This window comes from Arvicola amphibius, chromosome 12 (assembly GCF_903992535.2).
Source record: "Arvicola amphibius chromosome 12, mArvAmp1.2, whole genome shotgun sequence".
NCBI lineage: Eukaryota > Metazoa > Chordata > Mammalia > Rodentia > Cricetidae > Arvicola > Arvicola amphibius.
In genome coordinates, this window is record NC_052058.2 from 61,788,748 (window position 1) to 61,932,926 (window position 144,179).

Below are 144,179 nucleotides of genomic sequence, written 5' to 3' on the forward strand. Positions count from 1 at the left end.
GGATCAACTGCTAACATGATAAACAATAAACTTTCTAAGTATTTGATGGAAAACTCTCCACAGAGTTCTATTGAATAAGTAGTCAAAACCCTTGCTTAACTGCATCAATGAATGTGAGGCATGAAGGGAAAACAGGACTTGAAAAAGGCATAAATAGTAATGGGTTCCTCTCCCTCATCAGGGACAACTGCCTGTTTCCAGAGCCTATGAGCTAGCAGGGAAGAGGTAGAGTAGCCCATCGGATAGGGAGGGAATGCAAACAAGGGTAAAGTATAAAACCACCGGAGACACTACTGTCCTTGTAAGTAGAATAACAATTTCTTGGGCAAGACTTAGCAAGATCAAAATTTGAGGAAGTTGGAAAGTTAAGTCAAGATGCTGGAGAGATAGTTCAGTGTTTTAAAAGGGATCGTTGATCCTCCAGAAGACCTAAGTTTAGTTCCCAGCACCCATACGGCAGACCAAAATCAACTGTAACTCCATCTCCAGGGAATCCAACATTCTCTTCTGGCCTCCATAGACACTAGGCACACAGATAATGCACATACACACACGTAGACAAAATATTCATAAACATAAAAAGTTAATGTATCATTAAGAAATTTGAGCCAAGGCAAACATGGGGGGAGCACATTCAGAAGCAAGGAGTTTGGTATATGTGAGCATCCCAGGAAGGTGAGTTCAAGATGAGAACAATGGAGAGAGCCTACAGGACTACGACCAGCTCTGAGGTACCTGCTTTGATACTGGTCCTGTTGGATTAGAACAGCATGTGTAGCTAGCTATAGTATGAGTCACAAAGCCACTCACTGTCCTTTAGACTACAAAGGCTTAAGTAGAGTCTTGGTCTTAACAGGACCTGTGTTCAGATCAGAAAATCTCTTGTGTGTTTGAGGAGGGTGAAGCTGTTTCTCCTGCAACCTGCTTTCAAATGTGGAAGTGAAGTCGTTTGATTTAGCATGAGGGGAATGGATGGTAGGTTAGCAGGAAGTGGGCACTGGAAAGGATGCTTTGTTCGCTTTAGTCAGCATCTGGTTCAACAAAAACTAAAAATTCTGAACTGTGAATTCTTGGGTCCTGGGATGAGCCAAGGTGTCCCCTGGCCTTGCGTTTCAAAGTGAGCACTATGGCCCTTTGAGGGGCAGTTTGGCTTGATCCTCCATCCACTCTTTGCATCCTGCCCCTGGGCAAACATTTGACAACACAGCATCCCTATACATGCATCTCCAAATATCCGCACACTGAGAGAGTAAGACCACCTTTGGTTATCCCAGCTCCTCTCATGGCCCACAGGGTGGTAACTGATCTCCAAGATGCTGTTTTAAGTGCAAGGACAGAGATTATGGCTTGGAACCTCCACCAAACCCAAGATTTCAGATCTGCCCAGTCCCTAAGCAATGAGTTCTCAGGACAAGACCATCTTTTTGTACTTTTAACAGTTTCACACTCTGACACGGGTGGATAAATTGATATTTTGTATTAAGATCCTTGAAGGCGTTGAGTGATTTTGTATCCTCATCCTTTTATTGAGGGCCTGATTTGGGGACAGCAGAAACTTGAGAAAGGCCTGGGGCTGGTTCTGAAAATGTGTCTACTTGACATTCATATTGTGAGCCTTTATTCTCACTCTCCATTAGGAAATAGAAGGTGAAAGAAAAACAGAACAAAACAAACAATCTCTGCATTAATCACTTAATATCTGCAATAATTAAACTGCTGAAAATATAGAAATGAATGACATCTCACTCCTACCCTAGAGGGAGAATGCCACATGGCAGGAAGAAGACACAGTCTTGCGATTATAGGGATATTTCCACATGGCTTCTGCACCAAGGATTTCACAGAGATAGAAACAGAATTTCATGAAAATCCAAGCATGGAGTCTAAGAAGGCTGCTAGGCAGTGCTGGGCTCCGAAATAGGTAAGACCTATTCAGACTGGGCAACTAGATAGGCTGAGACTCAACAAGCTCCTGAAAATACCCCTGGGAAGGAGTTAGACCAGTCGTTCTCAACCTGTGGGTCACAACCCCAAAAGGGTCACATATCAGACACCCTGCATGTTAGATATTTACATTATGATTCATAACAGCAGCAAAATTACAGTTTTGAAGTAGCAAAGAAATAATTTTACAGTAGTGGTCAGCACAACATGAGGATCTGTGTTAAGGGGTCCCGGCATTAGGAAGGTTGAACCACTGAGCTAGACTAACCACTACCAGGGACCTTACATTTTCCTTGGGATCTGTTTCTTCAGAGTGAGGTCGAAGGGCAAATAAACCCTCGTGTGTTTGCATCCATGGAGTTCTAAAGGAACTCCACAGAGTCTCCTGGGAATCTTCCAGAACCAAGAAAGAATCCTAGGAGGTAAACTGATTACTTAAGAAGTAGGGGAGTCTTCACAAAACCAATGGAGGCCCTGTTTCTCACACTCACATTCCTAATATTTATCTTTGTGTTACTACCTCTCATTCCCAGAGATACTGGCCTTCTAAATAAAGTCATTGACCACACAGTACGAATTCATCTTATCAATTACCATCCAGGATGTCAAGATAGGAGAGAGAATTAAGGTCTGATGTGGACAGCAAGATACTAAGAGGCCACCGAAGCAGAGAGGACACACACTAAGTCTCGCTCACACTTTGCTATTAAAAAAGGCACAGGCTGACAAACCTGACCTTAGTGTCGGGTGGAGAGGGAGCCGACACTGTGTTGGGTTTCTGTGTTTTGCTCTCGCCGTCTGACCACTGACTGCCATGGCGATTCCCTCATCAGCTAGCCCTTCCTTTGCTGATGATTATGGCAAGGCTGCCCTGATAACAGAGGCCTTACCTAACCTCGCACTCAGCGGTCAGACTGGAGCAGCGGCAGAATCTCATGTGGGCTGCCCTTTCCCGGAAGCAAAGGCTGTTCTCTACGGGCACCGCTAAGCACGTTCCCCACCCCAAATCAATCACCAATGGAGTCATTTGGCACTAAGATTTAATTCCAGGGACCTCATGATGGTGCTGGTTTCCCGTGGAAGCCAGATGTACCTGAACCTGGAGATTGTTGGGGGAGATTGTTGGGAGATTGTTCAGTTTCCTTCACTGATCAGGATCCTGCTAAGCAAGGTTCTCAGCTGACTGCAGGGAGCTGACTGCCAGCCGAGGAAAGAGCCCAGCTCTGGGCTCCATCAGGGTTAGAGTCCTGTCCCAGCAACCATGATCACCCTGACCTAGAGCTGAGCTTCATCAGGGTGGCAGCTCTGTTCTTATAGGCCTATAGCTCGTGCTTAAATGTCTTTGGAAGCAAACAAATACTCCACAGACCGGAGAGAAAGAAGAGGGCACAGGGGGCACCTGCTGCTATCATTTCATAGTCCATCGTCCCTACACCAGAGTTAGTCTACGAGGGGTCACAGAAGATGCAACTTCCTTTGCACCTGGCTCTGGCCACCACTCTCAGCCCACTTCCTGCCCATTCTCCATGATGCTCCCACAAGGCTTCTCTAAAGCTTAAATCTCTCAATGTTTAAGGTATGCACAAGGCCTGTTACATATAGCCCCATCGTTCCCCTGCCCTCTCCTCTCCCTGCCCACTGTCCCCTGACTCCGCTCTGCACCTCAGTCACACTCAACGCGTGCATATACCCAATCTCATGTGTGCTCTCTTTAGTCCTCTGCATCTGTTGCTCCATCTGACCAGAAATACCTGCTGAGTGGGTGTTGACCCTCCTCGCGGAAGACTCTGACAGTCCAGAGGTGGGTTATCTGCCATTTCTTCTTCTGCCTTCCCTCCTTACCCCATAAACTCTTACAAATCACTCTCTCCAAGGTGCAATACCATTGCTCCATATAAGCTAGCATATCCGAGCTCCAGGTTCTGTCTGTGCTTGACACATAAATCCCGAACTAGAGCGCGAACCCTCAGGGCTCCCATGAGGCACCCATCCCTACAGCTTGGAGAACTCAATTCATGGCGTCAAGGGAAAACGTCCACATTAAACACTGCTGTGTGCTGCTAGAAACTGTGTGCCGAGGAAAAACAAATAAGTGATTAAGTAATGGCAGGCAAGTATTTCACTAAGAATCCTATCCAAATAAAATAACAGGAAAAGTGCCTTTCAGTACTGATTAACTGCAGCTGAGAATTAAAGATCATTTGTAACAAATCATTACAGTCAACTGATTAAAAATGAATGCGCTTGTATAGAGAACCATTACTTTGAGAGAGGGAGGGAGGGAGGGAGGGAGGGAGGGAAGGAAGGGGAGGGAGGGAGAGAGAGACAGAGAGAGAGAGAGAGAAAGAGAGAGAGAGTTGTAGCACATTTAACATGAGCCTACTAGCCTGTATGTATCACAAAATGCCCATTTACTGACACCTAATGTGGAGACAAAACATGAATCAAGTTTCAATTAGGTTAGAGCTCAAACCCCATGCCTGGCTCAGTGAGACTAAGTATCTATTTGCCAAAGAGGATAGGGATAGCAACTGCTGACATTTGACCTTTACTGTCTGACAGGAATGGTAAGTTCAAGTTTAAATTTATCCAAATAAGACTATTGGAGTTGATGGAAACCTAAAGATGGTTTTAAAAATACCCAGAACACCAGCAGTCCCTCCTGGCAGGAAAATAGGGATAGTATAACTAAGACCAGCGTGGTGCTCAGCCCGACAGGCAGGGCACTATATTTAGGATGAATCCCAGGAACGAAGAGCATAGTTGTTCATTTGTGCCAATTGTTATGTTAAAGAAATAGAAAAGGAAGAGAGAGAGCAAACAAAAGGAGTAAGAGAATTTCTTCAGTTCCAACTTAATCCCTCTTTTCCCTAGTCAGTCTCTCCAGAAGACATTTGTGCCTCACCTTGCTGACAGTATTCCTGTGAACCGAGAGTGGATATCGAGGTGGCCACACATGGGTGGATACAATGAACCTGGTCAGACTCCTGAGGACAGTCCCCCACCCCCACATCTTGCCCTTACCTGCCCCTGTCTGAGAAAACTTTCTAGTCTGAGCAACTGGCAGTAGTTGGGTCCTTTTCCTTCATGTTTTAGTAAATGGATGGACAAAGTAGCGAGGATTTAACCTCCTCTGTCAGAGTCCTCCCAGAGGATGAGGGCATCCTGCACCCCATCCCTTCTGCACCTCTCCCTCCCAGCCATGGAGTGAACACAATCACTTTCCATTTCCTGATTAGATAAAAACAACAATGAGCAGTTTCTTCATAATCACAAATGCTTCTGATAAGACAGCTTATTTGCATTAAAACACTTCAATACGGCAGTGATCCAAGCCTTTCACTTATCAAATAATCATGAATCAAATCATCATATACATTACCCAGGGTCTTGTACTCAGAAGGAGCCCATGCTTAGGATATTGTTTTGCTGTTTTGAACTTTTGTTAATATATACTTAGGTTCCCTACATTTCATTTTGAGCCCTGCAACTACTGGTTAACTACTGGTCCCGATAAAGACAGAGAGGAAAAGAAACAGTGAGAAAAATTGAAATAGAGACTGAGAAAATGGCAGATGTAAGGAACTCCAGGGAAGAGTCAGAAAAAGGCATGAACTGGCCAGTGGGGGGTCATTTAGCAAAGCCAGCAGGCAGAGAAGGAAGCCTCTGAGGAGCCTTTTAAGTCGGAGAGACAGATTCTAGGAAAGGGAGGCTTGCTGAGGAATCCTGAGAGGCCAGATCTGTTAGATTCAACCCATCAGAGCTGCATAGTGCTTTGGACATGAAAGCAAGAAGATTTTCTTCTAGGATAAGAAGACCATGTCTCCCAGAGCCAGCCAGTAGCCGGGGAAAAAAAGTGCCAACTCTGAACTTTGGCCATTGTGCTGATGTGATGGACTGCATTAAGTCATTTGTTTGTTTATCTCTTCCCTCAACAAACATTGTTTGAATATCTAATACGTACATTCTGTGTTAAATTCTAGGCAATTTCAAAGAGTCTAATGAATCAGTCTTTGCTCTGGGGAACTCATAATCTGTATGAGAGAAAGGCACATTAGTAATAACACAATGTGATTGGTGTCATATACTGTGGAATAGGGACAAAATTGGGGAAGTTTTATAAAAGATGCCTCCACTGCATCTTGAACGAACAATAGGAATTCACAAAGTACAGAAAATGACAAGAGACTAGATAAGCAAATACATAGGAATGAGAAAATCATGGCTTATTTTGCTACAGTGAACAGTCCATGCAGATGACCAACAGAAAAGAATGGTACAGAGACACGTGGGTTCTGGGATCTGGATGGGAAGAACCTTGGGTTGACTGCAGGCAAATAGGAAACCTTTTCTAGTTTCCTTGAGAAAGAAGGGGCAAGATTAAATGGAGTACTAATCTTTTGCTCCAACTAAGATGGAGCCTAGCGACAAATGACTAAAACACGCTGGCCAGTTAGAGAACAACTAATTGCTAAAATTCAAGCAAGGGTTAGTGTTATACTTTGGACCAAAAATGCCCTCTAAAGGCATGTGTGTTAAGGCCAAGTTCCCAGTTTATTGCCACTGGGAGGCACTTAAGAAACCTTAAGCAGGGAGACCTGGCTGGAAATCTTTAGGTTTCTGGGAACATTCATAGCAAGGATATTTTGGGGTCCTACTTTTTCTTGCTCTTTTACTTTCTATGAGCTGAGTGATTTTGTTCCCCTGTGTCCGCTGACACCACAATGCTATGCAAGTCTATAACATGGAATCAACTGGTCATAGACTACAACCTTCCAGACTGTAAGCCAAAAGAACCCTTTTATCATTATAACTTGATTGTCTTAGATATATTTTATAGCGATGATAGGAAGTCGACTGTTCAGTAGTAAAAGATTGTTGGGGTGGGGGGGGGGAGACTGGAAGTCTGCATTAAAGGCATACTGAACTAAAGTTGACCACATTGGAAGGAATAAGGTAGGGAACCAACAATTCTTATGTTTCTGACATAGGCATTTGGGCTAATAATCTTTTCTTCAACTATGAAGGAGCATAAATGAATAGGAAGACCAGAATCCGAATTGAAATTTAAGCATATGAATTTCAGTTGAACTGATGAATATGTGCAGTAGTGTTAGGTTCTAGAGAGTTGAAGTCATAGTAATATAGGATCTTATAAACATTTAAGTCATATGTAGGATTGCCTAAAGAACACGTTTAAAAAGGCAGAAAGCTCAGAAGAGCACAGAGTTTAGGAAGTATTAACAGATGGAACTTGATGACTCAATGATCAATGATTGTCATAGAAGCTAAAAGTCAAGATTGAAGAGGTTGAAGAAAACCCATGAGGTGGTATTTGTCCCTGCCATTTCCTGCCTTTTCTAGACGAGCATTGCAAGTCTCTGATCACTGCAAGTGGGAGGGATGCACTTCTTTGGTCACTTTGAAGTCAGGCTTAGGCCACAAGACTGGTGTAGCCTATGCAATGTCGACCATAGTCAAGAAGAAATTTCAGGGGCTGCTGTATAGTCTCTTTCCTTCTGTTTTTTCCATCTATGGTCACGAAATGGAGAAAAAAGGGAGGAGCAGAGCTATATCTAGCCTTGAGCTGATGTGGAATTTGAGCTTAAAGGAAAACCTTGATTGTCATAAGCCACTGAGATTTGGGGATTATTGCTTAACATAACAAAAACTGAATGCTACAACCAGAAAAAAATAGCGTCTCAGCAATGAAAGAAACATTTCCAGAAAAAGCAAGTGGTCAACAGGGTCACAAGGGACAGAGAAGCAATTAGCCTTAGCAATGGGGCCACCTGTGATCTCAGGGAAAACAATTTTAGTGGTGTGTGGGAAGCTAAAGCCAGATTACCAAGGATTGAGGCATGAATGAGAGGTGAGGAGGTGGAGATTGTTTATATAATGATGCTGATGGTGGAGAGAAGAAAACTGAGAGAAACAGATCAAGATATAGATAGGACAGAAGGACCGCTTTATTCAGAGCAGGAAGCATTTGAAACTGTAAACTGATGAAGATTAGGAGAAGATGGAAAGATCAAAGTTATAAGTATTACAGTCTTTTACCTAAAAATCCTTACATATGATTCCATCATAATATCAAAATAAGAGCCAGTCTGGTAGCCTGTCTGCTCCCCACTGTGCACTTATTTAACTTTCAAAGCAGCTCTGAAGTATTGCCATTAGGATTTCCATTATATAGATGATTAAACTGAGGCCAGGGGTATCTGATTAACGCATTCATGCTCACACAGCTAATGACTAACAGAACCCTGGTTCTATAGAGCCAGGATTCAAAGTCATCCAACCTCAGTCAGCAGGCCTTTAATATATCATAACCTCCACCACGCACACACACACACACACACACACACACACACACACACACAAGGATTCTGAGCCTACTCATGTTCTAAGCCTGCCTGGGAAGATGTTGGAGCAGCACTGGCTTGTATATATCATGAATGAAGTCTATAACAGGGAAATACTCAGGAATGTACATGGAGAAAGTTATGCTCCTCTGAACAGTGGGATTGGAACTGGGCATGGAACCTTCCATTTGAAGTATCAGGTTGGTTTGCTGACAGTCCTCAGTTCCATTGAGGAGTAAGAAACAATGAAAGGAGGAGAAATGCAGAATAAAAAAAAAAAACAAAAAAACCAAAAAATAATAACAACAACAACAACAAAAAACCTCATAAAGACCAAGGAGCCAAAGCATGGAGAAGAGGAGGCCGTGCTAACTTCTGTGGTCTGCTCATTACTCATGTGTGCTAAATGCTGCTCAGGAGTTCAGAGCTCAGAGCAAGAGTGAGACTCTGTTCTTTCCCAAAGGAATTCCTCTATACTGAGAGAAAATCTTTGACAATGGGGTGACATGGTATGGTCTGCATGACAGACCAAGGGGAATTGGAACACAGTAAGTCAGAACGTGCTGTTCATTGATGAAGAACTGCTAACAATTGCTACCTAAAAGATTTTTATTATTTCCCCTACCTCTTTACATCAGGACATGACTCATGGGATATGGAACGTCCTTCTAACAAAGACTAAAGGTAGAGAGGCCATGGGGGCCAGAGTTACTTTAAAGAATTTATAGTTGGAGAAATCTAATACTAGCCACACAGACAAATGCCCAAATGTGACATGCCTTTTAGGAGAGATTTTCAAAGCGTGTGTGGCCTTTTATCACTGTTGAGTCTGTGGGACACGTTGTGAGTTGTTAGATCACCTTGTGTCGCCTGAGCATTCAGAGAATGCTCTGAACTGGAGAGGAGCTCTCTGGCCTCTTTAGAAGTCTAAAGACTTCCCTCTACTGTGGGTACACATGCGGAGGTTCCAGGAAACAAGTCAGTCTCCATAGACGGTGTTGACTCAAGTGTAGCGAGGGTCGTACACTCCAACAAGTAGGCAGAGATCAGCTCCAGCCACAGTTTATTTTATTTCCAAATTATTTTCCTTTGCAGCCCTGAACTTGAGTAAACAGTTGGCAGCACTGTGCAGAGTGCCTGCTGCTCTCTTTCCCTTCTTTTGTACTTTATGCTTTTACCCAGGAACACCGGGCACAGCTCTCTCAAGAAGCTCTAACACTAAAACCCCTTGCTCCAGGGCCCTGTGCACCCAACTGATATTTTTCCCACTTGAGTACTGTGCAAGCATCCCTGTCTACTATATGGGCCACACTTGTCCTCCTTGGAGTCTATAGGTCTGTTAGTCCTCCTTCAGAATCTGGAGTCTACATGATCTTTAATTTTTCCTTAATTAATCTCTAGTTCACTTCAGATTCCTACGTGCCTGGAGGAGGAAAAGTGCAGCTGGGAGTCAGTAGTGAAGAAAGATCTTCAGAGGAAATGAGAGTAGGTGATACTTTCAGGATGAGCAGATGCTCTGTGACATTTACATAAAGAAATGAGACGTGATCTGAGCAGAAAGATAATGTGCACAAAGACCCCAGAGTGTGATTGTACAGAGGGACTCCACGAGGAACCAGGTGTGGGGGGGGTTAAGACTTTGATGGGAGATGAAGGAGGGAACTCCCATCCGGGCAGGATTGCAGCCAGGCGCTGATTCGTGGTCATTATGGGTTAAGAGGGCCACACAACAGTTCTAACAGAAGGAAGCGTTTACTTAGAGACCCTCACATTTCCACAGGGAAGAATCCCATCCCCCTAACTGTGTGTTTTTCAAAGAAGAACGAATAAATAAAGCAGATCTTCTGATAAATCCAGAGACCTTCCCTAGGAATGAAAGCCAAATACGCAATAAAGCAAGGTGTATCCTGCTGCTGCTCTATCTGGGAGCAGCGAGGGGAGGTGTCGCTCTGAATCACTTCAGAGAGCGCACGTGCTATTGGTTTACTGACGCCCATCTGGCTATAATGAGAAAGACACCAGCATGAGAAAGATACTGAAATTTCCCATGCCAATCTTCCCTCTGTGCCTGCACCCCCTTTCTCAGTTTTCTCCCTTTTAGGACCAAATTGTGTGCGACTTTTCCTCCCCTTAGGAGCACTGCCTCTGCCCTTTCTCTGGCTACCTGTCAGTGACTCACCCATCATTTTTACTCTCAGCTAAAAGTGATTTTTTAAACACTAGGATGGACAAGGAGGCCCTCTGTAAGAGAGCACTCAGCAGTGAAGGTTAGGAGACATGAAGCTAATGAACTAAAGAATATTGGTTACATCTCACTTGATTACACTCAGAAAAACGCAAAACCATCTTTTAGTCGCAACTGGCCATTTATCTGCTGGAATGCTTGCAGCAATACCCCCACTGGCATTTATCTCTCGCCTTCAGGTTCCAGTCAAGGTTTCTAGAAATTAGTGATTCATCACCAAACACAACAGCTACCACTGGGACCTGCCAAGTCAGGATAAATCACCATGTCCCAGTGCCAAGGTGTTGTCTCTCATTGGTAATATCTTCATGCAACTGGCTGGTATGATAGTATATGACACCTATGCTTAACAAGAGGAGCAAATGTAACTGATCGGTATGCCAGGACCATGGAGGGCACACAGAGTCATGCTGTTCAAGGCTGGCTTCTAGGCTCCTTGAAAGCCCACGACTTTGGAAGGAAAAATGTGAGAGCCTGCTTAGGGGCTGCCTTTGTCTCATAGGAACATAAGGCTTACTCATGTGAGTGAAAGAATAAAAAAAAAAAAAACCTCATTCTTAAAAAAAACTTTTAGCAAATCAAGTTTGTCATAATGTCTAGAGTACTGATTTTAACAACTGAAATGTAGCAACACTAACAATACAATACTAACAATAATGCAGTAGCATTAGTCAGGAGAGATATGCAATTAAACACAGTGGGTCAAATAGCCAGTTATCTCTGCTCCCTTCTGAAGACTGCTTCTCTGTAACAGCGCAATTCTAAGATCCCCTGAGATGTCCCCTTTTCTGATATGCATGCTATGTGTACCCTTTGAGACTGTGGACCTGTGACTTGTCCCTGTGAGGAGGTTATGTCACACGACGTGGTTGTAGTTAATACAGGAATGTGGCCTGCATGGCCCTGTTGCACTCACAAGAGTCCTTCGATAGCAGAGAGCTTTCTGTGGCTGGTTGTAGAGAGTGAAGTCAGGCATCTCTGAAGCATGAGAGCGACTTGATGTGAGAGGGTCTTTGTGGGTGAGTTTAAGTGGTCAGTATGAAGAGATTTGTCAATAGCTAGAATGGCATGGGAGGACCTTGGTTTTATAATTGCCACATAAAGAATTCTGCAGCAACTTGAAATAGCTTAGAAGGATATCTTTCCCAGTCAAGTCTTCAGATGGGGAAGTGGCTGGTCAATTGCACAATTCCAACCTGCTGATTCTTGTGCTAAGGACACAGTTAAAACATACTAGACTCCTGGCTCAAAAATGGGATAACAGATTTGTGTTGTTTCAAGTTGCTAGGCTTCTGTGACTTACTGTGCCACAATAGAAAACTAATACTCGCTCCATAAGGAGGAAAGGCTTAAATGTATGAGTAGATGATTACAAAGAGAGCGGTTGCAACAGTATTTCTCAAGAAGGTAAACAGGTCACATAGGTTTCCTGTCTTAAAAGAGTAGCCACTTGCAGAAGGGGAAGTTCAAAAGCAGCGATCTGATCTGATTCGAGAGGGGGGATGGGGGGGTTGGGGGGGGTGAGAGGGTGGGGGACTCTGGAGCCAGACACCCGTGCCTCTAGAGTGCAAATGGCACCACCCACAGGAAGACCAGAGGTTGATTCCCTGGACATTCGGCACCAGATGGACTCCAGACTTGAGGACACCCTTTCAGCTGGCATCAGCTATGAGGAGAACAATAGAAACAGGAGGACTGAGAAAACTTCCACAGCTGAACGGTGGTACTCTTCCTCCAGCACAGGACTTTGTCACGGGAAGGAAGCTTTTCCAGATTGTTCTCTGGAAAAATGGAGCCGGCACCACTCTCTCCATCCCTCCCCACTGTTCGTGCATACTGCACACACACACAGAATCAATCGGCTCTTTTATATTACTCATGGTTGAAGTGTGAACAGAAAGCAATTAGCAGACTTTTGGGGTCTTTTGTAGAGAAAAGATAAAAATAAACAAGAAAACAAGAGTCAGAACAGAAGATTCAGGGAATAAGGGGGAAACCCAAGTGAAAATAACATTTAGTAGGATTTTATTTACAAAGAGAATAGTCGAAAGACAAGAAAACACTCTTGAGTACTAAAAATTAAGGTGTCAGGAAAAAACCTTTAAGATTTGCAGACTCTTAAATCTACATCAGGGTAAAGACCCTCTTCCAGAAAGAGACACACAAAAAATGGAAAACAGGAAAGAAAAGATGAGAAGATTGGGTGGTCCAGCCATGGAGACCCAACTTCTAACTAATGGGAGAGGGAAACAGATAAAGGGGTGAAAAGAACTACAAAGAAAATAGAGGAATGAACATATTAAAGAAATGTATAGCAGAGTGTGGTTGTCCATGCATGATTTTAAACCAAGTAATAGGGAGGGAGATGCAGACAGGGCTCTGTGAGTTCTGGACAGCTAGGGCTATATAGTGAGTCCCTAAGAGCAAGCAAGCAAGCAAGCAAGAAAACATACATATAAGATACTATTTTTATACTGATACTGAAAAAGATAATGTCACATTTCAAATGAGTTTACTTAGTGCTGAGCACAAAAAAAGGAAACTGAGGATCAGATCAAGGCACAGTGTCATGAAATTTCAGAAGATCATGGATAAAGAAATCTAGAAATCTCTTTTAAAAGGCAGGTGAAACCCAAGATGTAAGAAATCAGCCTGAGGCCATAGCTTAGAGATAGAACATTTGCCTCTTACACATAAGGTCTTAGATCAGTCCTCAGTATCACCAAAACAATAACAATAACAACAACAAAAACAACAACCCCCAAATCAGGATGGGCTTAGATATTTCAACAGAACACTAGATTCTGAAAGACAATGGTGCATTTTCTCAAAATTTTGGAGCTAACAATGTTCAAGGTGAACTTTTATATCTAGCCAAACTACCAGTCAAGTACAAGGAGTCACTACAATTTTGAATATCTAAAACCTTACTTTCTAGCCACTCACCTAGAATGTAACACTTCCCAGGAATCTAGTGGAGAATGTATGCCACAAGACAAAGGAGTAGGCCAAAAGGGAAAGGATGGCATTGAAAGTAGGAAATCTAGGAAACAGAGGGTCATCCAGAGAAGGAACTGAAGTCCTGAGATGAAGGTGAAGGAGCTCCAGAAAGATGGACGTGCTGCAGATATAGCCATCACCCTTGACAGGGCCGGAAGGCGGGCTTTCAGAGGAACGTCTCTCAGTAGAAATTAAAAAATGATGCATTGCTTCAGGTTCGGCAGCTTTCATGTTTTATGGGTACGTCAAAAAGTTTGTTGTTATTGTAATTAAGCACCAAGAAAATAAGCAGAGGAGAAATTGAACTCTAGGGACAGCCAAGAGTTGTATAAATGAAGGAACATGATCACTGTACTATACACAGCTTTGTTATGGATAATAGTTATGAAGGCAAAACAGTAACAATAAGAAATATAAGTTTGTGATAACTTGATAAATTGCATTGAAGAAGGTATGCATGTGTGCATTGTGGGGACACAGGTGGGAGAACAATGGTTGTAAGAGATAAAACCTTAGCTCCCACAGCTAGAAATCAACATATTACAATATTACAAATCATGTAATATTATTTTAAAATAGAAACAGTTTCAAAGACAGCAGTATAAATACATTATAAATCTTTATTTAGGTAAATGTGAGAATAAATGGCAAATAGTGCTTGCTTATGAAGCTCAGCTTTTAGGATTGGGGAGGAATGAACCAGGGAACTGCTGTTTTTTTTTTGCAAGGAGCCCTGTAACTCTGCGACTTTCTAAATTCTGAATGAGCTATTGGGAAACCACAGAAAACATGGCACCTTGTGGTAAGAATGCTTCTCTTTTATCCCATGCTTGCGGGGAGAGGTGGAAAAGCATTGTAAGCCAAGCTCTCAAACATGTGCAAAGGCCCATGGATCTTAGGACTAAGCTGTAGAACTGTGGAAGGTATGGTTTATCTGTGGAGTGACGAGACATCTTCTGTCAGTCAACACTGACCAGTTTTCAAAGTCTGTGCACACATGTACCTTATTTGATCTTCAGAGTGCCTATGTGCGAGAATCAGGACAGGAAATAGTATACGAACAAGGAAACTGGAATCAGACGACTTGTAAGGACTTCTTTGTCACACAGCTTAGACTCCTGGTTGCTATTTTATGTACCAACTGAAGGCATGAATCTAAGGCAAGGGAAACTACTAGAAACTATCTCCTCTGCTGTACTATCCAGTTGCGATACTGAGGCATTAATTTATCTTCTTCATCTTTCCACCATATAATCCTTTCCTTTTTCTTTCTCATACCCATATTACTCCTATTCAAGCTTTTTTGGGTCTCATCTCTGCCTCTTGAGGCTCTCATTTTGATAACTCCAGACTTAATTCTTGACTTGAGGAATTGGAATACTTGAAATGCTGAAACTGATCAGATGAGTCATTATTGTGGCACTGTCCACTAGCTTCAGATGGCTGCCATCATGGTCTGCTTATGGAGTCTGGATTGAACCTGGGAGACCTGAGGTCCCCATACCATCGCATACTATCTACTCAGCTCCCACTTCATCTCGGATTTATTTTCCACAGACTCAGAGACTTAACCACCCAGAATTGAGTCAAAAGATGGGTTCCTCATGCCCTTTTACTCCTTTGCTTTATTTTAAACAACAAAAGAAAGGTGAACCAAACAAGATGGACAAAGGGACAGGAAGTGAGGGGAAACCCTGCATCTCCAGGCATTTGAGTTCATGTCCGTTGTGAATACAGCTGAGGGACACTGGGGTTAGAAGGGGGACGTCTGAGTCACCAGCACTTTTTCCATCCTCCAGTTTCTTGGAGAACTCTTGATCCCATTTCCTGTTTGAGGGAGACAGGATTAGAGCATCCAGTGTTATAGCTGCAGGCATAGTTCCAACATCTGAGAACATTTCCCTCCCAGATATTTAATTTCCCCTTACAGCATCTTACCACTGGGGCCCTAAACACACTTCACAACTCTATCTAGCACATCATCTTAGCCTCTTTTGCAAGTCTTTTAATAACCATTGGAAAATAATGCTGCCTTTGATTCTGAGGCAAATCTCTAACACTTCTTCCCTTGTTTCTAATTAGCAATATTTCTGCGGTAATTAAGATGAGAACAACTCTTCGGTTCTGCAGCATTTTTTTATTTGGATAGAAGGAAAAATATAATAGCAGGAGGTGGATCTGAGAACAACTCTGCTGTCTGACTCAGTTATATTTAAATTAATCTCAGCATATCTTTAAAACAACACCCATTCATTCATGCATTCCAATATAAATAGCACATTCATGCTTGTTTACACATGCCCTACATATACACACACATGTGCATGTGCACATACACACACACACACACAGGTATTATTGTGTGAGCACATGCTCATGTGCACAGACACAGAATACTTACCCACTTCTTAGTTTCAAACCCCAAATAGGGTTTGAAATGCACTAATGGAAATACTACCTTTCTGTGGGCTGAACAAATGAATCATTTGCAACCCCAGGCAGCCCATAGATGAACAGTCTTGGTGAGTTGAGTGCTAATGAAACATTGCCAGAGAGCAGCAGCCTTCCGTCTTTGGATGCTGAAAGTGGGCAAATTTCCTTGTTGCTCAGATACCTAGGGACTTGGCATTTTCAAGATCCTTCACAGGTTTGCTATATACGTGTACTCGGCCGATGTTAGCTTTTGCTCTTGCTTAGCATGGAGGAGATTCGGGAAGCTACATTGCCAGACAAAATGGAACACTGAAGGCTGAGTCAAGGGTCAATGGCACTACAGTTTCCATTTGAGAGATGATGCTCTTGAACTCTATGAGTGTTCATGAGTCACAAATACGTGCTTATCTGAACCCCTAAGGGAACGACAAAGGTCTACTCTATGCCAAACAAAATAGATAACCTCTTTGCAGTTTGGTTGCTTTGAAACCAGTTATATTATGAGGCTGGATCTCATTAGGAACTTTTGCTTGTAATTTCAGGAGTGTCTTTCCAGAAGACTGACATGTTTAATAGGGGTTTATTTAACTGGAAATTATTATTTCAGGCAACTTGGTGGTTATTTTCCCTCTAACTAGTTACTTTGTGGTTCCTACAGCAGAGTTGCTTACCAAGAGCTAGGCTTGCTTCCTTAGTGGGTAAGACTGGAGTGTGCCCATAGGGAGTACTGGCTCCAGCATCTAGCCAGGCCCATTTCTGGGCTGATAGGCTGAGCAGAATGCCTTCCTTTGTATCCATTATATGGTCCTTGTGAAGAGCCAAAGGATCTTACAGATTTTCTTATTCAGCTCTCACAACTGAGAGATGAAGCTAAGCCTGTGTGTGTCTCAAATTACAGGTGACGCAGGATAGTTACCCTAGCTACACAGGAGGCTCAAGTGGGAGGCTCATCAGTTCAAAAGCCTTCTTGGGCTACAGAGCGAGTTCAAGGGTGGCCTGGATAACTTATGAAACCATGTATCAAAAAACAAAACAAAACAAACAACCCCCCCAAAAAAAAGAGAAATGGGGGGAGTGTGCGGATGTAGCTCAGAGACAGAAGGAGTATTTAATCTGCTGTAGGTCCTGGTTCCATTCCTATCTAACCAACTAGATAACTAACTAAATAAGTTAAATTCCAGGTAAAGAATGTAAGTCAGCTGGTAATGACTAGTGAGAGAAAAATCCAGTACACCTTTCTTCTCTACATACTGATTTGATTGTCTTTAATTAAGCAAATATTAAGGAATTTCTATGATGGATTAACTATAAGGATAGGTCAGAAAATTCAAGAGAGTCACAGAGGAGAGGAACCAGAATAAATGGCAAATGAAACCACATATGAAAAGAATCTTACACAGTGCCTGGCTTTGGTCACATTTTATCTATCGATGCACAGAATAGAATGTAAATGGAGTGGCGGGGCTGTGTTCCGCCACCCGGCTAGCTTTACACCCAAAATAACAACACACAAATTGTATTCTTTTAAACACTGCTTGGCCCATTAGCTCTAGCCTCTTACTGGCTAATTCTCATATCTTGCTTTAACCCATATTTAGTAATCTGTATAGCACCATGAGTTGGTGGCTTACTGGGAAAGATTCAGCATGTCTGACCTGGTGGCTGGCTTCATGGCGTCTGTCTTACTGAGGAGAGGCATGGCGTCTGCCTGAGCCATCTGCCTCACTTCCTTCTTCCCAGCATTCTGTTCTGTCTAATCTACCTATCTAAATCCTGCCCTATCAAAAAGCCAAGGCAGTTTCTTTATTAACCAATGAGAGTCCTCCATCAATAGAACAGCTTCAGATATGAATCAGTCAAGTTCATGTGGTTGCGTGAAAGAACACTGGTGGACAGTTTCTGTTACTCCTTTTGAAGCACATTTGTCGATTTCTATGATAAAACCCTCTAGGCCAAGCCCATGTCTGTAAGAACTCACTTGGCAGTTGCAGAAAGCTTTGGCACTCTGCTATCTCTTTATTCAAGTTCACTGACTGGTCACAAGGCTCATCCAGCCACTGCATGCCATACATAACTGAAGTGTAGGGAAAGCTTTCTCTTTGAGTTTAACTGGGGAGAGGGACACTTACAAGAAACCAGCATCATCTGGGGCAGGGCCATTGAAACACACTTTCAGCTGGTCATCTGGAGAAAATACTGCCAAGATCACTGGGTTTTAAGTCCAAGCTATCCTTTCCAGTTCCTGAACTTCCACTGCTGATAGACTTACTATTCCTTTTCTTTATTCCTAATTAAAGTCAGATATATAAAGCCATGAGTAATCTCAAGTATTTGCTGATTTCTGCCTTCAATAGCAAGATTCAAATAGACGCTTCCTTCTGTCTTTCAGCTGTATGATGCTCAGGCCACTGCAGCCATCACCCCAGCTGCTTTCTAATTGTTCATGTCTAGGCCCTAGTTAAAACAAAATATGTGGACTCAGACACTCTGCCCCAATCCTACTCTTTAAAGACAGAATGATGATGTTGAGAGATCTGAAATAATATGCACTTAATTGAGAAGGAGTCAGGGATGAAGCTACAGTTTCTGGGCTCCTTAATAACTACATCTCCAAATAATTTTAAGAAAATATATTTTTGCTGGCAATGCAAACCAAAACAGAACCATTCTGCATGTAAGATTACCAGCCACTGAGGATACCATCTTATATCTTTAACCTTATTTCCACAATCTTGGGCTTCTGGGGTTGATTTTTTTCCTCCTTACAAGAGGGTCAACAATCTAAAATGCCAAGATGAACATATCAGTCTAGTAGGAAGGCAGCCCTGGCCCTATACAGTACAAATATAAATAATTCCCACTGAGAATGAAGCATATTCTGAGGAGGAAAATGACTGGTCTACTACCTGGTAGAGAGCAAGTTTGATCTTAGCATATATTCTTTCTTTTTATCTAAATGTACTTTATTTTTTAAACACACTGGAACGAAAGTTCCTTCTCTATGTTCTGTGAAAACAAGACCATGTTTGGTAAGAGTTTTAGGCTTGGCCTGTTATCATATCAAGCAAACAAAACCCATTATCCATAGAGGCTGCTCAGACAGGCTGGATGCCCCTGTGATACTCACCTTCTCTGAACCCTGATTTTCTGGTAATTTAGTCTGTCAGCCTTCCTAATGCATCACCTCTTGTTCCTTCCTGGTCCACCTTGTACTCTTTGTATGGAAAGAGTGTATCTTGCTTTGTCATCTCTACCTTCGTACACAGAGAAGCAACTGTGCTCTTAATTCTTCAGCACAGTCTCCTTTCCATGGAAGACAGACTGAAAAAAAATCACCCAACAATAGGACTCTGCTATCTTTCAAACACATGCCACTCATCAATGTGTGAAAATGACAATAGAGAATACTGACCTAAGTCACCCTTTGATACAGCGTTCCCTGCTCCAGAACCTTCCTAATGCTGTGTCCCTTTGACACAGTTCCTTACATTGCAGTAACCCCCAACCACAAAATTATTTTCGTTGCTACTTTAATAACTGTAATTTTGCTACTGTCATGAATCATATAATGTAAATATCTGATATTCAGATCATCTTGTGAAAGGGTCACTTGACCCCCAAACTGGTTGTAGCCCAGAGGTTGAAAACCACTGGTATATACATTGAGATATGTGTGCTCAATACATACTTTTTTTTCTCTTCCTAAAATCTATTATTCTTCTTTGAAATTGTTTCTTACAATGATACTATTAGCTTTGTATTATTAGTATCTATTTCACAAATATGAGGAAAAGAAAGCTCAGAGGAATTAAGCAACTTCCTCCAAAGGAATACACATCAGACAGACTTTACCTCAACTCTGTCTAACTCAAATTCACACTCTCAGCTACTCTGATATACTGCACCAATCTTGTTAGGCCCCCCCCCCCCCCACTTACATCAAACCAAACTCCTTTTCTTCATATTCATTCGTCAATCCCCTGGGAGTTTTGCAGGATAGAAATTGAATTCCTCTTCCACGGGATAAGTTTTAAAATGTTTAAAGATGGTTATTATGTATCCTCTGTTCTTACAACTTTTTAAAAGCACCTTCTTAAAAACCCACTATGGAAATGCATGGATAGGCAAAGCACAGGAATTTTAGGGTAATGAACCTATTCTGCACACTATAATGGTGAATGTATGTCGTTGTACAGTTGTCTAAATGGGTAAAGTGTCTGCCATCCATATGTATAGCTATAGGTTTGTCAACATGTAATAATTGCTCCATTCTGGTTGTGGCAGAGGTTATTTGAGGTTATTCTGCTAATGGGAAGGTCATTTGTGCATGGAGCTGAGGCGTGTATGGGAAATCTCTATGTATTCCACTTAGCTTTTCTGTATATCTAAACTTTTGTCAATAAACAAAATGTATTTATAAAACATTATCTTTGCATAAGCAAACAGAAGTCTTCTATGGTAGGTTGGCTGAAACTGATTAATATTTAGGTGACTTTTATTTTTTTATTTATTTATTTTTCGAGGCAGAGTTTCTCTGTGGCTTTGGAACCTGTCCTGGAACTAGCTCTTGTAGACCAGGCTGGCCTCGAACTCACAGAGATCCATCTGCCTCTGCCTCTGCCTCCCGAGTGCTGGGATTAAAGGCGTGTGCCACCACCGCCCGGCCAGGAGACTTTTATTTTGTGATAGAACCATGTTGGAATTGGGTAAAGATGGTGGCTATAACACATCGTGAACTACTAAATCCTACCAAATGACTCACTTTAAAATGGCCAATTCTGGGTGATATGAATGTCACTTCAGCATATCGCCCCAAGTGTTGCCAAGTATTTTAGTTACTTTAAACATAAAATACTGGTTACAGAATGACATAATTCATATACCCAACATCCCAGCTTTAAAATTAAGTATGAGTAAATAATGGAAGTGAGGTCTTGAGTGTCATTCTTATATTGCCTTATCTTTTCCACTGAGAAGCAGCTTCTGGCCTGGACTTGATATTTCCCACTCCCATCAATTTATTATTATTGTGCTTAATACATATGAACCATTGAACAATAAATAGCATTCTGGTATGTGGATTTCTTGATGTACATAAATGTTCTCATACTGAAAATATTCCTGTTTAACCTCCTTTTTCTACACTAATAATTATGAGAATCATGAATATATCCCATTTTCTTCAGCCATTCTCTTGCGGATGGACATTTGGGTTATCTCTTCTTATAGACATGACAATGAATGTTGCGAGGAGCATTCTTTATGTGTCTTATTGTGTATGGCTGTGAGAACTTTCTAGGTTATACACCTCTGAGTATCTCTAGTTTTGCCAGCTATTGTTCAGGTACACTCTTAATGAAGCTTTAGGATGCCCTGCCAGTGTGTTTGAATACCCTGGAGAAACTTGTACTTAACAAGAATGGTTCTCCAGAAAAAAAAACAAAAACCAACAAGTTTCACGCTTTTCTGGAAAGAATCCTTCTTCCAGTACTTTAGTGGCCATATACACTATAATTTTCTACTGGTAGTCTAATCAAACAGTAACCCACAAGCATTTTTATATGAATTGATGATTCTTTTACATGTAAGTGCAAAGTCTTAATACTGAAGATGCCTTGAGTCCTGGCCCTGCTATCCACTTGTAAGCCTGCTGAGCATGCTTTCAAACATGAAGATTCATAAATCTTCCCCTAAATCATTAATATGGATGGAAAAGCAAAGCATGAGCACCTCCAACATAGTGCAGGATGTTCTCACAACATTGACATGACCAACCGTCTGGCCATTGCTGCCAGTAGCCATAATACTGTCTAATAGTGTTCTGCAGCCTCCAATTTTCCACTCCATCCACAAAAATATCAAGTCTGACTTTGTGAAGGAGGTTGCCTTATCTACAGTGCTTGACTGATTTATGTCTAAAATCTGGTACAAATGGGATTTCACTGTATGCCACGTTTTCACTGAACCCTTGCTAGCCTCTAGTGATCACTTAGTCCCTGCAAAACTCCATAGTCTGTTGCAAGAATAATTCATTTCACACTTTGTATAATGATCAGTATCAAATTCACTAGGCTGTACAAACTATAATCTCCTCTTTCCACACCAAAAAATATGCACAAACAGGTTTTTATTTCCTCCAGTCTTCTGGTTTCTTTCTCTTAGTTATTTCTAGTTTGTAATTATTTAAAAAAAAAAAACAAGCATATGTGTTTCTTTAAAAACCCGGCACAAAAAAATTGTTGGGTTTGGAATTTTTCACCATTTCAGTTAACCGTTTCCATTTTGTTTACCTGGATTGAATATCAAAATTAATTCAACTGCACTGATTCTACTGTCTTCTGCTGGAAGATCCTGATTGTTTGTAAATAAATGAGATATATGAGTGACCCTGCTCTATCATCTCAGCTGTAGTCTTGTGCTGAAAAATGCACCTGCTCCCCTAACTTCTCCTAATTCTGAACAAAGTTACTAAAAGCTTTTGTGTCATCTCTGACTTGTCCCCAAAGCCTCTGCTCATCAGGGCTTCTCTCCTGGCACTATCTTATAGGCTGAAGATAATTTTTTTTCTATCTGCCCTTGGCTTGAATGCGTTCCCTTCTATCTTCTATGCTTGACTTTGAAATATGTGAGGTCATTGTCATGTTTTTGGCATTATTTCAGGGTGCCATCTCCTTCTCTCACCTCCTCAAAATAATGGGGTGTGTCTTCTTTTGTCTATCATCCATGTCAGCCCCATCTTCTTTCTCTCTTACCCTCTCTCACACATAGTAGCAGAAGCTATCATAATCAGAAGAAAACCTGATTGACTCGTGGATATAAGGGGATTTCTAGCCTCCTTAAACTCTTGGCTCCCTGATTGGTGGGTGGGATCTTGTAGTATTCAAAGTGCTCACTGAATCCCATTCTCTTTAGCTTAAGCTTGAATCAGAACCTGTTGTTCAGAGAAGAAATCTGTAGAAGTCATTGAAATGCTGCATTTAGACCTAAAAGTCAATAAAACCTGGGCTGCAAACTGTGGAGGGTTTATCTATGGAAGGAAACCAACTGGAACAATCCATTATTCATGTCTTCCCACATTAAAAATAAGACTTCTCCACAATGGCTCACTATGCATAATGCTGTAGCACTGAATCCCTTGTTTGGAGATTTCTAAGCTCTTGGTCCCTCGGTGTGTTTTCTATGTTTCGGTGGCTATAATTCATTGGCAAAGATATTAGAATCGAGTAGGGAAGCTTGGGACCCCTCCCAGCACATCGTAGCTCTTCCATATTTCGAGGACACATTCCCATCCCTAAAAACTGAAAATAATTATGACTTCTTAACGTCATGGCCAAGGAGACTAACAACCTAATAATTATAAATTTCCTTGACAAAGGAGAACAAAGGGCCACTTTCTATTTTGATGTATCTAATGGGTAATATCCAATAGGGCCTCACAATGTGCTAGCTGCTCATCTCTTACAAACTACATAGGTATATTTATTTTTTCATGTTCAAATAATTTTTATGGTCCATTTTCTTCCCAAACTAATCAAGTCTGGTTGAGATTGTAGAAATCCAGTGTCTCCCACATTCTCTACCCAAGTCTTCCACCTGTACTATTATTAAGAAATGCCCAATTCAGCTACATTTACACTCCCCAGTTCTTCTTACAGCCAGTGATCCTAAGTGCTTAACAGATTTGTCCTGGACTTGGAGTCTGACTCTGTGGAGTGAAACTTGGATAATTTAAGTGCCTCTTCTAACAGAAGGCAACTGGAATTCAATAGAGATAAATGTAAAATATTGAACGAGGGAGCTGAACCATCAGGGGGCAGGATTCAAAATAGAAAGGTGATGGCTGAATGACTAAGCAAAGGAGAACACACAACACACCCAAGGAATTTGTGCAGAAATACAAATTCTGGGTAGACCCTTCAGAAAACAGGAACTAGGATGCTGCAATGCCATGGCCAAAGAGAACCATTGGAATTCAGCGTAAACAGGTTGCTAGAAACCCTGTCAGACTGAGACAGAGGGATTTGGATGGCTATGAAGAACTGCCAGCTTTTAGCAGTTGACATGAGGAGTCAATTTTGCTTTTTCTCTGCCAGGCCCCTAACACCAGAAGTAGAACATCCAATGATAACCCGAGGCATTGGCTATGTCTACTAGGAACAAAACAAAAGTAAAACACAGCCGGCACTCAGGCTGGTTAATTCAATCAAATGACTGGCCTCGTTCCATGAAGAGATCGATTCAATCAGCTGCTTGACCAAATGGTCAGGCCCAATCAGAAAGCATGATCGATTCCATTGCCCCATATAGACCCAGCCAAGCAAGCCAGTACAGTAGGGAAGCCAAAGAATCTCCTGGATGTCTGAAGCATCCACAGCAGCAGCAACGGCCTCAGTTACATCCCACAGGGTTTTCCATTTCCCTGCCCTTAAAGTGTACTTTCACAGAATTAACTAAAGGACAGGGCTCTGCATTCTCTATGACTAAACACACACACACACACACACACACACACACACACACACGAGAGAGAGAGAGAGAGAGAGAGAGAGAGAGAGAGAGAGAGAGAGGAAGAAAGAGAGACAGAGACAGAGACACAGAAACAGACAGAGAGAGAGACAGACACAGAGAGAGACAGAGAGAGAAACAGAGACACAGAGACAGAGAGAGACAGAGAGACAGAGAAAGGGTAAAAAGGCAAGAAGATGATTTTACACTATGATTAAACAAGTGGTGGTCCCCTAAAGAACACACTGCAAAACCATTTTTTCTACTTATTGTTCCTTAGTAACCTACCAAGGGGTATTAAAATACACACGAGTTATAGGGCTTCAGAAGCTCTCTCAAAGCCCCTAGTCCACAATGAAGAGATGGTATTATTCATCAATTAAAAGAAGACAGACCCACAAAGCTCTCTACCATGTTGACGGACATACTAAGGTCTTTTGGCCCACACTCCAGTTTCATTGCTGTGTTTTGGCTCGGAACAACACGGAGACTTCAGCTGGGAAATGTGTTGCTATTTGAATGCATAAGGAAGGAGAGCTGTGGGTGTTTGGTAGTGTCTGTGAGAGTCCTCTATTGTCTCTTATTTTCCAACCAACAAGGAGCAAGGCCTTTCTCACTCTTTGGAAGGATAGTAAAGGTCTCGTTCTGCATCCCTGTGTTTTAGCAAAGCCTTTTCTGTGCAGCTTGATTCCCAAGTTCATAAAACCCTGGGAGAGAAGTGGTTTTCTTTGCTTTCTGCTTTCACTTCAGAGCGGGTTATGTGCTGCATCCTCCCTCTTTCGACAAGACTCACAACAAGCATTTCTTATCAGGCTTCCAGGTGTCAGATTCAACTGAGATTGGCAAAAGTACACCATTGACAGTGCTCTCAATTAGACTTATAAATATCAACAAGGCAAACAGGAGAAACCTAACTTCCTTTTGCAGCACCCAGTCCCTTATGCAAAGTAAAAGGGACCAGTTTCTTCCCTGGTCCTTGTCCTCCTTCCTGCACCTGCCCTGGCTACCTGGCCACCACTTCCTTTCCTGTGTGGGAAGATGGCTCAGGATGTAAGCAGAAGAGTTGAGAGCCCCATGGGCAGCAGAAGTTCCATGTTAGCCTGTAGCTGGAACGCTTTTGGGGAGCTTGTGGTGTTCTCGATAGGAGAGAAACTTCTCATCAAGAGCTGCAGAAAACTCATGAGTAGTGGTTCTTTATTAATCCACTTAATCAGTAAATTACATGATTAATAAATCAAATGGTATCCTGAGGGCCAGGATATGTAGAAGGAATTTTGTCTTGGTATCATAGCTGGTGCCCACTTTATGTATTCTTGACAACAGTTCTAGAATTTCCACGTAGGAATGCTTAGGACTGTAAGCCGTGAGAGGGCCTTAGGAATATGCTTTGGTCAAATGTTAATGGGGGTGGTTTTGAGGCACAGAAGACTGAATGGAAATTGGGTCATACCTGAATGCTCTCAGCCGCTGAATACCCGATCGCTCCTGAATCTTTACTGTTTTGAATGAGGACCCAGAAGGCTGGGTGACTTTGGTAAGTCACCTTTTCATCTCTTCTCCTTCCACCCCCTTCTCATCCATTCCCTGGTTAGTTTCCCCCCCCCCCTTATGTCTGTTTTTTCCCCTCTGAGCTGTCCACCTGCATTCTTGCCCTCTCTCCCCTTTAACACTATGTGTCCAGATTTAGCTTCCGTTGATCTCAATCTGATAGAGATTTGCTGCAAGTCAGGAGAACCCAGTGGACTGCTGTAAAACCAGAACTACGGCACGATACCCAAGGCGAAAAGCTGAGGGCACTTTTCAGTTTGAGAGAAATGCCAGTTCTTTTGTTTGTTTGTTTTGGGTTTTGTTTCTTTGTTTTATTGACACAGGGTTTCTTTATATAGCTTTGGAGTCTGTCCTGGAACTCATTCTGTAGACTCGGCTGGCTTCAAACTCAGAGATCTGCCTGCCTCTGCCTCCTGAGTGCTGGGATTAAAGGTATGCATCACCACCACCTAGTGGAATTCTGGATCTTAAAAGAATCATGAGTATTTTGGTTTTTCCCCTCTTTTTACAAATGGGAACAAATAAAATGGCCCCACCAAGCTGTTGTTTTGTTTCTGAGGGTACCATCTATAATAGAGCAATCCAGAAGATACTTGTTCTCTCTATAGCTTTTGTTTCTTCAGTCCGCTCCCAAGACCCCCATCTCATCCCCACCAGAGGTAATATTGCTGAGTGGATATGGTAAGACCACAAATGATGTCAGGAAAACCAGTAAAGAATGAAGACAACAGGCTAACCTGTAAGAATATACAGTATTTATTTATGAAAGTGCTCTTGGAAGCAAGAGCTGAGTGATAATGACACCACCGTGAACAACGCACCATCCCAGAGTCTGCTTCTTACTGGTATCCAACTCTGGGAAGTTCCTTCTAGGGAACCACTAAGAGAGAGACAGAGAGGGAGGGAGGGAATGAGGGAAGGACGGAGAGAGAGGACACTGGGAATAAAGAACTCTCCTAAACATAAATTCTCATATATTGTTGTCATGATATTTTTGAAGTGTATTGTGAGAACATTTATCAAAACCCTTAAAACACACATCTATTTTGACCTAGTGTTTCTCTCTAGGACTCTCAGGAAATGTATAAGGATGCCCACTAAAGTACTGCTAGCGATGCTGAAAATGACTCTCATCCAAGTGTTCAGTCCTAAGAGTCTGGTTACATAAATTTTGGTATAAGAGTCAATGCAATACTATGAAGCTACTACAAAGTGAGCTGTTTGTTGACCTGCTCGCAATATATTATTCATAAGGTATTGTGGGGTGGGGATGGAAAGCAGGAGGGATGTGAATATAAATTAGGCTCACACCTGGCCTGCAGAAACGTGTCTTTCCATAGATGACAGACAACAGATAGAATCTTGAAAAGGCTTTTAAAGGAGAGAAGACAATTAGACCATGATCAGTTGTTTTGTTTTGTTTCCACACACACACACACACACACACACACACACACACACACACAAAATCCTTGTTGTTTTATACAAGTTCCAAATTACTCAGCCTCAAGCAGAGCAGGAAGAAAATAAAGAGGACTACATTAGGTTAGAAACATATCCCTGAATAATCAAGAGTTCATTACGGACTCTTAGTACATCAAAATCCAATTAATTCATTAGCTGTGCACTTGCATTTTTATTCTTTCCCCCGGCTGCCAGCCTTTACCCTATGATGTGGTTTAATAGTAACTCCAGTATGGGGCGAGCAGGGGCAATAACAAGGAGATAACAATCCAAATGAATTGATTTTGCTACTTGTTAACAACAATAGTCTGGGATGGTGGTGAGTGTGTATGTGTGCAAGTGTGTGCATACATGTGTGTGCATGTGATAGAGCACTGCAGTCACAGAAGAGCACATCTAACACACAAACAGCCTACAGTGACAGCCCCTGCATAGATATCAAGTGACTCAACTTACTCCTAACCTTAGAGCCATAAATCTCCAAACCATCTGACCCCTTCCCCAGATTTCCCGGGATTTCTGGTAACTTAGAATTCAGGCAGAAAAAGGTTGTTATAATTTAGGTGTGGTCTGAGTACATCCCACATAAGTCTGCAGGCTCATGTGTGGGCCCTAGAGTAGCAGTGTTAGGTCTTTTATGTGGCAGGACCTTGGGGGTGTAGATATAGTGAGGGCCTCAGGATAGATGTGTTTAGGTATTGAGGACTAGACTGTTTAAGTGCGGACATCCAGTCTGCTCCTAGTTCCTGTCATTTGCTGTGCCCTTATGTGATCCCTTCTTCGTGCGCCTTTTTCTTTTCTGCTTCTCTGTCATGCTGTGACACAGTTAATGGAGTCCTTCGAAGAGGCCAAACTGATGGAGAAAGTCCAATCTTTGACTCCCAGGTTCCAGAATAGTATACACCTCTGATAAGTAGTAAGCCTCAGACATTTTATCATAACAACAGAAAATGAACTATTATGGATTAGCATCTTCTGACTCTCTACTCCTGAGGTTTCTTCAGAAACCTGAAGTGATGATAAAACTCCCCACGAGTATCCTGCATCAGACAGCAGGTGAATGAGGTGTTCTGGTATACCTAGCCCCCCCCCACCCCCCGTGCGCACCAGCCAACAGCACAGTCGTCACGCTGTTGTGGTCGGCGCCTTTCCTCCATTGCCTTCTAATCTCCTGGATATCATATGTTTACATGTGTTTGTTCTCAAGGAGAAATCAGCTCTGATAACCTTGGTCCCTAAACTGCTATTTTTCAAAGTATTCTTCAGGGGCTAGAAACAGCATGCCTCAAATCATGTTTTCAGCAACTGCCCTGCTGAAACACAGCACATCAGTTTGCCATCAGTCCCAGTGGTCTTATATTCTTCCCTACAAAAACCATTGCTTAAGTTTTTATTTTCCATCCTGTTTCTCATAGCTAAACTCACGTTGCTTTATGATCTCTGAAGAGCTTTAAGATGCTTGCAGGCATTAGCCTCTCATTACTCTTCATGGTCAAGCAATAGCATGAACAATTTAAGATCTCGGAGCTCTCCGAATCATGTGTATGTAATTATGTTTAATTATGTTTGGAACAATATTTAAGTGCAAATTCCCTAAGGAAAAAAAGAGAGAGACTTGGATGTGTGGACTACAAATCATGCTGGGTAATCTTTGCTTGTCAATTTGATGAGATTAATAAATACCTAGGCTAGTAAGGAAGCGCACCTGAGGGGAGGCCAGAGAGGGTTTTCCCAGAGTGGACCAACTGAGTGTGGGCAGGTGCTCGCCTATGGTCCCAGACTGAAGAAAGGGAGGAAAAAGGAAAGAGCCAATCACAATCTAGCTTTCCTCCTTCTCTGACTCCTGATCCACCGAGATGGGGACAAGCAGCTTCATGTTCCACCTGCCATCGTGCCCTCCCCACCAGGATGGATTGTATTTCCTCAGACTTTGAGCCAAAGCGTCTTCTTCTCCCTCAAGCTGCTTTTTTTCAGATGTTGCTGATGGCAGGGAGCAAGGCTGGGCTGTGGTACAGAAAATGGAAGGGTACCTCACATCACACGTTTCCACTGAGCTGTCTACCAGCATGTGAACGGAGTTCATAACATTGTAGATGGCTAGAGGGTTTAGAATGAGGCCTCACCCTGAACAAAAACAGTCCTCCAGAACTCTTCCCACACTGACTTACAGAGGAGCCTAGAGCCACTTTCCTGAAGAGCCAAGGCATTTGGCTGATTAGAAAAAGCCTCAGAGCCGCAGCAAGGAGCCAACACATGGATGTGGTTGACACATCCATGAATTGATTTGGTCTCTCAAAGACAACTCTAGAGGAAGCTTGGATCGATTAAGATCTCTTATGTTAGGGGATAGAGACATGGTTCAGCGGTTAAGACCACCAGCTGCTCTTCTAGAGGCCCTGGATTAATTTGCAGCACCCGCATGGCAAGTCACAACCAGCGCCAGGGGATCCATTGCCCTCTTCTGCCCTTCTGGGATACCAGACACACATGTGGTGCATAGACATATGCAGGCAAAACACCTACATACATAAAATAACTTATGCCTAAGGAGTGAAAAGTGTGGCCCAGTGAAGATGAAGAAAGAGAGAGAGAGAGAGAGAGAGAGAGAGAGAGAGAGAGAAGCAGGGCTCTCAGACTTGAGCCACTGTGTGATATGGAGAAGCCTCCGCCATCCCTGGAGTTCATCAACCTCTATTGTAAAATTATCACAAAACTGGAGGTTTCTAAGACCCTTCCCAGATGATCATTCTAGAATCCTCTGCTACTTCTTATAAATGAAGAAGTGTGTAGAGTCTCAGTGGATTTCTTCTAGTCTCACAATTCCTATAATATATATACATATATATGTATGTGTGTGTATATATATATATATATGCAAAAAACAAACAAAAAAACCAAAGTCGTGGGAACGAGAAACTGAAGAAAATAATGATTATGGTATAATTTGAGCATTCTTGATTTCAATTATTCCCTTTGCCCATATAATTCACAAACAGGGGGTGATAAAAATTAGCACACATATTTACAATAATGAAAGCTTGCCAAAAACAGCTCTGAGGTTTCTTGCGTGACTTTATTGAAGGTAATACAGCACCTGCAGCTGACACGCCTTCTCATGGCCATGCTCCTGGGGTCTTAGAGAAAGTGACCCCTCAAGTGTAGCTGTGGACAGGCACCCTCCCAAGGACTGTTTGGCAACCCCCTTCTCGTGTACCATTTAGTAAATATTTATTTAGCTGTCTGAAATATGATGATGAATCACTCCAGTTTTCTTTTTAAACAAACAAGCCTGACCTCTGGGCTTTCTTTTCCTTGCTAATAGCTAGATCTTACCTGCTTCATGTAATTGTTTAAACAGCTTTGGGTCCACGGAACAGGCTCGGTGGGCATGCTCAGCAATCAATAGCCTCTCTTAATAGCTTGTTCATCCCACAGAGGCAATCCACCGCATCACTAGCTGGGCTCAGGTTTGAAATGGCCCCTGTCTCTCTCTCCCTCCATCCATCAGTCTCAGTGGTATCCTTTAGTTCTGCCTGTTTGTACCATTGAAAGCGCTCTTGCTTCCCACTGCCCCTCAGCGTTCGCTGCACTACCTAAGCATCCGGAGCCAGTGTTCTATGTATCCACGTCTCTACCTTCCATTCAGGCCCGGATCAATTGCTGGGAGCCTGGCAAGTCACTGTGGGTCCTTTGACAAACCGCACTGTGCTTCACAATGCGGAGAGCAACGCTGGGCACTGGAGTTCATGGAAACTCTTCTTTGGGACATGAAACGCACGAAGGAAGCAAAGGGGTTTCTTGTAGATGCCATGGAAGCGGGGGCAATTTCACTTTTCTTGTTCAGGCCTCACAGAGAAGAAGGGGTGTGCCTTTGTTTTAATGCTGAGATTCAGCAAAAATTTCCTGTAATATCTTCCTCAATCCTGCTCTGCCTATTCCAGTAGCTTGCTTGTTCTGTTTTATATTTTCTTTCTTTCGTCTTTTTTTTTTTTTTTTTTTTTTTAGGAGATTTTCTCCCAGGTTTTTTTTTCTACTTCCCGACCAGGGGCTGCTAAGAAAGACTACTTTGCTGGTCAGGAAGGAAAAGCAACACAGTAGTACCATACAGGATGGGAGAAAACAGAGCTAACTAATTAACTCTCTTTTCAGTAGAAGCAAACGCACACCCACCAGCCAGCCCCACCTCTCACCCGCTGTGGACATTGCATTTTTTACCTTTTACTTAATTAAGGAGGCAAAGTGTGTTGAACACATGAGATGAAAGTTTCTGTAGACACGCCGGCAAGAGTTCCTTCTCACTAAGCCTCCTGTTTGCCTGCATTCCAGCCCACTCCCAGATGGCTGCCAGCACAGGCGCTGTTCACAACGGCCCCGATTCTGTCCATGAAGGGGCTGAAGACTCAATCCTCAAATATTCATCATGGCCCACTTCTGTGCCTAACTGATCCCAGACAAGCTATTTGACCTGATCTTTGCTTTCAAGCGTCCCACGGGGCAATTACACAGACAAGACAGAGACAAATGCTAACACAGAAAACTAGTAGGAAGCTATATATTACCCTGTGGTGAAATGTGTGGCTTTTGCAGTTTTGTTTTGACCAGTACTCACAGTATCGTAGGCAACAGACAAAATGCTTGCTAGTGATGCCAACATGGCATCACGATTAGTGGCAAACCACGGCAGAACTCCATTTCTTCATTCATTCAACAAGCACTCAACCAGCATCTGTTCTAATGACATTTTGCACTTACAAGAACTTTACAGTTTGCAAAAACACTTTCTCAAACACTGACTGCTTGATTCTTATTGAGCAGGCAGGTCTGCAGTAGATGAGTAAGAGGCTCCAAAGAGACTAGGTGCTTTTCCTCTTGGGGTTTACTAACAATGCCCAGGCCCCAAGGCTGCAGTTTCTGCGAGTCACTCAAAGGCCCACAGCACTTAGCAGAAACAATGTGTAAACCTGGAGTCACTGTGTTTAGCCTGTGGCGTGCATTGTGATTCTGGCCTTTCACGTCTTCCACCCCACTCCACCTCCATCTTTCATAGTTATGGATACAAAGGATGTCCTTCTAGGGAAGTCTGCTCATGGGCTTTCCTGCCCGCCTAAACTCTGCTTCTTTCCATTGTGATCCTTTGTGTGTGGAAGAACAAACTGAGTCCTGATTGTTGTGAATGCCCCTGGAGGGCCAGGATGAACTTTACAAACTTACCCAATTCCAGACTGAGTGTTGTGGCCGCCTGCACTGCTTTTCTATTCTTCTCACTCCTTAAATCCCATTAACATGATGGCTGGAGGTGATAGAGGTGAGGAGAGAGGCAGGGAGTTTCCTTCCTGGCTCTGGGAAGGAATAGCTTCACCAAGAGGAAGAGGAGAGTAGATGTGTGTTGTAAGGTAGAGAGTGGATACAATGTATAGATGGATTTTATGACTTTATCTCACAGCCTACCACACTCAAAAGAATTAGGATACTGATTCTGATTCTAAAAATATCTGACCCCATGGGCTCTTGTATTTGAATACTTGCTCTCTAGCTGGTGGTACTGTTTAGCGAGGTTGCAAAATCTCAGGAAGGGGAAGACCAGCTAGAGGAAGTGGTACACAGGGGAAGAGTCCTTGAGGTTTATAGCTCAACTCCACTCCGGTTATCCCTCTGGTTCCTGTTCTGCCAAGATATGAGGAGGTGAGCGCTCTAGCTGCCTACTCATGCACGCTGGTGTCATCTGCTAATACGCTTTCCCTACCACGATGCCATGTATTCCCTCAAAACATGAGCCAAAATAAATCCCTCTCCCTTTAATTTATTCTCATCAGGCATTCTGTCTGATAAAAGTAACCAATTCAGAAAAGTGGTGCCAAGCAGGGGTAGGCGATTATTGTTATGATAAACCCGGTCACATGGTTCATAGGCCTTCGGAACTGGTTTCTTACTAGAGGAGACTTGGAGAGGTAGTAGCTGAGCTGGGTGGGCCATCCTGGTAAGGGTTCAGAGGACAAGGATGCTGGTAGAAGTGTGGACAGTGAAGGCAGGCTCCTAAGCTTTCAGATGAGAACGGGTCTCCAATGGGAATCAGACCAGCAGTCTTTCAGGTCATACTTTGGCATAAACAAAACAAGACTAGCTGTACATGTCCTAAATGTGCGACTAATGCTGAATTTAAAAAATAATGAACTAATTTGTTTAATAAGGGATGTTTCAAGACAGCATAGCATCCAGATGTAGCATGGTTATTGCTCCCTGTTCTTCAATTTATTATGAAAGAAAGTAGAGAGATATAGAAATGTGAAGGAAAGGGGTATGAATGAAAGTATATTTGTGGACCGGGTAAATGTCAACAAAGCAGGATTACCCATTAAAGGGACTAAATTCACAATTAAATGGAAATGTCAAGCTTAGCACTGAGGAAAAATTAGTAGAAGTGTTCCAAAGTCAAAGCCACACCCATCAACTGTTCCAGGGTGCAAATCCATAAAAAAATTTCCCTTTATAAGGGAGTGTTTGACCAAATAGATCCTCCTCAAGGGTATCTTGCTTGGTCAGGACCCCAAGGAAAAAGTTTCCCCTGGTCAGCCAGGCACGTACTCAACGGCCACTGTAGCTTGTTCAAGGGGATGAGACTATTGCGATCTAGCAACAGAATTTTGCATCATCCTTATGGTGCTGGTTTTTCAGAAATGTAAGATGCAAGCATGAAGGGGTTTCAGAATCTGGAACTAAGGTTTCTGAAAGCCACTGAAGGCAGGGAACATCCACCAGTATTGTATGTGACCCTATTTCCTGCGTGGAACGCCTTGCGTGCACTGTGCATGAGGCTGTGAAGGTGAAGCCTAAGCTACAGTGTAAACTAGGATATTGTAGCTACTACAAAAGTTAGGCCTCTGCAGAGGGAAACTTTAGGCACCAAGTGGAGCCAGCCCAAGAGAAAGACCATATGTGTTGTGGGATACAGACATGTCGAAGCAGTGCTATTTAATTCTGAGCACGGATGACACCATGTGCTCCAGATGCTGAAGGTGATGGTGCAAGTTTGGGTGTTCACCCTTCTGGTTTCAGTTTTACCCTGATCTGGTGTTTCCTTCTATGTCCCATTCTTCCCTTTTGGACCGAAGATGTTTGTTCTGTGCCACTGTATAGTGAAGGTCCATTACTTGGTTTTTGTTTTTGGTTTTTAGTAGGCACTCGTAGCTATGGGATTGACTTAATACAAGATTGTTTTAACATTGTACTTTTAAACAGTGTTGGTATGGTTAAGACTCTGGGAATCTTTGGGGTTGGACTGAATCCATTTTCCATTATGAGGTGAGAATAATGAGCTTGTGGAGTCCATGGGTAGGATGTTATGGTTTCAGTGTGACCCTATTTCTCCTCTGGTGGTACTGTTTGGGATATTTGTCCTTAATGGGCTGCATCTCCCTAAAAGTGTGATCTAAAATACATCTTTCTCCCTTAGGAGACTTTTATCAGGCAGTCTACCACAGTGACAACAAAGTACCCAATATAGGGTCCCTGTGGGCCTCAGTCAGAACCTTTCCAGTCACCAAATTTGAACTCACCTCTTCCTTATTTACCTTCCACTCCCCTCTCTTTTCCTTCCATTCTTTGGTTTTTTGCTTTTCTTCTTTGATCTCCTCCTTCCAGTCCCATTTCTTTCTCTTCCTCGACTCTAATTACCCCCTTTTCACAACTCTGTGTCAAGAGTCATTGCAAGCAGCTGTGTCATAAGGCACAAACTGGATCTCGAAAACCATCTAGCTCTGAATTTCTCAGCTGCTGTTCCTTCCCAAAACTGAAACACCACTTTCCTCGTATGGTTCCAGAATCTTCCAGGCTCTTCTCCCGGAAGCCCTTCTACTTTCTCTGTCCAGTGAGACCAGAGATGGTGCTAACATCCCTTGAGGTGTATGTGGCTCCCTTGTTCTTGTAGATGCCTATGACTATTTCCAGATCTGCCCATATGAAATTTTTGCACTTTTTTTTTGTTTTTCGAGACAGGTTTTTCTTTGTAGTTTTAGAGCCTGTCCTGGAACCAGCTCTTGTAGACCAGGCTGGCCTAGAACTCACAGAGATCTGCCTGCCTCTGCCTCCAAAGCACAGTTCTTTATTCAGACTCATGTGCCATCGTTGATGGCTCTAATGGCCACATAGATGACTGAGCCACATAATCACATACAAACCTTTATTCAAAACCCACTCTAAAGACTGTGACTGTTACTCCATTGAGGATGCTGTCCTCTGGGTTGGCTTTACCTTGAGAACCTTCATCTTGACCTGTCACCTTCTGAGCACATGCTCCTCTTCTTCTTGAAAGCCCAGCTCCCTCTCAGTCTTTGGGAAGCACTGGGCCTACAACAGATCCTGCTGGATGAACGCTTTTGCACTCAGCCCTGTGAGTGTATTCCATGACAACTTAGTGGATATGGCTGCTGTTACCATCTCTTACTTCACAGATGAGGAAGATGCATCTCAGAGATGTCTAGTCATCTCCTTAAGCTCACAGAACAAACATGTCAAAAAACTACAATCACTTCCTGAGTTTCTGCTGTTAACTTGTATGCTAAACCCCTTTCTCTCTTTGTTCTCTTTTCTGCCAAGCCATCCAACATTCTAAACCTTTGTGCTTTGCCTGCTAACATCTCACCAACCTCTAGAATTGGATCAATCCGACCATCTGCAGGTTTTAGTCCAGCCTTCACAGTATGAGACCCCAGCTCATACTGCAGTCAAAGCCTAATATCAACACATTCTCAGTTGACTCAGTGGCCAAGCATAGAACAGAAGGACCAGAGTTCAAGAAGCATAGGGAAATGTATGCCTTCTGCTGATCAATGCCTAGCTTTCTTCAAGGAAAGCCACTCTGAGGAACCATCCCATGAGTGTGACATCAGTGTGCAAACTGCCCTCACTGGCCAGAAGCAGGCCTCGGTGTGCCATCATCATCAACAGCCTAACTATAAAACAACCAGGACCACAGGTCATGATCATTCCTCAACTCAGAGTCTATAAATCACTGCAAGGTCAGCAGAATGACACTAGTCTTAGTTTATTGCCTCAGCAACTGCCGCCACTTCATTCTTTTATTCAAATATTTCTTGGGCACCTTCAGTTATGCATGAAGACACCATAAGGAATATGATATCCAACTTAGAAAATACTTAGGCTTTACAGTGACTGGGGCTTCTTTCCTGTATGTTTCAGGAAACCACATATGAATCCCACAGGGTTCCAATGCCTTAATAGATAATGGGCCCAAAGAAAATAAATGACCACATAATCTATATTCTGATATTTTCTTGATACTGTTGGGAAGATGTACTGAAGAGGATCTGCCCTTGATGTAACTCCAATCAGTCATTCATAATGAACATTATCATTTATGGGTGACTTTGTGTTTATTTTAAGTACACAAAAAATGTGTTTATTGTAGAAAACTTTAAAAACAAAGAAAAATAAAAAGTTAAAAGATACATATGGTCTATATAATACATAAAATATACATGTAATGTGTATATGTGTATCCAAATATTTATATTTAATAGCTTCATTATTTTAGTGTATTCTCTTCCAACATGTTTGTTTCATGTTTAGCATTATGCTATATTATATTATATACATTCCTGTGTATACTAGGATACATACATCTACAGCTATATCTATATATCCCAGTGTATTCTACTTCTATACAATTTCAATTCAAATCAATTTGCCTTACCTAACCTCCCTCTCTATGATTTATAATTTCCCAAGTGACCTTTCCTTTTGCCTAGGGAAACATACCTTAAGATAAGAAATCTTTATATTTTTTTTTTGGTTTTTCAAGACAGGGTTTCCCTGTAGTTTCTAGAGCCTGTCCTGGAACTAGCTCTTGTAGACCAGGCTGGCCTCGAACTCAGAGATCCGCCTGCCTCTGCCTCCCGAGTGCTGGGATTAAAGGCGTGCGCCACCACCGCCCGGCAGAAATCTTTATTTTTAAAGCTTAAGTTAAAAGTGTTGACTGTAAAATACTCCAAAATTCATCCTGGAGCCAAATGCATTTGTATATCATTTTGGATGTACTTCTTGGCAAAGTTCAGTGATCTCAATTGGCCCTTTGGCTAGCTTGCCTATGCCGGGCTTGGCTATAGCAGTACTTCACACTCCCTGAAAATATGGACAGTGTCCTTATAACTTTTGGTGGTCCTCCACCCACCTCCTCCATGATTTTAAATAGGGGTAACAAAGATCTATCCTCTGGAATCTGCCCTCTCTTTTATATTCAGAAAGCACTCTGATCTTGCCAAGGTCATCAGCCTACCTTCCTTTAGGTATTCTACCATCTTCTTGGGTAGTTTGCTGGTTAGCCATGGAGAGGTCACTGAGACAGCCATGTGGGAGAACAAACCAGAGCTAGATAATAGTGATTCTTGCTGCTGTTTTCTGGAGGGAGTAGGCCTGGCTCACCAAGTAAAGTAAGACAGAAAGAAGTAAACGCAGAGTGGCTTGTCACACCCACCCAGGCTGACAGCCCGACAGGTGAGTTAGCAAATGCTACACTGTAAGGAATTGCAAGCTATTTTCTGCAAAGTGGGCAAAGACTCGGGGATTAACGGCTGTACCCTGTGATAGGCGTTGCTAAAGAAAGCCATAAATTACCAGCCGTAAACCTGGCAAAGCTTATCCGATTGCATGATTCAGTCTGAGGCCCTGGCAAATTCCCAGAGCTGGCGGGAGGGGGGGTGACTGTGGAGTAAGGACGAGGTTTGATGCAGGGGCTGGCAGTGCATATCACTGGCCATAGGGCACAGATGGTGAGCTTGGCAGACATCCAGTGCTGGAGGCCGTGAAGGCAATAATGCTGCTGGCCTGGCTTTGCCTTCCCTGATGTGTTGTCCTCAATCAGAATTGCTAGGGAAGCCCGAGCTAAGCCTTGGACATAACTGGACGTAGTCCTCAGTCTCATTCCCTTCTCCTTAGCTGTGGGATATTTAACAAAAGGGATCTTCCCTGGACATGAGTCTCAGGACCAAACTTTTGTTTTCAGAGATACCAAAATTAGTCAAATGTACTAAAACGTGATATGGGATTCTCTTCTGTATGCTGTGATTACCATTAATGAATAAAGAAGCTGCTTTGAATCTATAGCAGGGCAGAACTTAGCTAGGAAGGGAAAACTAAACTGAATGCTGGGAGGAAGAAGGCAGAGTTTAGGGAGAAGCCATGTAGCCCCACTGGAGACAGAGGCTGGAAACTTTACCCGGTAAGTCACAGCCACATGACAATATACAGATTACTAGAAATAGGTTAAATTAAGATGTAAGAGTTAGCCAATAAGAAACTAGAGCTAATGGGTTAAGCAGTGATTTAAATAATATAGTTTCTGTGTGATTATTTCAGGTCTAAACTGCTGGGCAGCCAGGAAATAAGCAAGTGGTCCCCTACAACAAACATGATCATAGAAAAACAAACAAACAACAAACCTCATACCAGAATCCTGGTTGTTAGGTGACCATTACTAACCAAACTCTAGGCCTGTTCCCATAGTCCCCAAACCTTCCTTCTTTTTCCCCAACTTCTCGTGTCCATATTTCTTATCTGCTACTATGGTTTGGAGAAAAAGGTTGGGACAATCAAAATAGAAAAACAAGAAGAAAAGAGAGGTAAAAGAGGACCAAATAGAGAAAGAGATGAATAGGAGTGGATCACGGGGGAACAGACAAGCCTCTAGTGGAAGAACAGCACCTTGGTTTCCTAGGCCCTTTTCTCCAATTCCCATGAACAGATATTACATCCAATATGACACCGATTAACTAGCAGTGGGAGATACGCATCCATGAAGTACAGCGCTGCCTTCTGTTTGCCTGTCTTCCATTATTTCTTGCACACACACACACACACACACACACACACACACACACCTTCTATACACATACCTTTCAAAGAGTGTCTGTGTACTTACAGTAAACAGACATCACAGATGGTGGAAGCCTCTTTGCTTCTCCTATGTTTAAAGGATATGCCCAAGTAGTATTAACCCTGTGTCTGGGGATCACAGAACACTAAGGGCAAGCTGCTTTCTCCCACGGATGATGCTCTACGAGGGCAGGAAAACAGATCAAAGGCTAACAAAGCACACAAGCTGAGCCCCATGTGAGGACAAAGGCTCAGCACAAAAGCTGGCTATCTGCATTGGTTTCTATTGAATATCTATCATGTATCAAGCACTGACCCAGTATTAATGATTCAGTAGTAAACAAAATGGATGTAGCATAGTCTCCACGGAATTTGGTAATAAAGCGCTTTAGAAAGACGATTGGTGCTCTTAAGTCTTTCGAGCGCTCTGCCTTCAGGAAAAAATGATAGAACTATACTTTCTGGCCAACTCTTGTTTGGTAGAGCCATGTGGTTTTAAGTGGAGGTGATCTGTGCTACTTTCAGCACATAACCAGCATGAGACCTTCCCAAGCAATGCAAATCGAGTCTACAATTGATCAAAATAAGCAGAAACTACTGGTTTGTGAAAAGAATATGCAGCATGATAAAGAAAAAAAAACTTACTATTTTAAGCCATGAGAGTTTGGGGACATTTGTTACTAAAGCATATCTTAGCCTATCCTGATTGATAATCCTCCTATCAGGAGACAACAGCCTTATTTAGAATCTGTTCTGCAGAAGGCCTTAGCCTATAGAATGTATAATATCCACTGCGAGTGGATGTTAACACACTGGGTGCTACTCTCTCTTAGCCTGTTATAGTCTGGCTGAAGAGATAAAAGTTTCATATCAGGGAGAAGCCAACCATTGGTTTAAGCACACAGCTTCTCAGAAAATGTGTTGGTTATATGAGTGTATCAATCAGGAGAGGTGGAACAGAGGTAAAAGATGAAGAAAACTCAAAGGGAGAGAGTGTCATGGGCTGGGTCGGGAGGAAAGACTGGAGGTTTGGGAGTTGAGTTGAGCCCACATGAACTTAATGAAGTAGACATTGCTGCATAGAATGGTTTCGGTGGGAGACAGACTGAGCCACAAAGCAAGACGGGCAGTGTCCAACATACTTAGGGGGCAGTCTGTATACAGAACGACCTTCTCTCAAGCATCAGGAAGGCTGAGGAGGCAGGGATACTATGTTGAGAAGATCTGGAGCCTATAGGTGCTGGCCATTCTCAGAGAAGCTAGTGGAGAGGAAGGGGGGCGCACGGTGGGGGGGGGGGCAGGAGAAGCAGGTGATCCAGGCAGGCCTGCTGCAGGCTGCTGCTGAATGAAGCTCATTTGGGGAACTATGTCTCCAGCCTGCAGCCGTTTCTCCCCTCATTCCCTGCAGAAGGTAATAACCTGTCACCAGAGCAAATAAAGTCTGATTTACATGAAATTTAATGCTAAGCATTTTCCTTTATTCCCCCAGTGCCTCGGTGGCAGGATGGCAGTACCTGCACAGCTGGGCATGCTTTGTGTGATGGCTGGATTTCACTGGATAGAAGTTTAACAAGAAATTACTTTTGTGTGGCAGGCTCTATTGCTCCGGGCAGGGTGCCTCAGTCAGCTTGGTGATATGCAACCTGTTTTATTCTAAAGAGATACAAAGTCAGATTGCGGGGGTTTGGGAAACTGGAAAGAGAGAGGAAAGTACAGTCAGAAATGTCCTCAGCTTCGGGGCACTGCTCCTTGCCACTCAGCCTCACGGTGACTACGGTGGGTCTCAGAAAGTAGCATCTGCATCCCCATGGTACTTCTTGTCAGCAAATCACACACAACTACACACTTTCTGAGGACTAACCATGGTTGTGCCCACCCAATGACTACAAAGGCACAGCCGCTGCATCTGTAGAACCTGTCCTTCCTGAAGTCAGGTTCTCACATGTAACAATGTCTTTCCTCCTCCTCTGTTAACACTCCCAGTTCATCACTCCAAGCTTGGATCTGCTTCTTGAGAGTCCCTATACATTGTTAAAAACCCTTTCACTTAGAATGCTTAAATCTTCTCCATTTTACAAGATCCAGCATAAACACCACCTCTTACATGAAGTCTTCTTCAGTTATTATACCAGGATAAGACCTCTCCCTCATCCCCTTCAGTGCTCCCAGTCAATGCTGACCTCACCCCAGGTGTGCTCCTAACTCTCCACTGCCCTGCTCTAAGTAAGCAACTGAGATTTGCTAACCTCGGGCCCACATGAAGCCTCTAAGGCTTAGAATAAAACTGCAGTAATTAGGAAAGAAAGCAAGGCCCCCTAAGGGTTTCAATTCATTTCCTTATGCTATATGGATCATGACTAGGGGCTTCCTTTGCCATAATCTCTTAGGGAAAGAACGTCCATGCACGGAGCTAAGCATGTATTCTGGACAGTAGTTGGGATGCAAGGGGAGGAGCATGCACTCTGAGGAAGGAGCTCACAGCCAACTCTTCAGGCTGCAGAAGGAACTGGGAATGCTGCCTTCTGAGAACTCAGTAGCCTCCCCCATATCTTGCTAGCCTCCATTTCTCTCTTGCCTTTCTCTGTCCTTCTGATACTTGTTTAGCCCATCAAGCTGGGAAGAGAAGGCTTGATTGATTGTCCAAATGGCCCAATGACCCATTTGTTCATCTCTGAAATCTCTTTTCTGTCTAACGGGAGGGAGGCTTGTCTTAGTTTCTGATCCTGATGCTGTGGGAAAATACCCTGACAAGGGAGAAAGGGTTTATTTTGGTTCACAGGTGAAAGGTACAGTCATAATGGTGAGGAAGTCAGGGCTGCAGGAGCTCAAGGAAGATGATCATATCAAATCAACAATCAGGAACAGAGAGCAATGTATGTATGCCAGTGCTCAACTTGCTGTCTCTGTTTTGTGCAGTCCTGGGTCCCTTGCAGCAAACAATCCCAGTCACAATAAAGATGGGTATTCCCACACCAATTAATGCAAGTAAAATAATCCCCCACCTGCATGCCCAGGGGCCCATCTCTCAGGTGAGTCTAGATTCTGTCAAGGTGGCAATTAACACTAACAATCACTGGGGTTACTCAATGATTCCCTCCATGGTTTATTTGGGGAGCCATCTTTCAGCCTTTACTAGGTGTTCAACGACACCACATAAAAGCTTCGTCAGCATGGCTGTGTGGAAAGGAAACTGCCACAGGACTGGGGATAGGAGCTTGGGAAAGCAGAGGTGGGACAGAGCCTGACAGCTGTGATACAGTCCTTTCCCCTGATACGGCCACACTGCCTCCCTGCCTGCTTCCCCGGAAGATAACATTAGGATTTCATAGAACCCGTGGCACTGACACCGTTCCACACACTAGCTTTTCCTGCCCTCTGTTTGACTATCAGGGGAGCAGAGCAGCACCAAGAGGGAAATCTGTAGGCCTGGAGGCTCTATTCCCAAGCCTATTAAAACAGATTCTACGTTTTTCTGAAGGCGAAGATTACCACTGGCATTGCTCATGCAGATATAACTAGGAGTGGCTGTCAATATTGAACTGTCAATATTGAGCTGCTTACTTCACCTCCCTGAGCCTCCACTCCTCCTCTGGAACAAGGGAGGAAATTGCTTAGAAAAGTTGTAGCAAACAGGAAATGAAGACCCAGCTCAGGGTCCAGGATGAGCAGGATGCCCAACACCTATCAGCCCCTGCTATTGGTAGCAAATGGACCAGACCTCTTGCCTACAGCAGTAGGTATCTGGCCAACAAGGTTTTGCCCCCAAGGGAGTTGAACAGGGGTCACTGTTCAAGAGCAAGAAGTAGGGGGTAAGGGCAGAGAAGGAGGGCTCTAAGTAAATCCAAGTGTAAGCTGAGGACAGAGCCAGAAGGGCTGGGCAATTTAACTATGTGGATAACTAGATAATTGCAAGATGAAAGGGCTGATAGAGAAGGTAAACAAGATTGATAAGGGAGATTAAAAGGGAATGGGAGGCTAGGCACTGCAAGGGAATATAAATAGACCAGAATATCAACAGGATAGATGCTATAGATGGAAAGGGCCCATAAAACAGAATAGACAGAAAATATAAACAGTGCAAATAGCCCAACGGGTAGGAGGTGAAAATGACAGGGGCAGAAAGATAGGCACATTACCCAGATGGATGCTCTGAAGTAGCAGGGAGAGAAGAGATGGATGGACCACAGCAGGACCCCAGACGAACGAGAGAGGGGCACCAGGAGTGGGGCACCACTATCAGCCCTCCCTCCAGTGTGCTGCCTCTGGCTCTGGACCCCAAAGGCAGCCAGGATGTGGCTTAATGAGCCAACCCCAGAGCTAAGCTAGAACGAAACACATGGAAATTCTGTCAGGACTTTGCCACTTTTCCCACACTTGTCAATGAGAGGCATCTGAATGAGAGCTAGTCTGGAGATGACACCCCACCCTGTGGCTGGCAGAGGGGAGAACAGCTTCTGTAGTCTCTGATGCTGGAGCCAGGGGGTAGGCGCTCCACACCCTTAGTGGAGTTGGGCTTTTTCTGGGCAGAAAGCCCTCTTCTCTCCTGCCAAGAGCTGCTGTCATCACCCCAGTCCCTTGCTCAGAGTAGTGCCACTAAGCTTCAAGAAGTGCCTCTCATTTGGGAGTGTTTGATGGGAGGAAAGGGAAGGGAGAAATGTAGTTATATGATAATCTCAAAAATTAAAAAAAAAAAGCGCGCCTCCACCACCACTCAGTGTTTTATCCAGGTAGTTGTCTCAACTGAGCAAGTAATTAATGGTAACTCATTATGATCCCTGTTTATCCTGGGCCAGAAGATAAAGGTAATCTCCTTGGCTTCCTGTTTCTTCTCCCTCCCTCCCTTTCTTTCTTCCTTCCTTCCTCCCTCTCTTTCTGTCTCCATCCCTTCCTACCCTCTTGCCATTAAGAGTCAAAAATTGTGGCTACCGTATAACACAAAGCACTTTATGAGGACTAGGGAGTGCTACGGACCGTGGGGATGGTGAGGAGCCGAGGAGAGGAGTCAAAGTCTGCAGGAAGCTGATGGGTGGGTGGGTTCTGCAGATGGAGAGGAACACAGTCTAGGCAGATGGAAAGGCTGGACCAAGAAAGCAATGTATTTAGGCAACTACAAGTTTCTGGGAGTTCAGCACTGGGCAGACGGGGCAGGAGAGTTGTATGGATAATGAGGAGCTGAGGCTGGGAACTTGAACATGGCCTGCATCCATGGTAACCTACAGGGAGTCAGAGCTCTGTGTGGTGATTCATAAAATGACCAGAAGCACATGGGGCAGGAGACTGAGAGGCCAGGGTGGGTATCCAGAACATTGGAGCTAGATAGGAGAGGACTACACTACCCCAAAGCCCCTTAGTTCCTACATTTCTTCCTTCCTCCTTGGGAAATGAACTTTGATTCTTGTCTTTGGTAGGTTCTGGCTTTTATTCCTCCAATCACTATTTTCCCCCTTCCAGGGTCAGCTCCTGTTTTTAAGGATGCTATTGGTCCCTATGGCAACCTAGACACATCAGAGAACTTTTTGAAAGGTGCTCAAGACCAGACAGCCTAAGAAAGAGAAAGCAAAGCCAAAGAGAGAGACCCTACTATCCAGGCATTCTTCCATAGAATGGACCCCAAGAATTGTCTGACACTGAGACACTGATTCAGGCAAGCAGATGTAGGGGGTGGAAAAATGGGGAGATGGTTCTGGTAGCTGATGCAAGACAGCTTGACACTCTTTTTGAAGTGTGGTGAATTATTTTGACAATTCTGTCTTACCAAGTCAGTTGGTGTTTTGTGCTTTACCAACCTAACTCCTCCCAGAAGGTAGCAGGGTCAGAAGAACAGGGCCACGTTTGTGCATGTCCCATAGCACTTGGTATAGTGGGGCACACTGGGTAAGAGCTCAGAAATACCATTTGAATAAATGAACGAAGCCAGACAGTATACCTGGGGGGTATCTATTTGCATATGAAATGTGATTAACTTTTTACTGGGATCCAAGGGAAAGCTGTCATTCAAAGTAATGCCTTGGCTGATTCTCCCACTGCTCTACATATCCTTTGAACTTCTTCTCTTGGAATTATCTTTAAGGCTAGTTAATGAGCCACACAAGAATAGCAGTCTTGCTACATTATAATCACAGAGGGCCCATGGAATATGCTGTCTTCCTTCTGCAACTCTCAGACTAAGGAAGCTTGTGGGACTCTTTACCCACTTTCAAAGAGGCCTCTTCGTGAATTTCATTTTGTAGGCGCAAAATGTCCATAATATTTTACTTACTCTTATGTGCAATAGGAGAGGGAGGAGAGAAAGGGGGAGCAGATTTTTGTATTTGAGGGTCAGTACAAGGAGAGCTTATGTTTTCCCGATCCCCATCATCTCACGACACATAGATTTATTTAAATTCACAGTGCTGTCTTTCCATTGTGAGGATGGGGAAAGTCTGGGTAGTTTTATATGAAGAATAAAGGGTTTCTTATCCTCAGGAAGTCTTTGAAAACAAACAGTGAGCAGAAAGGTACCCAGTTCTGACTGACTGTAAGTCCTTCCAGGTTTCCAGATGGAACTCTGCCAGTCGGCCATCAAATCTGAAAGCTCAGTGGAGCAAGCATGACAGCTGCCTTTTAAAACCCCATAGAAACTCCTGCATGGGGTGAGGCTGGACCAGGCACAGCTGAGGCTGTTGATGCAACAGTGGCATCCTGAGAATTGCAGTCCCCATCCTAGCTTTCTGTCTGCCCGGGGTTTTCTCCTTCAGGGCAAGGGCTGTCCGAGTGTGCCCTGTTGGAAGAAAAGCCTCCTGAGTAATCCCCACAACCTCAGACAGGGGCCCATCATAGCGGGAAGCTGATCCTTCCTTGGCATGCCTCTGAAGTATCTTGGCAAAGATGTAGGTCCCAGCTCGTCAGAAATTCTATCTTCGGCAGCCATGAGCAGATGGATTGGGGTTTCTTGGGGTCAAGCATTTGCACTTGTCCGGCTCCTCCTCCAAAATGGATATTTATAGTTGGGAAACAATCTGTCGATCGGGACGTATAAGGAATCCTCTCCTTGGAAGGGGGTAAAGGGAGGAACCATGGTGGGTGTTCTGATGCCTACACAAAACAAGGCCCTGACTTGTCTCTACTACAGTGAAGCTTTGGCATCTTGAGGGCAAATTTTCTCACTTTTCTTGGGTTATAGTTTTATAGATTTAAAATGCTAAAGACCTGATAAGATGGTTTGATTTCTAATGCTGGTGGCACTGAGTGACGTGGTTCCCAGTTACTAGGATAGTTAAGTCGGAGTAAGTTACTCATCATGCTGTGCTATGTCATGGGCAAACTCAGACTCATCTGTGCACATCTCTACCTAGGGGGACTAACATCACACAAGAGTCAGAATTAGAGATATTTTCAGGTCCTGAAACCTAACAACCTTACAGGCCTGGACTCATTCAAAAGGCTCTTCTACCAACTAGAACCACAAGCCCTGGGAGGTATCTGGAAAGGACCCACATTCTCATGGCAAAATCTTTTAGAGAACACAAAAGTAAAGCAAAATTGTGAATATGGCTTCATGAGTTTTTCTTCATGTATAATTCCTTTTTAACCTTATAAGTCTTTCACTTTTGATGTGCTGTCAGACACCTCTGAGGTCAGTCACGTGATAACTCCTGGCCATCCTATGGCAGAGAAAGGAGGCCCTCATCAGTTGCCAGTGCCTTGATCTCAGCCATCTCAGACTTCAGAAGAGTGAGAAACTGATTTCTACTCCTTATAAATTGACCAACCTCGGGTTTTCTGTTATGGCTGCAGAAACAATCCAAGACACCCGGACAGGACAGGGTGGATAGAATGAGGGCCTGGGACAAGAGCTCCTCCACCTTCACTCCCCACACTCCTTGGGACTTAACTAGTTTGCAAGGGGCCTGAAGGAGATTCACAAACCAAGGCTGCAAGGAGGCCCTGTCAGAGCAGTCACGAACAGCTGGGAGATGAACAGATTCTGGAACCTCATGGTCAAAGCCCTGTGAGAGCTGAGACAGGGAAATACCTGGGGACAGTAGAGTGACAGTCAGCTACACAGACGGAAAAGGAAGAGGCAGACAAATCTGCCATTTTTAAAAAAATATCAAACTCACTCTGCTACAATGAATTCAGTACCATGACATTGATTTGCATATTCATAATGTCAGAGAACTGGGCACCAATCACCTCTCAACAATTGTCACCTTCCAATGTTATTTACAGTGGCAATTACATTTAAACATGAAATTTAGAGGGGACAAATCCAGGAAAAGGAAGGGGTATCTCCAGTTGGAAAAGTCCTTGCAAGCATCAATCACAGATTGCTTAACCAGATTCCTGGAAGTGACACCATTGTGAAGTGGCAGACCCACTAATACCATAAGAAGTTCCTGCTTGAGAGCCAACATGCGCTTGTCACCTCAGGACTCCGAACTGAGGAACCAGTAGACCACAGACTTGAGACCACCCTGTACTACAGCAAGGTCCTAACTAAAAATACCTAAAACAGAGCAAATGTATTGTCTACATAACTCTTGAAGGTGCGTGGTTGATCGGCAGTTATGATTCACCAGACAAGCTTTAGTATATATAATTCAGTTTTAATAAAGGAAAGGAAAGGAAACTTACAGATCCAAGGTTCCAGCGAGGAGCGCAGAAAAACAAAGAGCAGGCAGACAGCAGGCCCGCAAGATTTTATAAGTCAATATTAGCCTAAGGGGGACACGCCTTTAGACAAAGGGGGACACACCTTACAAAACAAGGCTTTTGGCTAGGCTTCCCCTTCAAACTCTAACTCCATATTCTAAGACACACTAAAATAAAAGTCTGGGACTTGATGAGATGGCTCGATTGGGAAAGGCACTTGCTGCCAAGCCTGACAACCTGAGTTCTATCTTGGGGGACCACACCATGAAGGATGAGAACTGACACACCATGTCTCCAAAAAAGAAGGTATTTCTCCAGGTGACAGCCATGGAACCTGAAGGCACTAATTCGAATTCCTCACCAGGCAAGCAAATGACTACACAGATCTCGAAAGGCGTGATTGCTCTTGGTGCTGGAAGTTAAACCATCTCCCCAGAAAGGTGCAGAGTAGCTCTGCCCCAGTTCTCTAGGGTATGACCTTACTTAGAAATAGAGCGCCAAGGGGTTCATCACGTGAAGTAAGTAGGGTGGACTTTAATCCTAATATGGCTGTCTTCCCTTTAAGAAGGAATGCAGAGACAGGCACAGAGGAGAAAACACAGGAAGCCAGGGAGGAGACAGTCACATGACAGGAGTGACATATTTAAAATCTGAACAGTGCCAGAAATCGTGGCCAAAGCAAGATGTTGAAGCCAGGAAGGAGTCTCCCCCGGAATCGTTAGAGAGCATGGGCCTGCTCACACTCGGCCTTGCACTCTCAGAGTCTGGACCTGGAGGACACACACTGCTGCTTTTTGTTTGGAAGCAACCCATTTTGGTTCTTTGTTACAGCAGGCATAGGAATTCCCTACAAACTCAGACTGCATGATGTTTGGAAATTGTCAGGCACATAGAAGATTCTGACAAACTGAAGCTTGCACTAGGAAATGCTTGCTATATCAGGCTAACATGGCATCGTGTCTAGACACAGGGGCTGAGGGTCTTCTCTTCACAGACCACCTTGCCTGGTGTCAAGATTTTCAGTCTTACAATAATGAGAACAACAATGAAAAGAAGTTGTCAACATTATTGCTAGTCTACAGCCTCATTTTATAAAAAATGGACTGCCTTAATTTATTTTTAGCCTTTGGGGCTGATAAGTAATTAGAACGGCTGAATATATATTAACTGCAAATGAACATCGCTCTAGCTCCTCCCAGCTCTGTGAAGGGTGCCTGGGCACTTCATCCACAGGCACATGGAAGCAGCCTGGGCTGGAATGTGCCTGCAGGATGTCATTTCCCAGCTCCCTTTAGCTGCTTCCTGCTCAGTGACGTTAATATCAACAAAAGTAAGCTCCTAAGATCTGTACGTGTACTCTGAGAACTTTACACGTATCAAATTGTTTAGCGCTTTTCACAAAACCAGATAAGTGGGTGCAGTTACACCTTAAAGGAAAACAAAAGACCCAAACCAATTTCAAAGACAAAGGTCTAGGGATGCAGAGAGGATGAGATAATTTTCCTAAAGTCGTATCAGTCGTAAATAGAGAACTAGGAATTGAATTCAAGTACTCAAACTTAAGCACTAAGCCTGTTAGCTGTCATTTTCTGTAAACGTGGTTCAGGAAGAGGTTGTGGAACAAGCTCACAGGGTAAGAAAATGTGTTTGCTATGTGTCAAGAATATTGAGAAATCAGTATCTCGTTAATTTTCAAAACGGCCTAAAAACAAACTATTTCATTCCCATTTTATGAATGAGGAGGCTGCAGAATGATGAAATAGCACGAGAAATGGCTCCCAGCTATTTTCTCAGACTGGGCACTCTAAAGGCACGCCTTTCTGATTTCATGGTGGAGGGAGTAGGCAGGGTTTACCTATGGTGCATTAAACCAACCTGTCGGACAAGACAGGAGCTGCCCGTAGAGCAAACACATAATACAACAAACAAAAACCACAGTCCAGTATTCCAGTTTCTGCCTCAGCAACCTGTTTTCCATCTTTCTCTTCTCTGTCTCCTTCCCTCCTTTTCCTTGTGCTTTCCCCCTTTCTCCCCTCTTATCCTTCTGTCCTGGCACTCATTGAAGTGGGTCTAGAACTGTGCTTCCTGACCCTTTTTGTGTTTAGAATAAAGAGATGTTTGGCCTCACACTGGAACAGACAGCTGAGGTTGCTTAACTTAAGCCCACAGTACTGCAAAACTGTAACTTACCTGGAGGTTACAGTCCTGTATCGTTGTCCTGGAGAAAGTGGGCAGAAATGAAGCAGAGTCCACCCAGCCATGTGCACCCTATAACGTGATGAACTCAGGATTGGGAAAATATGAAAGGGACAGTGACCCAGTCTTAGGTGATCAGAGAAGCCCATGAGGAAGAAGGGCTTTCCACAATGACTTCTGAAGGGAAGGTCATGACAGCCCAGAAGTGATGAGCATCATGCAGGAGATGGTTTACAGTCATGGGGATCCTGGCTAGGGACACTAAGTGTTCTATGTACATCTGTCTTGCCTTTTTAGTTCTGTTTTGAGTTTGTTCCTCTGTCCCTTTCTTTTGTCTCAACCTATTACCTCATCATTTGTTCCTGCCTGGTGCCTTCAGCAGACAGGTAGCTTGGCCCATTTAATGTAAAAAAGTGGCTGGTTTTACTAGAATGTATTCTAGCAGTGTAATGAGAGTCACAGAGCCAGCAGATACCAGTCATGGCAGTTAAGGGCTGAGGGTCACCTCCTTGGAATGGTCTTTAGATAATGGGATAAATCTTGTGTCTGACACAACATGAGACTCTTCTGCCATCCCCCCCTGGCAAGGAGATTACAGTCCTCTGTCTGCATTGAGATGGCAGACATAGCGCGCTCCATCCTTACATAGCAAATTTACTCTAAGTAATGAAACACATGCAGCAATAGTTGCTTGGTATTCTACAGCTCCGTGGGAAGTAATTTCATATACAGCTCTTTATTTTCTCAAACATTTTATTCTGACATTTATTTTACAACCAAATATCAAAGACTTATTTCTCTACAAAGCCTGTATTACATCGACATGATTTTTCCTTCAAGAAAATGTACCTATAAACAAATCATTGAATGAAAACAGACAATGTTCAGTGTCCCTGATTCAGCTTAGAAGAGTACCACAAAGCTTCAGCTCACACAGGCATGGACTTAGGCTAACAGAAGGTAGGTCCTGCCTCTTGGCAGTCACTGAAATAAGAAAAGTACAGTGGTATGAAAGAAACATGGGCTGTGAGCTCAAGACAGACATCCTTGGGTTATGGTACCGATGACTGAATCTAGGTCCCTGATGCTAAGAAACCACTCTGCCACTGACCTACACCCCCAGCTAGAACTACTCAACTGGTTATTTGAGTGACCTAGAGAGAATTACACCACCATCTTAGCCAACGTTTACTCCTTCCTAACACAGAGGGGAAACATCTGACTCACAGATGATGATTAGGCAGAAGTGTAAACTTAGTGTTCAGCTCATACTTATGAATGACAGATTGTCCTTTTCTTTGTCATTCTGATCTACCAACCAAGATTTCAATGTTTTAATGAGTCACTGGCTAATCATAGGAAGAACTGAGGACCTGGTATCAAATAAGGGGTTTTTAATTCTGGTCTTCTAAAATAATTAATTGGATTTTTTAAAAAAATTTTGAGATAGGGTTCCTCTGTGTAGCCTTGGCTGTCCTGGAACTCACTCTGTAGGCTAGACTGGCCTCAAACTTGCAGAGATCCACCTGCCTCTACTTCACAAGTACTGGGATTAAAGGCGTGCACATCCACCATGCCTAGCTTGCACTAGATTTTGGTGGTCTCTCCTCACTTATTGGTGACAGCAGCATGATTGTCATTTTGGAGGGTAAAGATGTTGGACAAAATTAAAGAATGAAAAAGAATCTACCTTCCTGTTTCATGGGCTTAAGTGAATATGCCCTTCAGAATGCTGAAGCACCCTTGGCATCCCTAAGGATATAGTCAAAGATCAGAGGCTCATCCCAGAGTGTGGATGGAGAGGTTATTCAAAATATCTACACCAATGTTTCAGACTTTATTTATTTATTTATTTACTTATTTATTTTTGGTTTTTTGAGACAGGGTTTCCCTGTAGTTTCTAGAGCCTGTCCTGGAACTAGCTCTTGTAGACCAAGCAGGCTGGCCTCGAACTCACAGAGATCCGCCTGCCTCTGCCTCCCGAGTGCTGGGATTAAAGGCGTGCGCCACCACCACCCGGCTTCAGACTTTAAAAATAAAAAAAAACCTATTTTCATTAATATAAGCAAACACCCCTGAGGAATGTACTAATTGATCAGAGTGTGGCAGCTCTCCATGGGACAGATGGCTCTCTCCCTCTTCCTCAAGCATCTATCATTGGTGCCTGAGACAACTGCTAATAACATAACAGACTCTGGCCCAAAGCTAAGCTCCTCTTTTCTAGGTCCAGTGCCTTTCCAGCTAGCCCCCAGTAAGGCCTCCCTGAAGAAAAGAATACCTCTCAGCATGGTGCCACATCGGTTCTTGACCATTTATCTATGGCAATACGGATGTGTCAAAAGTCCAAGAACGCATTTCAGTGGAGGCTGATGACCTCCCCTGGGAGTGCCTGTTCTATGTTTTTGGGGAGAGAGGGTGGTCTCCAAGAGCAGATTTCTTTTTCAATGATACCAGTGACCAGTGACCAAGGCCTTCTGTAAGGCTACTAGCCAGGGTTGGATCAGGCAAGGGTGGCATTCTTCCACCAAGCACCTGTTCCACACAGATGAACTGTGTCCCAAATCCTAGAGCCCTGACTTTGTGTTCCAATGCCCTGAGAAAAACATACTTGGCTGTCCCAATTTAGGGGCGGCGTTTTGCTTTTCTTCTACTTCTCCAAACTTAAAGAGTTTAGGCAGAGAAGGAAACTGAGTGGGTAAGATACTTGAGCAATTATAAAGCTTTGTAGAGAAGCTCTGGAAAATGGAGACTGGGGTGGTAAAGACTTTCCAACCATTCACCAAAGCTCTCTCACACCCACTCACTTCTAATTCACGCACTCATCCACTCACTTCTAATTCACGCACTCATTGGGTGTTCACCTGGCTCCTACCACATTCTAGGCACTGTTTTACATTTATTTGTATGTGTGTTGTCTGAACGTATACATGATCATGAGTGTAGACTTGTGCAGATAGCTGAGCACATGTGATAGCTTTGTGCACACACACACATGTATGCATGTGGAAGTCAGAGGTTGATAAGTTTCTCCCAGTCTTTATCTTATTTTTTGAGATGGGGTCTCTTACTGAACCTTTGATTCAGCAAGATTAGCTGGCTAGCAAGCTCCAGGGATGCTCTGCTTCTTGACTCCCCAGAGATAAGGGAACCTGACGTTTTACAAAGGTACTGGAGGATCCAAACTCAGGTCCTCATGCATGTCCAAGCTCATCACTGACTGTGCTGTCTCCTTGATTCTGGGTGCTATATTATAAAGCAAAAGCTAATTTAAAAGTCTGCATAGAGTATTGCGAATATCCAAGATGAGCAAAATTTCAAAAGATTAAATAAAGAGAGACCCATATTTGTGGGTGGTACTCAGAACTGAACCGAGGGCTTTACACATGCAAGGCAAGCCCTCTACCAACTGAGATGCATTCCCGACCAGAATGTGTTTCTGATTTTTTTGTTTGTTTGGGGCATCAATATGTCACTGTCCCTGATTCCATTTTTACTTAAAAATGTGAAGATATTCATTAATAGTATTTGTATTGTGTGTTGAAATTTTGTAAGGAGTGTAGATTTTAGATACTCTTACTATACGTTCACACACACACACATACAACATAGACAGGGAGAGAGATGTGAGTGTTCATTACTTATCTATAGCAATCAGTGCACTTTTTGCGTTTCTAATCTGTTGTGTAGCTTACGGCTGAAAAGGGAAACAAAATGTTGATATTTTGTGTAAAATGGGTTTTACAATAATTTTTATTATTTTAAAGAAAGCACTGCATTTCATAGTATTTCTTTAGGTTACTAAGACTTTGCATGTGTGTTCCCCTTACATTTTGAGCCTGTTTAGGCTTTGGTAAAGGGAGAAAGCACAAAATATAAAAATGATGTTGTTCCTGTTCCCAAGGAGTTCTCAGTAGAGTGGGAAACAGGTACACAACTGACTGAAATGCAATTATTACCATACTAAAACTATGCAAGGGACAGTGTTGGCACAAGGAGGGGGTGACTCTGTTGAAATATTTGGTTGGCAAAGTGGAAAGCAAGGGTGTTCTAGACTAAAGAAAAGGATGTTCAAGGCCAACAGAAATTGTGGGCTGAATCTAGGAGGAACCTGCCAGGAGTGTGGCCTGTCACTCTGGCCTTGGGCTGTACATGGTGAAAGACCAAGCAAGTCCTGGCAACTGATGTGTTCTGTGAAGTGGACAAGTACCAGGGGCTGCAGATGCTGATATTTCGTACTTTACTGTGTGTCACGCTCTTAGCATCCCCAACAAGCATTAGTCATAATCTGTCCTCTCAGGAACTCTTCATATTGACAGAAGAGAGAGAGTTTCATACAGACAAGGAGTAAAATCTAACAAGGGGACAAAGCGTGAGAAGACAGCAGCCTCCCGGACGATGAGGACAATCATCGTGGACTTCTGAGGGATGACACAGAGAAGGCGTCCTGTGTGGCTGGCACTAAGGAAGTCAGGAAAGATCCAAGACTTGGTATCTTCCTGCCCCTCCTGGCCTGATGCATGTGTCAGTGCACACGTCACCGTGGCTAAATAAGCCTCCATTCACTCCTCCTTATGAATGCAACCCAGGAACCAGCTGAGAAGGAAGCGTCCTCTGTGGACCTAGCTTGGATAGCAGCCAGGCCTCTGTGTCCCCGGAACATAATCCCAGATGACTTGCCTTGCGGGATGAGCACAGCAAAGGATATAAATAACAGCAGCAATGAGCCCCTCCCAGGACCGCTGTGGGATTAATAAGCCCCAGAGACCCTGGCACTTCAAACCCCGCAGAAACTGCTACTTCAATTGCTATTAAGAGCAGGCTCCCAGCCACGGCTCTTTCAGCCCATGCTGCTAGATAATCTTTCCCCAACTATTGCTGGAAGCCATCAATCACCTGGTGCCTGTCTTCTAACCCAGAGCCTGAGATGGAGAGAGAAGCTGCAAGAATAGTGTGGGACAGGATGTGAAGGCGGCAAGAGATGGCTAGATGACTGATTTCCTATCTCAGTATGGAGTGAGGCTAGCACACAGACACTAGAGTCAATCAAACAATGTGGGCTTAAGACTTGGTTTCCCCACTTACTGATTCTGTGAAGCTAGGTGGTTTAAGAAAGGACTATTGACAGACTCCCATTCTCCAACTGGGCATGTGGAAGAATGTGCTTATCTGTCCCTTTTGGAACTGGTGCAGCCGTGTGTGTCTTGCTTTGTCCAGGTAATATCAGGAATAAAAGAATCGGGAATAAGAGCTTTAAAGATGAGTGCAAGATTCCTTCCCTCCCTTGAAAGGACAAGGGGCAAGCATCTATACATTGTGACCTAGCCTGAGATTTGAAGTGAGTAGGATTAAGCACAGACCCCTGCTAGACTGGTTCCAATATGATGAGAAACAAACCCATACTGCTTGAAGATCCTGAGATTTGTTGTGTGATCCTGAATGGGCAAGTTTAAGTGAATCAATGTCTCCGTTTTCTCATTTGCCATATGGGGAAAATAATACCCAACTTACAGATTTGTGTGGGATTTGTGAGAGGTAATGTATGCTAACTGATTAGCATATATGCAGTCCAAATATCTGTTCAGTAATTGCTAATTTTAGCAGTGCTTATCTTTATTGTCACATCAGGATTGTATTTATTTATTGTCCCATCTTATGTCATAGTCCTAGTATCCATAGCTCTGTTCCATGCCACCTGTAGGTACTTATCGCCCGTGTTAGGCTGAACCGTATGCTAGACTCTGAGGCCAGTTCCGGCTGAAGCTGGAAGGATGGAAGTTATTACCTTTCAACAGGTAGGATTAAGTTATCTAATGGCTTAGTGACACAGAACTGGCCATTTGTGCCTCGGTTCTAGTGGTTTTGTCTCTGTCAACTGCCTGGGGTTCTATACATGCCCCAGAACTGGAACCGAATTCTCATGACATTTCCAATGATTCCAGTGATAACTGTCATAGCAACTCTAGTTCACAATTGGTTGTCACATTTCTGGGGCTTTGACCCGGTCCCTGAATTGTGCTCGGTCCTTAATTTCTGATCTGTTTCCCCGGTGGAAACTGTCTGCCTATAGAGGTCTTATGTCTGCTGTGGACACTGGACTGTTGTATATTCGTCTGCCTCCCCTAGCACCTTTCCCTCAGAAGCCAATGCTGTCTTTTACCTGATACCTTCTCCAGAATATGTCAAAGGACTAAGACATGCTCATCCTGCATCACTTGGCAAGCAGTAGATGCTCAGGAAACACTGGTTGGATGATGAATGATATAGGCTCACTGATCCTCAGTGGCAAGAATGATATTAATTATATTAAGAATAATATTAATGATATTAAGAATGATAATAAGAATATTAAGTTTTGTCTTTTTTAGATTGAAAAACTTGAAGTATAGAGTCACAAAGTCTCTAAATTTAGAGCCAGTAACCAGTGTACTGACTGACTGCACTTGTAGCCTAGCCCAGCTCAAAGAAGACAAAGAGAATATTCACTTTCATGCCAGAGTGACACAAAATCCGTAATCCACTGAGAAGATTCTGCATAAAGTCTTTTCACTTTTTAAAACAAAACCATAACCAGAAAAGAAGGCAGTATGACAAAGGAGGAAATAATTTTCTCTTGTTTATTCTTTATTACGTCAATGCATTAAAGTATACAAAGGAGAAATATTCTTGGGTAAACACAACAGCTACCGAGTAGGTGAAGAAGAAAATGCGCCCCAATTTTCTTCTTTCCCTAGAGCTATAGGGGACAAGAAGGGCAAGGCTGGAGCTGTAGAGAGCCACAGCTCAGCCCTGCCTGCTTCTGGTCTTATCAAGGCCTCCCTCTCCATCAGCCCTCAGAGAAGCCACATCTGGCCACATCTGTTCCATGTGCTTCACCAGTTGCGTGCCTCTCCTGGGTCTAGTCTACCTCCCGTTCTTGAGCAGCCAGCATTTCCCTTCATGGGTTCACAGTCATGGGTTCAGGAGACGTTCTAATTGTTTGGTCTGAGCATTGTTAATGACACCATTTGGTTCTTCTAAGTAACTCATGCCTCTGGCTGGAGGAGCCTATGACCGTCCTACTTTCTGTTAGAGCTAAGTGAAGGAGGTCTTTGCCTCGACTCCATCTTCCCATCATGCATCTAGTCATTCATTTTCTGAGTGCCAATCACTTTAACCTTTGATATTACTCTTTGATTTTTCCATTAGCCATCATCCAGTGGAAAGTATCATGTGAGCTGTGAATGAAGTAAGTGTAGCTCCAGAGATTGACTATTCAAGCTCACACAGACCAGAGCTGGATCTCAGTGCTCTTGCCCAGTGTGTAGTCTCCTCCAAAGGAGTATTATTCTCTTCAAGGTTTCAGATTGCTTGATGGTTCTTTTTATTTGTTTGTTGTTGTTCTGTTTTTGGACACAGGTTTGCTTGGAACGTAATCCTCCCACCTCGGCTCCAGAATGCAAGAGGTTAGGGTGTGTGGCCTCGTGCCTGGCTTGTAGGAGTACCATGCAGACCTGTTGTTTAAACAGTAATTACCTACAGTGCTAGAAGACATACCCATTTTGTCCTTTGTTATGAGGAAAGGGGCATTTATCTATTGTATCTCTCTAACTGGGAGTTCTTCCTACCACCTGTTGAATCTCTCTTTTAAAAAAACCCACAATGCTAGAACTACTATGAGGGAAGAGACTGAAGGTGTCTATCTGGGTGGAAGGCAGAGGACTTAGAGACTCTTCTTGGAACTGACTTTAAAGAAAAAGAAAGTTTCCTACTTTTGCCTATTGTGTGAATGACCTCAGTGAATTAACTATGGTTGTGGGTTATGTGACAGCTAAAACCAGCCCTGCATCTTCCAACTTCGTCCTTCCCATTCGCTGTACCATCTAAACCAAGGCCCACAGTGATTCAATTAGTGGAGAAATAGAAAAACAGTAAGGGTATAGGCCAGTCCAAGCCAAGAGTTTGCACCATCAGAGGTAGTGACAAGGTAGAGAACGCTCTTGGATAGGGTTGAACACTACCAAGTGGCCTGGACAAATAATCTCTGCAAAAACTAAAAGGGGTGCTGGGGAAAAGTTTCAATCAGCTAAGCACTCTTGTCATGAAAACATAAGGACCTGAATCTAAAGACCCAGAACCCACATAAAAAGCTGGTTGTTGGTGGCATATCTCTATAGCCCCAGTGCTGAGACAAGATGATCCCTGAAGCCTGTTGGTAGATAAGGCTAGCCTAATCAACTACTTTTGATTACAGTGATAAACCCTATCTTAAAGTGTAAGGTGGAGACTCATCTAGCAGCAGCCTGATGCTGACCTCTTGCTTAAGAACACATTTATACATGTGTATGCACACATATGCATATGCACACATATGCAATGAATACACCCCACACAAAAACATGTACATAACACATACACAAATATTTAAAGGACACACACAGGGCAAAAAAGCACCTCTGTCAGTGTGTTTTAGCTAAGTTTAGGAACTCACACAGTTCCTGAATTGATAGCTTTTCAATCCTCCCTTCACCATCAACATCTCTTTAAAATCAATAAAATTATACATTTCAAAGACCGCTTGCCTTACAGATCGTGTCTGTGGCCAGCCCAGAGTCCTCTCCAGCATCTGCTCTCTGTTCTTTGTCTGAGCAGAGGAGATGCATGTGGGTGTCTTCTGCATGACAAGTAGGGCCTGCGATCATTTGTTTTCTCTATGATAGGAAAACATTCTGAGTGCTCATCCATAGCACCAGTGTCCTCCCAGACAGATGAGGCATGGGCAGAATATTTCATACTGATGGTTCAGAGCTTGGAGGTGGCAATAGTGCTGATTTCTTTCTATGTGACTTTATTTCTGTAGTAATTATTCATCCTTAAAGCCCACCTAGGAGATCTCAGGAGGGTCAGCAAGAGAGGGGCCATTCTCTTCTCACACACTTCCTGGGCTTCCACTTTCTATCTCTTGCAAGATTCCCAATTGCTGGTGTGAATTTCGTTATCGACCCTGAATTTCTTAAACCCCCTAATGGACTTTCTAGAGAAACTGAGAAGTTGATTGCACCAGCTAGATAATGTAATTATCTGGGGGCTTTCCTGGTAGAGATTAGAAATATTATTCAGGAGCCAAGAGGAATTCTACCTCTTTGATCATTTTCCCCCTGCTTCTGCCTATCCATTTACATAAAGGCAAAGGTCTTCCTGGGGGCCTTTAAATCCTTCCCACCTTTTAGCTTTTGCTCTTGCTATTTCTTCATCAGGAAAGCTCTGCCCTTCGCCTTTGCTTTTCTGGCTGTCTCCTATGAGTCAACCTTCCCCTTATCACTAATTTACACTTCCCATTCTAGCTCCTGCAGCCCTTTTCTGAATCCCTTTTCTTTGTATCTAATCATATGTTACATTGTATTGCAGTTTTATCTGTTTCAAGTTTATAATATTAGTCTTCCCAAGGAGATAAAAACTCTCTTAGGACAAAGAATCATTACTGAGAATAGATATTTGGTGATTGCCTCTTAGTGGTAGGGAATACGTCACTTGGAGAAGATATAAAGAAACGCCAGAGTCATAGAAAATTAAAGCTAGAAGGAGCTTGAAGGCTGTCTAGGGTATTTCACTTTACAGATGAGATGTACGGGCCAGCACAAGAACCTTTCACATGCCAACGACCAAGCACATGATTAAAATGAAAGCTACAGTGAGCCCCGAGTCAGAGCTTCCTTCAATATCCTATGCTTGGCCCCTGCAGGAGCGCAGCATCAAAGACTGCTTCCTAAAAACAGGTGAAAGGAGAAGAGGGGCTTCTCGGGTTCGCGTGGGTTTTGCATGGATTTGCTGCCTTTGCTGCTATTTCCCCGCTCCATCCTCTAGGAAAGTAGCCTTTGGCTGGCCTCTACTGCTTCCCCTTAAGTCTACAGCAGTTCTTCCTCAATCAGGGTTTCACCTTTCAGTTTCAGTTATCTGAGGTCAATCCAGGCAAAAGGAACAGCAGCAAATATAAATAAATAAATAAGTTCCAAAAACAGAATAATAATTTATAAGTAGAAGTTTACAATACTTTGAATAACTATGGTGAAATCTTGAATTCTCCTCTCTGCATTATGTATATATGTATTTGAAATTAAAATAATTATATCATTTTACCACTTTCCTTTCCTCCCTTCAACTTTTACCATTTACTTTCTCTTGCTTGCTCTCAAGTTCATAGCCTCTATTTCTTTAATTGTTGTTGCATGTGTGTGTGTGTGTGTGTGTACAAATACAACCTGCTTGGTCTGTTCACTGTTACTTGTTTGTATATGATTTCAGTGCTGACCACTTGGTATTGGATAGTCAACTTGGGGCCTCTTTCATGAGGAAGAATATTTCCTCTGCTCTTAGCATTTCTAAGTTGTCTGTAGTTCTTTGTCTAGAATTGCTGCCCTGTGAGAAGAGTCAGAAAATGGCATTTACTGTGAGATTGTCTCCTAGAGTTGTCAGAGAAGCTACAGCCATGAAGTCTTATCAACATGACTGGCTCAACAAGATCTGAACAAGGACAACAGCTGTAGACCAGTAGACATGCTCACATGGAAGAGGGCAACCTCTTTCATTCTTGGAGCCCAAACCATCCCTTTATCCAGTGACTGAGTGTGTGTGTGTGTGTGTGTGTGTGTGTGTGTGTGTGTGCAGGTATAACACCTGCTGGCCACTTAGAAGCCATCTCAGTTATCAGAGCCACACCATATTCTTACCATGTTTAATAGGAGACATAAAATTCAAGATTAATGATGCTGGCATATGGTTATAACAATAGAAATTGTAAAATTATAAAACATGTCCTTTAAGTGAAAGGAAATATATATATATATACATATATATATATATAATAAATATATAGTTTGCTATATTCTACAGTAGGAACAACATACAATATGTACAGGGTTTTGTACTATCTGTGATTTCAAGCATCTGTTGGAGGTCTTGGGATATATGCTTCACAGATAAGAAGAGACTAGCATACAATATCCTTTAAAAGTTATCAGAAAGGATTGGGTTGAAGTGAATTGGGCAAGGGAGACAGTATATAAAAAAACCAAAACTGGCAGTGGTCTTTTTTAATCAGTCCATGGTCCAGATAATTAATGATGGATAAGATTTGGTGAGTACCCAGCAGATGCCGGAATTCTAGCACTTTACACATATTCTCATTCATTACTCACAGCCTCCATAGGAGGGCATGCAGTGGGCGTGCTCATTATGCTAATTTTATGAAGGAGGAGGCTGAAGCAGAGAGATTAAGCAACTTGTGGTGGAAGGTGGAGAAAAGTAATAACCAAGAAAAAGGATCTGTCAGATTTCTGTGACTCTCTTACTATTCTAAGACTCCAGTTTGATTGTAAAAGTCACTTGAACTTGGAACCTTACCTTTGAAGCAGTAGCCCAGGGGGTAAATATTTGGTGTGACTACAAAATGTTTCAAGAAAGAAAAATAAAATGAATTTATGAATATTATTTATACTTGGGTAATGATATAAGAATTATTAATATTTTGGGGTTTCCTCTGAAAGACTGGGAGAAATCCTAGACCTGGGCTCTTATACATGGCAAGAGCAAGCAGGAGCTGAGGGTGGTGGATTCTTGGCAGACTCTGGGCTTCCCCACAACCCTCACTTCCTGCCATTCCTAACATAGAAGCCAAGCTCATCTGCTACAATGCCTGGTGCCCAGAACCATTTCAGTTTGAGACACCTCAACAGGGACACTTCTGCTCCTTGCGGACTAAATCTATAAATGGAACAGGAACTGTGAGAGTCTTCTGAAAAATGACAATCTTTCTAAATTGGGAGGATGGAAATAGTCAAAAATAACAAACTTTTTTTTTTAGTGTGTGTGTGGGGGAAAGTCGTCAGAAAAAATTCTCAAGAAAGAAACAATTTGGTGATATGGAAAAATCAGTCTGTGTTCCACAACCTTTGAATGGCGACTTCAAACGTTCAAACCTTGCCAAGCCAATTTTCCCCTTTCACATTCAACGCTGCTTCCATTTATCTCAGTGGGGACTAAAGACCAGCAGAATTTGAAGTCATAAAGCTGAGCCTCTTTGTATGATTTTAGTCAAAACAGCTCCTTTGTCAGCAGGCAAAGTGTGCTCATTTAATGTTCTTCCTTCTCGAAAGACACTAAAGAGACATTTCTAAAATTTTTCCAAAAACATTTCACCTCCGAGCCAATTATAAAAGTGGCAAATTTCATTTGGAAAACAGAGGCATATTTCAGAGCCTTATCAGCTCTAGGGAAGAGGAGATTATAATGGAATCAAGGTTCCCCTCCTTGCTTTAACTAGAGTGAACGCTTCTGTGATGGCTGCAATAATGACGCTTTGCATTTATATAGCGCCATTCATTCTTCAGAGGCCCTCGGAATGATTTACAAACTTCATCTCATTAAAGCCTCTCAGACATCCCAGTAAAGCAAATAACCTCAGGGGAGATTATCTCTAGGTACAAGGCTCTCTCCAGTAGGACAGAAGTGAGATGAGCTACCCATAATCCTAGTCCATGTACCCCTGTGACTGGAAACAGAGGCTGCATCTGTACAGTGCCAGATGGAGCCTTGTGTAAGGATCAGTGTCTCCTAGATGATATGAGACTAGACTTTGTTCCCCATGTGCCCATATGCAGCTTCCAGAGGCTTGTGCAATGGGAAACCATGCCTGGGTCTTCCCATCTGGAAACTGTATTTGGATCCTGTAGATAGAGGGGGCATTCACTGGCTCTTGCTGAATGCCTGAATGCTAGTTTAGTCTTAAGATGCCCAGCTGCACTTAATTAGTCTAAAAGCTCAAATTGTACCCGAGAGATGAATTTCCCCATGTTTCCCCTTGCTTTGGAGACACTGGACTCCATTCATAAATTTCTAAACCTGATGATGATTTCAAGTGAAGAAAGAAGTCTATTTCTTTGGGATACAGAGGCAAAGCTCTTGTTGAGGGATACTGGGAGTGTGTGCATGAAGGCAGGAGAGGGCAGTTAGCTAAACCAGTCATGGAAATGAACATATCTGATGCACTGACCTACAGGACAAAGGACTGAGCTAGAAAGATCAGTAGATAGCATTATGAGAAGAATAAATAGATTTCAAAAGAAATGGCAACCATTGACTCTTCTAGAGTCACATTATGCTAAGTTCACACTGTATCTTTGACAGAACAGGGAGGGTTATTCTTGGTCAGAGAAGCTTCTTTTTGCAGTGGGCAGCAGCTGATGGAGAGATGCAGAGCCAGTCAATGTGTCTAGAATAAGAAACTCTGTGCTCGGCACTGAATGAGATTTTCTCCATCAACTCTCCCCAATACCAACAAGGTTCAGGAATGTCACAGGAGAGGGGACAGAAAAAAATGCAAGAGCTGAAGGATCCAGAAGACTGCTATGAAATGCAGTCTTTCAGATAGGATGTAACTGTCACATCCAAAAGCTCAACAGTAGCTACGATTCCTTTCCTAAAATGTGCATAAGATCGAGCTGGTCAAACTTCTGGCATAGATGGGGTAGATAATGGTTGTGGATTAATCTTTTTATACAGTGTGGAGATGTGCCATTATGATTGCTTTAATAAAAAGCTGAGCAGCCAATAGCTAGGCAGGATATTCAGGTACACAAGATGCTGGGAAAAAGGAGGGAATTGCCAATCAGATGGAAAGGAAGCAGCAGGAGCAGTCAGAGCAAAGGAAATAAAGCCACGAGACAAAAAAATGGACTGATAAAGATGGGTCCATTTAAGTTTTAAGAGCTAGTTAGTAATAAGCCTAAGCTATTGGCCAAGCTCTTATAATTAATAAGTCTCCATGCCATGATTTGGGAGCTGGCAGGCAGGACAGAGAAGTACAACAGCAGATAATCTTCAGTTCTCATCCTTTCCTGAGATCTATTTGAAGTTGATAGTTTCTGGAGTGGGAGACTCATTCGTTTTTTAGAATGTGACAATTGGTAAAATTCCTGTATTCCAGTTAATGGTCCCATACTCATGCACATATGGGCACCAAAGACTGGATTTAGTGGTTATTAAAAAAAAAGGAAGACATGGAGTTGGAATGGGTCTATGTTGGGGAAGAGATGAGTAATAAAACATTAATCAATTCTACTCCCCAGTAAGCCTTCTTGAAGTAGATGTAACATTTAAATGTTACTTAAATGTCTATTGTATAGACTTCAGAAAGGCATTCAATAGCATCTAGAGGAAAGGACTTTGAGAAACAGTGAGGTTCTACAGGTATCCAGAGAAAATCATAAGAATACTAGAAAATGCCTATGAAGATATGTTTGCATCAGCCAAAGTCTGTGGAGAACTAAGTGATGAGTTTAAGAATACCATAGGAGTGTTGTGGGGATGTGTCCTCTCAGCACCGCTCTTTAATATATTTCTGAATTTAATAATAGCAACAGCCCTGGAGGATGAGGAGATAGGTGTGCAAATCAACTTCTATTTTGCTGATGGTACAGCACTACTTGTTGAAAGTCCAGATGAGCTACAGGCCATGGTAAATACAGTGGTGGAAGTCAGTGAAAACCTTGGTATGAAGGTAAACATCAAGAAGCCTGAGATACAACACTTGGGAAGGGCACACAGGATTTTAACACTGTAATAAAGAATCAGAACCTCAGGCAAACAGTCAACTTTGTCTATCTGGGAGGAAACTTCAGTTCAAAAGAGGAAATTATTACAGCTGTCAAGGATAGGGAAAGCTAGGGCTGTATTCCAGGCACTAGGAAGGTTTGGTCAGCAACAGACATAACGACAACAACAAAATTACACGTATAGTTACAGACACTTGTCTTGCACTGCCTTCTTTACAACTCTGAAACCTGGACAATGAAACACTCCTCAGAACAGCAGCTGAATGTGTTTGAGATGGCATGTCTCAGGAGGATTCTCGGCATCACACAAAGAGATAGTCTGCACAATGATGACATTAAGAAACATCTCCATCTATAGGAGGAAGTAAACTACAGGATACAGCAATGGCGCTTGAGATATTTCAGCCATGTTATGAGAATGATATCCAAAATAGCACTGGTTGGAGGAGTGCATGGGATAAGGCAAAGAGGAAGGCCCAAAAAACGCTGGATAGACAGCATAAAGGAAGACTGTGGAATTTTGGGTATGACAACAACACAAGCATCTAGGACTACCCAGGATAGGAACAACTAGAGAACCACCATAAATGGGTAAGCATTTCTGGGGCATAAATGATGATGTCTTCTCATGTAGCACTTCTGTGATGCATACCAAACATTGTCCTAAGTCATGTATGCCATGGATGCCCCATAGTACAGGTCTCTTATTAACTGAGTCTGGTTCTAAGTTATGTATGCTATGTATGCCCCATAGTAGAGGTCACTTATTAACTAAGCCTACTTCTTTAGGCTGAAGGGCCATCCCTGACTCAGAAACTTTTATGAGTGGAGACCTTTATTTTGTGGTCTTGAGACTCTGCCTCAACACTCCATGTGTGTGCAGCTGGCATTAGGAATGACAATTGGTCTGTCTCCAAAACTCTTTTGAACCTCTTCTCTTTCCCCTTTCCCCAAATAACTGCCAAACACATGGTGCCACGTTCCATGGGATGTAGAGTATGTATTAAATACCATATTAATTTATGCTGGTATAATACTGTTATAGTTTTAGGAGGCATGATTTCTAGGACCTAAAAATGGGCACAGAGTATATGTGTATGGAATATACAGATGGATAAGTAAATGGGGAGCATAGGTGAAACAGGGCAAAATAATGAGTAAAATCACAATCTGAAAAGATGAGGATCTAACATTATAGAAATATATATTTACACATACACACACACACACACATATATATATATATATATATATATACATAAGAAATATATATGTATATAAGTATGGGCCTTACAGTTTTCAGAAGGGCATAATATGGATCCAATAGTGGCCCAGAAATTTTAGTGAAGAGTGTGTGTGTGTGTGTGTGTGTCTGACCCTAAAGAGAAAAAAAGCAAGAACCCCAAGCCAGGCAGTCTCCATTAATTCAGACACCCAGCTGTTTCAAATGTGAATCACTCAGTCACTCTATAAAATAGCTTGAGACTCCTAAGTCTTCACATTTCCTGGAATGCTCTAGAGAAAAGTAAGCTCCATGAGAGCGGGAGTCAGCTGTATTTGCAGTGGTTCTCTCATTGGTGGGCCCTTATCAAAAACTCTCTTAGTTCTCTAGCGCTGAAAGCCTCCCTAAGGTCACGTGGTCAGCACTGGAAAGGCCGGATGGAGAGCTGGTTCCAGACCCTCTCATATCCAGTCTATCGCATGAAGGGAGCCCTGGTGAACTGGATTCCTGCAGACCCGGGAGACTCTATAGGGCTGAAGAAGAATGAAGTGGAGGAAGGAGGACCAGAGGCAGAGGAAGTTGAGTCCTTTGTCAGCTCGTGAGGCAATGACTGGCAGAAGGAGCCTCAGCCTGCCCAACTTGAGTCCTTTTCAGGCCATTGCTACTCCTTTTGGATGCTTGGGGGGTCAGCCCATCAGGAACATTAGCAACAAACACCCTGTCAGATAATACAACCTGCCAACAGGACGACGGCCCTCGGAGGCAAATATGCCTCTCAACCTCAGGTACTTAAAGTACCAGGTAGAGTTGTATTTGTGTTGCCATGGTGATAGATGCAGACCATTGGAGCCTTACAGCAAAATCAGGAATACTTTGGAGTCTTGAGGATCTCAGCAGCCCAGTGTGAGGAGTAATTCCCATATCCACAGAAGGATTAATGGGGTCTCTGCCAATGAGGCCCTGTAAGTACTGTGCATTCATGGTTGCTGAGCAGAACCACCCATGTGCTGGCAGGAGCAGCGACATCCTAATAAGCACAGGCCAAACTGGCAAAGACCCGAGGTTGGCAGCTCCATCAGGGGCCAGAGGAGGACACACAAGTTGGGACGGGATCTGCAGACCCAGCACACATCCTGGCAGTCCAGATTCCTTGACCCTGAACACAGTTCTCACAACTATTTCCCCCTACTTAAACAAACAAAGTGTGTTTCTCAGTTAACAAGGGAGATTTTTCATGGCAAAATGATGCAATAATGTAGGCAGTAGGAAACCCACTCACATGGAGAAGTTGAAATAGACTGGTTCTCTAGGAGGGAGAAGTGGTGGGTCAGGTGAACTATCATCCCCTTGGACTAACCTTTGACTACATAGCTACCTAGCCAGGCATCCTCTCCTTCCAGTGTCTTCTTACATAGGCTCAAGGGTGGCTAGTTAGCTGAGATTCAAAATGGACTATGGGGTTGGAATCCCAGCTTGACTATGTATTAGCTGTGACCCAAGTAGGTTACTTAATACTTCTATTCCAGACAAGTCCTACATTGGTATAGTAGGAATTTTGATAGCTACCTTAGAGACAGAATAAGGACAATGCTAGTTACCACATGTGGCATCTAGAGCAATGCCTGACATATGGTAAACTTTTTAAAAATTTAGGCTTGCTAGTGAAGATAGCATCATTAATACATCTAGACTTGATTGATAAGGATGCTTGTAAGAGGGAAGAAAGAAGTGATTTTTGTTGTTACAGTATCTTTGATGGGTCTGCACGCTTAGTCTCCTATGCTACTCTTGATTCCCAAAACGTGATTCAGTTTAACAGAAGGTATGTCTTGAATTAGATAAGCTATACTACCAGATGTTGGCCGTGTTGATTCAAAAAGCCTCCCAGTTATGGTGCACACATGGTTCACATGCAAATGACAGTGGAGCTGGGTGCATCTGGTGTAACAGTGCCTGGTGGAGAAGTGAGAGAAGTAAATTCAGTCCATGCTCCACTTCCCAAGCTGTGCTTGCTGGTGTGGGGTTATGTCTGCCCCCAGGAAAGACCTGTCCTTTCATGATTTTCATTATGGAATCCTTGGCAGCCTCAGCAGCATTTAGCTTTTGGGGGGACACAAGAAATGTGGGCGGCATAGGATTCAAGACTTTTAACACAGAAGAAAAAAAATCTGGATTAAAATCTCAGGCAACAAAGGAAGCCTGAGTCTGTGTTTGTAGTTTTGAACAAAACAATTCCTTGCTTTGTTCTCAGTCACACAATTTGCTGTCCTTTTTCTTCTTCCCTTATGTAGTCTTTGTTTAGGTTAATTCTGCTAGATCAAATCATTGGCTCGTAACAGAAATAGCATGTGGTTTCAACATATTTACCCGTCTTTTTTTCTGTATGCAGAAATGTGTTTGCTAATGGAGAAAGTAGAAAAAGCAAAAATGTCTTTAGTTTGTCCTCGGTTTATGTCAGGCTGATTTTGACAGCCTAGCAGCAATGTTTGTCAGAGGCATTTGGTAAAACCCCATGTTCCCAATGGCACTGCAGAGAGGAGAGTGATAGCAATGGCTCTAAAGTGTCCTTTCTCAGAGGACCAGTTGGGTGTGAACGATAACTACGGGTGCCAAAAAAGTTGAGGCCTGGGCCTTTGTTTCCTTACTCTGATCACACTGGCCACAGCTAAAATTTCCACAGAAGCTGACCATTCAAGCTGCTATGTGTGTCTTTAGAATCTCTATGTGTGGCCAGTATGACATTAACCCCTTCTGCAGAGGAGAAAATGGGCACAAAGCTTAGAGTTTTGGGTCTAGTCTAGTTTATATGGTTAGAAGCTGCATGCCTTGTAAATATCCACCTAGGCAAACTTGATTTTCCAGCTTCAAAAATGGAGCTAAGGCTGAGGATAGTGGTTACATCTGTAGCCCCTGAACCTAGGAAACGAACACAAACAGATTGCTATGGGTTTGAGGCTATCCAGAGGTACATAGTAAGTTCTAGATCAGCTGGAGCTACAGAGTGATGCCTTGCTTCAAAAGAGAAAAAGAGTAAAAGAAAAGGAATAGAAATAGAAACAAAGATATTTGCTAACATGGAGATTAAAACCTGTAAGGCATGTTCTAGGTTTTGTCACTTGCAGACAGCAAACAAGTCATCTAAGAGTCGCCAAGCACCTGCTTATGCACCAGGTGCTAAGATCTGCTACCCACAGAGGAAAATTGCTCCTGTGTGGGCCTGGCTGATGATGTGCGATGAGGAGGTTGTATTCCTTTATTACCATGGTTCTTTCCAGCTTTAGGGCTCTTTTTCATTCTGTTCATATCTATGGGAATAATAGAATCTGAGACAGAAGAACTGTAGGGGAGACAGAAGAAATATGCATGCAAAACACATATGAACAAAAAAAAAAGTCACTAGGAGACAGGCCTATCGCAGGAGAAGTATCTCAGGGGAAATATTTGGTTTTTTCAATGGCCTATGCCAGCTCCTCTCTGCACTGAGCAGGGATCTCGGAGAATCCTCAGACACTCAGCAGAAGGGGATCATGCCCACCAGACTTCTGCCTAATAAGGTTTGAAAGTTTCTAGGCCTATTTTAAATTAGTAAGATAAGTATTTGCTTTCCAGGCTTTTGCCAAGAGAATATATCCTCAGACTGCCTGCTGCCCAAGTCTAATTAAAGACTTAGAGGAAAAAATTAGTGCTTGAGTAATTGTCAGAAGGACATGCAATCCACTCATTCCTCTCTATATCACTAGTCCTCAAATGATATCTGGTCTTGTTAAAACACAGATTACTGGCCCCACCTGTGGCGTTTCTGATTCAGTAGGCCTGTTCAATATGAAAAAAAAATGCATTCTAATAAGTTCCCAAGAGCTACTGATGTTGCAAGTTTGGAGTTATGTGTGAGAACAACCAAGAACATCAGGTGTATTAGCAGGTCAAAACTAAAACGAAGAGATGCACCCTTTGAGCACTTGGTTTCAATCCCCAATCATTAAGGATCTCCTATTGAATTCCCTGCTGACACTATGTCCTTCTCTGACACTGAACAATAACACAAGTCACAGTCTTAAGAAATTTCTGGCATCCCCACACTTTGAAATTGTTGAGAGTGTCAGCGCCTACATTTCTTGACATCCTTTGATTAGAATACTGAGAATAAAATCTTTGTCAGTTCTTAGAGCAGAAAAAAGGCTTGTTTTTTTTTTTCTTTTTCACAGAACAATGTGGATGTTTGCTCCTTTCAGGTTCTATGACTTCATTTAGCAACCGGAATTCTAAGACCCGCAAGTAGGCTGTTTTTAATAAATAGCACAAACCTCATGACACGTAGTTTAGGGTTTATCCTGTAATTTGGTTTTATTCAGTCTTTTCCTTCTGTAAACTTTCTTAAATCATTCCTGGACTAAGAGGGGGAGTAAACACACACAAAAATAATAGAGCAAATAATGGTGAAGGTTATGTGCACAGTTCCAAGGGGGCAAGAAATAACTGAGAAATAGAAGTTAGTGTCCATAAATGCATGGTTCTGTCTGTTTTGGAATGGCAGGTGACAAAGGCGGTTTACCCAGAATCCACCAGATATGTGCTGCAGACCTAACATTGTGGAATACATCTTCCTGCTCCAGGGAGGGAGACCTTCTGGCTGGTCTTTCCCACTTCCCATGAATAAAGCGCTGAGATAACTGGGCTCCTGGCCTTGCTGTGAGGTAGCAGGTTATACAACCTGAGGAATCCATAAAATGAGCTTGCGTCAAGCCTAGTCACTCCTTCTCCCAAAGGGAAGGGCAGGGGTTCAGCACAAATGTGTAAAATGTGGTGAGGTGACCCAAGTCATTAATAAAGAATGTTTTCAAGTCGAGAGGGAGATGAGAATTTGTCCTCCTCCTCAGCGGACATTCTAGCCATAATTAAATGGACACCAGCAGGGCAAGCACAGTGAGAATTTTATAGAATCCAAGAAAAAAATATGTCTTGGTGAATTCAGGGTGGAGACCACAGGGCCTGGAGAGTGGTTAAGTGCAAAGCCTGGCTTACAGGCTCCATGTTTCAGGACCTAAATGTGGAGAGAAGGAGAAGTCTGGCTGTGTGGCAGATTCAGTGGCTGGGTAGCATGCTCTTTCAGGGACAGATCTTTAGAGAAGATTCCAGCTCTGTCAGCGCCCGGGAGAATGTGGCTCATTATTTTAGGTCTGATAGAATACATCGTAAAGCTTTTAACCCTTTCTGTGTGTGTTCAATGCTGATTATCACTGAGTCCCACATTGAGGGCCCACCAATCATCTTCAATCAATCCTGACCTTGCTGGGTGGAAGAAGTAAACCAGGGTGGGCTAGAGGTGGAGAAGTGAAGACAGTGGCAACTCTCCTGTCCTGGAAGCGTTCTAATGAATTCTTCAAGCGGCACCCTAAGAAGGAGATGGGCTGAGGCGGGCCCACCCTCTAACCAGCTGCATTAATCACACTGCATCCCTCCAGCCCAGCTGAGATGGATGGCCCTTCAGTAGCCCGTGCTCAGGTGCCTTCTAATAAGAAGCTTAATTCAGCAATCCTCAACTCACACGCCAGCTTTCTCCATCCACGGTGAAGACTAGCCCTAGGAACAGCATTTACACCAAAGTCCTCAAAAGGCATAAGGTAGGCTCATGGGGGCATCTGGGCTGGGAAGAGATCACCCAAGGTCACAGTGGTAAGGCCGGATAGTGGCGAATAAAAGCTCATGCCATTGCCCGATGTTATCTGGCTGCCCAGAGAGGAAAGGGGATTAGAGACAGACAGGCTGACTCCACTATGCTCCAGTTTTTCCAGAACCTGTGTCTGGGCCCTCCACTTCTTTTATTGGAGTCCCATTTATCCTCAGAGGGCTGGGGTTCTTGTAGACCTTGGAGGGGTTGAGGCTGCTCTCGGTAGAGATTTTAAGAGAGACTCCTGTGTGCCTCCTGCTTGTGTGCCTTAGACCCTGGGGTTACTGGTACCGCCTTTCTGTCACTCTATGTTGTAGCAACAAAGGATGCCATCACTGCCAAATCATGTGTAACCCTGGGGGAGGAATAGTCAGAACTACACAAAGTGTGGACTTTGACCCCAAGGCGTTAAAGGCAGTGGGGGGGGGGGAGACAGCATACATAAATGGAGAACCCAGAGCTATGTTGAATGGACTGGCTTGAATTTCCTCTTTTTCATTTCTCCAAGGTACCAAGTGGAGGGGGTGAGGGCAAAGGGTGAGATGGTGACATGGCAGGCGGTAGGCAGACCTCGTATCATAAAGAAGTGTCTGGAAACAAGTAGCCAACCCAAGAAAAGTCATAGACTTTGGAGCCAGAGGGTCTTTGAATTCTAGGACTTTGAATTTGTCTGACTTCTGGGAAGTTATTTCACCTTCCTGATTCTTAATTTTTTCTTCCGTACAACGGCTCTAATAATATCTATCTCCCTGTTAAGAGATTTGTTTACTGGAAGGAGGTCAAGTGTCTAGCACTGTGTTTGGGTTGATACCAACACTTTCAAGACTACCAGTAAACTGATGCATTTAGTTGTCCACTTGACAAACACAAAGCAAGCAGCTACTGTGTGTCACACGCTGTACTTGACCTAGCATGCACCAGGGTATGAAGGAAGAAGACGGAATCTTCTTCTGCATGGACACGGCACTGTGGTCAGGGGGAGATTGAACTGGTGATTCAAATTCATTCCATTACATGCAAGGGATGAGAGAAATATGGCTTGAGCTGTGGGAGGGCAACGAAGATATTTCCATTTCATTCTTAAGAGTTCTTTCCCTGGCACTGTTTTGTTTGTCTAAGGAATTGCCCATTATCCCATCTTCCCAAACAGCAAGCAGAATTACAGTCTCATCTTTCAGGTGATACTCCCTGCCTAGGTGTCCACTTATTTCTTCAAAAAACCTAGCTTAACCCCTTCATGGCTCTTTGCCATCTCACCTAGCTATCTATCACCGAGTTGGCAACAGGGATTTAGTGCAGGGAATGGTTAGGCAAAGCTGCCGACCAAGAATCCCGCTTTCGAGCCCCAGGATGCAAGAGAGTGGCAGATGGTTCGCTCTTCACGCCATCCACTCCTTTGTTCTTAAACAGACAATAATTTATTTGATGTGTACTGAGATTTATTTCATGACTTACAGGACTGGAAATTTGGGGGCAATAAAGATCTGTCAGGCCATTCAGACCTGTCATCTTCTGAGTGGCTTCTCTAGGCGCCAAGGTTTCTTTAACTGCCCAGATAAGTCTTCCAGATGACTGCAGGCCCTCTGTCAAGTGAAGCAGCCTGCTTTCCACTAGAGAAGCTCGGCGGATAGCTATGGCAGGCAAGAATGGTGCTGGGCTTCAGAGAAGCCAGAATCTGGACACAGAAGGCCACCAATAGAATATAAAGCATAAAAAAAAACCCATGACCTATGAAGCTAGTATGACCTCCATGCCCTGAGGGGCATGGTCAGGGCAAGAGAAGGAAGTAACAAGAAACAGATGGAAGAGACATAGAACTTAAAAGTATTTTTCTGTTATAAATTAGTTGGGACAAGTATCTTAACTTCTCCATGCCTCTACTTTCTAATCTGTAAACCGAGCACCCAGGGCTAGCTCTAGGCTGACAGGCTCCTTGGACTGGATTTATGGTGAGTTGCAGACCCTTATCCACAGCAGCTCAATGGGTGCTGCATCTAGGCCTCAACGCTCCCCAGTAGCCATGACGTTGACTCAGGTTCTGGTCTCTTCTGAGAAGGGCCCGGTACCATCAGAGCTGTCTGGTGTTCACATCCCAACACTTCGCCCTTCTGCTTGAGCAACTGCGCTATGGAGGGCAGATATAAAAGCTCCTGCAACACTGACCGAGTCTGTGACGTACAGTTCCAGGTCGGGTTGAGAGCCAAACTTTACCTAAAGTGTCACATTTGCTTCTCTTTGTCCCTCTCCCTGTCTTGCTCCATTCCCTCCCCAGCTAGCTTGTCCTGGACACTTTGCCAGGTATCTTTATCGTGGGACCTGCTTCAGGGAGGCCAACCTGTGATACCTAGCAAATCTGCTAAGTTCCCAGGTGTGTTAATAGAAGACCCATCTATGCCTTTCTCTCTACATCTCCAGAAGTTACAAGTTTCTATACTGTATTCTTGCAGATGGTAGAAAATTCCTGACACTGAGTGGCTTGAGATCATAGGTCATACGCTGGACTTCTACCTTGTTCAAGTGACAAAACAATTTCATGTCAGATGGTGGCTACATCCTTCAGTTCCTGTAAGCCTAAACGAAATCCCTGGTATAAAGGGATCCCATGCAGTTCGATGGTCCACACTTAAGTTTAAAAAGCACTTGGAAGGGTAATAAATGAGCAACTTTTGAGGAAAAGTAAAGACTGTACAACTTTCTCCAGGATCAGACCAAGAGGCAGAACTCAGCCCTTCCCTAAGGTGACTCATCTTCCCTACCCCACACTCTGATTGTTTGCTGTCCTCTGCAATATTGTATGATCCTTAAGGAGATGCTGATGGAGGAGTGTCTATGTGTTACTTTTATTATTAATAAAGAAAACTGCCTTGGCCCTTTAAGAACAGAAAATTAGGTAGGTGGAGTAGACAGAACAGAATTGTGGGAACAAGGAAGTAGAGTTAGGGAGACGCTTCAGGCAGTCGCGTGGTGAGTCTCCATGCTGCTGCTCTCCGAGATGGACGCAGGTTAAGATCTCTCCTGGTAAGGCACACCTCGTGGTGCTACCCAGATTACTAAATATGGGATAAAGCAAGATGAGAGAGTTAACCAATAAGAGGCTGAAACTATGGGCCAGGCAGTGTTTTAAAAGAATACAGTTTCCGTGTAATTATTTCGGGTAAAGTTAGCCGGCGGCAGGTGGCGGGACGCAGCCCTGCCGATAAATGTTCTTTTACATTTAAAGGGGGAGATGATATAGATATGAATTTGCATTGGTATAGATTTTAAGGTCAATTTTGTTATATGTATATGTATTTCTGATCTTGATTAAGCTATTGTGATTGTAGTTCATTTTAAAAACTGTAATGTATAATTAAAAAATATAGGTTGTTAATGGATAATCATTGATAATAGTAAAGCTTATAGTCATGTTAGTTAGATTTTCTAGATATGTAGAGATATATTTCAGTTAGATAGACATTCTTCATATCTTTCAAAGACTGCAAAATATGGCATTTAATGTTTTAATTACTTAGGGTTTTTCATGACAATGAGACACGTCTGCTCCTGGCAGCACCAATCTACTTCGAGAGGAAGATGGGCATCGAAGAGGCTACTTATGGAGTTTGTTAGCCATTTGGGCAAGAAACTGCTCTTGGCTGGACTGTTGCATAAACTGGACACAAGGAACCCACAGAAATAGGACTGCTGAACTTGCCTAAAGGTGAGATGGCCTTTTGGGGTTCCTGATTCATTAAAGAGTCTGCGAGACGTTCTGCAGGACACAGCAGAAAGTGACTGAACTGTCTTTGGAATTTTTCTGCTTCATGAAAATGTCTGCTGGATACTGTGGGCCTGAAGCCCGAAGATGGATGCCCCAACGGTACAGAGGAACTTTGGGTGACTGTCCAGGCAGCGAGTTGTCTCTGTCATTTCTAGAGTTTGAAAGTTGCATATGACTTGTTTGCTTAGGTAATATTATATCCTTCTGGAGTCTTTGATGGAGTTGAAGAATAAATAGATAGTTATAGCTTTCCTTAGTTATGATAAAAGATAAAATAGATTTAAATATTGTAACTGTAATACTTGCTTGATAACTGTTATATGTAATTTTGCTATGTTAAAGTTGAAGCCTTTCTTTTTTGTTTAAACAGAAAAAGGGGAAGTGATGGAGGAGTGTCTATGTGTTACTTTCATTATTAATAAAGAAAACTGCCTTGGCCCTTTAAGAACAGAAAATTAGGTAGGTGGAGTAGACAGAACAGAATTGTGGGAACAAGGAAGTAGAGTTAGGGAGACGCTTCAGGCAGTCGCGTGGTGAGTCTCCATGCTGCTGCTCTCCGAGATGGACGCAGGTTAAGATCTCTCCTGGTAAGGCACACCTCGTGGTGCTACCCAGATTACTAAATATGGGATAAAGCAAGATGAGAGAGTTAACCAATAAGAGGCTGAAACTATGGGCCAGGCAGTGTTTTAAAAGAATACAGTTTCCGTGTAATTATTTTGGGTAAAGCTAGCCGGCGGCAGGTGGCGGGACGCAGCCCTGCCGATTCGCACTACAAGATGCCGCTCATCTGATGACTCCTTTATACAAAGTGCAATGATTTTCAGTAGTCTAAGGTGGTGTCGGGAAGAGTTAAGATAGGTGTCACATGAATGTAAAGAAAGGTGTATCAAAGGGACGGCTCATCAGTTGTGGAGTTGCACACACTAGGCTCAAGCACACACTAGTTCTGCATGATCTGTAGACGAGCTAGGAGAGTTTACCTTACTGCCAGGCACCTCAACTTCTACATTTTAAAATTGTATTTATTTATTTATGTATATCTATAATGCATGTGTGAACATTTGTATGTCTGTATACACGTGTATGCATGTGCATGCACAGGTATGTGGAGCTCATTCATTGGTTTGAGTGATGTTCTCAGTCACTCCTGTCATCATCATCATCATCATCATCATCATCATCAATTTTAAAGTCTCTCACTGAACCTGGAGTTTACTGACTCAGACTGGCTGGCCAATTGAGGATTCATGCACTTCTCTCTGCCTCCCCTGTGCTTAGATTACAGGTGTGCACTGTCATGCCCCAGCTTTTTAAATGCATTTTGGGGATTTGACCTCCATTCCTCATACTTTCAAGGCAAGAATTTTATCAAGTAAGTTGTTCCCAGTCTTCATCGGTAAAATCGAGATGGTACTGATTGTTACAGAAGTTTTCCTAAGGGTTAATGGGGTCAGGTTGTTAAAGGAATCATGAATCTTTCCATCACAGACCCTTAACTGATACATCAATTGCTATCGAGCTTGGCCAGTTCTGTGGTCAGAGAGCACAGAGGATGCTCTGGATTGAAAGCTACTGTGGCTCACTGGGAAGACCCAAGGGATTTTGCTATGTGCACAAATGCTGCCTTCGATTGCAGTTCACCCTGGAGACGCCGCAGGGTTTTAGAGGCCTTTATCAGACCAATTGCCATTGTCTAACAAGTGAATCCAATCATTAGTTTCCTGATAATCCCCTGTGCTTTAGAGTTTAGCATAAGATAAAGATGGCACTGCAAACCAGCAGGGACAGACAGATGGCCTCGAGGGTGGCATTGAGAAAACAGCAGATTTTGTGCGCTTCTACGTTTGCTGAAGCAAGCTTTGAAAAAGAAAAGAAGAGAAAGAGAACCCGGTTCCTTCAGATGATGTCATGATCATGGACAGATCAAAGAAATAAATCCAGTGGCTGGTAGAAGGCTAATAGAGAAAATAGGATGATAAATTTTTGACCTTGGGATCAGGGATACGTTCTTAAAAAAAAACCTCAAAAACATAACAGATTAGGCAAAGGGTCTGAACGTGACTCATTGGAGCTTAAAGCCTTATGGGCAGTGCTGGCGGTGATATCAGCAGAAAAAAATTTCATTTTAATGTCTAAAACAGGTAAGAGACTAATATGTAGAATAAGCAGTTACTATAAATCAGCAAGCAAAGACAGTAAGGTTTACAGAAACAGTGGATAAAAAGTAAGACTAGGAGATAAAGAGAAGATTCAAACCCAAAGCCTTTGAAGCCCAAGGAGAGAAAATTCCTTGGCAACCACGATGTGGAAGACGAAACAATAAGACCCCAATTTAAGCTTGGGGAATAGCAACAGCAAGAAATCTGGAAGATGCCCCATGTTGGCAGGGATGTGATGCATAGGCACCCGCAGGCCTGCAGTCAGGGGCGTCCTGCTCAGTATAGCCATTCCAGATAGCAGTGCAGTTTCAACCCCCGTGCAAACAACTGAGACCCAACAACCCTGCCCCTGTACCCAAGAAACCTTCTCATAGTTTGCAAGAGCACCTAAGGGGCTGTTTCTCCAAGCACCGTCTATTGGGAAGCTTGGTGAAGATTCTGAGTATCTCTGGGGAATGCATAGGCCTAACATGACCCAGACACCTCCAAACTGGGAGTGGCAGATAACAGGTGTACCTAAAGTAACACAGACAGAGTCTGCAAACATGCTCAGAGCAGAAAAAGGAAGAACTTGAATGATGAGACTCACATCAATAGAACACACAAATTGGTAACATGCATATGTATGTATGTATGTATGTTTGTATGTATGTATATTTATGTCTATAAAGCATATAGCACCTTTGGCTATGGAGATAAGAGAAGGGAAGGGGTGTGAGGACAAACAGCAATAATTGAACAAAAAGAAGGAAAATAGAGACCTTAGGAGTAGGGTTCATACTTTCTCAGTTTGCTGAGGCTGCTGAGGTGAACATGACTTGGAAGCTACTCTTGTCACAGTCTTTGATAGAAGGGATGAAGATTTCATAAAACAGCAGCAGAATACCATAGTAGTATAATCCAGGGTACCATTTCCAGGAAGAACCTTGTGGGAGTCCCTAAGCTATTAAGCTTGACCTACTCTTTGCAGGCTTAGAGACAAGCTTCTACCATAGGCCAGGAGCAGAGGGTTTCGGGACTGACCTGTGTTAACTGAGACACAGGTGAAACGGGGATGTCAGAGGACTATGTGATCAAGATACAATAAGAAGGAATTATCATGCAACCAGAACACTAAAAGCTGTCTGATTAGTGCATTCTCTCTCTGTAGTCAAACTACACAGGAAGCCAAATCATAATCAGAAGGCTTTTTTTGATGGGGACAGAGATGAAGCAAAAGGAATTTAAATGATCTTAAAAGCAGTTAATTCCCTGGGAGCGATTGATGGATTGTCCCAGGATAGTCTTGCTGACGGGATCATAATGGTAGGATGATATACCTGCCGTAATGTGGACACATATCTATAACAGCAAATTAAATTCAGTTGGGTAAAAAAAAAAAAGTAGGCTGATGAGTGGGGCCTGCACAATTCTAAACACAAGCAGGAGCCCGATTTCAGACAAATAATATAACCAGCCACCTCAGGAAAAACAGATCTCAGAACAAACCTGTCCAGGTCCCTGCAGGCTGTCGGGAATAAATGGGTAAATGTAAGAAAAGCTTCTCACACCTGGCAAGGTTGAATTTTACCGAGCCCTGTGAGCCTGGAAAGCAGCCAAGGTTAAGAAATCCACTCAACCTTTTGTATTTGGGAAAATGGCTGACTACAGAGAACAGTGGTCCTCCTGTGACGTCCAACTCACAAACGCACTCTTTGTTTACCTACCCAAGGCCACAGGGACCCTCCAAGGTCACATCTGTTCTCTCCCAAGTGATCTACCCAGACAAAACACTTACTGACTAAACCTGAGTTAAGTATTCCTTCCCGGTGTTCTGAACTGTGGTCAGTGTCCGCCTTCCCTTTGACAGCCCCTCCTGAGTGTAAACGGGCCCCAGGGTCCACACTCTCCGACCTTCTGTCCCATCACAGCAGCTTCTCCCCGCACGACCTCTTATTCAGCTCTCCCTCCTCTCTGTAATGTCAGGTGCTACAACGTAGTCTTTTTATTCCCCTCCGTGGAGTGTCACAGGATTTTACCTCTCTGTGACCTGTGCGCTCTTTGTTGGCCTGGACCCTGACTTACTGAATTCTCTTGCCTGCTGTTAAACAGGCTCTCTTGATGCTTCAGGGAAGAACCCTTCCTTTCCTTTCCTTTCCCCTTTTCTGTTAACCTATTTCTTCCCCCAGGAAGAAAGTCCCCTTACTTTGATGTCCCAGGCCTATGACTGTCTGGGGATGGTTCTTGGTCATTCAGTGTAGCATGGTGTTCCTAGAGGCCCTCTCTGACGTGTGCTTTCTTGCTCTTCCAGACACTTGTCCTGGTCTCTATAGTCTTCATTCCTGTTTTTCTTGCTCCCCTTTCTCCCCTTACCCTCATCCTGACCCTTCAAGAAGTTAATAATTGGTTCACTGACTACACAAGCTTGCATAGAGCAGTGTCTGAATGGTGGGGATTTTTCCAGGCTCTGGGAACCCACAGATACAATGTCTCTGTTATCGAGAAGCATTCAGGAAGCAGGGGAGACAGACATATTAAGTAATAGAGCACAACATGATCAATCTGGTAATAGAGATATGAAAGAAAAACACTGCACTGTGGATTGAATTTAAATCAATAGAGAAGGGGAACAAAGGACGCACAAGTCCCAATTGAAAATGTGTCATGTTTTATATCAAATACTCCATCTCCCTCAGGGCTCTTAAATTGAGATATTCTTTGGAGGTCACAAACTGGATAATATGGTTCTTAATCTTCAGTCACCTGTTTCTGAATCTTCCTAGGAAGGAGTTTGACAAACACAACCTTGATTTTGGAAAAGCAGCCAGTAAGTAGGGTTTGGGGGCAGGAGTATTGGCCTGGACTCCCTCACAATCTTCTCATGCCATTCAAGTTCCTCCTTCCAAGTTCCAGAGATGTAAGTAGCCAAGGCTGAGCTTTGTGTTCTACCCCTTGGTTCGTCACACACTACAGGAACAGGGAAAGGTGGTCCCTGAGACTTTGGATGACCCACGTGGTTTTGCTCAGATCTGTCCTTTTCTTTGCCATATCTTGTGACAGTTATAGGGACTCATCTGGATTGCTGAGGAAATGCAAGTTGTGGGCAAGGGCCTTCTCTTTCAGAAGTGTCCTACAGGCACAGGTGCCAGTCATTGGGTTAGGTCTCTACTCTCTCCACAGGCACTAGATTTTTCCATTTCTCTGAACATCTTACTACTGGCACCCATAGATTTTCATTTTCAATTAGTAAAGAAAAACCCTTTCTTATGGTATAAAAGGTATAAAATGACTTAACAGTTTACACATAGAATGCAGACCTTTCAGCCTTGATAAATGTACCGTTAATCTTTCTATAAGACCTTTAAACTCTCAAACTACGTATGGAATTGAGAGGCAGGCTAGAAAAGAGATGACAATCAGACAGTAAGGAAATATAAACACTTCACACCCCCGAAAATATGCTGTCTTTCAATTTTAACTGTTATTTGTGAATTTGATTCCTGTCACTTTATCAATGAACACACAAATTTTTATGCTAGGTGCTGAGGTATGATTACAACCCTTTCCTTTGAGATATCTATGAGAGGAACGAACAGGATGCTTGGAACTTGGTCTTTTAAAATGCAATGCTGTTCTTTATCTCCTAGCCAGAATTGCCAAATTGGGCTGATGTTACATTGTTCTATTAAACTATTGTCCCTGTCCTTTCAGCCAGGCCAGGGAGACTGGCTCTCAATCAGATCTTTTGCAAACCCCACCTAAACAAAATCTTTATATGCTTGCCAATTCTAAAGATAATTATGATTTTGTCTCTGTTTGAGGTAACTTAATACACTTTATATTCCCACTACCTTCCTTGTAAAGTTCGTACAGTATTCTGAGAAGATATACACTTTAGGAAAACATGAAGCCAAGTTGGATTCTTGCCCTGGCATTCACTAGCTATCTGGTTCCAGGCAACCTCTTAAGCTTTGGTTTCCTGATCTGTAAATGGGGAGGGGGGCTGCTGCTGTTATTGTGGATAATGCACATAGCAATATTCAACCAACTTTAGCGTTGAAATATCGCTTCTTTGTAATTTGTATTCTTAAACTACTGAGTATACTCCATCAAACTCCTATTGTTGTCAAATTGGAGTGTGATAGAAAGAGAGAGGAATAATGAATACAAAATAAAATCCCTGTGGATACTGGGGAAAGAGGCTAGAAGGATGCCAGAGCTGATGCCGCCACAGCGCTGGCTGTGGGAAGCTGGGCATTCTAGCAAGCATAGAGACGGTCCTTCTTTTTCTCCAGCTCTGTCTTCTCTGGAAGCTTCTTAGCAGATATCTGCCATCTGCCTCATGACTTATTCCTTGCTCGCCTCCTTCATCCTTTCCAAATCTCATCACCATTTCAGGTTGGTTTAAACTGCCTAAGCACTTGAAGACTCTTTTCTACTGTCCCTTCCTACAGTTCCAAGTCCTGATGATCCTGACACACTGGGGTGCTCACTTAACACAGACCTGGGTAGCTCCTTTGGTGGCCATGCTGTCACCAAGATCTTCCCATGCCAATTCCTTCCCCAAATATTCCTCCTTGGTATCTGCTGCCCCCAACAAAGGGAGGACCTTGTCATAGGGTCCCTCGGGACAACCCTGACTTTCTTTTTCTATCTACTTCATGAACACACCAACGCCACTCAGTATTTGAATCCTGCTGTACAGTGGCAACATGCTGACAGGGCAGGTAACTGGTAGAACTATGGCCATTGGTGTAATACTAAACGAGTGGCAATACTAAAGCTGGAGTCACAGGTCTCCCTCTGCTTGCCTCAGCCTGGAGGGTCGCTGCCATGGGGTCATCGAGGCTCATCAAAGTGATCTACCGCCCAACAAAAAAGGCTCCCTTCCTGGAGCAAAAGAGAGGAAAGGGAAATATCTTAATTACATTTCTAAAGGTTTTATTTATTTTTGCTTATTTGTTTATTTATTTATTTATTTTTGTATTTATTTATTTAAGTATGGATAGCAGCAGGCCATGGGGATTGAGACTTCTAACAGAATTGTAGAATTGTGAACGCCTCATCTTTGGAAGTCTCTGGTGTAATAGGAGTCTAAACAGACTGCCAACAAATTCTGCTTTCATCTGGTTTGTGTTTCCCAACTGAAAAGAAAACCCTCTGGTACCTTCTTCCAGTCCATGAGGTTGTTCTATGAACTTCCCCAGAAACAGATATCGAATACTAGGTATGGATTTCAGACCTTGGTAAATGATAGCTGTAAATTTTGAACTGGGAAAGGAAAGGCAGATCTAGAGACATCAGTGACATTTAGGATTATAAGACTACCCTAAACAAGGCAATAGTCCCACAACTGGAGAGGTCAGGGTCTAAGGTTCACTTCAAGTGCTTAACTGAAGTCCGGAGTTACATGTCCCTGGGCTTTCTAGATGTATCTAGAACCGGGATGTGTGAATTCTGTATTCAGGACCGGGCTTGAAGTATAGCTTAGTAGTATAGCATGGGCTCAAGCTGCCCTGGCTTAGCAAGGTCCTAGCTTTGATTCCGAGCAATAAAACACAAGCAAACTGAAACCTAGCCTAGGATAGCCTTATCACTGAGCTGCTAAGTCTCCTGACCATTCTGGACTTAAGCATCTCCCTGTGCATACAGGAGCTGGCAATGAACAATAGCATGAAGCGTAGGTTTCCCTGCAACAGCATATGGTACTAAATGGATACATAAAACAAAGCTGGAAGCTTAAACACTGATTTACAGCCTATATTATAAACATAGCACCACAGCACCCTTCAATTGGGCTTCTAAAATATCCTTGTTCATGTATATTTAGATTTTATCTTACATGCTAGTTAGATCTCTCCCTAAAGGCTTTGCTTAAAGGGTAGTTAACCTATTTCCATCCTCTTTGCTTGAAGTTTCAAAAGCCGTGCTGTAGTACAGTTAAGTGCCAATTTCTTCACCTGAGACCGAATGTAGTAACTTTTAGAAGGATTTGAAGAATGATATGTGGCTAGGCTCTGCTTTTGCTCTAAGAGCCTGCCAGACTTCCAACATGGCCTAATTGACTTCCAGGTTAGTTATCTCTCCACACAGAACCCTGAGATGTATTTTGGGCTTCTCAAGGTCCTGTTCCATAGTGCTGTCTGAGAGAGGTAAGTTTCTCAAGTTCACAGTTTCTTTCTCCCCGACCTGCCCCTGTGTTTGCTGCTGCCAAAACATCTCTCTTGCAGTCTGGTCCTGCCCACAAGGTTGCCACCTGCCTTTGCAAGTCTGGATCACCTAGGAGTCACTTCACTGTGTGCTTCCTTGGAAAAGTGTCCCAGTCCCTTAGACCTCTCCAAGTACCTGCACCTGCTGTTTGCTGGCAAGTGACACTAGGCATGCTAGGGAAGTCAAGCCATGGGAAAGGGCCACCTCTCTGAATTTGACCTTTGAAGACTTGGAGTTCTGTGTAGATTTCTTCATAGCATAAGAAGGAGCAGAAGGAACACAAATTGCTTCTCTTGGAATTCAAATAGGTGGTGTTGAGAGCCAAAGGAATAAGCAGCTCAGCAGAGTCAAGGAGAGGTGAGCTCCTCTGTGGCTCCCAGGTGACCCGAGCAGCAGGACATCTGCTCTGTGCATGTGCCCCTGAGGAAGGACACTTTGGAAAACGGGTTCCTTCATAGTGAGGAGCAAGGAAAACAAGACAGTGTTGAGCACCAGGAAAAGAGCCATCTAGTTCCCTTCGTTTCTCCGTAACCACAGAAAAGCTACCTCGTCGCAGCTTTTTGGGGCCTACAAAAGGTTGGAAACGATAACATCAAACCTGCCATCTTATTATTCCCCTTTGGTTGTTTTTCTTTTCTCTTCTTAACTGCCTGTCACTAACATGTGAAGGAGGCAATGCCTGCTCTTCCCACCACCTCAAAAGTAAACTCATTTCTTCTTTTCTTCCTTCCTTCCTTCTCTGCAGTGCCAGAACCCTGCCATGGGTTGGGCACCTGCGAACTCTAAGGCTGTGAAAGCTGACTTGGAGCCCCTGTCCAGGACCACAATGCCGTTTCTTTTGCCAAGAGTTACCTCACACAGGTCACCTCCCATGGAGATGACTCTTTTCATATCGGGCCAGAAATTCAGGGCTTGAACACAGCAGGCGCCTCTGTGCAGCTGTCTACCCAGACAACACTTGCCTGTCAATCATCTAAAAAGGAGGAAGAGGTAAATGAGACTCCCGCTAGACTTGTTGGGGTGACTTGGTGACTCTGTGCCCATTACACCATATGACCTGCCACTCTCCACGGCTGACCCTGTATGTCACTGACCTACAGCCTAGGCACTTGTTGGAAAAGCAGACTCTAAAGCTGTACTCCAGACCGACTGACTCCTAATCTGAGACCGTGGATGAGTTATTCATACACCAAGACTTTGAAACTCTTGGTTAAAGGTATTGAAACCATCATAATTTCATGTTCTTTCCCAATCAAAGGACATTTTCCACCCTGGGAATAATTGAAATGGTAACTAGACAACGACTTAAATGTCACCAAGGTTTTTACAAATATGAATTTCTAATCTTTAATTTTACCAGGTAGTTTTTTGATGGAGAAGAGTTATCTGTCTATGTTACTTTCATTGGTTAATTAATAAAGAAAACTGCCTTGGCCCTTTAAGAGACAGAAAATTAGGTAGGTGGAATAGACAGAACAGAATTCTGGGAGAGTTGGGGAGACGCTTCAGGCAGTCGCCATAGTGAGTCTCCATGATTCTCCTCTCCGAGATGGATGCAGGCTAAGATCTCTCCTGGTAAGCCATACCTCGTGGTGCTACACGGATTACTAAATATGGGTTAAAGGAAGATGTGAGAATTAACCAATAAGAGGCTACAGATAATGGGCCAGGCAGTGTTTAAAAGAATACAGTTTCCGTGTAATTATTTCGGGTGTAAAGCTAGCCAGCGGCCGGGTGGCGGGACGCAGCCCCGTCGCTTCGTTCTACAGTTTTTATTATTTCATCCACTTAATTAACTCTTTATGATTGTTGTTAATATATTCTGTAGCCCTTGGGATCTAACCCAGGGCCTTGTACATGCTAGACAAACTCATTGCCACTGATTGAGCTATACTCTGAACCCTACTTTTTTCCATTTTAAGTTAGGAGATTGACACCCAGAAAGATGTAGTGCTTGACCAAGATCATATAACCAGTAAATAAGAGAGAACCTGAACTCAAATTTCCAGGCTGAAAAATCTTGACTTTGTAATAACATATCGAAATTTCCCCTTAAAACTGGTTAGTTATTTAATCTGGAGGATTACTGAAGCTCAACCAACATTCCTTATGATAAAATTATTGGGGCTGATTCTTTGGAGTCATTCAGTTTGTGTGTGTGCACGTGCATTCCTTCACTTAAGCCGAGCAAATTTTATGGAACTAGCTCTGAACCCTGTTTGTGAATGTTTATTGCCCACTAATCAGAAGTGAGTTGGGAAGTAATGGCATAGTAGTTACCACATAATTAAGGAGTAATGGCATACGATTATATCTCTGGCCTTTCGATTTAAAATGATACCATTGTGAACCACCTCCTACTAACAGACGCCAGGAACATGGATGCGATACCAATGCAGACATTACAAATCAACTGGTCATAACTGGTTATTTTTGCCCTTCATCCACTGGCTTTTTAAAGATCCTGGCCTTGACTTGAATGCACACTGGCAGTCATTTAGCTTTTTGTTCCGTGCCATTAAACTGCAGTTCTGTTTCACACAGGGAATCTCTGTCCCAACTGCCTAAGAGGAAAACAGTCGTTTGCTTCTTTCTGCCCTGCTAGAAGGCACCCTCTCTTGCCCAGGAGTTTGGCGCTCTGCTTTGCTTAGGAGAACTCTATAGAAGGCCAGAGCACCATTGCTGACGTCAGAAAGTAGGAGGCTCAGCCTAGTTGGCCAGAATACACTAGCTTTGTTATCTGCTGAGGATCCCAAGCCCTGTCTGTCCCCTCAAGGAACACGTGCCCTGGAAAAAGGCTGACACAGGTGCAAGGCCTATTTGAGGCTGTATTTAAGGCAATGTCATTGACATAACGCTGCCCTTGCTTTTTGCCCAGGAGTGCCTGGCACATATATTGTGGTTCATTTTAGAAAGTTGGGAATTTGATTGGTCATGAACCAAATTTGCCTATTTGGTCTTCCATCTGGCTCTTTATTCGTGTTCAGCTATGCTTCAATGGCCTCATTGTCCAGCTGGGATAAGGGCTGACAGGAAGAATGTTATAACTAAGAAGTGAGTGGTCTCTATTCAAAAAAAAAAAAAAGGCTGGGCGGTAGTGGTGCATGCTTTTAATCCCAGCACTCAGGATGAAGAGGCAGGCAGATCTCTGTGAGTTCGAGGCCAGCCTGGTCTAGTTCCAGGACAGGCTCCAAAGCTACAGAGAAACCCTGTCTCAAATAAATAAATAAATAAATAAATAAAGACTGTTGCTCTGGGTTGCTAATACAGTCCCTGTTAGTGACAAATGGCCCATTCTATACCCATCTTTAACTATCTCAACTTGTCCAGCTTTATCACAGAATATAGATGCATCTTGAACATGAGAATACTATCCAGTTCTATCCAAAGGGCCAGAGGGAATATCCAAGATTTACAGATATTCTGTAATCCAGCAAAGGACTTTGGCCAAGACAATCATGTATATGCTACAGAACTATTTCACTTTTAAGAGTATTTCAGTTTTAAGAGACTAGAAAATTCACACAAATAGCCCAACTGGTGGATCAGTTAGAACCCACCTGAGCAGGCTCCTCACTTCATCAAATGCTTGCTTAGTTGTGGGAAAACAAGTATCTCCACAGCTATCTTTGGAGCAGGAAAGAGAGTGCACTCACATTAGTCACGGGAGCACAGACTTTAGAATGTGGTTCTCAGAACATCATCTGATCTGAACTCATCATATAATATATGGGGAAATAGAGCCCAGAGGTGCTGCAACACTGGCTCCCAAATCCAACACTAGTTAGGGCTGAGCCAGAGGTATAAATGTTGGGATACTCTGGGAATCAGTAGAAACACACCCATTTTCCTATCCTCTGCCAGAAGACAATGTAACAATAAAGCAGATCATGCCTGAGAGCCATGCACACAGAGAGCTTGTGTATGTGTGAGGGCATGGAAACATTGGCTTCAGAATAAGAAAACATTCACTCCAATTCCTTTCCACCCTAAATAGACAGGGCTCTTGCAGAAGGACCTGAACCTTACCTATTCAGAAAAAGGGAACAACAAAACCCACCTCATTGAAATGGGAAGCAAGAACAAAGGGAGAAGCAGAGTCGTGTCACTGTGCAAATGTGAAACCTCAGAGTCAGAGTCCTCTCTGCTAAGAACTCTAGTTAGCAGAAAGGCAAGGGAATCTGAGAAATGACTTTAGGGGTTCAGAGGTAAATTCTAGCATAGAATATCTCTCTCTGGTTTGTAAGACAATGGTAGGCAGTGTAAAGAACGCGTCTACGGAGCTCAGAGCCATGAGGGTGCACTTCTAAACTTCTCATGTAATGAACACAAGATACAGAGCAGGTCCCTTGCTTGTCTCTCTACATCTGTCTATAGTCTAGCCTGCATTTTGCTGCCAGATTCCTCTTCCTGATTAAAGCCTTCTAATTTCTCCCCATGGGTATTAATTCCAAACACTTAGCTTGAATCCCCATTCATCATCATCTAGAACCATCCACTATTTCCTGCTTCCCTTTATCTGTGGTCCCTGCCAAACTCAGCTTCCCAGTGCCCCCCAGACACACCCCTGCTGTGCTGTCAGTGCTGCTTTCACTCTTTGGCTGTTGCCCTCTTCCCCAGACACACTTATCTACATTATACCCTGCTTTCCTAACCTACTGAGTGTATTAAAAACAGCAACTATCTTACAGGGTTGTATAAAACATCAGCATGAGGTCTGCCGGGTAAATTGCTGGTTAATATCTCTCGATTCCAATCTCTATGTCTAGCTCTCCCTTCCCATCTAGTGTTTTTCTGCTCCTCCCTTGCTCCCCCTCGTATCCAGCATATCTTATTTCTGCTCCAAGCATTTAGTAATCCTGAACATTCAACACACTTTGAGTTGTGGTTGTCCCAACTCTCCTGCCATAATATCCATTATTGATGTGGGATTCCCCTCTATATGCTGTGAATACCATTGGTGAATAAAGAAACTGCCTTGGCCTGTTGATAGGGCAGAACTTAGGTAGGCAGGGGAAAACTAAACTAAATGCTGGGAGAAAGGAGGCAGAGTCAGGGAGAAGCCATGTAGCCCCACTGGACACAGATGCCAGAACTTTACCCAGTAAGTCACAGTCACATGGAGATGCACAGATTACTAGAAATGGGTTAAACTGATATGTAAGAATTAGCCACTAATATGCTAGAGATAATGGGCCAAGCAGTGATTTAATTAATACAGTTTCATTGTGATTACTTCAGGGCGAAGTGGCCAGGAACAACCAAGTGGCCTTCCTACTACATTATGATGGTTATTGTTGTTTCTTTTCAAATAACCCATAGCTGTTGAAGAAAGCAGGGTGACTTTTCTGCCTACTCAGATTGAAAATCCACACTTCCAAGGATCCAGAGAAAGAGAATGCCATGGATGCTGGAAAAGAGCAGAAATGAAGTCGGGCCCTATGGAGAGAGCCTGTGAGTATGCATGAAAGGGCCTGACCAGCTCAGCTCAGAGGCGAAGGCACAGGGTAATCCCTCACACTGACTTTCAGGACTCTGGGGAAAGGCTTGCTTGGCTTGAAGGCTGCCCCTGCTCCTTAGGGAACTAGTATAGTAGAATCCCCAGAGACCCCAGTGCTAGATTTACTCAGCCAGGCCCAAATACGCTGCTGGTGCTGCAGAAGTGGGCTCAACTCTGAGCACACCCTCCCCATGGGATTTACACCACGTTCTTTCTCACTCAGCCTGTTTCTGTTGCTATGCAAGGCATCCACTCCTTCCAGCCAACATCCCACTCCAGACTGCGAGCATTTCCCCACAAGTGGAAACTCTATGAAACCAAACAGGGACAGGTGATGGCAGGCTGTGTCTGTGAAGTTGCAGCTTCTAGAAGCATCTCAGCACCTCCAACTTCCTTTCTGACATGGCCTTCATATTAACCTTGCTTCCTCTCTTCCCCTTCTAATGGGAATCATCCATTGCATTCTGTCGTACTCATACTGTCCAGGACTGAGCATATATCTGCTCCAAAGAACCCTTCATTCTCACTCATGATTAGCCCCATGGCAGACCTCAGCCCTGGGGAAGAAAACACCTGATAGGCAGATGAACATACAGGAAATCTGTGTGCTGATTATGTGTTTTGTGGCATTGAATCTAGGTCCTTGTGCCAATGGGATGATACCACACACACAGGGGAGCATTTTCCTCCTTAGTCCACCCTCTCCTTGAATGTTCTCACAGCCATGCCCAGGAATGTGTCTCCTAGAGGGCTCTATATCAAGCTGGCAATCAAGACAAACCATCACACTTGTAAAATGGATTCTCTCATGGTGTCATACATGTATAAAATATGTTTTAATCATATACACCCTCCCCGTGACCTCCCTCCCACTTCTTCAGAATTCCCTTCTTCCAGACGAATCTCCCTCAAGCTTTCGTTAATGATCACAGTCAGTTTATATTTCCTTCCACGGCAGTGGAAACCATCTCCGTGTGGGGGAAGGGCGTGGTATGAATCCTGTGGGCAGTCTGTGCTCAGAGTTATGTGCACTGCAGCAACAGAAGTGTATGCAGGCCTAGCTCAATCAATATGACATGAGGGCCTCTGGGGACAGACTAAGATACTAGGAACCTCTTATAGTTGGCTGAATGGGGTCCTCTGAAATCTATGTTTATGCGCTGACCCTTGGGACGTGTGAAGACCTCATTTCAAAAACAGGGGTCATTGCTGATCTATTCTAAGCTAAAGATCCCAAAATAACATCAACACGTGTTATTCAGATGAACCTTAAGATGATGAGAGACAGAAAATTAAGTCATTGACACAGTAGAGTTGGAGCCATGTGAAGATAGAAGAGATTAGGGGACACAGCCAAAGGCTAGGGAATGCCTAGAGCCATCAAGAACTGGAAGAGAAGGGAGGACCTCTCCCCTGGAGCCCTTCTGGGAGCCTCAGCCTGACCCTCCTATCATTTTGATTTTGAACTTCTGACTGTCAGACATGCAAGAAAATTTAAAAATTAAAGCAAAACAAAATCAAAAAAGCATGATGTTTTAAGTCACAATGTCTATAGTAATTTGGTGTGGCAACTCTAGGAAAGCCAGAGAGATATGAGATAGAGATGGAATGGCCCAGAAGCTTGTGGCCCAGCTAGGATGGAGTACTCATCACAGGGCAAACGTTAAGAGAGACTGTATTCAATAAGACAGCAGGTGAGAACTATCTCCGGAGAGTTATCCTCTGACCGTCACGCATATGTAGCTGTGTACACACACACACACACACACACACACACACACACACACACAGCTTTAAAATTGTTCTTCAAAGCTCTTGCCTCTTAAAAAGAAGCCACGCGAGTAGAGAAAGGTTTATAAAGAAACTCTCATTGCTGTGGCTCCAGAAATACCCACTAGTACATGGAGTCAGAACCACTGGGTAGAAACACCTCCAAATCTACAAACAGTGTCTGGCAAAGTATGTTTTAGCATCTCCTGCCAGGCATAGTAAAGGCTACTTACTTGAAAGCCATGACAGAGACTTTGCTTCAAACTTTGGGCAGGGAATTAAGACATGTCACCAGCTTCCCAGGTAATTCTGACTTGGCACATTTGCACCCATAGCCTAAGGAACGCTGCTATAAACCAGCAAGGTAGCAATTATTTTGCTGGAAGGCCATGTAGAAGGATCTAAGTGGGAGGTAACATCATCGTACCATTATTAACCTTTCAGCTCAAAAGAAGTGGGTCCAAGTTGGGGGCTACAAACACTCAGGGACACTGGGAATGGAACTGGTGGCTGCCACTTGGAAACTGAACCACAGAGGAGTGTGTGGAGTGATGCTAGGGACAATATTCCCCTCAGTACTTTGCAATTCATCAGGCGCCAGCTTGAAGAGAGTCGAAAAGAGGAGCCTGTTATCCCCAGTGGTGGCACCAGCAGGAGAGGAAAGGAACCACCAGACTCATTCAATTAGCCTCTAAGTTCCCCCTGGGTCTGCTGAGGGGCTTCCTGTGGCCATCAAGGTCAACTTGTGAAGCACACTTATCTATGGGACTTGGTAGAAGACAAAAGAAATCTCATTTTCTCTCAAATTTAATTTTACCCTGTGTTCTGAGAGTGCGATCCTATCAGGCCCAGAGTGTAATAGTCCAGTTGGAGTAGATCAGATAGGATTTTCGATAGTGCCTGTGAGCTCTCAAATGGAAGGCACATGCGCCCCAGCTGTCCGCTAAGCCACAAGACCTTCAAGAGGTGCCTTCTTTCCATCCCCAGCCACGGAGCTTGTCAGTTCTTTGCTTTAGCATATGGTCAGAAGGACCAAGGGGTGGGAAATGTCTTACCAGTCCAGGCTAAGATGTTTCTATTACAAGTTCTCGGGGGAACCTGGGATGCTTTCAAATTTCCCAGCCATTGGAATGGGAGCAGGCTCACAGTTCCTGAAGCAGACTTCTAGGAGCAGGCCAAGGTGGCACACTGGGAAGGACTTCTGACAAATACGTCATAACTCAAGGGATGTGGAGACAGAGAGAGTAGGGTGGCAGAGGCTGGTGACGGGAAGCTAATGAAATAAATGGTCAATAAATGGACTTTTCCTGTTGCAGAGTGCTGTGGGAGAGAAAGGGTGGGATGGGACGGACTGGCATAGCTAAGACCCTGCCTTCCACAGGCTGGAGCCAATCACTGCTATAACGGGGCTACAAGAGCCAGAGTGCCTTCAAGACCTTAACCCTTCAAGGCTCTGAAGAGCAATGCCTTGCCCTCAGGCAAAAGGTCACTGTTGAGATGTGAAACAAACTTCATATGTTAGAAATAAAGTTAGAGGCAGGAGGCAAAAGATTGAGGGGGAAATACCTTGGAGAGTCTGAAACTTGCCTTGATCCTTAGAAAGAACCAGTGTTGCCGGGTGGTAGTGGCACACGCCTGCCTTTAATCCCAGTGCTCGGGAGGCAGAGGTAGGCCGATCTCTGTGAGTTCGAATCCAGCCTGATCTACGGAGCAAGTTATAAAACAGGCTCCAAAGCTATACAGAGAAACCCTGTTAAAAAAAAAAAAAAAAAAAAAAAAAAAAAAAAAAAAAAAAAAAAACCAACAACAACAAAAAACTGAACCAAACAAAAGCAAAAAACAGAAAAGAGCCAGTGTGGGGCAGATGCAGTCATGGGTGCTCTGAGGAAAGAGATGCCCATATATAACACATATATAACTCATACATTCATAACACATGCATAACACATACAGCAGGCTGTAGTCACTGAGGCATGGCCACCAGCATTTGAAGAAGATAGATATAACTAGCTCAACCTCTGCCTCTGAATGAACCGCAGGGAGGGGCTTTCTGGCATGGCGTCTTCCCAGGTTACCCCTGAGGGCAACATGTTTCTCCAGCACCTAGAGGTGTCCTCCGCATGACTGCTGCTCTGTGAGGCTCTCAGTCTGGGAGCTCAGAAGTCTCTAGGGACTTTATACCTCAAAAAATATCCAGAGAGAAAGGCTGCTTTGATGCCCTGGAGTCTAAGGACAGATCTGAGGAGTAGGAAGTTGCCGTTCTACTGGAAAAAGTACAGCCTTTTCTTCCGGCCTACAGGAAAGAGAGACTCTGGTTCTGTCCCTAGAAACTGCATACCCATAAAGTCTTTTGATGGGAAACTTTCTGAAACTGTAGAGAACTGAAAAAGTATCTAAGACACGCTGAAAACGATTATATTGTTCGTTATCTGACAAGCGCCACAGCAACCACCACTTATTAAAGAGTCTTGCGGAGAATTCACGAGGTTGGCATTGTACATACTTGGTAACAAGCCGAGTAACTAAGCTCCGTGGCCTTCATAACTAACCCCCGCAATGAATGGTTCAGGATGAGATCGACTCGTATTCTCCCATTTCCTCCCTCTCTTTGATGTGTAGCAAACAGCAGAGTTTAGAAGATTAGGAGGGTTTTGGCCTCTGTTTCAAATGGGCTTCTGCAGGTGTTTAGGGGAATACCTTTCTACCACAGTACTTAACTTCACTGTCAGCCTTGCTTTTAATGAATAAAACACGACCCTTTAGAGCTGCCGGGGCTATTTCACACTAAATTTACCCGTGCTTCTTAAACAACTCAAGAACTCAGCCGAGCTATGCCGGCAAAACAAGGTAAACAGAACAGCCTGTGCATACTGGGGAGAAAGCTCAGAAAGCAAAGAGGCCAGGCAAGCCCAGTCCTCTGCAGGGCCCACTGACACCCAGACCAAGGTCACCTGGCTGCAGGAAAGGAAATGGGTTCACTTAGTGGAGCTCAGGTTCAGAAGATTCATCAAACCACAAAGACCAACTCTATATAGGACCAGAGGGAATGCTGGGTATTCTCACTGGGTGTGGGGTGTACTATCATCAATAAGAAAAGATGCATGGTTGTGGCAAGCAGACCCTTATTACAAGACTTTCATACAGAAATGTATATGTGTGTAGACAGATTTATTGGAAGGTCTATACAATATATATGAGTGTTTTTATTCTAGTAAAAAGTAGAGACAATTTTCGGCACTCAGAAAATAGCTAGCTAAATTCTGATACATCTTTAATAACTGAACGCTGGTTGTGCTGATTTCAAAATACATGTCTAGAGATCTGTGGCTGGGATGGGGTAGGATGGGGATAAAATGTAGGGCAATATGCAGTGAATAATATCACATAGTAAATCCAACAGGAAATATGTACATGATGTATGAATGCTTGTGTATATGAATGAAGAAATGAAAGCATTGTGTGTATGGGAATGTGGAAGAAGCCATGGATGAATGCAAATATGTAACTGTGAACAATCTTAACTCAATGAGACTGCAGATGTCATAGAGCTATTAGCTCTTTCTGTATATCTCCCTGCACTGTTTTATATATTATTAAAATATAATGCTTTTGTATAGAGTGAAAATGTCAAATCATGTTTAAGTCTGTTTAGAAGCCATCTAGGAGGCATGTGTGGTCTGCAGTCTTCACGGCTACTGTGAGCACTGTGATACCTCAGTAATACAATTTGCATTAGGGGAGATAGGGGTGAGCTGAGGTCAATATCACAGGGTACCCGAGGAGATTTTGTGAGAAGCATTCTTAGTTCCCTGGAGGACTTCACCCTGGGCCCAGGGACAATGCTCCAGCTCATGCAGAGAAGTCTGTTTAATGAGCACATTGTGAACCTCACTGTCAACAGCCACTTCACTTCGTGGAAACTTTACAAACAAGAATTCTTTTGTTCGAAGCAAAAGCAGCTTTGGCAAACGTACTTAGCAAATCTGCTAACTGTGGATGGTATGAATAGAGCTGGCTTCTCCGGTTTCCAAAGCTCACCAGGTTACTGTTGCCAGGAAGAGAGGAGATGCCGGCATCGGTGTGTGATGAAGCAGGATGCCCACATGATTGCTGAGATCACCCTTGCCCTTATTTCAGCATTGGCTCATTTTAGTTTCCTTGAAAAATGGGGTTAGACAAGGTTCAACAAAACTGAGATCTAAGAATGCTTCAAGGTTTTGGTAATTCTTTATACCTTTAAAAAAAACTCAGTAGTTTATAAGAAGTTTTAAGATTAGAAATAAAACCAATATTGACATTAAATCTATTAAATCCATATTTAACACACTGAATTTCTGAGCTCATTTAGTCACAAGGATGGCTCTGGAGGTCTCATTGTATCTAGTTTACAGGTAGTGAAAGTGAGGTGGGGAATTTATGAGCTCTGCATGGCCATGGTACATGGCAGAGCATCCTGCATCTTCCTGACAAATCCTGATGCTGTAGTGGGGCTTCTTGAGGTACTATGCTACCTTCCCATATGAGGCTATGATCCTTGTCCTATGAGGAACAAATAAAACGTCATCACTCTATTTCTTGGCCGAACATGTATCTTCAGGCCTTTACACAGCCAACCTTATTTTAAGGATGCTCACCTCCTCTGCTGTATAAAATCAGTGCCCGTCTCTAGACAGTCAGCTCAGCAAACCAGATTAGAGATACCCTTTCATGCTATAAAACCTAACTTGAGCTATAATTTTATATAAACCCCATTAGTTTATGAGGAGTTTATATAAGAACATGGCTCCACTTAGGAGCCATGATGCCCGGCAGCCCAAATCTGTTTAAATTTACAATTGTAGAAGAGCTGAATGAATAAATGAAACACAAACACATGAATAGCCAACCACTCAGTTCCCCCTCAGAAGGAAATTAGAATTTCTTCTCATGTATAGACTTAAGATCCTGAAAACAATGGGAAGTGAGAAAAACTTAAGAGCCCAGCCTGGAGATGAGCCTCTTGCTGGCCAAGAAGTCAAAAGAGCAACAGAAGTCAGCCTAGGCCCTAGGGGGAGAAGGTTGGAGGAATGACAGAGGGGCAGAGGAACTCCTAGGCACTGTCCCTCGTGTGATCTAAGCCTTGAGGCAGGGGCCTGCCTTGTTCAGAGAAAGACAAAAGCAGGGGACTCAGAGCTGACAGAGGGTGTCTGCGGCTCACCATATGTGTTAGCCTCTTTTGCACTGTTGTGAATAAAATACCGACAGCAGCTTACAGCAGGAAAGGTCTGCTCTGGCTGATGATTTCATAAGTTTTCATTCCTCATGGTGGGGAAGGTATGGCAGAGCTCACGGAGGTGGGAGCATGAGATGGCAGCTTATCCCACTGAAGAGCCACACAAGAAGCAAAGAGAGACAGGCCAGGACCAGGTTCTCTTCAAAGGCTTGCCTGTGGATACCGACTTTTACCCTTGAGGTCCTACCTCCTTCTAGCTCTACAGCCTTCAGATAGTACTATGCTAAGAGCTAGAGACTAACCACTCAAGTACGAGCAGGTAGGGGCCTTTCTGAGTTCAGATCATATTACAATAATGGCAGCTGGCCCTGCCTTTTCACACCTGGAGAGCAAGTGAGAGAGCACAGAGAAAACTGGGCAATTTTCGTGGATCTGAAAAAGATGCTTTAGTGACCCTTCCTGGCTCCCAGTAGTGTTTAAAAATTCTCTGGAGAGAATAGTGAATAAGCAAATGAAGGAGACTCATGCAAATCATCTTTGGTAGCTTTAAATCTGTTCTTCCCGGGAAATTGCTCTTAATTTTCTTTGTCAATACAGTTGCTAGACACATCTCTAACCTGAGGCAAACCCACATCCATCCTCTTCAGTCCACTGCACCCGTAATTATTATCTGTAGGGCACTTTGTACTGCTCACATTGTAATATGTTTATGGATAGTATCCTCAGCTGGACCACTGCATCATATAGGCCCAAACTTTGTTATTGTTACCCGCTACTCGAAGCACACAGAGCTAACAGAAGCCAGCATCCTTCTACAGCCCATGCTTCAAAATACAAGAGAAGAAAGGCGAAAAGATTCAAAAAGGAGTAAAATGGTGGAGGAGAAAAGGAAAGAAAGGTTTGGATGGCAACAACAAAGTGGATTTTAGACAATCCAGCCAGGGCTGAAATGAAAATAGAAATGGTTTTCAAGATGGCACATGTAATTACAATTAATTAAATAGTCTGTTGCCTAAATTATTTAATTACTAAACTTCTCACAGCCTGTGAGTTGATTTAATCAAAAATGCCATAAAAATTAGAGATGTGGTGGATGGATGGTCTTTGAGAACATTCTGTGTTATAAATGGAACCCTCAGCCAGAGGAGGGGGAGGCAGGGAGAAGCAACAGTGAAGCAAAGCTTTCTTCTGCTCCAGTCAGCTGGGATCTTTGGCTCAGAACTGGAGGAGAGGGGAAGAGGATGGAAAGCACCCAGGAATGTACCATGGTAATAATATTCCAGAAAACAGACGTGGCCCCGATGGCAGCTGTGGGCACAGGAGTCAGATAAACCCGAGCTCAGCTCAGCACTGACTGCTAACTAAGCGGACCTTTCTGGCTTTGTTTTTCTCCTCCATACAGCTAGATCATAATAATGGTGATAAAAAATAAGGCCAATCTCCTGAGGTCACTATGCAGATGAAGGAAGCTAATATATGTAAACCACTTGACCCCATGAAAGGCCCCTGGCATGCTCAGTGATTGTCAATTCCCGGCTTTGATTTTGGACACTGCTTACTGTTGATACTGGGGACAGAGCTACATGTCCCTGCGTTTTAGCTCCTTTGAATGATGGTCTGTGTGTGCGATATGATGCTGCTGCTGATGAGACACAAGCTCCACTTGTCGCCAGCTCTGCTTCCTTCCTCCATCCCATCCATCGAGCTCTGCAATAATGCTTATCCTGTTTCCCTATCAGCTGGCCTCTGTCTCACCTGTGAGTCTCTCTGCCTCCAGTGGAAAGCCATTTGTTCTGCTGATGGCTTTCACCTTCCTGCACATTTTGTTTTCTTGGCTAAATGATTGTCTGACTGTCTCGGGTAGGTGGTTTATCTCCGTAACCCAAGTATGTATCTGGAAAATGGAATGCATGGAGAGAGAATGTGAGACAGTCAGTGGAATAAAAGGCAGGTGTTGGCTGGAACATTTTATGGGGCACAGGAGAGAACATGCGCACTGGAAATATTCCAGTAGGAAGAGCCACGACATGTGCCATCGTCCTCCCCCCATCGCTACCATCCTAAGTCATGGAAGCTGGGGCATAGAAATGAAAAATGACTTCCTCACCTATGGTACCAGAAATCAGTCCCACATTTCCTGTTACCAGCTGTTATCCTTTTCATGATAAACTTTTATTTTCATTTTTCATAAATTTCTATGGTGTTGCTTTTGTCAACCACCCCCCCCCCTTAGAACGAACAGAAACTTAATAGAGGTTGCCAATGCCAGTCTAGGCTTCCTGTGCCTTCCCCAATGACAAATGTCCCTATAGCAATATCTTACTGATTTTGCTACCAGAGACCTCCTTTGACTTTTGTAGGATCTGGTAAGGCTGGTCATGGACATGAAGGACAGGTTTTAGACAGCTGACAGGCTATCCTACAGACAAGAGGTCTGTGCCCTGCTTACACACATCCTGAGGTTAATGGTATGTTGGCTTGTCATACTACAATTAATTCAACATGTTGATCTGACTCAGAAGCTGTCTCTGACTTGGAAGCCTTCAGTAGGCCTGGACATAAAAAGAAAACCATTCCAAGATGTTCTGAGCAGCCAAGGAAATCCCTATCTTGACTATGTTCAACTGTTAGAAAAACGGAAGGGTCTGTAATTTTCTTTTCAAATTTTCTCCCAGGGCAACTGACAGGTCTCTGGAAGTTTGGAAAATCTCTCTTCAAGATGTGTCCTGGTTTTAGCATTTGTCTGCAAGTCAGTCAGATAATCCCAATATTCAGAGTCAGTCTTCTTATCATGACTTCACATCTACGTTTGCAGAACACATTTTATCAAGTACTTGGCAGGAGATACGGAGTGGCGAGGAGGTAATTCTCTTGTATTGCACTGACTTCAGAATTTTTAATAAAACTCCCCAAATCCAGTTGCACGCCAATGGAGATAGAATTGGACATGTGTGCTTCAGACAAAATTAACCCTATAGAGTCTGGATTTAATTACAGGAGTTCCTGGCCATCCATGCCCCAGCATGGTGCTATGCTTCCTCTTTCTATAGAGACATTCAATCAAATTATAGATCAAATTCATTTTCAATTCCTACAGTCCACAGAGGCCCATAGATTACTGAGAAGAGAGTTAGCATTATCCACTTTTGAATTCCTGAGTGTTTGTTTTAGAAATACATAAAATCAATTCCAATCCAAGAGGATTTACGTGGCCTCCCAAAGAAACCATGCATGCCTGATTTGGTCTAGCTGCTTCAGAGTTTATCTGTTTAGGCTACACCCAGGCCACACAACACAGGCTAGCCCCACCTCCTCTCCCTATCCAAGTTCCCAAACAAAACCTGCTGGTTCCTCTGCTTCATGGATCATTTAGTCTAAATCTTAGATTAATCAAGAGATAAGAAAAATATCCACAACATTTGGAGCTATCGTGGATCATCTTACAGAACTGAGATCCAGTGTCCACTATCAACCACTGACTCCTCTGTCACAGATTCAGGACCTGCATCCCCAGGATATTGGCATAAGTCATAATAGTGATGATAATAACAGCTACCACTTCCAGGCAGCTAACTGTGCTCTAAGCAGCTAAGTGTCTGACATGCAATCTTGTCTAGTAACACATGTGTCACCATCCTTCCCCCTGCTGCTTTCTCAGATGCCGTGTCTCAGGACTTCCCCTCTGATTCTTGGTTGGATGCCTAATTCTCTTGTTCTTCCTTATTTCTCTTCTAGGACCAAAGAGCTGTCCCTGAACTTCATTTTGAGGGTCAAGACAAGTCACTCAGGAGCAGAACTTCCAAATAATGACCATACCCTCTTCTGCTTGATTTCCAAAATCTCCTCATTACCAAGCAATACCTCTCTTGGGAATACCCAAAGGATGCACACTTATACCACAAAGACATTTGCCCAGCCGTGTTCATAGCAGCATTATTTGTAATAGCCAGAACCTGGAAACAACTTAGGTGCTCCTCAACTGACGAGTGATAAAAAAAACGTGGTAGATTTACACAATGGAGTAATACTCAGTGGTTAAAAAAAAACCAATGATATCTTGAAATTTGCATGCAAATGGATGGAACTAGAAAAAAAATCCTGAGTGAGGTAACTCAGACCCAGATAGACAAATATGGTATGTACTCACTCATAAGTGGATATTAGACATAAAGCAAAGGATAACCAGCCTATAGTCCACCATCCCACCCTGAGAAGCTAGGCAATGAAGACAACCCTAAGAGAGACAGACATGGATCCCCCTGGGAAGGGGAACAGACAAGACCTCCTGAGAAAATTAGGAGGGTGAAAGAAGGGAAGAGAGGAGGAGAACGTGAGGGAATAGGATGCTCAAGAAGGGGAAAGGACAGAGAGGGAAAGAAAGGAAAAAAGATATCTTGATTGAGGGAGCCATTAAAGGGCTATCAAGAAACATAGCACTATGGAAACTTCCAGGAATCCTCAAGGATGACCCCAGCTAAGACCCTAAGCAACAATGGAGAGGACACCTAAATTGGCCTTCCCCTGTAATCAGACTGATGACTACCTTAATTGTCATCATAGAACCTTCAACCAACAACTGATGGAAGCAGATACAGATCTCTACAGCAAAGCACTGGACTGAGCTATCTGAGACCAGCCCAAGAGAAGGGGGAGTGATAATATGAGCAAAGGGGTCAAGACTCACAGATACAGCTGACCTGAGCTAGTGAGAGCTCACTGACTCTGGACTGATAGCGGGAGAACCTGCATAGGACCAAATTAGGCCCATCGAATGTTGGGGACAGTTGCGAGGCTTGGACAGTCTGTGGGGCCACTGGCAGTGAGACCAGGATTTATCCCTAGTTCTTGAACTGGATCTAGGAACACATTCTTTTTGGAGGGACACTTTTCTCAGCCTAGATATAGAAAGGAGGGCCTTGGTCTTGCCTCAAAGTGAAGTGTCAGTCTTTGTTGCCTCCCCAATGGGGAGCCTTACCCTTTCTGAGGAGCCAGTGGGGAGGTGGGGTAGTAGAAAGATGGATGAAGTAGGAAGAGGGAAGAGGGAAGAGGGGAGGGAGTGGGAACGGTGATAGCTATGTAAAATGAGAAAAGATTGTATTATAAAAAAAACTTTATAAAAAGAAGAAAAAGAAAAAAAACAAAATCTCCCTATTTTGACTTCTTGGTGAGTCTAGTTCTCTGCTTTTAGAATCCTAGTACTCTGTGCATCTTTGACTGAAGTGACCTCTCTTGACACTGAGCCCCTATCACCCCAGACTAGGTCTCATGCCATTCGGTTCCCTGATGCCATAGGCTAAAGCCTTTAAATGAAAGGAAGGAAGACAGGCAGGGAGGGAAGAATGGAGAAAGGGAGGGAGGGAGGGAAGGAGGGAGGGAGAGAGGGAGAGAGGGAGGGAGGGGGGAAGAATAAAAAGTTGCAAGTTGTCAGACTGTCCAGCACAGAGTTTCCTGTGCTTCTCCACAGCTAATATGCATTTGGGTATGATTTTAAATCTGCTCAGTTTATATCAGCGTTGAAGGAGGTGACTGTGCAGTTCCAAGTGAATCTTACAGACGTGACTGTAAAAATTCATCAGACAGAATAGAGTTAGCGCATGTGAGTCTGCTATTTAAGAAAGTATGGGATAATGGAAGGTGAGCAGGAATTCCTGGCAGTCTCAGCTTATTTGTGTTGCCCTACATACCTAGAGTTCTAGTGGTCGCTCATAAATAGCATGCTAGAGTCTGCAACCGAGCAGATGTGACCTGTTATTACATGGTGCAGTTGTCGACTGTGTGACCATTATTGCCATCACTCAGGGATCTATAATGATGGAAGTCATGATAACATGGATAATTAAAATCGAAAGAGATTCAGCATTATTTTTAAGCCATCAATTTTCCCCACACCTAACCTTCTTTTCTATCTCACAAATATACAAATTAGTGCTTTTTTTCCCCTGCTTCTACCTACTACGGAAATAGAAAAGACTGATTTACAAAAATCATCCGAAACGGAAAAGTAGCAAAAGAGAAATGAATAGAGACTTGGGTAATCCACAGCCTGATGGGTCATGCCTAGATGACAATGAAGGAGGCATAATATATTTCTATTTTCATGGTAGGTTTGTCATTAGGGACAAAAATAATCCAGATATCAGCTAATCAGTGTCTGAATAATTAAGTGTTGGATGAACTTCTCTGCAGCTCTGAGCAGAAATCTTCCACTAAGGGGGAAATGTCAAGTCTAATGTCACCTGGGCTCCTTTTCCTTGTCTAAAGCTTGTCTTGCCTGTGACTTTAGATTAAATCACTTTGCTCAGACTTCTTATCAGTACATGTGGCCTCATGATCACCATCAGACAGTGCTCTGCAGAGAAGTCGGGCTGAGTATAATGAGGGGGAGAGGGAGTATCAGTCCCAGAGGTAATACGCACCTCTCCACACACCCACCTCTAGTGAAACTTAGAAGTGACTCGTTCCTTTAACAGACTCCTCCATGACTTGTCAGGCAGCATGTGAGCATCTAATTGGCCTTCTCTACAGAAGAATAGCTTGCAAAGTTGGACACTGTGAGCCAGGTTGTTAAGGAGGAGGGAGTACTGACCTTCTGGTCATGTCTCTAGCTCCCAAAGCTAAGATAGTCTCTGGACAAAGAAGAAACAATGAGAACAATTTTTCCTCTGTGCAAAATCCTGCTGGAGGAGATGCCTCACAAATCTGCTTTGGTCCAGGTGGTTAGGAGACCAGGTTTCTCGCTCATTAACATTGGTCATTACAGAGCTCTTGGACAGAGTATAAGATGTCCCAATACATGGCAAAGGATGCCCTACTTCTGTATTAAGCTTTCTTTCTCTTTCATATATTAAGACCCCAAACCCGCTCGGAACAGCTCTTATTTAGATGGCTGCCTGGTGAACAGGCTCTTGGGCATATGGCATCTACTCAAATAGTATCATCAAATATACAAGCAAATGCTGCTTTGCACTTCAGTGGTAGAGCTGGGAGAGGAATTAAAACTGATATGGTATCCGGGGTTGCCAGTCACAAGGGTCCACATAGGCTAGGGAAAGAGAAAGCGGAGCCAAAGCTCATAGCTGATATTAGAATGTCACCAATCCTTTCTGCCATTTTAGCAAGATCCCTCTGTCAATTAACTGAGTGACAGTAAGAAACACCTAGTCATCAAGTTTAAATCCCAACGATCACCCATCCGTAGCCTCAGTTATACTCTATAGCATAATTAAGGCAAAAGATACCTGCTTGTGTCTAGAATATCTCTTTGTTCCAAATGAAAGTATTCAAAGTATAAAAACAACCCCTTTATTTCGTTTGCCTTTAAACTCTTATTCATTCTTAGGAGAACACAGAGATTTATTCTTGTAGTTTAGAACAAAAATTGTGAAATCATTCTTGACTTCTTTCCTGCAGCACTAACCATTTAACTCCAGCAAATTCTACACTATCTTCAAAATATATCCAGAATGTGATCTCTCCCCTACTGCACATGTCCTGGTCCAGGCCACTGGCATCTTTGTTGAAAAAATTGTCCCACTGTAATTTATTTTTTATATAACAGCCAGAGAGACATTTTTATTTATTTGTTTGTTCTGTTTTTATTAACTATTACATACTGGATGACTTGGAACTTGTGTAGGCTAGGCTGACCTTGATCCCTCAATAACCCTCCTGTCTCTCACTCCAGAGTGCTGGAATTAAAGGTGTGAGCCAAGACATTCAGCCAGGGTGGGTCTTTTAAATTCCAAGTCAGATCATGTCACTCTTCTTCCATGACTTTCTAGTTCCCACAAAGTAATAGGCAAGGCTCCCTTAATAGCCTGTAAGACCTTCTGTGATCTTGTCTAAACTAACATTACAACCTCCCTCAAGATCTCTGGTGCATCCCAGACAGGTCTTCAGGTCCACTTGAGGACTTTGAACTTACTCTTCCTTCAGCTTGGATTCTGGTTCTGAATATTTATATTGTTCCCTTTTCACTTCATTTTGTCTCTCCTCAGAAGTATTTTATTGGTTCTGTCTGTATTATTTAATTACCTGATCCCTTAATCTTGATCACTTTTCTCTATATAACAATAAAAAATATAGTTAACTGAGTGCAAGGACTTTTTGTAATTTTTTGCTTTCTAGTTAACAAACAAAACAATGAGTTTTGTTATAACATTTTTGTGTGTATATATCATTGTACTTTGATCACAATCACCTTCCCTTACCCTCCTTCCTGCCCCGTCCATCCCTTCCCACTGGTTTCCTTACTACATCAACATACTCTTCCATCTCTATCTCTATCTCTATCTCTATCTCTATCATCTCTATCTCTATCATCTCTATCTCTATCATCTCTATCTCTATCTCTATCATCTCTATCTCTATCATCTCTATCTCTGTCTCTATCATCTCTATCTCTATCTCTATCATCTCTATCTCTATCTCTATCATCTCTATCTCTATCTCTATCATCTCTATCTCTATCATCTCTATCTCTATCTCTATCTCTATCATCTCTATCATCTCTATCTCTATCATCTCTATCTCTATCATCTCTATCTCTCTCTCTATCATCTCTATCTCTCTCTATCATCTCTCTCTCTATCATCTCTCTCTCTATCATCTCTATCTCTCTCTCTATCATCTATCTCTCTATCATCTCTATCTCTCTATCATCTCTCTCTATCATCTCTCTCTCTATCATCTCTCTCTCTATCATCTCTCTCTCTATCATCTCTCTCTATCATCTCTCTCTCTATCCCCTCTCTCTGTGTCCTCTCTCTCTCTATCCTCTCTCTTTCTCTATCCTCTCTCTCTCTCTATCTCTATCTATATCTATCTCATATACACAGATAGATAAAATCTGCATATGGGAGAAAAGACACATGGTATCTGTCTTTCAGAGCCTAGCTTATTCCATGTAAAATGATGGTCTCCAGTTTCATCCATTTTTCTAAAAATTATAATTTCGTTCATCTCCATAACTGAATTATAACTCACTGTGCTTGGATACTACACTTACTTTATTAATTCATCTGCTGTTGGGCATCTGTATATTTACTTGAAAATAGTGCTGTAATGATCTTGCACGTTCCAGTATCTCTGTAGTATGCTGACTTAGATTTCTTTGAGTATGTATTCAAGAATGGTATAGCTAGAGCATATGGTAGGCCTATTTTTAGTTTATGGAGGAATGGCCATACTGATTTCCAGAGAGGCTGCACAAGTCTATATCCCCACCAGCAGTGGCTGAGGGTTTCCTCTCTCCTACAGTCTCACTAGCATTCATTACAATTTACTTTCCTCTGATAGTGGTTAAAAGGGCATTTCAATATATTTTTAATGTACATTTCTCTGATAGCTAAGAATGTTAGACATCTTTTCAAGTATTTTTGCCATTTATATTTCTTTTTTGAGAAGTATATTGATGTGGGAGAGTCTTCTGTTTGAGTTGATTTCATTGGCTAATAAAGAAACTGCCTGGCCCATTTGATAGACCGCCCCTTAGGTGGGTGGAGTAGACAGAACAGGAAGAGGAAGTGAGGTAGAAGGATCAGTAAGATGCTACGCCTCTCCTAAGTTAGACAGACCACCGTGCCTCTCCTCAGAGAGAAGCCAGACGCTATGAAGCTCCAGCCCAAGATGGACGTATGCTAGAAACTAAACGGTAAGGCACCACTTCATGGTGCTACACAGATTATTAGATATGGGTTAATCAAGATGTGAGTAAGAGGCTGAAAATAATGGGCCAGGCAGTATTTAAAAGAATACAATTTGTGTGTTGTTATTTCGGGTGTAAAGCTAACCATGCAGGAGCCGGGTGGGATGAAAAGCAGGCCTGCCCGCAGCTCCTCACTACAGAATGGCGCCCACGTGGATAACCGAATCCGCAGAAAGCTTGAGAAAGCTTGGAAAAGAATAGAGTAAAGCTCCATTTTTCGGGTCTGGCAAGCAAGCACTCTCATCTAAGAGAGGCTTCCTGACTCAGCTTCAGCTGCAAAACATTGCAGCTCTTTTAAGAGGTTCGGCTACGAAACACTTAAATGCTGTTGATGAAAATTAACTGCATGCTTTTCAGTTTTCAGCCGTAGCAGGAAAAAAGCTGTGTCATTTTAAAATGCCAGCTTTCTGGGCCATTCTGCTAGGGCAAACTCTGACTCTTTCAAGCAGGCGGTCTTGACTATGGAGCTTTTGAGTGTTGTTTAACACTGTTGCAGCTTGCTTGCTGGCAGGGACCTTAAACCGCCAAAGAGTTGTGGTACCTCTGCCATGAGGCTGGAAAGCTAGGGAATGGGCTGGATCTAGCCGCCAAAGTCACGGCTTTAGTCCTACTGATATTGTTTGGTAAAGTAAAGACTCATGTAGTCAGAAAGAGAGATATACAGTAAAAGAAAAATTCAAAGTCAAAGAAAATGTCTAAGTGGTTTACACTGTGTTAAAAATATATGCAGGCTAAAGGTTAAAGTTCTTAAAAGTAAAAAAAAAAGAAAAAGAAAAAGAACAAAAAAGGAAGTAGTTTGTTGTGGTGGTACACACCTTTAATCCCAACTCTTGGGAGGCAGAGGTAGATTGACCTCTGTGACTTCAAGGTGTGGCAGCACACACCTTTAATCCCAATGCTTGGAAGGCAGAGACAGACAGATCTCTGTGACTTCAAGGTGTGGTAGCATACACCTTTAATCCCAGCACTTGGGACGCAAAGGCAAGTGGATCTCTGAGAGTTCAAGGACAGCCTGGTCTGCAGAGTTATTCCAGGTCAAAGATATATAGAGAACTTGTCAAAAAAAATAAAAGTAAAAATAAACAAAATAGAGGTTAAAATAAAGCTGTACAAAGATGGAAAATACACAAAGAATCTTGATGCTGTATACTATTATGCTCCCTTTGAATTGTCTGAATGCTGAGGAAGGAGCAACAGCTGCTAAAAGATATCTGTTTACAAATGCTGCTCAACTATTCCAGAATAGATATTTTGAAAATACCTTGACTTTACAATTTGGATCTAAAGACATGATGCTTTGGAAAGGAGTTTCTTTTGTTTTTACAGAAAATGAGACCCGTTGGATTGCTTCTATTCCAATATGGTATGATAGACCACGCCCTCCTGAAAGGTTGCTGTGAACACCTTCAGAAAATTACTTCACCCAATTGATGACTGAGATGAACCTGGCACACAGTTTACACCATAGAAGATCGGATTAACAGTGCCCCCATTCAGCAGGAAGCAGTTTGGAGAGAAATAACTGCGCCCATATTCCCAAATATTGTTTATAAATGTTCTTTTACATTTAAAGGGGGAGATGATATAGATATAAATAAGTTGGATTGTTGTGAATCTTGGTTAATGATATTAAGGTCAATCTTGTTATATGTATTTCTGATCTTGATTAAGGTATTGTGATTGTGTAGTTCTTTTAAAAATGTAATGTATAATTAGGAAATATAGGTTGTTAATGGATAATTGTCGATAATAGTAAAGCTTATAGTCATGTTAGTTAGATTTTCTAGATATATAGAGATATATTTTAGTTAGATAGGCATTCCTAATATCTTTCAAAGACTACAGAATATTCCACTTAAATGTTTTAATAACTTAAGGCTTTTCATGACAATGAGACATATCTGCTCCTGGCAGCACTAGCTACTTCAAGAGGAAAATGGGCATTGAAGAGGATCCTTATGGAGTTTGACAGCCATTTGGGCAAGAAACTGCTCTTGCCTGGACTGTTGCAGAAACTGGACACAAAGAGCCCACAGAGAGAGGACTTCTGAACTTGCCTAAAGGTGAGATGATTCTTTGGGATTCCTGATTCATGAAAGAGTCCGCGAGACATTCTGCAGGACACAGCAGATACTGACTGAACTGACTTTGAAATTTCCTGCTTCATGGAAATGTCTGCTGGAAACTATGGGCCTGAAGGCCGAAGATGGATGCCCCAACGGTACAGAGGAACTTTGGGTGACTGTCCAGGCAGCGAGATGTCTCTGTCATTTCTAGAGTTTTGTAAGTTGCTTGCTTCTTATTTACTTAGGTAATATTATATCCTTCTGGAGTCTTTGATGGAGTTGAAGAATGGATAGATAGTTAAAGTTTCCTTTGTTATGATAAAAGATAAAATGGATACAATATTGTAACTAATTCTTACTTGATAACTATTTTGTTATATGTAATTTTACTATGTTAAAGTTAAAGCCTTTCTTTTATTGTTTAAACAGAAAAAGGGGAAATGATGTGGGAGAGTCTTCTGTTTGAGTTGATTTCATTGGCTAATAAAGAAACTGCCTGGCCCATTTGATAGACCGCCCCTTAGGTGGGTGGAGTAGACAGAACAGGAAGAGGAAGTGAGGTAGAAGGATCAGTAAGATGCTACGCCTCTCCTAAGTTAGACAGACCACCGTGCCTCTCCTCAGAGAGAAGCCAGACGCTATGAAGCTCCAGCCCAAGATGGACGTATGCTAGAAACTAAACGGTAAGGCACCACTTCATGGTGCTACACAGATTATTAGATATGGGTTAATCAAGATGTGAGTAAGAGGCTGAAAATAATGGGCCAGGCAGTATTTAAAAGAATACAATTTGTGTGTTGTTATTTCGGGTGTAAAGCTAACCATGCAGGAGCCGGGTGGGATGAAAAGCAGGCCTGCCCGCAGCTCCTCACTACAGTATATATTCAATCATTTGTCCATCTATTTATTCATTAGGTGATTTTTTGGTGTTTACTTATTTTTTACATATTCTAAATATTAAACTCCTTCCTAGTGTGGCAAAGATTTTCTCATATTCTATAATCTGCCTCTTAACTTTGGTGATTATTCCTGTTCAGAGTCTTCCAACTTTAATTCAGTCATCTTAGTCAGTTCTTGAAATTATTTCCTGAGCTGTTTAGAGTCTTGTACAGACATTTCCACAATGGCATTTCAGCTTATTTTACATCTACGTCCCTTGTTGCTAGAACAGTGCCTGGAGCATAGCATACATTCAACAAATACTCATTGACTACATGATTAAAATCAGTTAGATAAAGCTCCCTGCATTATGAGGTGGTGTGAATAAGTAGGCCATTCCAAAGAAAATTTTCTTTTATGGGAGACCAAAAAAAAAAAAAAAACATTTATCTCTGTGTACCTAACTTCAGATTATCTCATTAAAAGTGTGGGCTGTGGAATAACAGTCCCATGGTCCTCAAGTTTCACACTTCCCTTTCCTACACAAGGCCTGTGTCTGCCAGCAAACTATGCACATATCATTATGAAACAATCACCATAAGAGAATGGCACAGTAAAATATGTGGACATCCTCCTTGGAGGGAGAATTTATGGGGACCTGGTTGTGAAGCCAGGAGCTGGCACCATTATTCCTAGTGCCAATATGAATCAGAGATTTGGCATATGACTGATCTAAAGCTTGCCCATCCATCTAATTGAGAACTCTCATTATGAAAGCTTGCTTTCTCTTGCCTACTTCAGAAGTCATTAATTAAGAGCCCCATCTTAATGGTTCTTCACTGTGTGGAAGGACTCATTTTCAGGTTTCTGTAGCCTACTTCGATTCCCCTTGGGTTGCAGGGGATCTACAGTTAAACACATGTTCTGTCCTTTGCATGATGAAACTCTTGGTCATCATTTGAAGGTTCAAGGTTAGATATTCATCATTTCACAATCTCACCTGATCAACAGGGTATTATAGCTGGTAAATAAATGTATTATATATATTCATTATATATTCATATATAATATCATGTGTGTGTGTTAGTGGTAACATTCAAAATTAGCAAACAGTCCAAGAAACAAAGCATAAGATAAATTTAGTTTTCTCCAAATAAAAGTTCTCCAATGCCTTAACAAGTACAGGTGTCTATAATTGGTCTAATTTGGATTGAAAAAATAATGAAAGCCTACTTCAATATACAAATCCACATTGTGTGTATAGCTTGTTTAACTTAAATATATATTTTCTGGTGTATATTCATGAATTGTTGTCTCATTCTGACAGTAAAGAACTCAATGAAGCTGGTAGGGAGTGTTCCTTAAAATAGAACTCGGCAAAAGTTTTTGAAATTGGTCAAAAATATTTCTGGAGATAGCTGACAGAATTCATGCTTAGGGACCCCACATATAGCAAGTTTCAAAACTTAAATTAATTTTAACCTTCCTAGAAGCCAATGACAAATGGGAAAAGGAGAGAAGAGGATATCATTTTTGTAGCTTGCATTGTATATAAGCTAAAAATAAATAAGTTGTCTACACGAATACCGTACGATGCCTCTAAGTGTCTTCATAGTGGAGACACAGTAATGTAAGGATTAATGTGCACAGCAGCATCCTCCATCACTCACAATGGTATAGAATGTAGTAAGGATCAAGGAGTTTCCCTGTGGGTAGGATAAGGGCATGATCAGCTGTGCTGAGACTCCTTATATGCTTTTGTCTTTCAGCCACAATTTAAAAGATAAAAAAAAATCTTTTCTAAGTCTGACACTGAAATAAAAAACTACTTTTCACTAATGTAGCCCTTTGTTCATGAGGCTGTGTTACAAATGGTTTGCTGTAGGTGCTGGGGTTGTGCTGAGAATCCTTTCTATTAAACCCAGAGGGGAGATGTGTGAGTCAGTTATTGACTTCCAGAGCCTCATAGCTCAGGTTAAAGAAATGAGCTATCCAAGGTGCTGGAGTCCATCACAACAGAAAGGAAATGGAATTTTCATGCTCAATTCACTCCAGTTCCAGACGTTTATTGAGAACTAATATGTATTAGGCACTGTTAAGCTGACGTGATGAAGATGAATAAAACCTTGTCCCTGCTACCAAGTAGGTCATAATCAGGAAACAGCCAGGTCAAATAATGCCAATCTCAGGTCATGTTAACCCTAAAAGATACTTGGAAAACAAAGGGAAGAAGTGACCAATATAGCTCAAGGAGGTAAAAAGTGCAAGCTCAATGAGAAGACCTATGGGCTAAATGTTTGAGAACACTTCCACTACTACTTTGTCACCAATCCCCAAAAGATAGCCAGATATTTAGAAAGTACATGGGCACTGTGCTCACATACACACCTGTATTTGTGTTTATAGTTGAGAGTAGAGGGAGATACTATGGCAAGTTTATAAAACCATATATGTAAAATCGAGAAAACATGATACTGCAAGGAATTTTGTATACTACTGAAACTTAGTGTTAGAGGCAGAGAGTCACAGAGGAGAAATAGTCAGAGGCTAGGTCATGAGAGGAATTTGGACATTCTGCAGGCAGTCAATCACTAAAGGACTTTGAAATGAAGAAGTGATGTGGTTTCTTCCCTGAGCACTATAGTGCTGTAGGCAAAGAATTGAAGTTGGCACCCAAGATGAGCTGGAGAAGAATGAAGAGTCAGAGACTGGCTTGAATGTTGGGGCTGAGCCAGAGATGATGAGCATAAGCTTATAATACCAGTACACTAGAGGAAAATGCATAAATGTCATGAGTACAAGATAAGTCTGGGCTATATAACAAGACCCTATCTCATAAACAAACATATAAACAAGAAGGGGCCTGAAATAGGACAATGTGCTTTCAAAAAAAGGACAAAGGGGAAGTTTCAAGAATCCTGAAATAAATAGTAACAGAATTTTTATAATCTATTGGGTGAGTGATAGGCACACATGGGTCCAAGAAAGTTTTGTCATTTTTAACTGGTGGTAGTGTACCAAAGCAACCCAGAAGAAGAGCACCCACATTTCAGGTCTTCATATGCAAAGGGACTTCTTTTAGATAGATATTTGTCTCCCTCATTCAATTTCCTAATAATTTTGACTTTCTGACATTATTATCCCTCTTCCTTTATATGACATGAATAATCCTGGGTCTATCAACTTCTATTTATTGGGCAGGAAGTGTTTGGAAATAAGAATCATGGGTTCTTGACTTCTCTAAGTGACCACTAACATTCATGCTTGTCTCAACTAACTACCAACTCTCTGTGCCCTCAGTGTTCTAATCTCTATAACTGGCATGTGACAAGATCTGCCCTTCCACCTCACAGAGTCAATGTAAGGTCAAACATGGCTCTTTCCAAGACAATGATTTTGAAATGTATATGTCTCACAGATGTGGTGTGGGAAGTCCTTCTGTATATGTGTAGCTTTTATTGGTTAGTGAATAAAGAAGCTGCTTTTGGCCAATGGCTTAACAGAATATAGCCAAGCTAAAAAAGATTTATATAGAGAGTAGGCAGAGTCAGGGAGAAGCCATGTAGCTGCCGCTGGAGACAGATGCCTCGAATGGAGCCTGCCGAAACTTTGCCAGTAGGCCACAACCTTGTGGTAATATACAGATTAAAGGAGATGAGTTAGTTTAGGATATAAGAGTTAGCTAATGATATGGTTAAGCAATTGGCCAAACAGTATTGCAAATAATATAGCTTCTGAGTGATTATTTATGGTGTAAATGGCTGGGAATGAACGAGCAGCCTCCCCCTTCACAGAGGTAAGGCTCTAGTGTTGTCATCCTAGGAGAGGAAAGCAAACAAAAGCCATCAGGAAAGGATCTAAAAATAGAAAGGCCATTCTGCAAATCCCAGAGAACTTTTCAATCATCCTTCTCCTTTTCAGTAGGCAATGAAAATATATAGAAATATGACCACAGAAGTAATGCCAAATTCAACACTCATAGTATCTATTCAATATTCAGCAATACACATGTGATGTTGCAGATGGTTGTGGGATGTGATGGTCTAATTCCAACAGTTCCAAAGGGGAAAACAGAATGTTATAAGACAACAGCCAGTCATTTGGTGCACCCTGATTGTTTAAGTGATGTGAGAGTCAGCAATCATGTGCAAATTAAAATATAATTATGCACACAGAACATCCAGGATTAAGTCACATTTCAGGGATGTGTGTTCAAATACTAAACACCCTTTGAAATACATTGCGACCATGATTTGCTATTTACCCAAGAATATTATTACTTAAACAAAATACACAGGTAAGGATTGCTTAATGCATTCGTATGCATGACAAATTGGGAGGTGTGTAAGCTACTAAGCATTCGTGCTACCCACAAAGGGTCAGTAAACAATTTAGGTAAGTGTGCATCAACAGACACACTGCGCAGCATGTCATTACTCTCTTGGCAGTACATACTGCTTTGCTCTGAGGGGGCTGGCTCAGTTCATTGACAGTCTGATCAGTGCTACACCACACCATATTCCCAGCTGGAAACTGTGTATTGACATAGCCATGATATGAGCTGGGCTATGCCTTAGTCTGGCCAAATCTGTGATTATAGGCAGGAAGATGGTGGTGATAGACATGGTAAAAGTGAAAAGAGACTGAGCTTGTGATATAATGTGGGAGAGTGATTGGCTCTTTATTGTTACCATTCTTCAGCATCCCTGGCCTAGCTGGGCAGCTGTAAGTGAGGGGAACTTAATGGTAAACCCTGGGAACAGTTTATACATTATGGCCCTGAGATCTGTTTTCATTTCTCCACAGACTTCTGGACCAGACAAACTCCATCACCCCTGTCTTCCCATGGCACAGGAAAAATTCGGAGTCCAGCTTGCTTTGTATAGGAAATCCTAAAAAGAAGTGTGTTCTTTTCTCCTTGAAGCACCCCTGAATCTTAATAATTCCTCCTAGCATCCAGGCCTTCGTTGAGTAAGTCCCACCTTTGCTCTCTGTGTCAGATGCCCAATTCATGACTCATTTCTGAGTACTCTTTCTCTCACTTCATATTTATGAATCAACTTTCATCCTCTACATAATTTAAGCTCTGCCCCCATCCCAGTGTCTTGGGAGTGAGCTATTAGTCAATACCAAAGTGAACAAATTAGCAAGTACTTATTGAATGTTAATTGGGTGTGGAACTCACGGAAAGTAAAATTGAAAGATTTTTTTAAAAAAAATTACAATTCCTGCTGAGAAGATTAAAGAGTGACAAATGAATTAATTTGAAAAAAATCAATAAAATGGCTTGTTTTAAATAGCAGTGAGACGATTTATATGCTGTTTACTTCCAAAATTATCTTAACAAACATAAGTAAATTATGTGTATACTGAAAACAACAGGTCAAGACCAGGAAAATGAAGTAAAGATATAATTTTGCTTCAAAGTTAGGGTCATCTGATGCTACCATAGAATGAGGACAGGCTTTAAGACTCCCAGTAGCCAAGGCAAAAAAGAAAATGAGCATCCCGAGGTCTGCAATTTTCATGTGTACTAAGAGGAAGTATTTTGCTTTGCCAGGAGAAGCAAACACTTCGGCAGGAATTTATAATGTGGATCATCATATCAGAAATGTTGGACAACATAGTGAATGATATCTTCCACAATAATTTTTGGACAAACTGTGGAAATGGTATTTATTAGGTTGCTTCTTAAAAAGGACTCGATAAAAGTCACAGGCATTATAGCCAACATAACTCAGTGAAGATATTTCTGCAGAGAATGAAGTTAATGTGATCCAGGAATATAGCTTTCTATGCAGCCAGCAAGGATTTAATAAACATAAAGCAATAGATGATTGGTATATACTTTGATCCAACTTAACACTTATTGGTTGCCACAACTGCCCCCATCTGGAACTAAGAGTCAGTTGCTGTAAGTACAATAACACTAAGGGAGAAGTTGTGTGTTTTGGAAATCAGTCCTGAATACATGGCCAACAGGTGTTTTGTTATGAAATCTGGAACACTGAAGCTATTTTGCTGGGGACCCTAAGGAAGGCTTAAGACAGGAACACGTCTTTTCCGAGTGCCCATATACCAAGACAGAAAGATGAGTTTTTGGTTGGGGTATTAAAGGATGTTTGTATAGATTTTAACAAACTACCTGAGGTCACAAGCTTACAAAGAGGAAAGGTGTATATATGTTGACTTGTGACTTTGGTGGTGTCAGTCAGTTTAGAGCCTGAGAAGCCAGCATATGGAGGCGAAAGCACATGGCGTAGCCAAGCTGCTTGCCCCATAGCCAGAAAGCAAAGAAAGAAATAGCAAAGGGCCAAGGTCCCAAAACACACCCTGAGGCATACACTCAATAACCTAAGAACTCCTGTGCTAGCCAGCTTCCAACAGTCGCACCCCTTGCAGTAGCATTGCCCTAAAGATCCAGCATTTCCCATGGGCCTTTTGCACACTCAACACTCGAATTAGAGCAGGTGTGTTGGGACAGGAAGCAGGAATAACAGCATCCCAGCTGCAGGAGGTCCAACGGTTCTTCACTCATGACTCGGGCCTCCACAAACTTCTATGCCAAGGCTACTCACAGGCTTCTCATCTGCCTAAGCAGGAATATATTAAAGTGTTGCTCAGGACACACAATGAATGTTGCGGCTAGATTTTGGCTGACCTGCCTGGATCACTTTTTATTAGAAACAAAGCCCTGGAAATGGTGGCCTTTCATATGGCAGAGCACTAAGCTGCCAGGATTTCACTGTCGGATTCTGATGAGGCAGCAGGGGCAGAGTCAGCTAGAATTCTTCCTGCAAATAACCTTCGAGATGGCCTATGAAACCTACCAGCTCTACCCCTGGGGATTCACTCTTTGAACTTCCTGTCTTTAAGAGTTTACTCTCAAAAAATTTTCCAGAAAGGAGAGCAAAGGATCTATTCCAGGGATCATCCATTTCAGAGATCCCAAACATGTTGCCTGCAAACTGAAGTTAGGCCGATAGACTGATTGACAGCACAAAATTTTCATGTAAAATTCAAACTTCCAGAGCTCTTTAAAAAGTTGCAAGTCTGGTATCAGTGTGCCTGTATTAGCTTATGGGTTTTTGTTTGTTCAGTTTGGTGTGAGATTTTTAGAAAGGGCTGTAGCTCAGGCTGGCCTGGAATAGCTGAGGATAGCCTTAATCTTCCTATCCTTGCCTCCATACCCCGAGTGCTGGGATTGCGGGTATATGCCAACATACCCAGCTTATGCAGTGCTAAGGAGTGTCTAGACAAGCACCCTACCAACTGAGTTGTGTCCCTAGCCTGGCAGTAGTTTATACGTCAATCAGCTGGAGCAGAAAGCCCCTGCCCACCAGTCACAGCAGGGTTCCTGGGTTTTGCCCTAGTCCCTGTATGCTCCAGAATCTTCTGCTGGACTTGGTTTATCCACATCCTCTGTGCATTTGAGTTTTAATCCTTGAACATTCATATTTTGTCCCAAAGAGGGGATGAGACCTTGATCAAAGTCATATATCAAATTCCTGACAAAGCCAAGGATTAACACGGCCTTTGCAAGTCTCCCAGATCTCTGCACCACAAATCGAAGCCCTGAGCAGACTGAATAGGGCCGAGCCATCTCATGAGCAGGAAAGGACTCAGGAACATGCCAGAGACAAGCTCTAAACCATTCACAGAAATTTGCCCCAGGCTGGCTCTGCCTGCTATAATATTTGACAGCATCCTCCAGAAAAATCAATTTGTTTAAAACAGTAACTGAATTTACCCAGGGTGAAAATGTTCGGCATATGCAAAGGAGGCCTCACATTTCCTTTAAAACCCTTTCTAACCTATGAACGAACTGAATTATTTACCATATATACATGCCCAGCAAAACTGTGGAAGTCTATTTTCTTGGAGGGACATTTAAAATGTAAGAGCATGAGAATTTAGTTCTCTAAGAGCATTTCTGCCAGCACACAATGTCTTTCTTTGTTATAACATTTGAAAGTATGTTTGTCACTATTTTGTGCTGTAAAGGAAAAAGAGGAGGAGGTGGTGGGGAAGAGAAAGAAAAGCTCATGATCGGGGCTCTCATTTAGAAGCAAAGCAAAATGAAGGGAGGAGGGGAAGCTGGAAGGAATGGCTCTGCCTAGATGAAGAAATCACAGGCAGAACGCTTCCAAGCTGCTAAACACCAGAAGGAGATAGCAGGCAGCGTGTGAAATGCCAATTATGACAGCAACTATAATGGAAAGAGTCCTAACAGCAGTCCACGCTGCGCTTTGGAAAGCCTCGAGTGCCAGGCAGACTGAATCCTCCCACGCAAGTGCTTGACACTGGGGCTTTCCTTACCTGGGAGCTCTGTGGTTCCAGGGCCTCGGTCAGGTGGGAAGCCCTAAAGCAGCTCTCCAGCAAAGACACCATCAGTCCCCCTCTGCCATGCTAAATAAATTGGCTTCTTCACTGGGGCACACCCCCGGTTCCCCACTTTTCCCAGGGCAGTCTCTTAATGAGTCCTCCCCACTGTGTTTACTGCACATGGCTGGAACCTTTCCTCCTTCTTCTTGTTTCCATCTTTCACCTCCAAGCAAAACTCCAGCCTTCTCTTCAGTTCTCTCCTCCATGAAATCTGGCCCAAGGAACTCCAGTCAGACTTCCATTTTCCTTCTCCTCGCTGCTGTCCTGGTGCTATTCCTTCCTGGCACTGACAATACTCCGGCTCACTGTGCAGCTCTGGTTCAGCTGTCACTATTCTAACTAGATTGTGAGTTTCTTGAGACGGGAACAATGGCTCGGCTGTTTATGCCTCCCAAATCTCCAGGGTTTTGTTGCTGTTTTGATTTTTTGTCTATAACCATTTGATAAATGTTTAATGGAAATAGGAGTCTATTTTTTTTAAAGTGTACCATGTGGCTAGAATGATAAGGACCATGTGATGCCAGGAAGGCAGTATACTACTTCATCATGAGACACAGCCTTAGGTCACGTAGTCAGTTTAATACAGCCAAAAGTGGGCTTCCCTGCCCCATACTATCTTATCGCCCCATCTCCAATAGCAGCATATGTCCTGGCACCTGTGTGAGAGATATAAATGGACCAGTTTGTAGTGATATTTCATTTGTATTTTAATAAATAAAGCTTGCCTGAAAATCAAGAGGGTAAAACTACCCCACTGGTCAGCCTCACAGACCAGGCAATGGTGGCTCACAACTTTAATCCCAGTAGCCACACTAGTTAGCTATAGAAACCTGGTGGAAGTGGTACACACATTTAATCCCAGCCCTAGAGAGAAATATAAGACAAAAGGAGACAGCTCTTAGGCTTGACTTGAATGCAGCTAGCTCAGTCAGTAGAGCATGGGACTCTGACTCTCAGGGTCATGGGTTCATGCTCCACATTGGGTGCCACCAGTTTAGTCCTTGACATTTCAGTGTCCTTTTCTCTGTCGGGGGGGGGAGGGGGATCCTTCTGAGGCATCACTGCCTGTCATCCAGCCTGGCCTCCTCTCAGACCACACTATCAACTGTCCTTTCTCGTACTTGCCTGGCCTCCTTCTAGAAAAAGAAAAATAATTTCCTCCTGTCGTGCTAAAGCAGAAATTCCCTTCCTTCAAGTCTTCTTTCTTCTCAGGTCTAGCCAAGCTCTCCTTCTTACTCATAACCTCAGCCTCTGTAATGACTGATCTTCCCATCCCAAGAAATGAATCATCCTCATAGGGGCTCAGGCCAACTCTCCAGGACCCTTCCCTTGATGTATCTTCACCAATGGCCTCTTGGCTTCTCACAGCACCATGCCTCAGCATTTTCCCATGATTCTTTCACTCCTGCGATCCTCGTGCTGTCTGAACTAGCAACATTCAGTAGCGTAGGGAGTTCTGAATATGGCTGTTTCCTTCTCCAGACATACAATTCCCAGTAGTTCAACCCTATGTCACCTCAACAGCATCTACCCACCATTCCTTCTGCCCTTGGACTCTGAGGGCCTTAATGACTCCCAAAGGCAAGAGGGATTGAACAACAGGACAAGCCAAGCTACTGGATGCCAGAAGCCCTCCTCAGATTTGCACCATTCCAAAATGAATTCAAGGCCTCCCTTGAATTCAGTTCCAGCCTGTCTCTCTTCCAGACTTGTGTCCTTCCAGTTCCTCTGACCTTCTGACTTTTGCTTTGGTATTCTAAGCTCTCTTCCTGTGGTTGATTTGCCATATATCCTGCCCCAAACTCTTCCCCAGACACTGTCCTCCACAGTTCAGGCCTCAGCTCAATAGTCCTCTCTATAGAGCTGTCTTCTTCACTTCCTGTTAAAAGGACACACTGACCGCCACCTGATGTTTGCCTTAATTACACAGTCTGCTGTTTGCTTCTCAATATTCAACACTGGTTTGGAGGTATCTGAAGCTAAAATGTCATCGTGCTAATTGTGAGAAGCCCATTTCCCCTCCATTCTGCCATGAATTTCATGGCAGACATCACCTTTGTTTTATGACTTTACCTCAGAACTGAGTGCTGGGCCTTGCACAGGGGATGGGTCCTCTTCCTTACAGCTGGCAGGTGGCTTCTCTCCTCTCTGCAGTGTTCCACATATCCACCACATGCCTGTCTGCACAGCCAGTCTGTTCACTCTACCCACACTTGCCTAGAAACTTCTCTGTTTGCTTTCTCTCATGCTCACCCATGTCCTCTCTGTGAGTACTGTTTCTACTGCCTGGAAGACGTGGCTCTCATTTTTCTTAAACTGGTAAAAATATTATGACTTCCCCCTGTTAATATGTGTTAAAATGATTAAGGATTAATATTAAAAACAAATAGAGCAAAGCATGATGTCAAGTAGAGCCTCTCAAACTGGAATCAACAGAGCCCTGGGGAACTTTTACATTTTATGCTTTCATTTTGATATCAATCTTTTAAAAGTAGTACTTGGTAACAGCGTATCTTGCTTTATCAAGTCAGCCACCTCATAATCAAGTTCTCTACATTGCCTGCACTGTGTTGTTTCCACAACCTTAGCAGCAAGGGCTCCACTTATATGATAAGCTAAGGAGAAACCTGTCACCAAAAAGCAGGGACCTCCTCCCCTACCTCCTCTATGTCCCTCCCTATCACTGCTCCGTCCTTACCCCATTGCTACCCCTCCCCCACTCTTCTCCCACTCTTCTCTCATTAAGGCCTCTGCTCCACTTTCTCGCAATCACAATTCTAAAAGGTGAGGAGGCCCTAAGGATCAAAGGACCCTGTCATTGGAAAAGGGTTTTCATCCAGGCAGAGGGTTCACAAGCCCTCTGAGGGGAAGGGAAGAATGAGGGGAAGATGGGAGAAACAGATTCTGAGAGGAGTAAGAGAATATTTGCCATAAGGAGAGAAATCCAAGTCAACATTTTTTTTAAAAAAAGCATATATGTGAGAGAGAATTAAGATGTTTCAATAAAATTGAAAACATTAGATGGAATGGATAACTTTCAAAATAAGTGTGTGTATGTATGGTGTGTGTGTGTGTTCTTGCATGGGTGTGTGTGGTGCGTGTGTGTGGTATGTGTATGTGGTGCGTGTGTGGGGGTGGTATGTGTGCTTGTGTGGTGTATGTGTAGTGTGTGTATGTGTGTAGTGTGTGTGTTTGTGTGTGATGTGTATATGTGTGGTACATGTGTATGTGATGTAGGTGCGTCTTCTATCTATCTGATGATTTCATTGGTTAGTTAATAAAGAAACTGCTTGGTCTGATAGGTCAGAACATAGGTGGGTGGAGTAGACAGAACAGGATGCTGGGAGTGAGGCAGATGCCTCGGGCAATCGTCATGCCTCTTCTCTCTGGGCAATTGCCCTGCCTCTCCTCTCTGAGACAGTCGCCATGAAGCCAGCCACCAGGTCAGACATGCTGAATCTTTCCCAGTAAGCCACCACTTTGTGGTGCTACACAGATTATTAGAAATGGGTTAATTAAGATGTGAGAATTAGACAATAAGAGGCTGGAACTAATGGGCCAGGCAGTGTTTAAATGAATACAGTTTGTGTATTGTTATTTTGGGGCATAAGCTAGCCAGGCGGCCGGAACACAGCCGCTGCACCTCACTACATGTATGTGCATGCATCTGTGGTATGTGTGTTTGTGTGGTGTGTGTGTGGTGTGTGTGTTTGTGTGGTGTGTGTGTTTGTGTTTGTGTGTGTGATATATGTATGTGTGTGTGTGTGTGTGTGTGTGTGTGTGTGTGTGTGGTATATGTGTGTGTGTGTCCCAGGTACTAAAAGGTAACTGGGCCCTTCAGACTTAGACCCAATCATTTACAAAGGTGAATGTTCAAGTTGTAGACAATGCCTGCATTTTACAAGTTGTTCTGGAAAACAGAGAAAGGGAGAGAGCCCAATTCATTTCAGAAAGTCGATACCATTGTGGGCCTAAGTTTCAGTAAGGACAATTATAGGGACAAAAACAAAACAGATTTGTTACATTTAATACATATAGAAACAAAACTCCTAGAAGAAACAGGAATAAATATTAGAATAAAATAGCAAATTGAAGAACTACCACCAAGTAAGAGTTAACACACGAAGAAAAGTATTTAAACAGAGAGATCAATCTGCTTCAAATCACTGATTGTGGATGAAAAAAATAATTGTACTAACATTTTAATACAGTCAAAGTATTTGCTGAAGCATAAATCTACCTATTTAAAAATGACTCAAAAAATAAGAACTTCCTCAGACTAATAAAGTTTAATACTAAAGACATTTTGTGCCCTTAAGCAAATAGATTACTTTATATTTCTGAATAAGAGCATTTTTGTCAGTGAGTAAGAAAAAGAATTTTTGAACAAAATTTGAGTGGGACAAGGAACAAGATGAAAAATTAATACATTTAATCACATCAAAATTAAAAATCTCTCCTCACTGGTGGCCATGAAGAGTAAAATCCACAAAGAGGTCATGAGCATGAAAATGAATTTTTCAATTTATGAAACCAGGAAGAAGTGAACATCTGCATTATTAAATAATTCCTGCCAATTTAACAGAAAGGAAACCTAGGAGAAAAGTGGGAAAACCCTGTGGGTAGAGAATTCACTGCAGGAGAAAACAAATAGGTTAACACATGTTTCTAAAGATAGCGAACCCCTCCATTGATTTTTTTAAATGCTAATTAAAACATTGAAGTAATACCTCCCACCTATCAAGTTGGCAAACATTTTAAAGTCAGACACTAGGCACCGTTGGTAAGGAGTGAAGGGGACACAAGTAAAGCCACACTCCTTGCTGCTGAGAGTATAAGCGAGCACCGTGGCTGCAGAGAACACAGCTGCACTGAATGCTACAGGCAGCTTCTCTGAGGACCACCAGGCCAGTTCTGGGGACACACCCCAGGAAAACACTCATCTGGACCTACAAGGACACTGGCAGAACTCTATTTGCGGTAGCCAGCAACTGGAGGGCGCTTAGGTGCCCCATGATGTATCTTCACCAATGGCCTCTTGGGCCTCTCACAACGCCATGCCTCAGCATTTCTCCACGATCCCTTCACTCCTGCAACCCTCATGCTATCTGAACTAGCAACATCCAGTAGTGCAGGGAGTTCTGAAAGCGGCAGTCCATGAGAAAAAGGAGAGACAGGATGACTCGATCCATCACTCAATATATATACCAACTAAAACCAAACTGCAAAACACTATCTATATTTATTTAGCAACAAAAGTTTAAAAGATGTCCAAGGACATTCAGTTAGGGTATGTGGGGATGGGAGGGTGCTGGGACAGTAGAGAGCAGGGAGCAGAAGATAAAATTTACAAAGAATGGCACAGGAGAGTTATTTGCTATGGGCAAGTTGGGATAGTTTGCCATGATTTGAGAAATGTAATTAATTCAAATTTTCTAGCTTGAGTTTGCAGAAAAGGACACGTGCTACAAACACTGGGCCCCCACACAACAGACACGGCTCTCTGGAAGGGGGAAGAACTGGCGTGATGCTACTCAGTAGTCAGCCTTGCCATTCACTTTGCAAACATATTTATTCTGAGAGTGATAAGTACAAATCAAATTCAACTGATGTGATTAACTTGAAGGTGCATTCTTTTTAGTTTTGATTTAATTGATAGATTTGCTTATTGTTTTATAATTATACAAGCACCTGGGATGTATACCTGGTTTTCTGTTCATAAAAACTTAAGCATCTTCGATAACAAGTATAATATAAATTCTGAGTTACTGAGAATATATTTCCATGGGGATTTTTTTTTCCTTGTTACCTTGTGTCAAATGCTGCTTCCTAAGCTGACGTTTTATGCCCCCGGGATCTGAGTGTTATCTTCTGGCAAGCTGGTTTGATGCCCAAATGTGCAGAAATGCCTTTTGTTCCTTCCATACTTGAGAGTATTTCTACAAATTCTCCCAAATCCTTCTTGCTTATTGCCTTTCATGGCTCTCAGACACCCAATTCGGTGAGTACATGTAAAGTTTGATTTTTTTTCCAAAATGGAAATGTTCAAGAGCAAGATGCTGATTTAGCTGCAGTAACTCGGAGATATTTGAAAAACATCTAAGAGTAGTTTAGTGGTGGACAAACAGAATGCATAGGTAAAGAGATAAAGGAATTTTATTGAGTGGTCTTCCTGGGGAAGATGGGCACTATATGGCCTCTCTAAATCACAATATAGTATTGTCTTTTTTTAGTTACTCATGGAGAAACACTACTGCTTCCCATGGAGTCTCTTGACTTTGTGGGCCTACTCAGTTTACATATTATTGCAAGAGGATCATCATCACATGATCACATGTTACACAGCCCCAACGTCCATTGAAGGTGAATTTCACACTCACTTCTTACGGGTTCATCCCTCCTTGGGAATGTTCCCCCTCCTCCATTCTATCTAGTCTCTATCTGTCAAATGGCTTTTAACGTCTTCAAACATCACCACAAAAGCATTCTTTCTTCCACCAAGCATGTGGGACTTCCGCCTTTCTCTCCTCTGCCTGTTTGACATTGATGACTGGCTTAGGGTAACAGTATGCTGGTATTGCATAAGTGCTACTGCATGTTGGTATGATAATGGCTTATTATTGTCCCAGCCCATGCACTCATGCACATGAAACTCATTATAGGCAGCAAATATGCCATAAATGGTCCATGAAAAAAATAAATACCCAATTCTGTCTCTTTTAAACTGTAAAATCTCTGCCCCTTCCCCTGGAATGTTAATTCCTTACTGGGGTTCCATATATTTTCCCATACATTCATCCCATGTCCAACTCAACAACAACAACAACAACAACATTTAGTTTTCTGTAAGAAGATCATTAGCATTGTCCTCATTTTGCAAATAACCCAAGGCTCAGAAAGGCTATATTCTGTTATTCAGCAAATCATTGGCAAAACTGAGATGCAAACCCAGCTCTATCAGGTTCTTTCTTTAGTTCTGCTATCACAACACCAGATAAAACAGAATTATGCTTGTCAATGCTGAGGGAGTCTTCAAGGTCATGGTCCCTTCAAAGAGGATGGGGCACATGTGATAATACTTAGAATATTGTGACGGACTATTATCCATGTAACTGTTATAATGGTTGTAATTACTACTGCATCTCCTATTACCATTAGCAAAGACCCAGCATGACCTTACTTGATAAGTTGTACTAGCCCTTCTCTGAGCAGGGGCCAATGCCCTGGCCTGCAGGAAAAAAAAAAGTGGGCAGGGAGATCTCAGAGGTTGGTCATCCTAATGAGGAAATTCCTCAGGGTTAGGTAGGGAGTTGGGATGGGAATGCCTGTCCTGGGCAGCCTTGTGTGATTATGCTCTTCCATCCAAGTTCTGGAATCACCCAGGGTTCTATTACCAAGTCTTTGTGCCTGCACAGGAGGGTATGTCAAAGAGGAAAGAGCAGAGTCACATTAATATACCAAGCCAAGGGTCCATCCGCCCAGACTAAGCACCTTTAAAAAAATCTGTCCTCACAGAGAGAGAACAGGGGAAAGACTTAATTTTCTGCCAGCCCCCATCAGCACACCAAGCTCTCTGTCATCCCTGTATGAACCCTGAGGTGAGCACAGACCCAAAGTGGCCTTTTCCTGTATGGTAAGGCAAGCAGAAAAACCCCTGCCAGCTAATACAGGGCAGTCATCAGCTGTCAGACAAAAATATTTGTCAGTTCCTGCTGACTGGAGCTGGGTCGGAACCAGCGGCTACTCCACACAAACCCCTTAACTCTAAAGCAGCCAGCGAGGCACAACCTAGCTCCTGATGCTTGTTTAGACCTGAAGCTTCTGTCCCTGGTGCCTGGGGCTTGGACATAAACCTGGATGGGCTTGGACCTTCCACTGATCCATACGACCATTTGGTGCTCTTCTGTCTCAATTAGCCTGGTCTGGGGGTGAGGGTGTTACCAGATGAAATGAAAGCAGTACCAATGGTGTGACATCTCAGCACAATAGAGCTTCGGGTCATACCAGCCCTGTCCTGGGAGCTGGCAGAGGTGAGATGAGGACTGTTAGATACAAGGCATTTTCCAAGGTGTGGGACATTTTTCGAGTGAGGCTGTATGTGGCTGTGTTTATGTTGTGAATAACTGGCAGTATGTGTGCTTCACTTTGTGTGTGCACTATAGGTACATATGGCTGTGTACAACAGGATGTGGGCATGCTTATGCGTGTCTATGCTTTAGAGTTGGTAGATGTGTCTGTGTGGGTTTGTTCTAGGAAGCTGGGTGGGAGGGTGAGGCAGAGAGGCAGGACATGTGAAGAAGGCAGAAATAGGCACAGGGAGGAGGAAAGAAAGTCACTGTTGAGGAGCTGGAATGATAATGGAGGGGGAGATAATTACCCTAATGGAGTAGATGGGTCTTAGAAGTGGAAGACGATTGGGACATTTTGAAGGATGCTCTGAGGCGCCATTGCTGACCCAAGTTAGTGAATGGAAGGGAAATCAGCAGCTGAAGCACAATACTACCTCACATAGGTGGCCTCGATGTACTTACTACACAGTGGCATTGAGAAAGTATGGATTGTGACAGATGACAAGTCCCTAGGGCACTCAGTTTAGAACCTTGAGCCCACGGCCCACTCTCCAAAGCCCCAGCCCAGAATTTTCCCTCTCGCTTCGTCCCTAGAGAGAAGCACATCTCAGAATTTGGAACCACACCTGCTGCATCCTCAGTTAAGTTAGCATCCCCTCCGGTAAGCAGGACTCAGTTCCCACCAGCCTGGAACTCTGCGGCATCAGTGTGAGCATCTGTGCCATCCAGTACAAGACAAGGAGGAGACACTGCCTCCTTCTGCCTTCACAGGGAGCAGAACTGAGATGGGAAGCTGGTACCAGTGTCTACTCACTCCATATATTGTCCTGAGGACGTGAAGTGACTGAATGAAAAACATGAAGACTCAGGAGGTGAGCCAGCCTTACAGAAGGGCAAGTCGGTCTCTGCTCTGTATAAAATGCTGAGAAGGCCGAGTAGCCTGCCTTGAGGACAAAGTACCACCCTATCCCTGCCACCACCTGTGGTCTTGGGCATGGAAGTCCTTGCTGGAAGCTTTGTAGACCATCTTTCAAATAAGAATATTGCTCTCAGGTGGATCTAGGAGCTAGGGCTTTTAGCCAATGCCTGAGAGCTGACAATGCCTCTTCCATTCCACTCCCTTCGGTCATTCACATCACTCAAACCTTTGACTGGGTCACACGCACTTCGTGATAAACACATCCCCATTGATTCCTTGAAAGCAGAGGTTCGCAGACAGGGAATTCTCTTCTCTCCAAAATCAATATGAAAAGATAGAATTTCTCTTTCACTCCCTCACCCATCCCCAGAGCCCATTTTAAAGACATGAACTAGAGTGGAGAAGGAAAGAGAACACCGACAAATTCAAAGCGTAAACTAGACACACAATTTTTGGGTTTCACATAGTTTTTTTTTTTTTTTAAAAGAAACTCTGAGCCGAGTTAGACTGCAGGAAGGTAGGTACCAAATGCCTGGTGAGAGGTTCAAACAATCCATAATGTTCAGGTGGGGAGAGAGGGAAAGGAGAAGGATGGGTATAAAAGTCTATATCTGTATACCCCATCCACACAGTTTTAAGAGTGCTAAGAATTCCAGGCAATCAGAAGCCCTAACCAATGGCTTAGGCCTCTGCGGGGTAGGGCTAGGCAGGCAGAGTAATGTGGCAAAGAATCAGCATGCCAGGAAGCCTGGAACTGCAGATACTCAGATTGGAAAGGATCAAGGATCTAGACAAAAAAAGGATGAATCCCAAGCTTACTAGAAAAGGCCTCCTTTAATCTAGTACAGATGGAAGAAAAGGCCAAGGAGTTTGTTGAGGATGAGTGTTAGCCGGAAGCCAAGTGCTCCAGAGGTCCTGCCTCCAGAGTGCTGCGAGGATGGAGAGAAGTGACAGAGAGGCCCACAGACTCTTACTTGGGCATGGTGACTCACCCAGCACCTCCCTTCAAAACCCTAGAGCAAACCTTTTAGAGGAAACCAGGACAGCCAGAATAGAATCCTCATGGCAGAAGCTTCAGGAGTAGGATGTGAAAAACAAAAGGGCAAGGAGCTAAGTTGAGCACCATTTCCTTCATCTCCCCATCAGGTGGAAGGTGCTCTCTGTTATACTCTCTCTCCACAGCCATTTCGAGGGACAGGGGGACTGAAGTGGATAGACTCACAATGCCTACTCCTGCAGAAGGCTTTCCTTTGACCTCAGAGACCTGGGTGCCTTACAGAGACCACAGCTACAGAAAGCAGTGTTGTGTACTTGAAAACTGGCGATATTCCAGTAAGGAGAGAGTGGGACAGGTGGTGGGTTGCTAGGAAAACACAGATGCTTGAGCAATAGGGTAATTTTGATGGCTTTTTCTTTCCTTCATTATTTATCTTAACTTTTGTCATGGTGACTTTTTTTTTTCCTGTAGATAAATTTCGGAGATGAATCTTGGGTGAGTACCAAAAAATGAAGGACAGCTCCTTCATTGTGTGCTAGAGACCTGGGTTCTCCTCCCAGTGCTAACACCCTGAGTAACTTCCAGCAGCACCTACTAATCTCTCCCAATTCAGTTTCCACGCAATTACAATGAGGGCACTGAACTGGCCTAAGGTAATGAAGAAGCCTGTGTGATACATGACTCAGAAGCCCTGGACAACTTGGGTGGTGAGGCAGGACTAAGTAGACATAGTAGACCAGCATTTGTCATTGAGCTGTTTCTTTGGTGCCTACGAGACTCAGGCCAGCATAGGAACTGAACACAGTGGCAGAGATAGTTCCTTGAGGCCCATGGAAAGGTGACCATCCAACCAGCAGAAAGAGAACTGTAGAAGGAATTGTAGATTTCCTCATTGTCATTGGCCAGGCAAATCTCTTCACATTTCTGTATACCTCTGTCTATCAGTAAGAAACCTTGTACAGCCGCTCTCCATGAGTACCAAGTGAGGTTAGCAAAGGTCCTTATGAAGCATAGTTCTTCAGTGTTTGTGCATTGTATTTACTGAAATCACAAAAACATGTCCAGTATAATCATAGACGCTGGAAAGGAAGGAAAGGGGAAGGCCACAGCTGCTCTCCACCAGCTTCAAGGAGTATAAATGACTCCAGTCAGTAGTAAGACCAGAGGCTTTGGGGCCATTGTGGAAGTAGTCATCTTGCAGAGATGCTAGATCTGCAATAGTGAAGCAAATCTGAGTGACACCAGCTCCAACTGACCTGATAAGTAGCAGATATGAGTCAGCCAACTGACCATTCTCAATCTCTGATCCTTAGGCTTTTGAGAAATGACAAAGCAAAGGTTACTTTCAGTAGCTCCCTGGTTGTATAAATAAACAATGAGACAGGAAGTCAGAACAGGTGTGGGGCATACAAGTGACACTTCACTCTAGGGACATTGAGGAAGGCTTTGTAGAGCTAGAATTCCTCCTTACCCTGTTCTACACTGTCCCTCCAGCTCCATCCGAGGGCAGCCCTGTAGTCTTTAACATCACAGTGGGAGTAAAACTAATGTCTTCCCTTGCCAAAGGATTGGCTGCAAATCCCCGATCAATGAAGGAAAATTTTAAAAAGATTAGGGTTGCTGCCATGATGTACCTGCTTCTCCCCCTTCAAGAACATTCTCTCCTGAGTTTGTTTTGATCTTTCTATTCTCTTCCTCTTCTTCATTTACTGTCTTTATCCCTCCCTCTCCTATTTCCCTCCCTCCCTGTCTCCTTCCAAGCTCTTTTTCCAAACTTAGAATTCCATTCCTACCACCTTTGTTTTCTTTCCTCCCATCTGGTTCTAGGCATCTCCACTATACATCTTTCCAGAGCAGATACAATGTCTGTTTTAGCCACTCTCGGGCTCAGAGAGGACGATGCACTCAATGTTTATAAACCCAGGAGCAAGCAAAGCTAGTCTCTGCAAGACCTGCAAGGGGAAATTGTAATTCCCATTCTCAAATTGACACCACTCCAACCAAAGGTGAACATTTGGAGGGACTGGAAGAAGAAATCAGAGTTAGAACATTGAGGTTATAACCAGAAACCACAGATGAGCAAGTAGAGGAGGAAGATTTGGGTCTTGAATATTTTAGAGTAGTGCTAGGCACTCAGGGTTTGAGTTAGAATGACCAAGACAATGTCATGGTATTTAATAACGTCTTATGTTTACCATACAACTCTCTGAGTTTCAAAGTACTTCCCTATGTGGCCTACTTTATTCTTCCTTTATGATCTCTCATTCTGTAACATACCCTACTTACCCACCAGACACTACCAGGACTCCTATGTGTTTCATCAAGCCTAGTGGATGTTCCTTGCTCTGAGCATCCACTTCTCATTATTTGGCTCCTGATAATTTACTGTCCCATCTTCTGGACTTGTCTCCTTGTCTTGAAGCATCATCATCAGGATCAGACATGCGTAGTGCTTCTTCTGTACCTCTTCAGAGCCTGGCTTGGTGTGGGCATCTGTAAGCCAAGCATTCAAGCATTCAAGAGGCTGAGTAGAGGCTGATGATGTTGTTCATGTGTTCAAGGTCAGACTGAGCTATATAATGTGATTCTGTCTTAATGAAACAGAAGAAAAGGAAGATGATAGAAGAATAGAAAGGGGAACAGGAGGAAGGGAAGGGAAAAGAAGAGTAGGAAGAGAAAAATAGGAGGAGGAAGAGGAAGTGATACAGATTCTGTCTAACTCCAGACCTATGGAATCACCAAGTTACATGCTTAATGGGCATCTCCAAGTGATATCTATGCCCATTCTTCCCATTTGAAAAGCACTGGTCTAATCAATGCATTTCATCCAGTTTTAACAGGAGCAGATTCTGAGTTCTCCACTGTAGGAACGTGGATTGGATGCACCCCTGCATACCATGTATCCAAGAAATCTGTATGCGTGACATTACTGATAAAACATCTTGCCTGAGAAAAGAAACCAGGATGAGAGCTCCAGAGTAAGGAAATAGGCATCCTATGTCCTTCAGTGAACCTCTGTTTAAGCAGTCATGTGATTTTCATGGTAGTTGTTGGGGAGAAATGTCTTGTTATAGGTATATCAGTGCTGTTCCTTGACAGCTATTGCAGTTCCTTTAATGCTACCCCCATATGCAGTATGGTGTCTCCACAATAGCAAGGTGATGTTCTTTAGCCATGGCTGATCTAAGACTCTGGGTCCCAGGATACAACCCATGCAGGCAGGAGATAGAGTAGCTAAGCTGCCCAGCAGTGGGAAGAAGGGGAGCAAACCATGCTGGCAGTCACCTGGCATCTCAAAGAAGCCAGAGGCCAGCCCTGAACACTACTGTAATAGGCATAAGAATTGCTATTTAATAACACCTTCCATGATTAGCACCATGCAAATAGTATATATATCCTCTCTAACGATCTTAACAACTCTATAAGACAGCAGCATGGCCTCCCCTTTAAGAATGAACAAGCTGAAAGAAGCAAATGACTTCTGTGAGTTCCAGTGAACAGTGAGAGCTGAGACTGTACTCTCATCTACCTACCTCCAGTCTGTGGTCTCCTATGCCCCTGTGTCTCCTTGCCAAGCAGCATACAGATGCTCTGGGATGGCAGTCCCAGGCCTCTGCAATGGAGAAGGCTCCAGGGCTGAGTAAGATCCACACTGGGAATGACTGCCTGCCAGGATCGAGCCAGATTTATTAGATGCCCTCCCCATCAAAAGCCTGCGCATCTGCTTCTGCCTTGGTTTCCCCATATTTTCCCAGCAGGCAGTGGGAAGTGATAATGAATTATCTCACTAGGGGCTGAGAGTGATGAAGAGATAATGAGAGTGAAGCAGATGAAATATAAAATGAAGCAACCACCATAATTACAGCTTCTGTGGAGGCCCCGGCCTTCTCGGTAACAGAGAGTGGAAAGAATTCCCCAGAAGCCCATCACGAAACATGGAGCCTGGCTGGCCATGTGGTATGTGATAGTCAGTGAGTGGAACCCCCGAAGTCTATTCAACGCCCTGCCTAGGTCTCCTCAGAACCATATCCCATGGCCTACATGTAACAGATCAACCGTGCAATCAGCAACCATGTGAGGTGACTTTACACCCACTGCCCCCTGCACATAGTACACTGTTCAGGAATAAACCACATTTTAGTAAAATTGTACATGCTTCAGTCAAGAGCATGCAATTACCCAAATGGATGTTTTTCCAGTAGAAACTTGAATTAAATGTTTTGTTTTTTTTAAATAGTCCTTAAACGAGTACAGATATTAGCAATCACCAGCCAAGCTAGGGTCTCTGGTGGCTGACCAGTAAAGTTGAAGAAGAGAACAATAAACTGTCGGATGTGAGGTTGTAGAGCTGGCTGTGGGGAGGACTCTTGGTAGCTAATAAGAAGAAAAGCGGAAGGAGTGTTTCCCCTTAAGCACAACAAGGCAAGACATCCTCTTTACATTCTCAGAAACCAGTCTGGTTTCTGAACATCCGCAGGCCAGAGCGGAAAAGCTACCAACTGCCTGATTTTTGCACTTTGTAGAAGGTCTGTGTCAAAGCAGGACAGGGTCCTTCTTGTCCCTTTGACTTCAGCCTGACAGTCTTCTCTGCCTAGTCTCTTATCCCCTCTTCTCTTCATTTTGGTCAGCCAACAGTTAATGGTCGACTCTGAGTTTGCAAAGTGTAGGAAATGTCCTCATAGGCACCAGATTGGGGTCACGAAATTCATTTCACTCTGTCTGTGACCTCTGCCTCTGCAGTATTTCCTGCCACCTGGGGCAGGAGGCTGGTTCCTTCATTAACCCCAAAGGACTGCCAAAGCTCATTTGAGGATTTCAGTAACACAAGAATCTAGTCGTTTGAGGTCTGGGAGTTCAGATCGACATAGGGCACAGAGCCAGCTGAGAGAAAGCTGGTGAGTTTGGCTATTCTTGCCTCCTGCACTAGAGCCTGAAAAGAGAAACTGGGTAGCACCTTAGCAACCGAGGGAAGAGGAGCATTTTTCCTGAGTTGGCCCTTGGTAAGGAACTGAGCTTTTAGCCTTACTCACTAACTTCTTCAGCTACCATGTATTGCACATCTTACCACATGCTAGACCTAGTGCTATGCAGGAATAAGAAGTTACATGCAGGGTGACAAGGTTAAGGGTCAGAGACCGCCATGCCAGGGTGAAGGAGCAACATGGAGTAATGGCTAGGAATCCTTGGATCCAGGGACACCATCATGGAAAGAGGAAAGTTACACTCAAGTTTAAAAGCTACATTAGTGAAGAAAGAATATGGCATATTCAGGAAGACATATGGTTTCAGATAAATAAGGAAAGGGATTGGAGTTACACTTAATCACAGGCCTATGTACAAGGCTCAGGATTTTTTAATGCTATTCTGGAATCCACAAGATGCGAGGAGGTGAGCCAATATGAGCACAGTCAAATTAAGAATCAGGTTTATGTCTTGGGATGTTTATCCTGATAATTCTCCATGGAGCTTGATTAGAAGGAAAATGAATTCAAGACTACTAACATAATTCAGGGAAAGAACAATGACGGTTGTAACTCAGGCTGTGGATGGAGATGAAGAGAATAGGATGGGAGCTGAGAGAAAAGAAGAGGGTATAGGTACCCAATATCTGTACAGAGTCATAGAAGAGAGAATAAGTGACCAAAGTTTGTAGATAGGGGACAGATATCTGGGAGAGTGCAAGTTTGGAGAACACTGAGGGGTCTACTATGGATATGTAGGCTTTGAGTTTTGAGTACCATGTCTTCAACCAGATGGCGTCATCCATGGAACTCTTCCTTTGTACCTAATCATCAGGAAGAAGTAAGAACAGAGCCCATCCTGAAGCAGAAATTGCACAGCAGATCGACATGTAATGTAATGTCAACTGCTTTGTGAAAAGCAAGCCATGCAAAGAGTGAAGGTGTGGAGTCCAGCCTCATTCATCACAGGAAGTAGTTAGCTAGCATCCCAGGAACTTCTGTCGCAGTGGCAGGACAACTGATTGGACAACAGACACCTATACCACACCCAAGAAGAAAACTCTGCCAAATAAAATACTGGACATTGAGTTAACTTTCATCTCATATAATCAATGTGTTAGTCTACATCCCAAGTAGTGAACAGGATATTCATACGTTGAAAGCTTAATAGCTAAATCTAATAACCCCAGAGGGTATAGAGTAAGGTCCAGTTTTAGGTTCTGACTGCCTTAGGCCCAGAAAACTGTACTAGCTAGTAAAAAATGATTTCCTTGAGTAACTAACTGGATGTGTGGGCTCTGTATACCTGCTTGTCCAAAGAAACCTTATCAATTAAGGCTTTCTGTACATACTGGTAGAGAGGGGGACAAGGAATGTTGACCTTCCTCTCATGAAGGGCAGGTTGGCTCTTGCAGAGGTGCAGGCTCGTTGTAGATATCCAACTAATGTTTGAATAGAGAAATAGAGTGAGGTCGATTCTGTTCGTACTTTCTCGTGAGTAGAAAGGAGACAACGAAACCTTCTTTTGCAGACATATTGTAAAGACCAAATGAAATACTTTGGGTAAAATGCCAAATTCAGGCACTCCAAGTTAATTAATGCCTTGCTTGCACTAACTGTTCTGGTCAGTGAGCTCACATTTCTAACCTTATCCGCCTGTGTCCAACATGGACGCATGGTGACTTTCACAGACAGGGCATTTTGGTTTTAGAATGTTGTTGGAACCCAGGAACTTATTCTCAATAGGAAAAGAGAGGACATTAACAGTGTTATTTATTTTTTGGCTTTGTAGTTGTTTTGTTTTCGAAAGAGTCTCCTGTAGCTCAGGCTGTCCTCAGACTTCTTTTGTAGCCAATGCTGGCCTTGAACTCCTGATTCTGTTGTCTATGCCTCTTGAGCACCAGGATTGCAGGCATGTGTCACCAAACCCAGTTAGTAATTTTATTTCATTTTCTAAATGTAGTGAGTAGAAGGTGGGGCAATCCTAAATGTCACTCTTCTGTCAAACCGACTTTGTCACTTGAAATCCACTCAGTGACAGCCATCATTCCCTATTGAGATAGATTCTGAATGCTAGCATAGCCAAGATCCCCAGTGCACAGCCCACAAGCCTGTGTGTCCTAGAGGGTCTGAGGTGGCTTCTAACCAGGCTGGAGGACACTCCACGGCTCCTTTTCTCAGTGACTGAGAAACTTCCAAGCTGTTCTCCTTGCCCAGCAAGCCTGGGTTCCCAGCACACTCTGAGCTTACTGCAGAGGAAGCCGTGCATCCCGCAGGTTTCTGTCTGATTTATCATTGTCTCCAGCCTGCTTTCACAATCTCCTTTCAATTCGGAAATGTCTCCTGAAAAGCTGCTTCCTGCTAGGCTATAGTCATCACCCTTTTCGCTTAATCTGCATACTTACGACTCATTCCCAGTCTGCATAACTCATGCGCCTTGTTCTGCCTGGAAATACCACTGCTGCTTTGTACTAGCAACTTTCCCTAGCTCTTGCTTAGCCTGCCAGGCATCCTCTAGCTCCTGGGACCACAGGTCCTTCCTTATATCTAAATTCCCAAGAAAGGTACCTTGTCATCATCTTTCACTAGGAACCTCAAATTGAAAAACAAAACAAAACAGAAAAGCTATTTAATTAAGCTAATTATGTGTATGTGTGTCACAGCGCACATATGAAGGTTGGAACACAACTTGCAGGCATCCGCTCCCTCCTTCCGACATGTGAGTCCCATGAATTGAACTCAAGTTGTCATGCTTGGTGGCAGGAGCCTTTACCTACTGATCCATCTATCTCTCTGGCCTTTTACCTTGATTTCGGTACTTAATTTCTTCTGAATGTTCTATCTCCTAATCTGACCATAAATTTTTGAGGGGAAAGGTAGAATGCGCTAGCTCCTTCCTGCTTGGCCCTGGGGCGAGCACTGACTGGAAGACTAGAGAGTAGAGATGTGAATGAAGGGACACAAGCAAGGACAATAATGTGTCCAGAGAACTAGCACGGCTTCAAACCTTGGGAGAAGACAGACAGGAATCTTGCCCTTTGGGATTTGATAAGTCAAGAAACCCAAGATGACTCTGGTGGAGAAGTCAGAAGCATTTCAACCAATGAACAGGTTCTAGACATGCAGTGAAATGTTTACTCTGTGTGGAAGCAAAGAAGCAAGCACACTTGATGCCCAGAAAGAATTAAAAACAAAAAACAGCAGAGTCTTGCTTATGAGCTCATTCATTTAGTCACTCAGCAAATGCTCTGTAGTGTCTCCTATGAGTCCTGCCTAGTGCCCTGGGCAGAGGCTGGACTGATGAATGAGTCATGTTTCCTGTCCCTCAAGACCTTACAACCCAAGTGAATAAACAACTTCCCCTTGGCCAGACAGATCCAGGCAGTCTTCACTGAAAGGCTGAATTTTAAGATGTATCCATACAGACAATAGAGCACAATAAAATAAAAAGTGAAGGTAATATTCAATAATTGTGCATTCCAACCATAATAGAACCATAATAGAACACAATTATTGAATATTTGTTGCTATTTCCAGAGCTTCAAAAGAGATAGACAAAGAACAAGAAACTCCAAAGAACACATGGGGATGGGACTCGAACTGGCAGAGCTCAAGTAGGATCAAACCAAGGAGGTAAGGAGACTTGTTCTGTGGTCACGGTGTACCTGGCACTGAGGCCCAGGTTTCCTTTTGCTCCCTCCTTCAGGGCAGCCAGCACCATGGGGCACTGCAGCAGTGATGTGGGAAACTAGAGATCTGAGGCTCATGGCTCAGTTAACAAGGCTGAAAGGGGCCCAGCCTGGCCAGAAAGGAGACGGAATGGACAGAGCCCCATAAGGGCTCAGGACTTATGGGAAGGAAGGCTGAGACCCAGAAGTGAGTGCTCATTTTCTTTTCCTTGTACCAAGAGATAGCTCCTGTCCAGAGCAAGTGTTTGCGAGAAGTTGAATAAAAGAACAGCTCTGACTAGACCAGTTACTTCTGAAGGACAGCCATGAGCCAGAGCTTGGTGTATGAAAACCATAATCCATCACCTCCACATTCCATTCTATGTGGTTACATGAAGAAGAAGAGAGAGGAGGAGGGAAGGGAGAGGAGAGAAGAGAAGAGGGAGGGGGAGAAGAGATGAGGAAGCAGGGAAGCAGAAGAGGAAGACAGAAGGACGAAGGAAAAGGGGGAGAAGTACAAGGATAGTGATGACCAAACCCTCCCACCAACTTTAAGCTGCCAATCTGGCCCTTCTCCATCTCTGTCTACTCCAGTCCTCCCTGTGTGCATATGTACACACAGGCATACCCGTGTATACATCATACTGAGCTCATGCCCTCTCTCCACAGGGAGGGGATATTAGGGTGCTATAAACTAGGATGGTCCACTACCTCCTATGTTAAGTAGACAGCGCTGAGCAATGATAGTCTGACTCTCCAGATACCAAGGGCACTCAGACAGAAACATCCCAGCAGAGGCCAGGTGACCTCCCTGCAGCAGGTTGCTCTGGCTCACCTGGGTCTTATTCCTTTTTTTCTGGCCTCATACATGCAGAATATTGTGGCCCCCAGCCTCATTCTGCTGGGCTTCAGGGAAACCTGTCCTGCTGTGATGGATTTTTTAATTGGATTGTGACAAACATTTAATACCTAATAGAGCTCTTACCAGCACAGTTAATTAAGAATGTGACTAATTTGATTCAGTGGGAGCTAAGAAAGAGAAAGAGGAAAGAGGGGAGCAGGATCTGGGGAGCAACAGGGGTGGCTAGCATTGCAAAATGGCTGTTGAGTTTCTTTTTGTTGTTGTTTGGGGTAGGGGATTCCACACAGAATGCAGACAGACTACATTGACTTTGCAAGACAGAAGCAAAATGCTGGCGAGTGTAAAGGGACCTCTCTTCTCAGCTTCTTGCTGGGCCCCATTGTGCGCACTGGCTTGTCGCCTCTGGCTCCTTAGCAATGCTTGAGCAAAGGGGCTTTGTGAATTGCAGAAATCTGTACAGATAAGGGCTGAGTGTTACGAGACTCATTACTGAACCTGGCTCACAGAGAGTAGCACAGGTTGGCACTGCCCACCCGGAGCAAATGGGCCTCTCACTCCCTCATGGCCCCTTGTTGTTAAAGAGGATTGCAGTTTGAACACAGATACTTTATTTGTAACTCCTTTTTATAACACAGTGCATGCACAAATAACCATGTCATGTGAGCTTGCAGCATACAAATGCTCACACGTGTGTGCTGTGCAGCGTCTGTCTGTGGTACCGTTCAACAGAAATGCCTTCCCATATGCATGAGAGAGACACAAAGATGGGATTGATGACACAAAAAGGCACATGTCACACATCAGCGAACACCCACTCTAGTGCAAAGCCCACTCAGGTATCTGGCCCACATGTGAGTAGTCTCCCATCTAGAGGTTTGCTCTGGTCCAACCTTGCTGTTACCTGAGTTGGTTCATCCCTTCGCCATCCTTGAAGCCTATCATTGGGATGGGACTGTTGTGTGTGATTTTCATCCTGGTAGATGTTCCCCTTCTTGTCCACTATCAGGAATGGGAAAGGGTAGGAAGATTCCGGGCAAACATGTGTGAACTACAGATAAGTAAAATTCCCCGGAAGCCGTGGGTGGGTTAGCATCTCACCTGGCAGGGGAAGCAGGCAACAAAGAGGGCTCAGTGTCAGGCTGGCTTTGCGGGGGAATATTAGTCCCTAATATGCACGGTGCCATAGTAACTGCTGGGGAGGGCGAACTATTTTGAGTCTCTGTTTCAGCACAATGACGGGCACTGAGCTTTACAAATGTGTGCCTTTTATAGTGTGATCTTCAATGGCAGGTGATAAGATTAGGGCTAGAAAGCTGGGATTTAGCATCTCCAGGCCTTTGATATCTCAGAGGGGCTCAGCCACCCATTGTCTGAGCTAATCCCCAGGGCAAGTCTGCTAGGAAGGCAGGAAGGCTGGTGGGGCCCAGCCTGTTGTCTTAGAAGAAGAAAAGATGAGCTTCTTGGACATTCTTTTGTGGAGGACAAGATGTCTTTGGGCAGAGAACCTCACCACCTCCATGCTCAACACAGTCAAACCAGGGCCTCACAGCCATGCTATCTGGTCACTAGGGAGAGATAGGGCCATTCATTGCTATTCAAGTGAGGGTTAGGACCAGCTAAGGGCAGGACTATACAGACCTGACTGTGTGCCAAGGTTGGGACACTAGGCAAGGCTGTTTTCTAAGAGAATGAAACAAAGGACAGGTCTCCTGGTGGCACTGAGAATAGATGGTGATGATACACTATCACACTATCCCAGATAGATTTTTTTTGTTTTTTGTTTTGTTTTGTTTTGCCAACTTGATACAAGCTAGAGTCATTTGGGGAGAGATAACTATAGGTAATGGCCTGTCAATAAACCTATGGTGCAATTTCTTAATTAGTGATTAATGTAGGAGGGCCCAGTCCATTGTGGGCGGTACTACCATGAACAGATGGCCCTGGGATGTATAAGAAGGCAGGTTGAACAATCCTTGGAGAGAAAGCCAGTAACCATGGCTTCTTCTTCTTCAGTTCCTGCCTCCAGGTTCCTGTTTTAGTTCCTGCCCTGACTTCCTTCAGTGCTGGACTATGACGTGAGAGTACAATCTGAAATAAACCCTCTTCTCTCCAAGTTGCTTTTCATTGTGGTGTTTTTATCACAACAGTAGAAGCCCTAAGATAGAACCAGAGTTGGAGAGGCCAAAAGACACAACTGCAGCAAACAATACGGTAAAACAGCCGGGAAGTGAAAAGACCTCTGAAAAAAAGATTGTCATGTCAATCTTTTGTCTTTATCTGTCTCTTCTTAATATATGATTGTAACTGCCCACCACCCAACAAAAGGAAAATATGTCCTCAGGCAAATTTCAATGATGGGCTATTTTGCCATTATGGAACCATTCTTACACTTAGAATAAGATTAAGTGTCTGACATTATGAGGAGATACCATCTGATAGGAGGTACATGTCAGGCCCATCATTGGTGGGAAAGTCACAAAGTGGTTCTTGTAATGATCTGTCCTGTCCCTTTAAGAGACAAGACCTGCCCACTCCCCTCCTCTTCCACTGAGGCAAGTGGATCTTCCCTCTGTTTCCAGCCTGCAAGCTCTCTCTGCCCCTTCTCTCTCTGGAAGAGGTGGCTACTCCATGGCTCTGCTCCCAGCACCCCTCTCTCTTTTTCTCTCTCTGCCTCTCTCTCCTCATCTCCCTTCCCCTTCCCTTTCCTTTTCCCTTTTCCTGTTCCCTTCCATAGCCCACTAAATAAATACCCAGTTTCTATGCATGCTCTGCCTATTTGTCTCTGTCTCTCACCTACCATGATTCTTCTTGGGACTAGCTAACCTGCCAAGGTCTCTCATCCACCACACAGCTCCCTGCCTGGGACCTGCTGCCTCTCGTGGCCCACTGCCTGCTGCCTGCTAGCCCTCGGGGAACAGCTCTCTTTTATTTTTACCATTACATTGGTGTGTGACTCCCTTCTCCCCTTTCCCTTTCTCTTTTAGAACCCACTAAATAAATACGCACGTTCTCTGCATGACATGCCTATTCGTTTCTGTCTCTCACCTGCCATGCAGCTCCCTCCCTGGGACCTGCTGCCCCTCATGGCCCGCTGCCCACTGCTGCCCCTTGGAGAACAGCTTTGTTTTATTTTTACCTTTATAGTATTTAACTGTATTCCTTACACTGGTGTGGACATTTTCCATTCTCTGAAGCTCTCACATGGGTAGAATTGTTGAGTGCTGACGCCATAAAGCACATGGGGCTAGTCAGAGTTGGAAATACAAAGAATACCTAGATCTCCCAGACTGGCCTTCTTCCGTTGCTTCAGACTACTGAGGCAATGAAGAATGGAACCCCTAAGAATGGAACTTCTCCAGGAATGCCATGCTGAGGGGAAGAAATGGGGTACTTGCCTCCAGGAGGAGACTGTACACACTTCTGATGATTTATCAGACCATCCTGCAGGAGATACTTTGGCTGAAACAATAATGACGCAATGATAGATGACCAGGACTATTCAATTACGAATATCTCTTACTCTGTTTAACCCGAGGTTTGCATCAGTAGCCAGAGTAGACATGGCATCGATCACTAGACTCTTTATCTGTTCCTCTTCCCAAGTGTGACCACACTGAGTAAAACTTCATTGTCCACCATCTCTTATTCTCTTTAAATGACATTTGGGAAGAGGTGGTTGGGCCTAACCTTTTAGGACTGTGAGGAAGCAGATTTTTACCCTAAATACATTTTGAATCTCACAAGAGTTCCGCTACCCAAGAGCTCAGAAAACTCTCCCACAGCACTGAAAGCCATCTTTGTCCCCATTTACAGATGAGAGGATGCAGGCTCAGAGGGTAGGTGACCAGTAACATGAAAGGAGAGATGCTCATGTAGCTCACAGTTGAGCTAGGACTCTGGTCAGGCATAAGAATTCCTAGCAGAATGCCTCCTCTTCTTCCTTCTCTTTGTTAGCAAAGAGGAGTGTGAGGGGAACACAGAAATCACAAACCCTGGGGAGGAGCACACATACTCTGCCCTTCTCTAACTGCCAGTCAGCCTTTGTTCCACCGTGAAGCTGGGAAGAGCGGCACAGTCCTACATTGGGCAGACTACCCTCCAGGATGCGCATGGGTGTGTTTCTGCCCCTTGTTTGCCTTCCTGCTCTTTGCTTCTGACATTCCCCATCCTTTCCTTACTGTTTCTGCTCCCTGGCACCACCGACTCTGGTTGAGCCAGGCAAAGTGACTCTTTTTATTGTGGTTTTGATTTCCAGAAGCAGCTGCAGGGAGTAGGGAAACATGTTCCCACAGGGGGACCAAGTGTCATAGCATACCTCTCCCTCCCCTGACTGAGCCACCAAGGTGGAGGCCCTTTAGTGTAACATCACAGGCCTTTCGCTGCAGCAGAAAGCCTTTAACAAGGGTTTATCTGACAACTTAATCCCAGGAGAAAAGTGGAAGCAGGCAGGGATGGGAAGAACTGTTAGAGAAAAGAACCAAGCAATGGGAAAGACTCAAGTTAGGAGAACAAAGCCCATGTTTACCACTTCCAGTAAGCTGACCTTGTCCAAGTCATTAAACATGTTTGAACTTCATCTATTAACTGAAATTTTAAAGATCTATGCATGCTTTACTGGTTCCTTGTTGGGAAGACATCATCTGTAGAAAAACAGTTTGGAGACTGTAAAGGGCTTCAGAGATGAAAGGTAAATGAAAGGTATTTTTATTAAGTAGAAAGAGGAAGATCAAGAATGACGCGAGAGAGACAGAGAGGAGGGAGAAGCCAGAGGGCCAGGAGTAAGTGCCAGAGGAAATGAATGCTTCCCCACTGAGAAATGCATTAGGCACTTTCAAATGTTCGTTCTTTTTCTAGAAGATCATAAAGGAAAAGCTATTCCTAATGGGCATCAATTATAAGACTTAAGAGTCAGCCGTGGCACCTGTGATGGGAAGCTATCACAGCAATCCTTTCAATTATTTCCCCGATCCCAGCTTGGTACACAACACTTCCTGTTTCCTATCCTCTGCCATTCTGGAAAGGGCAATGCTAGGAGTGAGGGATGAGGAAGGAGTGGGGCCCCCACTGGGGTGGGCTGGGATGGAATGGGGAAATTCTGGCTTAGGGTGAGGAGGGAAAGGTCGGTGCATATTAAACACAGAGATTTCCCCTGCCCTATCCCCAGCCTACCAATTTCAAACCTCAAGACTGGAGCCTGGGCGCTCACAGGTCCTAGGGTATGCGTATACACAAAAATCTCTTCATCTTACAATCACACAAGTCTGCCTTCCTGCCAGCTCCCAGTACACGAGTGTGATAACTGTTGAAGAACACAGTCCTGGGACTTTCTGTTTTCCTGCCCCGCCCAACTCTCCTCCCTGGATCTTCACACCTAACTTGGCTTCTCTTAAACCAGAGATGGTCCTGGGAGATGCAATTGAGATAAAGACTGGTTGCAAGGCACCGTCAAAGTCAAAGTAGACCTCAAAGACCAAGTCTAGAGGCAAAGGAGGCACCGACAATGAAAGAAACAAAGCCAATGGGCCTAAAGCTAAAGGGTTAGGGGGAGACAGGAAGATCAAGTTGCAAGACACAAGGGTTTAGAAGGGGAAACAAGAGAGGGCTATTGCCTAGACCTTATAGGGTCTAGATACTAAGAGAGGTTCAAAAATGATCACCTGTCGCATCAGAGTACAGGTGGAACATTGTGGTGGTTTGGGCAGCAGTCTATGCCCCTTCTTAGTTCTGGACACTGAACTTCCTGTTCTTCAGCTTTGGCTGTCTGAACTCCACAGATGACACAGATATCTATGGCGTATTGTCGATGGTCATTGGCCATCACTGCCTGAAGTGGGAAAAACAGATTTCCAAAGCAGCTCTCAGAGGAACTTAAAGAGAATTCTCCAGCTAATTCTATATGTTCTGCTATTGACACAGTTTGCCTTGAGGGTCCAAGTGAAATAAAGGGTAGCTTTTGGACAGTGTTGCACAAAAGCCTCTGTTTCCATGGCTGGGATCTGGGAGCAGGACTCTGTGCCACTCGCTAAGGCTAGGCTTTCTCTCTCAGAAGCCTAACAGGCATCCTGTACCCTCCCTTTGCTGGGGGGGCAGCTCCAGAGGCACTGAGGGATTCCCAATGTGAGCAGGTACAAGGTGTCGTGATGCTAGCGGACTCCCCTCTGGAGGAAAAAGACAGCATAGAAGATGAGGCCTGCGCCTTCAACATCTCCACAGTTCAGTGGGTTGTCAGAATGTCAACTGAATGGCCACTATCTTGTGAAGCTCACTAATGTCACCAACCCCTACCCCAAAGTATAAACTACAGACAAAGGGCTGTGTGAACAATGTTCATAGAGAGAGAGACTGAGAGCTAAGAGAGTCAAAGACCTTAGGGGAGAGGCCAGGCTCAAGAAACCTAAGTGAGAGTGTTTCCTATGCCAGGCCATTCACACAAAGGCCACCGGGAAGAAACCGTGTGGTTCTCGATAATCACAGCACATGGCAGAAGGCTCTGTGGAAGAGCGGGGAGATGGCAGACAGAGGAAAGCCCCATTCTGCTTCCAGCCTGAATCTTCTCATTGCTGTGGCTTCCGTGCTTTATCTGTGATGACACAGATATCTATGGCATATTGTCTATGCTCATTAGCCACCACACCACAGTGCCTCTGAGCACGTACCTATCTCTGTTGAGTGCCCTAAGGAGAAAGAGGGCTACTTCATGGATGTGTAACCCCAGCTGGGCCTTGGCTTTGATGGGGTGATGACTGAGAACTATGCAGGCCTCTAACCAATTCCATCCACCAGACAGCTGGTCCATCTGTATGCATGGCACCCTTCAGCCCCAGGATTCATCAATAAAGCAAGAGAAGTCATTTTTGTCCCAAGAGACCAAGATGTCTCTTAAAATACAGAGATGTTCTTTCTTTCCCTTCTATGGTTCCTGACTTCGTTGTTCCTCTTTGGTGAGAAACAGGGATTGAATTGAACATGGTTCCCATCTGCAGTGGAGAGGCACAGAGAAGGGAAAGGGGGTGGGGTAGGGAGGCACAGAAATGCACAGCCACACTCTTGGCTGCACTCTGACAATAAATGAGGCCAATGAATGAACAAGAGAAGGAACCAAAGGGAAGCATGGAAGAGAAGGGGTCAGGGAGGGTGGGAGGCCGTGGAGATGGGCATGGGGAAGACAGAAAGACTGACAGAGACAGGGGAGATGTGCTGGCAGGATGACAACTGGAAACTACAGAGCAGTGGAACAGGGGGATGGGGGAGAAGAGAGAGGAAAACACAGAGGCAGTCAGCCTGAAGAGAGAGGGGCTGAGGCTAATCATAAAAGGGACAGAGATAGCCAAAAATAGTAAGCAAGCATGCTGAGGTGGGAGAGAAGTGCCAAAAAGGGA